Source organism: Sphaerodactylus townsendi, linkage group LG01 (genome assembly GCF_021028975.2).
Source record: "Sphaerodactylus townsendi isolate TG3544 linkage group LG01, MPM_Stown_v2.3, whole genome shotgun sequence".
NCBI lineage: Eukaryota > Metazoa > Chordata > Lepidosauria > Squamata > Sphaerodactylidae > Sphaerodactylus > Sphaerodactylus townsendi.
In genome coordinates, this window is record NC_059425.1 from 74,213,574 (window position 1) to 74,357,752 (window position 144,179).

Consider the following 144,179-nt stretch of genomic DNA (forward strand, 5'->3'; position numbering starts at 1 on the left):
TAATGCAGCATTTCTTCCTCACATTGCATCCACCATTTCTGAACTGGTTCTTCTAAATTTCCATTGCACTGCAGAGATCTACACTGTTGGCACAAATCCAGCGTCAAGAGTTTCTTCATTGCCTTGACCCTCCAAATATTCCATAAAGGTCACCTATGAATGTCTGTTCTGTAGTCAGACCACCCTGTCTTGCCTACCCTTAGCGCCTCCTCAAAACTCAGCTTTCAGGAAATATTTTCTAGTGTCTTTCCCCTTCCTCCTCTGCTAACAAGTGAGAGAATCATAAATTCAGGGAACTTTGCATTTGTGCTTCTGGATTCCTTCTGGAAAAGCAGTTACATTATTACACTTACCAAGAAAATTAACTCTTGTGGCTCTTGATAAGGTATAATTTATTTATTTATTTATTCTCATATTTCTACCCTGCCCATTCCCCATAAAAATAATATGCTAAAAATATTTTTTTTAAAATTTAAAACCCACTAACTTTAATAAATACAATAAAATACAATCTACTAAAAGAACAACCCAATAAAATGGCACCAAATGTGAAAAATAAAAAGTACATGGGATAGCAGCCAATTTCAGCTGCTTTTTAAAATATTCCCTGAGAGTGGAAAGAATGTGGTCTGGGGGAGACTGCACTGCAGCATAGTTTCCCAAACATGGCTTTCTATTCTAGTGCCATTTATGCAGGTATGGCCTCCTTCATTTTGAGCCTGTCAGGTCTGATTCTCAGTTACACATATGTTTTCCTACTTTCAGCATTTGCCCTCCCATCAGGCCAGAGAATCCCTGCAGTTTTCAAAAGCTCTCTGAGTGCGACTTTTTTCTCCCATTGCAGGGAAAGCAAAGGAGTGCATCATGTGTTTAGCTGTCCTCGGGTTTTCTTGCTCTTCTCTGACTTTCTTCACTCAGACCACAGTAGTTCCTCCCACTCTTCAGGACAATCAGAAAGGCTTCTTTTTATTCGATTTTAGTGGCAAAGGTCTACAACTGGAGTGATGACCCCTGTGAAATTGACAAGACTAATCTTAAAAAGTAATGATAGACTAAAGATGGCAGCAGGCAACCTCCCCAAAGGGAGGTTGCATGGGAACAACAAAGAGGCAGTGGGAGGGGGCAAAATGATGGATCAGCCTGGAAAGAGACACATTGGGAAATGTAAATAAAAAGACACGGGGAAGCTTCACTTTGAAGCAAAGATTGCTTCTTAGCCATGTGATAAGTGATACTTGCATAAAGGGCCTAAATTTATACCCTATAAAGCTGCTATTGCCCCTAAAGGAAAAACATTCAAGTAGCCATAACATGTATGTCAAAGAAAATATATTAGTGCTCCAGTAAATTTATAAAGCATGCTTATTTTAAACATGTAAAAATAGACTTGAAACTAGGAACCTAAATTTAGTTTTAAATATATAACATAGAATATCCCAAACCGTTTGAAAAAAATATATAGTAAGGAAACTGTCTCAATTATCTCAAGGTGAAGACTTTCTTTGTGAGCTATCAGTAGTCATTCCTATGGTCTGAAAATAGCTGATTACATTTGTAAATGCCAGAATATCTTTAAACAAAGTTGGTTCTATTGCACCTCTACTACAAGATGTTTAGGCAGGTTCTCAAAAAAGTGTGCTTCTCATTTTAGTGGCAGTTGTGGTTCTGTCCCATGCAGAAACTACATTTCTCACTAAGGGAACAAAGTGACAGGAATGGTGGCTATTCTGAGAACTAAACCACAATCCAATGTGGACATCATTTTTGGCAAACATTTGCCCTGAATCTGTAAAAAAAGAAAGAAAAAAGAATGAATTATTTTTACCACATTGGCAGAATCTGAAATATCATGCAGATTCCAATACATTTTTCTAAACCCGATTCTTATCTGCATAGTTTCATACTTCACTTCTCCCTGAGTGATGCTGACAGAGGCCACCTCCAGCAAACTGGAATCCTGCCAACCATGACTAATGTAATTGTGCCATGGAAAGGTGAGAGACCCTTTGGCAAAGATTATTAATGGATCCATGGTTTAAGGGAGATTTCCTCAACAGCTGAAGGAAGTGTGTATCAGCCCAAGACAGCCAGGGACAGCACTTCAGAGGGCTTTCTGGTGGCATGGAAAAGCAGGGAAAATGAAAATAAACTCTCACCACCCGAAAACCCTCCATAGGGCTAAATGGAGCTATGCCACCTGAGCCCGAGGCTGCAGCGTACCTGTCTACAAAGCCTGGGTGGAAGCCAACTAGGACTGTAGAAACATAGCATCATGGGTCCATTCTGCACAGCCTAAATAAGGCGTCCTGGGGATGCTAAAAAAGCATCCTGGGAAGGCACCTTCTTCCCAAGACATTCTCCAGACACCTTATTTCAACTCAAGGTATTTTTTTAAAAAACCCTTTGGAAGTACCTTTTTCCTTAAGGCACCTGCAAGATGCCCCCTCCCTGGTTTCATGGGATGCAGAGATCAGGAGGCCTCTTATGTTTCCCACTCTGACCGTTAAGTTCTGTGGTAAATTTCCTCCTCAGCTTGCTCCTGACATTTTATGTGCTGGTGAAGGGATTCACCCTGACTCCATTTGCTGAAGGTTGCCCCAGGATGTTTGCTTTTCAGGTTTCCACACTAGCCTTGGCATGGAGACAGCTCTGACCACCCCCACAGATGACCGCCAGAGACACTTAGACCAGGGTGAGTCAACCTTTTTTGGCCTTGGCTCCAAACTGATTAAATGCTCTTTCTAATGAGACCTGGGCCTTATAGGATATAGTACAGTTTTTGAAGGGGTAATTGTCAGTTTTAAACTGTTATATGGAACTGGTTGAGGTAGGCTTTCCGGGTTGTGTTGCCGTGGTTTGGTGGATCTTGTTCCTTACGTTTTGTCTGCATCTGTGGCTGGCATCTTCAGAGGTGTATCACAGAGGGAAGTCTGTTACACACTGTGTCCAGTGAGAAGGGAATGTTTTAGTGGGGTATAAATTGACATGTCCCCGAGTGGGGAACCAATCAGTAAGTGTTTGGGTGGAACATGCTATGCAAAGGTGTGGTTGATAGTATAGTATTACAGGTGGGGTTTTTCAGTCCAGGGAGTGATTCATATTTGCGTTCCCTGCAGCAGCAGCAGTATTTAAATTTGCTTGGAAATGTTCGAAACCAACCAAGCCTGTAGAGGGAGGGAGGGAGGAAGAGCTTCCTGGGCTTGTCATACTCCAACAAAGTGGAGGAAAATAAGATTTGGCTCATTGCTTTGAGGAAGAGATGGTGGGGGGAAGCAACCTAGTGCCAGGAGACACATCAGTGAACACCATGGCACTGACAGGCACTACAATGAAGATTATTGGATTATACTATCATCAGAACACATGTAAGGAATCACATCCTTGAAAATGCCCCCCTCCCAACATAAAAGCCTCCCTTCATGTGAAAGCCAGTGCACCAGAGGAGAAATTAGCCTAGAAATCTTCCTCTGATTCCTTAATTTTACACTTGCAAGAAGACTCTTAAGTGGGTGTTTTCTGAAAGTCTTTCTCCATATAGATTCCCAAGGTGGTACAGTACACTGAGAACTACATATCCAGTCTGTACTGAATGTTCAGTCTGCCTCCAAAGCTATTCAGATGAAGTGCCCCCCCCCCCACCTCAGACAATCCTTTCTTTTTTTTTTCTTGAGGTTTGCTGGCCTTATTTTAGGCTAAGAAACAGCAGCTCAGAACAAAAATAGACAATGTGAATGAGGTGGAAAGAGGAAAAGCATCCAACATTACTTTGATTTGGCTATTTTAACTGGGACTGTGTTTTCAAGTAGGCAGTCAAGCACAAAAATAGAAGACAAGGAGTGCAATACTGCAATTGCTGAAGGAAAATAAAGGCCAACTGTTTCAAATGTGGGAAACCAGTGTTAGCCTCCACAACTGGTATGTAGACACCTACATACAGAGTCTAATTTTCAAAGTTATAACACCTGATTTTAACTCTTTTCTCTAAGTCCGGGGTGTCAGGGAAAGCCTAGTTATCTACAAAGCATGTGAAGCCATAAAGGAAAGAATGCCCCAGAGGGCAGTGGTTAATATAGTAGGCTAGTTACCTATATCTTTCAGCAGCATTGATTTGTTGTTCTAAGCAGTTACATTGAGTTAGGAATGCATCTCAATCACATAGATACTATCTCCTTGACAGTAAGTCATGTACTGCAGGACAAAACACTTAGTTCAATATATGGTGTCTTTAAAAGTTCTGGGTTTGGGAGAATTGTCATGTCTTTCCCCCCCCCCCCCCCAAAGATGGTAAAATGGAAAACAATTTCATGGGCCAGTTGAAAATACTTTTTTTAACCACAATTCCAGTTCTGATTCTTTGGGTTTTGGTAAGTAAATAACAACAACAACCCAGCAGTGGTATTTACTTAACAGTGTGGTGATTGTTACATTCCTGTGTTTAAGTCAGTTTGTGAAATAAGAAGATGAACTGGCAGAACAATGGACTCTTCTGTACTCATCTATATAACGTTTATTAGTGTGAGAAACAGTCTACACAATCTAGGCTATATTTAACATATGTGAACAAACAAAACTCTTACCTTTATCCAATTCCATCTGGGCCTAGTGAACTCCTGAATGCCACAGAAGATTTTAAAATGAATTTAAATTAAACTATCTGCTGACTCATGCTCTTGCAAAGCTGTCATGATGAAGTACTGGAAATGCTGTTAAGGCACAACAGAAGTGATTTTATTTCCAGATCTTTTCTTCAGAATTCCATTTCAGTAAAGAGATTGGGGGGAGAGGGGGAGGCTGCAAGGGGCAAGTTTCTCAGGGATGTTTGCAGTGTTCTAGCAGTGCAGGGATATTTACAGATTATATTCCCTGCAAACAGTGTAGGGATGTTTGCAGATTATATTCATAATTAAATTGCCAGGGGAAAAATCAGGCCTGTATTTTCAGGACATTTGTTATGGTTAGTTTTTATTTACACGAGGAACAGTCTATACAACAGTGTTATCATGATGGGCAAACAGTGGCATGTTTTTTACAAAAAATGTATGCCTGATATATTCATTTCATGCACAGACCCCATTGAATAGTTTATCATAATAGTCATTCTCTTGATGGAATCAATGAGCCAGCCAGAGATATAGGAATAATTATGTTTGGTTTGAAAGGAAATAGGAAGGAAATAGTGGCTCCTGCTATTCTGCTTAAATTGGTGCTGCTGAGTTACTGCAAAAAAATACCTTTTTTTGAATATGTCCTTTTTGCACAACCTACAAGCTACAAAATTTAGCGTGACTGCTTCCTTTCTCAAACACCTCATGAGATACACTTGGTATAATTATATTTAACCTCTGCCACAAATCCTGGCAAATTGGCTTGCCAGTCACAACTGGCTGCCTAATCTGTCACCAAATGAATATGGGCAAGAAGTGTAAATACAGCTGAAGTGGACTCAGGGTGGTGAGAGAGAAGCCAAAGCACTGTCCTGAGCAGCTGTAGGAAGAGCAGCAGTTAGAAGCTGAAAGAACGCTGCCTCCCAAGAGAGAGCCAAAAGGGAACCAGCTTGGAACAACTGCTGGCGCCACACAGAGTGCAAAATGGCTGTGAGTGTCAGGCTTTGTGGGCCCAGGATGCCTCTTAACACATTCCAGTGCCCACAAAACCAGAAAATTGAAGGCTGAGTCAGAAGTGTTTTTTGTTTTGTTTTTGGTGGAGCGATCATGCTCTTAGAATATTCTCAGTAAGACAGTCAATTATTTTTGTTTGTTTTAGTGAAGAGCATGATTCTTTCCGCCCAACTTCGTTTTTTAAAAAAAGATGAATTCAGTTTTCTTACACCTTCTAAAGAACACTGTAGCTCTGGATAATAGAGAGCTGATTTCACCTTGAGTGAGGAAGAGCTGTATAGACACCCATTTTCATCATTTCTTCATGTCTATTCAACTCCCTTCACCTTAAAGAAATACAAATATAAGTCAATCACCTTGTGTACCAGCAAGTAAAAGTTTTTAATTGAATTCAGCTGAATACTCTTAGCAATATAGCTTTATAAACTGAATGCTCAGGTTCCTACTTCTCCTAGGAATAGACACAGTTTGAGGTGAAGACAGTACTGGCTCTAACCTTGCTGTTGCTGCCCTCATAGCCATTTTTTTTTGTCCTGGGGTGAGTCCTAAAACATGGGGCCCAACTGGCTTGGTGACAGTTGGCTAGCACCTGTGTTAACACCACTACTCGTTCTTGGTGCAATTCTGAAACTGCTTTTAAAATCGGGTTTTCTAGTAAGAGGAAGGCAAATGTATGAATTAATGTAATATGAAAGACATGTTCCCACTGCCTGGGATGTTTGAGGGCTGGCTGACCTCTATGTCAGACACGTGTTTTCATTCCACATGGACTTGCTGATGCGAGCATCTGAAGTTGGGCTAACTCACAGTGTGACCCCTTCTAGAAAGCTCATCCGACTTCTGCCCAAAAGACATGATACATAGTCTTCTTCACTGCCAATTTTTGTCTTTTAAAAAAAGAAATACGTAACATTTGGGCTTTTCATGACTGGGGTTAGGAACTTAAATCCTATGGAAGATGTCTGTGGAGATAACAGTCCTTGAGCAAGCAGAAGTCCTAAAATCGCCTTCTCTGTCTGCTTGAACTGTGAAAGTGATATGCAGAACATGGCATAAGGATGTGCTACTGGGAACCAAGATTGGGATAATTCAAACATTACTATGTAAAGTTGGACAATGAAGAAAGCTGACAGGAAAAAAGTAGATGCCTTTGAAATGTGGTGTTGGAAAAAAGTTTTCCAGATATCAAGGACAAAAAAAAAACTTCCAAATTAGAGAGTTCTAGGTCAAATCAGGCCTGAACTCTCCCTAGAAGTTAAAATGACCATGTTTCAGAGGCCTCTTCCGCACGGGCGGAATATGAGCCGTGGTGCAAAGCCGTGGGAGCCGTGGCGCAAAGCCGCCGTTTTCCAACCTCGCTTGCCCAGCGAGGTTTTTGAAAAACAGCGGCTTAAAGCCGCTGCCGTGTGAACGGCAGCGGCTCCACAGCGCCTTCCCTCCCCCCATGTCAGGCCGACCTACCTGTCCTGCGGTTCTCCGGTGCGTCGCAGAGGCCTGGGGACACGCCCCCTCTGCCCTGCGACTCCAGAGGGCCGCAGGACAGGTAGGTCGGCCTGACGACGGCGCAGCTCTGCGCCGTCGTCCCGGGAGGTTCTGGGACCGTTCATGCGAACAGTCCCAGAGGAGTTTGGCTAACAACCAAAGTTTATTTTATTATTCTCCCATTTCCCACTCTGATTCTCCTGCTTCTCACTGGGCGGCTGGCAATTCTACCCTACCACTAGAATTCCAAACATAAAAACTTTCAAAGACAAAATCAACCTTTACTGTAAAGAGGTTGCTACAAGATCCTTTTAAAGAAAAGAGCTTTGTGTTGTCTTCAGAAGCCTGTGAACATTTTAGTGACTGAATTGTGTGATGCCAGGTACATTAGAGAAAACACTCCTCCGTACCCTGCCATGATTAAGTTAAGATGTATCCTGCTCCATCCAGATGAAAAGTAGTGAGCTGAGCTGAAAAAGCCAATTTTGGGTATCTTTCAGTTAGTACCTTAAACAGAACCTACATAGAAAATCATTAGCAAGTGAGCAAGGTCAAGTGAAGAGGAATACTCCCAGCCGTTTGCAAAGAACCCTGGTTTTTAGTTGAACACACCATTGCTCAGTTCATTTGGAAATTATATGGTGTGCCCAACTGTGATCTGTGCTTATACTGAAGTTCTCACTTGTCCTCAGTTATCATGAGGAAATTGCTGTCTTAAGCACTTATGCACTCATATAAATATGAAAAATAGGTGCTTGAGGGATGTCTCTGAATATGATTTAACTCAGGATCCACACTAGGCAAGCAATTATCTGTAGATCTGGATTTCTTTTCTGTTCCACAGTATATGTAAGAGGATTTGTCTGCTCTTCAGGAGTTTAAGGACAAAGGGAGAGAATTGTGCTAACAGCATACAATGAATACTCAGTAACAGAGGTACTCAAAATGTACATTAAATCCCATGACGACTGATGAGAGGAGGCACATCTAGCATTTGTGATGCATGACTATATTTGACAATCTAATCTTTTTGTGTTTCTAATCCTTTCCCTCTAGTTTCCCTCCCTTAATGGGAGCACAGGCCCCAGCATTGTCTCTAACCTGTTCACAGGTTGGTGAAAGCCACCTCTGATGTAATGGATTAACAACAAGCAGTACACAGTAGGGTATTTAGTACAACCTGCTATGCATATGTCTAAGTCTAAGCAAAGGTCACAGGTAGTTCTGCTGCCTCTTACTACAGCCAGGTGCATGAGTACCCCATGAGAGAAACAGTAGTGGGAAGCATAACAGTAGGGGGGAAAGGTGTGGGAGAGCACCCCATTTCTTATATCAGGATAGGAAAGGAGTAGTGGCTAGCCCCACAGCCAGCTAAAGAAAGATTCACTATAAGAAATACTGAGAATATCAGCCCAAAATTGTAACGTAATGTTAGAGAATTTTTTGAAAGAACCACACCACACCTTAACTATGACTTAACCTGAGGTACATGATCCTTCAGGGCAACGGCTGAATTTTATTTTCTTTGTGAAATGCTTCATAAAGTTGCATCAAATTGAGTGTGTGCATTAGTGAAAAGTGAAATTAAAATAGCTAAAAAATCTTGGGTTGTACATTGCCTGTTATTCAGGAGCTTCTAAGAAAGTTTCAGAGGCTGCATTGTAATGTTTATTTCAAAAGCACATTAACAATCATGTTGTGGCAAGCATGACGTAGCTTATTTTTTAAAAAATGCAAAATCAGGAAGATCAGTTTAAGTGATGTTGCTTTTTCATTGTGCACAGAAGGAAGAAGATATCCCCAGGGTAATGGAGAGCTCGCTACAGAATCTGAAAGATTAGGAGTCAAGTGCATGAAATCTGAACATGAATACTGTCATGGATGAGAGCAGGAGAAACCATTTCATTTTAGGAAGGGTTGACTTTTATGGAGATGAACCAGTCTTGTAGGAACAGTTGAACACCTGTTAGGATCCCTCATATCGCTTCCAACTTATAGGCATCCTATGAAGTAATGACCTCCAAAATGCCCAAAATGCCCTATAGCCTTGCTCAGGTCTTGAGGGCTGCTGCTTCCTTGTGGCTTCCTGTGACCGATTGCAGAGAAAATTTAAAAGTGCAGGTCTGTCAGAGCCATTATTGCTTTCACTCAGAGGCTCATTCTGCACATGCAGAATAATGCACTTTCAAACTGCTTTCAGTGCTCTTTGAAGCTGTGCGGAATATCAAAATCCACTTGCAAACAGTTGTGAAAGTGGTTTGAAAACGCATTATTTTGTGTGTGCGGAAGGGGCCAGAGTGAAAAGAAGAAAACTTGTACCAACCAGGCTACAATCATCACTTCAAAAATTTGTTCTCCCACTGGAGTAGCAATTTACTTATAAGTAACTAAAATAATTTTACAATAACAAGTTGTTTTGGAAACATTATTACATCTCTCCCACTGGAGTAATGAAAAAAACTTTTTTATACAGTTTAGAATGGCACAGCAGTATAATCTTAACACAAAAATAACAGCTAGCCAGATTCTAGATAATTAACTGGCCTCGTTATATTTCAAGGCTGTTCTGAAAGGAAACAAAATAAAGACTTGTTACAAAGAATTACAATTTACATGTGAAATTAAATTTCAAAACATGAAAATACAAAGGCATGTCAAGGTTTTTCAAAAGTACAATAGTGCTTATAATCTACAAAAACATAAGTAAATAGTTACAGTTATAGTGTTCAACCAGTAACAATGAAATTATTTCTTTAAAAAGGAAGGAAAATACCAAAATACCAAAGAAGACAGTGCTCTGCAGTTAGTTTATTCTTATGCTTCTTGAAACGTGCTTAACTACAAGTCAGGGGAAACAGGTGCAGTTAATTAAGAAATCACAGGAAAGGTCTGAAGTCAGTGTTTGAATTAAGCCCAGCAGGCTGCATAGTGTCCAATCTGAAAATAAAAAAGCTTTCAAGCCATCTTCAAGAACCTCTCATCTGAACCTAGGTAACATATAAGTCCCCACTACTCCCCTCCTAATCTTTCATCCAAACCTATTTTTCCTCCCTGATTATATCTCTCTGTAACTGTGTGTAAGCTTCTCCCCATCTCACTGTATGAATGTTTTCACCAAAAACCTATAAAAATATTTAAGTCATTCTGGTGTCCTGGCATTCTCTGTAGAACGTTTCAAGCCATTTTCTGGTATAGTTGTTTTAAAGATTCCCTCGCTAGCTTACCTCTCTCTGCCAAACCAAATTATTCCCCACTACTATTTTAGAACATTTTTACTGTTGAGCTTTCATAACACAATGCAATAGAATGGTCTGATAGTTGCTGTAGTCTTTAACATCTACTTTTTTTAGAATTGGAATGTAGATTTAATGTTTCCAGTCTGTAGACCATTGTTTTGTTTTCCATATTTGTTGGCATATTTGTTCCCAATTAGACTGGGAAAATTCTCATTTTTCCAAAATCTATACGATTTCACAACTTACAGAGAAGATAAGACATACCTGATATACAGACACCTGACTCTTGGCCACTGGATTCTGATGGGCTGCTGCAGTCAGAATCCAGGACCCAGATTAGCCAGGACCTTCTACACATGTGGGGAAGAGAGAACTAAAAAAGAGCTGTTCTGTCTTTGCATGTGTGTATGGGTGTCTCTACATATGAGCACCCACCAGAATGCATTCTTTTATGCATTCATCTATTTGCATCTTCCAGATTTGGGGTGTGGGGAGCAGATACCAGCTACAGTAATTTCCAAGTTAGGTAAGAAATATTTCTCTTTTCTCATCTGTTTTATTAGGATATGCATTATAACTTCTCCAGCCTGTATAGTATCACAATGTTAATAGTAGAATATTTAAGAAATTGAGCGACTGATTGGTCAGGCACTAGGAAAAAAGTTGACTGATGCCATGGAGCTCTTGAGTGCTGCACTGAGGAACCAAGATCTAGGAAGCACCCACATCCTTCTTACTTATGATCTGTATTATTATGTTCTGTGTTTCAATTTTTTGTATATCATGACAACGGCAAACTAGTTCTTCTTTTAAAAGGGAAATATTCCAGATTTTTGGACAAGGTTGATCAAATTCTAACTTGTACTTGAAATCTGTTCTCACATAATGTGATTTTAATTAATGTAAGTGCTATAAAATTGGCAGAACTCTGCCTTTAATGCATATTTTCCTAGCAATGAAATATATTAGATCAACGAGTAATATTTGTAGAGAGCTTTCTAGCAGAGGACATTTGCCTATCACTAAAAAGTGGGTCCTTTGTTTTGTACTGTTTGCTTGCCTACATGTCTGATTTCTTATACTGTATTAATTAAATATATTCTGCTATTGATCAAAGGGGAGGGAAGGTGATATGATATAGCCTAATCTTGGCAGATCTTGGAAGCTAAGTAGTATTGTGAAGGCTAGTGTTTGCAGCTGAATGGTAAATGGTAACATTGCCAGGCAGACACACTATTTAGCAAGCTGAAAGACAGGCAGCAGAAAATGCTGAAATAGTGTCTCAGGCACTGGGGAAGGCTGAGGTAGCCTTTGCTCACCTTACCTTACTACCTAGCCAGCCAACTACTGCCAGCATAGCATTGCATTAGTAGCAGCAGGCCAACTGTAAGTACAACTGTCAAGGAGTGGGGGGGGGGGGCAGGGTGTGTTTACAGAATGTCCTTGCAATTGATTTCAAGCTTGGAGCAAGGCTTTAACTGAACCATTTGCCAATTTTGATAAATACTTCAGTACAAAGAGGCATTATCTATATGCTATTCAGTAGAATCATTTTCTATATTCTAACTAACTCCAGTGCCTTATTTACTCATGTTACAAACTTGGTATGTTAACCACCCATTTCTCATTATGCATTTTTTTCCACATGGTGACAGAAGGCAGGAGGCAATTACGATCACAATTATTGCGTTAATGCCTGGGGATTCATAAAGGATTAGATGTATCTCATTCATAAAGAATGAAAACAAATTAATTATCAGGCCTGTTGTAAACTTTCTGTCACAAAAAGAAAGTTGAATTTGAAACATAGTTTTAAAGACACCGTTTGGCAAATTTATGCTCTAACACATTTTGTTACCATTACAGAAAAATTCTGGACTGCCTTCTGGACTGCATATTTATTAGAAAACATGCTTCATGGAACATAGAAAGCCTTGCAGAATGGGGTCATGGCTCAATGGCAGAACATCTGCTTGATATGCAAGAAGTCTCAGACTAAGACCCCAGCATCTCTAGTTAAAAGGAGACAGTGTGAAAGAACTCTGCCTGAGACCCTCAACAGCCACTTCCAATCAGAATAGGCAATATTGACCTTAATAAATTGATGACCTGATGCATTATAACGCAGCTTCATGGCTTCCGTGGATATAAATAAACATGCATAGGATCAACTTGAGTTGTAATTCTAAGCATTCTTAGTAGAAAATAACATTAATTTAACTTAGTAGGATTCATTTCTAAATAAATACTTTTAGGATTTGTTAGCTTGTGTGAAGCTATACATTGTGTTTTTCCAGGGATGTCACAAGTATTCTGGGATCTCTGTCCTTCCAAGGCATTGTGGAGACTCAGTTGTACTGTAACCATGGAAAATTGGGGAACAAGTTTAGATTTTCACTTCAGACACTGTCCTGACCTGAAACATTTTGGGGAGTCTTTATTTGCTCTTTATTTGCTCCACTGAGGGGAATTGAGAGGTAAATAGATCAAGGAACATGCAGCCTCAATGGAGGAAAGAACAGTTCCCTGGGATTATTTCAGTTCAGGAAAATGGAATGGTGGGGGGGGGGGTCTAGGTTCCCTCTCATGGTCCTGATCCAGATGAGGCACCAAAAATCTGGGAAGTGGAGAAATCCCAGAACATATCTGGGTAAAATGAATCATGTAGTTTGGCCCAAGTGTATAGATTTCCATGATTTTCATCATTTCCATCATTTTCATGGGAAGTCTAGCATTAACTAACTATACAGTCATTAAAATTAGGTCAGCAGCAGCACAAATTTTTCTCTGAAGAGGAAGGCAACATACTGACTCTCCAACATACTTTGGGAGCATTAACAAGAACAAACCACCATGGCTTCAAGCAGGTTCAACATTAGGGTCCTGGGGAACTATTCCTTTTGCTAGGCTCATGTCAAGGATCCTGGGGCAAGGTTGCAGCTGAGTATGCCAGGATTCCTAGGGACTGTCATTTCTACAGGCTCTGAAATCCTGAGTAAACCCTGAAAAACTACATTTCGTAGAAGGCCTGGCAAATACAGTGATGCTAAACTATTTGAATGAGGACACAGCATCAGTTCTTCTGACTGCACTGCTGGTGGTGGAGTGTCTGTGGAAAAGAGAAGAGGACAACTACAGCAATCAGAGCCAAACTAATTATGAGCTAATCCTGGAGTGGTCTGGGCTCCTTTCTGCCTGAAAAGCCAGAACTAGTGAAGGTGACTAAAGAACTATATGGAAAGCTGCTTTGCTTTTGTACACACAAACCTCTCATAGTGAGTAACACTGTATAGATCCCCCCCCAAATAAAGATAGGGTTGCACTTACAGTCCTCCATCCTTGTATTTGCACTGTCAATCTAGTCATATTTTGTCAACAGTTACATCGGAGATTATTTTATTTTTAAACTGAATAACCCATTGTTCAGTCTACGAGGTCTCTTAGAGTAGCTCACAGTACCTTAGTATTAGAAATATTAATATCAAACTCCCTTCTTCCCTTATGGATGCCTATAACAGACCATTCCATTTTATAGAACATCCGGGTGAAGGTTTGATCCTAATGGTTCCATTAGAATGATAAAGTGAGGCGTTAACTTGCCTTGACCATGTGAATGAAAATTCCAAATAGTAGAAATAGGATATTCTATACCCCTTATTTCATCTTTGTTCCTTGATATCTCTCTCTCATCTTCACCCATGTTCTCCTCAGTGCTTAATTTCCAAAATTTGAGTTTCCAGACTATCAAGAAGCAGAACCCTCTGCTCCAAATGGCTGGTGAATTAGAACCAGCCTATCTAGAACCGGCCCCTACTTTATGGACTGAAGAACTGTGGTGAGTGACCCACTCACATGAACAGTATAATGCAAGAGAAACACTATTTTGCAAACAAGTCCCCACCACAGTTATTTCAACTCTGGAAAATAGTGCAGGGGAGAGAGGAAGGCTGGACCTAACATGATTTTTAAAATGGCATTCCCTGCAGCTGCTGCAACCAGTCTGCATAGTTTAGTCCTGAGGCAAATCCTGGATCATCATGCAGTACCAAGATCTATAATCCATCTCCTATCTATTTTAACCACAAAGAGACAAGAGCATTCAGAAAAAGCAGGCCAAGAAATGCTGTTTACAGGCAATGATTCTGGAGTGGTATGGAGAGATAATATAAACCTATTTAGAAAGTGAATTGAACTGTCCCGTTTACAAGGTGGCTTTGAAGAACTAGTCCAGTAAGTGGAACAGTGTGTTAGTTTTGGACTGGCGAAACCAGGGTTCAAATCCAGTTGTAGCCATAAATCATCTTGGGTGGCCATGTCTGAATCATTACCTTGCAAGGCTGTTAGGTTAAAATGGGATAACCCCCCTTCCCCAATAAGTATGTCACCCCAAGATACAAACGTGGTATTTTAACAGTTTCTTCTTACCCCTTTCGAACAAACAACTCCCTGGTGACCTGTGTGGTCAGCCTAGGATAACAGCATTTCAACATAAATATTGTCCAGCCATTCTTCAAGAAACTGAGATGTGATTTAAGCAAACATAAAGGAAAACCACTGTCACACAAAGCTTTCTCAGCCCAGTTTCTCCTCAACTGTATGTTGGTTGCATTTAGTGGTTTGGCAGAACCTTGTGTATTTTTGGATCAAAAACTCAGACCAGTGAGGACAAAAGGCTCTGGAATGAAACACAGGGAAGATTTCAGCAAAGAGGGCTATTTATTTACTGTTTTTAAAATAGTTCAGCCAATCTCTAATTGTATTGATCTTGGCAAATGAGTATTATTATTTTCATTTTATTTTTGCAATGCTCCATTTTAAGCAGTAGATTAAAATAGCAGACAAAAATGAGTTTATTTATACATTGGTGATCTTTTATGTCTTATTGTACAAGTCCAAGATGACAAAAGTTTAGAGCTTGGGGATGGGACATTATCTTTCTTCTAATGCTTTTGAATTTCCATTCTTGCTCAGTTCTATTTCCCACCTTTCCTTTGTCTTGATCTCTTTGCTGTCATCTGTATTTTGACTCCTTTAACAACCACCTTCTCTTCATTCACATTTCTCACATAACTATACTTTTTCCGGAGCACTCATCCTTCAAAATACAGAACCTGATTTTTAATTTCTATTTTTAAAATCCTCTTCAGTATGTATTTGTCTGATGCCTGCAACTGTCTGATGCCTGCAACTGTCCCTCAAATAAATGTGGGGGTATAAAGTGCCATCAAGTTGAAGCAGACTGATGGTTGCCCATAGGATGTTCAAAAAGTGTTTTGCCATTGCCTGCTTCTGTGTAGCAACCATAGGCCATGTATGCACTTGTGGTCTCCTTCATATTGAGTGCACGTTCTCTTTTGGTTGGATTCTCAGTTACACCCACATTTCCCCCTCTTCACAAATCACTGCGCTTTCAGATCAGAGAATCTCCACTGTTTCCAAAAGCTCTCAAAATGCAAGTTTTCCTCTCCTTTCACAGGGCAAGTGAGGGGGAATTGGCATGAGATATGCTTTCTTTAGGACTTCTTGCTCCTCCCCACCTTTTCCTGCTACACAACAGCAGTTTCTACTGCTCTTCCAGTTACCACTTCAGAAGGATTGAAAAGACTGTTTGGGGTGGTGTGTGTGTGTGTGTTTCCATGCTGAGGATCCATCACTGAAGTGATATAAAACTTAACCTAAACCAGGGGTAGGGAACCTGCGGCTCTCCAGATGTTCAGGAACTACAATTCCCATCAGCCTCTGTCAGCATGGCCAATTGGCCATGCTGGCAGGGGCTGATGGGAATTGTAGTTCCTGAACATCTGGAGAGCCGCAGGTTCCCTACCCCTGACCTAAACCAATAAGTAAATAAATAGGTGGCAGGCAACTTCTCCAAATGGAGATTGCACAAAAACAACAAGAACGCAGTGGGTGAGCAAAATGGCAAATCACACTTTGCAGTTGGCAGTGGCATAGTTACCCAGGGATGAGGGGTACCATCTGCCCCTAGGCGCCACTTACCTGGTCACATGGGAGTGCAAAATTGGGGCCCCCATGGGACCAGGAAGAAGACGGCAAGGCAGCAGGAAGTCCTCATTGCCTCGTTGATTTCAGGTGTCCTTGACCCTGCCCATGTCATAATTGACATGGTCAGGGTCAAGGGTGCCCCCCTGTGCCCCCCCTTGCTCCAGCTCCCAGGGAGCCGGGAGCAAAGGGGGGCTGGAGAGGATGGGGGCAGGGCTTGGGGAAGTGTGGCCATGCCCCCAGCAGCCCTTGACTCCTGCAGTTTCTGGACAGGGCAGCAAAGAGAAAATGATGTAACTGCCATCAGTCCAATGACATAATGTCATTTCCAAAGCAAAACCAGAAATGATGCCATCATATTGACTCATTGTTCTAGGATTCACCAGAAAGTTTATGGTAAACTACAGAGATTATGGTAAATCCTACAGCAATGTAATTATGATTCTTCTGGGTTCACCCTAAAAGTGATGCACCCCATGTCATCACTGTAGTGATAGGACTCCCATGCCCCTGGCCTTCATGATCCTGCTGGGTGCCAGGCACCGGCTGGCAACCTTACTAGGGGTGCACACCATTTGGGGGGTATTTTTCAGATTCAGTTTAATAGACCTGAAAATTTAAAAAAAAATCTGAATCCTGATATGGATTTTTTCCAGCTTTCTTCAAATATCCAAAATATTTCGAGTCTATTAAATCCTATGGGAAATCTTGATGAGGGTCTGGGGAGGGGTTGTTTTTTTGATGTAGAGCCACAAAATTTGCTGCATAGCTGCAGGTGACTCTCCTTACCAGAACTAAATTTGGTGAAGATTGGGTCAGGGAGTCCAATTTTATGGGCCCCCAAAAGAGTCCAAGTTTATGGGCCCCATACAATTTGGGAGCCCATAAAATTGGACCTCCAACCTAATATTCACCAAATGTGGGGGGTCTGGAAAAGAGAGGTGCCTGCAGCGCTGCTGAAAATTTGGTTAACTTTGTTATAGTCAAATATGTTAGTGGGGAAACTTTGTGTGGCTCTGTGGGGGGCTATTTTTAAAGCAGAGGCACAATATTTGCAACACAGCCACTGGCACTTCTCCTTACAAGAACTCCTGTGTTTGGCAAAGATTGGGTCAGGGATCCAATTCCATGGGCCCCAAATTTTTTCTCCATTGTGACCAGTAGAGGATGGATGGGGGCACCTTCTTTGACGGTTCATAAAATTGGACCCTCCAACTCAATCTTCACCAAAGCGGAGGGTCCTTGTAATGAGAGTTACCTGTAGCTATACTGAAAATTTGGTGGGTCTACCTCAAACAACTGCCTGCTACCCAGAACCCCACATATATAATAGACCTGAAATATCACTTCCCTTGGAGGAACTGTCAGCATCATTGGGTGGATTCTTTGGAATGAAATCCCACCCTCTCCTCCCCAAATTCAACCCTCCCAGTCACCATCTCCAAATCTTCAGGAATTTGTCAAGCTGGAGTTAGCAACCCTAAAGTTAAGGCCTTTCCCTGCACTTTAAATCCAGTCTAATCATTCTTGAACATGCTGTAGCACTGCAAGGGGAAAAAAGCACAAGTACTAAATGTTCCTCTCACAAGTCTAATTGCATCTTTAGGGAGCAATTTATTTTGGGATAACAGGCCTATTTCAGCACCACTTCCTCGCTCAAATTAAGATTTCCATTATAAATAACATAAAAAGAAGAAGTGCTTGTTTTACAATGAAAAGAACACATCTGGAGATCTGATCATGAATCTTCCACATAATGTCTGGTTGAGATCTACATTCAATGTACTGACCAAACATTTCATAGAAAAGTTATGTGCTTATAGTAAATTGACTCTTGAAATGTTGCAGGATTCCAAACTACATTGATAACAGTAAAGGGGCACTCATTTTAGGAGCTCAAACTAAAACCCTTTGGAACACCAAAGCTTTGATTTTTAAAAGGGTAGGATGCCAGGCCCCACCCAGTCCCAGGGTCCAGTTTGGCTGAAGTGCCGCCCCTTAGCCTCAGAGACAGATAAGGATTTAGCACCACCTTATTTTACCCTAGTCTGAATCAAACTGCAATATAAATGATATAAATGCAGATGTAAATGAACTGAAATTTATTTCCTTTGCATAAACTGATATTCTCAATCTCCATTTGACCCAAGGTTAAAATACCAGTTTGTGGTGAGGGCAGAACAACTCCAGTCCTCCCAGGTCTTTGAAAGTCATGGCAAACTGGAGTTTGATTCTACCCTTCCCAACCAAAAATCCCTCCGTTTGAATATGAGGGGATGGAGGGAATGCATAAACAAGACTACAATCTTTATACATGGGGGCTTGGAAATGGGAAATTCTCCCACAGCACACTATAATCTCTTGCAACAGCAGCCATGATAGCAATGCAGAAATGGTGCACTTCTTTCTTTGCCACCCTTTAAAGGGTTATATTCTCTTTTAGTGTGTTCCAGAATAAGTCTTTACAAACCATGCTACAGGAAGATCACATTTCCTTTAACCCTCCAGGTTGCTTTTGTTAATGATAATTAGGAGCCAGCACTCAGTCCCAGAGTCACATGTCTGCTGGTGAGAGACAAGCTCTGCCACTAATCCTGGTCCTCCTCTCCCATTATTGTTCCCTTGACTACTGTTGACTTTCTTGAGAGGCTGGAAACCAAGGATAAATGAGAAATTGGAATCACAACACTGGTGGGGCAGGTTTTCCTGGCCAATATTGCAACAGGCAAGAAAAATAAATAAACAGAAAATCACCATTTATCAATAGCTGGGAGCTGGGTCTATTCAGGGTCACTGTGCACATCTGTCTCAGATCTTGGAGGGTGTTCTAAACCCCAGGTTTTAGATTTCACTTACCTCCTTGGATTTCTATTCCATCTGCCCCAGTACATCTCTGGTTCCTCAGAATCTCACCATTCTTAACGGGCTTCAGCCTTTGATTAAACAGCGCTTCAAATCTTCCATCCAAGGAGTACCCATTAATTTATTCCTGAAGTTGCCACTCCCTTTACCTTTGGTCTACTCCATTAGTAAGTGAATGGGGAAGATTCCTGAAAGAGGAGATAAAACTTCACTTTTAACAGAGAAGAGCAATGAGCAGTATGCTGAGAGGAAATATGCCAGTTACTGAATCTGTTCCATTTGCAATCAAAAAATTTTGAAATAAAAAAGGCTGGAATAAAAAACCCATAGCCAATTAGAGAATAAAAGCTCAGGTCTGAGACTCAAGTATGTAGGTATATAGACCCACTTCACGCAATGTATGAGTGTACATGCACTACAGATAAAAATTGATTTAACACAATCGATTTTCTTTGGAGACACTAGGAACTAAGGCTGATGCCACATGGGCCAAAAACAGTGGTGTGAAAACAGTGTGAAAGGGTTTAAAACGGTGTAAAAGGGTTTACAGCATTTTCACACCGTTTTCATACTAATCAGCTGTTTTGGCCCATGCTTGGAACTGCAGTCTAACTTTGGAGAGGAAACTAGGAATCTTAAGTGCAGGGAAGTCTTTAGTGTTCCAAATCATTTACTTTTTCTGCACAGCACAAATAAAACATCCTGAGGATGTTAAAAGAAGCATCTTGGGAAGGAACTTCGCACAACTTTTTCCCAACGACACCTTCAGGATGTGTTATTTCAGGTCAAACCGTTGTTTTCTGAAAATGCTAAACTAGCTATCTCCCCCCGCTCGCCCCAAGATGGCATAAAGATGCTTCCCCCACACTATGCAGAGAAGCTCATTTTATTTTTCTTGCCTGAGTTTTCTTGCCTGAGTTTTCTCCACAGGCCACACACCCCATTTGCTGCCACTTCAGAAATTCTCTCTGCTGCCCACCATTTGGTGAATGTTTCCTATGGAGGTTTCTTCTGCTTGCATCATGCCACCTAACTTTTCCTGTGTGTAAAGTACATGAATAAAGTTAGTTTTTCCTGGCAATCTCAAGAATGTGTCATTTGTCCTTTTTTAAATACCTTTAATACCTTAGATACCTTAAAAGCTATTCAGATTCCATATGAGAATCACCAATATGTGCAGATTTTGAGTCTGCATAGCTTTAAAAGTATCTCATTGAAAAGAAAAATTAAACATGTTCCTGAGATTGCCAGAAAAAAAACCTAACTTTATTCATGTACTTTACATATAGGAAAAGTGAGAGAGTGATGCAAGCCTTCAGCAAATGGTGGGCGACCCAGAGAATTCAAAGAAAAACAGCATGTATGGGTGGGGCACTGTTTCCTTGAGCACTTTATTTGTCTGTGGTGTTTGGACAAAAAAAATCAGACCTTTTTTTACGACATCCCCAAGATTTCTTAAAAAGTTATACAGAAGGGACCTATGATTCCTATTATTCCTTCAGAAAAGCAGTACAGTACAGTAAACCTTTATTAAGTGTACAAATAATTCTTGCATACGAGTATGTTTTGTATGATGTTCTACCACAATACGAGCGAGGGAATCCGAAATACCTTAAGTTAGGAATCCAGTACACTAAGTTAGATTCATTCTCTAGACAAACTTTTTTCAATGATGCTAGATGAAACAATGGTGGATTCTGCATGGTAGAAATATAGCAAGTTGCCGAAGGAAAATATCCCAGTTTGGGGAAGTACTTTGCATGGGTCTCTTCCCCAATGCAGGATTGGCCCATTATATTTCCATCAACACAGGTTTTTCAAAAAACGCCAAAACCATGATGTTTCTGAAAAATCCTGGGTTGAATCTTCTACCAAGAGAATGGCATGGGCACCCATCTGCTTCATTTTTTCCACCCCACCACCTGTTCTCCCATCTTACATCATGACAATTTAGTTTCTGCTGAGCTGCTAGCCAGTGGGATAGCCCACCATTTCAGAAATGTCCCCTGAGCACATTTTCTCCCCTTGGGAGCAACCTGTGCTTATTTCACCCCAATATTATTGTAATAGCAGTTCGATTCAAACAGGGCCAAATGGAGAGCAATGGCCCTGTTTCCTTTAACACATTTTTTTGGGTGCCTAAGATACATAGTTAGGCAGCAGTGCACAATTTCCTAATGGCTTGGAAACATATTGCTTCTTTTCGGTTCTTTGGACAGATTGTATTATTTTGTATATCACACAGGGAGTTTGCATGTTTCATGTTTACAAGCCCTAAACTTTTTTCCATGCTGGAGAAATGGGAGGGAGAGGTCCTGCTTGGGCTCTTGGGGTTGCTTTAGATTCTCCATCAATCAAAAGCATTCCTTCAGTAGAGGGCGGGAAGGGGTGGAAGGGGGGGGGGAACTGTGGATATGGAACAACCAATCAGAACACAGAAAAAACAGGATGTTTGTGGCTCCATTTGCATTGTTAAAAAAAGTGGTTTCATGAGAAGGGACAGAAAGAAAATGGATTGTTTCCTTCACAGAAAATGGGCACTCATGCGAAGGAAAAAAATGGAATAAAATAGACCCAGATTAAAAAATAACGGATGTAACCCATTATTATTATGCGCTGTATGGGAATCAACATTTTTTTCTCCATGTGATCCCTATAACTAAAGTTGGTTGAGAGAGGCAACATTCAATATGTTTGCATCAATGAACCTCCCATGTTACATGGATCTGTGTGGATCCAAGCATGCATGACAGTCTGTTTCCATGACTACCTCTGTGCTTGTGGGAGTAGAGATGAAGGGTCAACATGCTTGTGGTAGTAGAGATGGAGACTCACCATGGCAGGGTAAACAGGTAGGAGTATCCAGAATGGTCAAAGCAAATTTACTTTTGTCCCTCTGCTTCTGCACATCATAAGAACATAAGAACATAAGAACTAGCCTGCTGGATCAGACCAGAGTCCATCTAGTCCAGCTCTCTGCTACTTGCGGGGCTCCACCAGGTGCCTTTGGGAGCTCACATGCAGGATGTGAAAGCAATGGCCTTCTGCTGCTGCTGCTCCTGAGCACCTGGTCTGCTAAGGCATTTGCAATCTGAGATCAAGGAGGATCAAGGTTGGTAGCCATAGATTGACTTCTCCTCCATAAATCTGTCCAAGCCCCTTTTAAAGCTATCCAGGTTAGTGGCCATCACCACCTCCTGTGGCAGCATATTCCAAACACCAATCACACGTTGCGTGAAGAAGTGTTTCCTTTTATTAGTCCTAATTCTTCCCACCAGCATTTTCTAAAGAATTGCCCTGGTTCTTAGTATTGGGTGGGAAACAGAGAAAAAAATTTATCTCTTGCCAACATTTTTTCTACCCCATGAGCAATTTCTCATAGACTTCTAATCATATCCCCCCTCAGATCGCCTCCTCTCCAAACTAAAGAGTCCCCAAAATGCTGCAGCCTCTCCTCATAAGGAAGGTGCTCTAATCCTTCAATCATCCTCAAGGTTGCCCTTCTCTGCACCTCTTTTTTCTATCTCTTCATATCCTTTTTTTGAGATCTACAGGCTGTGAACTGAACACACAGTAATTCCAAGTGCGGTCGCACCCGTTTTATATAAGGGCATGACAATCCTTTTGCAGTTTTATTATCAACTCCTTCCTAATGATCCTCAGCATAGAGTTTGCCTTTTTTTTCACAGCTACATATCATTGAGTTGACATTCCCATGGAACCATCAACTAAGATGCCCAATCCTTTCCTGGTCCGGTGGACTGATAGACTGGACCCCCCCGGTGAGCTGGTAGCGAAGCCTGGATTTTGCCCCTATGTGCATCACTTCATACTTTGTTACATTGAACTGCATTTGCCATTTCCTGGAGCCCATCACCTGGCACTTATCAAGGCGTCCTTGCTCGAATCCTTTTGTATTCCCACTTGCCATAATTTTATGGTATCATTCGCAAACTTGGCCACCACCGTACTCCGCACCCCTTCCAGGTCATCATTTATGAATAAGTTAAAGAGCAATTCTCGGGTCCCAAACGGATCCTTGGGGACACTCCACCTACATCTCCTCTCCATAGAGAACTTCCCATTTATACCCACCCTTTGTTTCCTGCCTCAACCAGTTTTTAATCCATAGGAGGATCTCCTCCATTCCTTCATTGCTGAGTTTTCTAAACAGTCTCTGATGAGGAACTTTGTCAAAAGCCTTTGAAGTCCAAGCAGACAGGTCCACTGGTTCCCTATCCACAGGCATCTGTTTACACCCCTCAAAGAACTCTAGTAAGTTTGTAAGACAGGACTTGCTTCCTACAAAAAAGCCTGCTGAATTCTCAGCAGGTTTTGCTTTTCTACATGTTTTATAATTCTTATCTTTAATGATAGATTCTACTAATTTACCAGGAAATGATAACAAACTGACTGGCCTGTAATTTCTGGGTCCCCCCTAGACCCTTTCTTAAAGATTGCGGACATTGGCCATCTTCCAGTCTTCAGGGATGGAGCCTGATTCTGTGGATAAGCTGTATATTAATGTGAGAACATCAGCAATTTCCATGCTTGGAGCTCTTTAAGAACTCTTGATGAAATGCAAATCAGCCAGGGATTTTGGTAGCATTTCTAGTTTATCAATGGCCAGAACTTCTCTTCTTCCTTGTCTACCACTATGTTCGGGCTAGTTCCCTGGATCTCACTTCCCAAGAAGCTTGGTTCAGGTGCTGGAATTCTTCCTCACCTCCTTGTGTGAAGACAGATGCAAAGAATTCATTCAGCTTCTCTGCACTCCCGTCATCTTTAGCACACCTTTTGCTCCTTCATCATCTAACGGGCCTACCGCTTCCTAGCTGGCTTCCTTGCTTTGATGTACTGAAGAACTGTTTGCTAGTCTTGATGTTCGCAGCCATGCCTCATAATCCTTTGCCTCCCCTTACAGCTAACTCTGCTTCTCTTTGCCACCATTTGTGTTCTCTGCATTCTTTCTACCAAGCTAAGCTTGGACTCCATTTCTAAAAGACATCTTTTTTTCTAATAATTTCCTCTTTCTAACCTCCTGTGAAAGCAATCATGGGTGGCTTTTTTGACTGGCACTGTTTTTCTCAACTCAAGGAACACATTCCAGCTGAACTTTTAAGACTGTGTTTTAAATAACCTCCAAGCACCTTTTGGATATTTCTAATTCTCTTAATTTTCCCTTTCTCAGCTTTTGGAGAAATTCTCCCTTTCTGAACGCCTAAATAATTCACATTAGTAGTTGTCACTTGTTCCATCACAGAGACAGAATCTGGACAGCATTTGTGGTCGCTGTTCCCTACTCCTGCTCATCAACACTGTGGGACTTCCTCAAGACCAGGTCCCAATATCCCATATAGAATTAGATCTAGGATCACATCTCCCTGGTTGGTTCCTGCATAAACCATCTGCTCTAAGCTACAGTCATTTAGCATATCCCAGGGAATGTTCTCTCCTTACTATGACCTGAACATGCATTTTCCAGTTTATGTGGGGATAGTTAAAATCGTACCATTACCAATGGTATTATTTTGCTTTTGTTGGCCTCTCTAATTTCTTTTTCCATCTCGAATCCTCTTTGTGCACTTTGGGTCAGGGGGATCATACATATCTCTACTGTTAAACTATACCTGCTTCACCCCTGGTATTGATATCCACAGCGTTTCTGGGTAGAGGAACCAGCTCCCCCTGCATTGTCTATTTTATGTGACACTCATGCTCTTCTTTTGATGTAGAGGGCCACCCCACCCCCAACACGCCTCTGTCCCAGGTCCTTCCTGTAGATCCTGTAACCTGGGATAAATAGCCATCCCACTGGTTCTCCTCATTCCACCATGTCTCTGTGATGTCTACTCATATCAATGTCCTCCTTCAAAACCTCTGTACTCCAGCTCCCCCATTTTGAAAGTCGAATGCTTCTACTATTAGCATAGAGACACTTGTATACTCTGTATCTGTCCCAACCTGGGATTTATGTGTTTTGCTCCTTCTAGCTCAGAACTCTGCGTTTCTCTCCAGGATTAGAACTACACCCCATCAGCTCAGCCAGCAGCGGCCACTGGCCAGCTGGTAAAGCCAGATGGGAATTGCAGTTCCCTGAACATCTGGAGAGCCGCAGGTTCCCTACCCCCGTTTCTAGCCTTTTGTAGACACTCATCACTTATCACATTGCTATGCCTCCACGCTTGTATGTGGGCCGATTTAGAAAAACCTCCCCTCTCTGTCTGCATCCCCATGGACTCTGTATTCCGGAACCGAAGTCACCTCAGCTCCTGTCGGCTTTCCCCCCAAGGATCAGCCAAAGCTGCCTGCCACCTTTTTAATGCTGAGCTCAGCAGCCTGGTTCCTCTTTGGTTAAGATGGAAGCCCGGCCCCTTGCATATTGCGGCCTGCCTTTATCCCAAAAAGGTTCCCCAGTTCCTGACAAAGCTGAAACCCTCGGCCTTTACACCACCTTCTCATCCAGCCACATTGAGACCTCTGTATCTCCTCATGTCTAGCTCGCCTCTTAAGTGGAACAGGTAGCATTTCGGACGAATGCCACCTTTGGGGGGTCCTGGATTTTAACCTTTTTCCCTAGCAGCCTAAAATTTAGCTTCCAGGAACCTCCCGGCTACATTTCCCAATGTCATTGGTACCAATGTGGACCATTAAATCGCTGGATCCACCCCAGCACTCGTCTAACAGCCTATCAGATCGTAGCTGGGCAACCTTCGCATCTCAGGCAGGCAAGTCAACATGCGGTCATCACGCCTCTCACAAACCCAACTTCTCTATATTCCTAATGATCGAATCACCCACTACAAGGAGCCCCCCACCTCCCCGAGGGGTATCCTCAGTGCGAGAGGATAGCCGATCACCAGCTAAGGAAGGGATCCCATCTAAGGGAGCATCTTCCCCCACCTCAGACTGGCACCCTCCATCCCCCAGACCTTCATTCTCCATGACATCTGAAGAGATGTCACCTTGGGAGTGGGACCTGGCTGTTAGGTCCCTGAAAGCCTTGTCTGTCACCCTCTCTGCCTCTTTCAGCTTCTCCAGGTCTGCCACCTTGGCTTCAAGAGAACGCACACATCCATCATAGAGTGCATACAAATCAGCAAATGTTGTTACAAGTAGCATAAGATTAAGTGGCACCTACTATAAATACATGGGTTACTTGACCATCTGCAAATGCTTGCTGCTTATGGCCCACTCCAGTTCTAGTGCACTGCTATTTGCTCAAAAAATGCCAGAATCAAGTGAAACAGTCATAGTGCCCGGAAGTCCAGCAGCACATTTACCAACCATCAAAGCATCTTGTGTGCTTCCTTAAGAGGTATGAATATACCCTTTCCTCCAAAGTTTCTTTGTGATTTTTGCTAGCAAATGTTGCCTGGATGTGAGAATGGTTAGCAAATATATGCTAAATCAGCATTCAACACTTTATGATTTGTCTGTCACATTCACCATTTGACAGTGAAAGGAACATTTCAAAGTGCCATATATGCACGTTATTTGGATGTGCATATGAGGGGAGTAGTAGTAGTAGTAGTAGTAGTAGTAGTAGTAGTAGTAGTAGTAGTTTGTTTTTACCACATTTCTGTGCTATAAGGAGTCTCAGCGTGACTTACCTCTCCCCTCCCCTGCAAGAGGCACTTTATGGCCAATTCCCCATGGTTAATTAATCACATGATACTCACGCAAAATATCAAGGATTCAGGAAGAACTCCCCACTCGCTGATCGACAAACAAGGATTCATCCCGGTTCTGGCGTTCATTCTCCCCCTTATCCCGCGTCTTTGCTGAACCTGCTTGAAAGTACTACTTTTTCTAAAAACACATCTTTGATCCAGTTTAGAGGGGAGGATCGGGGGTCTAATCCTGGTTCAAATTTCCCGCCATGAAGCGTGATGCAAATGCCTTACAACCAATCAGTGCGTGCGGTGCTGTTCTCACGAGAGCACCAGAGAACGATAACCAACCAGAAACTGGGGCAGGGGAGACATGATGATGTGATGACATCATAACATGAGCACGTTTTTGCAGGAGAAAAAAGATCCCACCCCAACATGGCACGACAGCCAAACAGGAGAGACCCGCCAAGCGTGATAGTGAGGATTGTTACATTTCTTGAATCCGAGATAGGCCTACATATCTTCACTGGAAACATGATGCGGTGGGAAGGTTGAAACCTTGATGAAAAGGTGTAGTTTATTTTCAATCTTGGTTTGATCTAGATTTAATTTCCCGGTGGGGATTCAACCTATGAGGCAGGTGGGGCTGAGAGAGTTCTGAGAAGACTAGCCCAAGGTCACCCAGGAGGTACCATGTGGAGGAGTGAGGAATCAAATCTGGTTCTCCAGAATAGAGTCTGCCACTCTTAACTACTCACCACGCTGGCTCTCAGTGAGATGTTCTACCACATATTCACTCGAAAGTCTATAGTGGATCTTTATGCATATAAATGTGTACAAGTAAAGCTCTCTTCTTGTTTTCAGAGACAGGGAATCCTGCTTTTCCTAAAGGGTGGAGATGCCCTGAATTGAATCCTATCATATTAGCTGAGCTCTGGAGAGCAAACTCTGACCAGGAGAAACGCTTTCATTCACTGGGATCAATACAGCAACAAAACTCAAGATTAAAATAGAATGGGTGGTGAAGCAGTTTAAAACTGTGCTGGGGAAAAGTCTCTTAGGAGAACTACATGACATTGAATACACCTAAGCCACATAAAATAATATCCAGAAGGACATTTCAAAGTTGTTGCATTTATTTTCAGTCTCCCTTTATGACAGGCTCAAATAAGGTCAAGCAGTGACCATTTTGGGAGAGACGCTCTAATGAAATACTGCTGTCAGCCCAAGTTTACAAAATTGAAAAACCACTTTCATGTAGAACCAGAGATGTGTGCCTTTCTTGTCTTCCTTAGAAGCCTAATAGCTGCTTGGGGGGAGGGGAGAAACAGTCTGATAGGTAATACCATGCAGGAGTGGAAGGTATAAACTCCCTCCATCCACCACCTCTCATCCTCCTCTCATCTGAATCTAGAGCCATACAGTTGAAACTTAGGGTTACTAACCCTGTCTTGGGAAATTCCTTGAGATCTGGAAATGACTCTTAGGGCTGCCCACTGGCCTTTTCACTTCAGAGGGAACAAAAATGGGGTTAACAAGAAGAAGTGATGTTACAATTTCCCAATCTTTGTTGTAAAATCCATGAAGATTTGGGGAATTCCTAGAGGTTCATGTTTTCACTTCAGGGTACAACCAGAAGCGACACTGCAATATCACATGACTTTGGTTCCCACTCCCCATTATTGCTCACACTGGAGTGAAAAGGAGCTGTGGGAATCAGGAACCAGGACTGATCACCATGGCAGGCGGTCTGATAAGCCTAGTGATGCTTGGGGAGGGCAGCGTTTGGGAGGGAGAGGAAACTCATCGGGAATGTGATGCGGCTGCCCTACAGTCTGTCTTCTGAAACTCCATGAGAACTCTGGGTCGCACCTTGTGGTTGGTAACCCTAGATTCTGAGAGCAGTCAGATATTTTTCAGCATTTTCTGAACTCACAAGCCATTAGTCTTCCTTCTTTCTGCAGCGGGGAGTTTTATACATTACTACCAGTTCATTTATAAGTTGCTGTTGTACTGAGAACAAGAGAGCCAGCATTTTATAACAAATTAAAAACACATTAGGTTGCTTAGTTTTCAACTGTTTCTGCTTCTGTGTCTGCAAGGGGAATGGCAACCTCACACATCCAACACAATGCCTGTATAACCTACCATTCATTCATTCATTCATTCATTCATTCATTCATTCATTCATTCATTCATTCATTCATTCATTCATTCGTTTATAGTCCACCTTCTCACTGGGGGTCAAGGCAGGGATGTCAGCTCTAGGCGTGGAGCCTGGGGAGGGCAGGGTTGGGAAGTGTAGGGGCCTGGCCAGGATATAATGCCAAACAATCCACCCTCCAGAGCAGCCATTTTCTCCAGGAGAACGAATCTTGGTTGTCCAGAGATTAGTTGTACTAGCGGGAGACCTCCAGATGCCTGCAGGTTGGCAACCCTAGCTCAAGGCAGATTAAATTGATCTAATCATTGGAACAGAACATTTTTTAAAAATTGAGTCATGGTGATCTAGAAAATCAACCAGAGTTGAAGCACAATTAGTACAAGATAATATTTGAAACTAATTCTAGAAAGAAAATATGTGGATCATTTTAAAAAATCTCCCCTTGGACCTCCTTTCATCTATGTGATTTGCCTGAATGTATAATGGACAGATGGGGTGACTGACTGCTATCTGGGTGACCAGTTTTATTACTTGCCCTTTTCCTGAGCCTGTAATCTTCCACAAATACATGAATTAAACAGGGGAAACAGTCCCCATTCATTTCCTCCCATACCAGGAAAAGGGTTTGTTGCTACAAAGCTGGCAACACCTTCAGAATCAAGTGCATTACATGGACAAAAAAGGGACAGGGGAAAATAGTTTAAAATGTTTGTTCTTCGTCCCTAACTAGATGACATGCTATGAGCTGTATGGCCAGATCTTCCCAGCCTTTTGAAAAATATGAAAAGAAACTGCATGAAGCTCGCCTTTAGAGCAGCGTCGTGCAGGTGGGATGGGGTTTGAACTCTTCCACCTCCAGGTGGGCTCACTAATTGAAACTGACCCTCTCCCTACATGAACATTTAATAGTTGCTTCCACATGGAGATTTTTTCGTTGGCAGGGAATATACCTCTGAATCAAAAGTGAATGTTCAAACACAGACATTTTAAACACGCCTCATGAAATTCCCAAGGTTTTGAACCAGAGAAAAACAAAACCTGTCATTCTCTGGTTAGTAAGGAAGACTGGGGGGAATTCCCTCTCCTCCCTTCCTTCTCTCTCCCTCTCCTCTCACTTTACTTACCTGCTAGTTGAGTCCAAACCAGAACTCTCCTGTCTCTGCCAGCTCCAGGGTCCACATGGGACTTGGAGACAGTGGATAGTGCAGCTCTGTGTAGGCAGCTAACTAGATCTGGTCTCCATGTGGTTAATGAGGAGGCAAAATTTGGATTTCAATCTAATTGACCCATATTTTTTCAGGAATCCAGATATTCCTGATATGGAGATTCTGGGATATCCAGGTTTACTTAGGTCCATTAGATCCAAATCCAAATGTTACTGATTTTTTTTGGCACACCCCTAGTCCACCTTCCAAAGCACCCATTTTCTTCAGAGGAAAGATTTCTGTAGTCTGAAGATGAGCTGTAATTCTGGGGGATCCCCAGGTCCCTCCTGGAGGTTGGCTTCCCTAGGGTCAGAGGTGACATTACAACATCACTTGCAGTTATGTATCTGGAAGTGATGATGTCACATGACTACAGTGATGCTATAGGAATTTTCAAAATCTCTATGAGAGTACATAACCAGAAGCGACATCACAATACTGCCATACTTTTTTTCCTTTGTAATTACCCCTGCAACAGCAGTGGCAACCCACAGCAGTGGGATCTTAGTGGTGGGAGGTCCATGAGGTCTGGCTGAGCCAATAGGTCAGTTCTGAATGACTTACAACATTGGGTGTGGCTGGGGAAAAATCATCTTTACTACTACCCAACATGGCCAAGACCTGAACTGGGACCCTGTACGGCTGTTATCTTCAGTTTTAAAATGCTGGAAAAATCAATCATGAATTCCCAGATTCTTGACTATTTAAAATGAGCAAGCCAGAGTCCAGGTGCAAGTTTGGGATCCATTAATATTTTTTTCAAGTTTTCTCTTGAGAATTAACTGAAGGTTTTATTTCTGTTTTCATCAATAATCAAATCTAATAAATCTAAAACTCTTCCGCAATAGAACTGATAGCCCCCCCTAAATAAACATAAGGATATACGTATGTAGTACAAGAGAATAGCAATTCATTTATTTTTTAGGTGATACTAAACTATGACACATAGATGGATCTGAAATCCTAACAGCCTGTGGTCAGCAGCATAACTTCTCCCTCTGGTACAAGATACAATGCATTAATCACCTTGTGTTGATTTACTAGCTGAAACCACCAGCATTGTTTGGCAATTCCACTTGTTCATATATCATGTATTTGCACTTTGGAGAGAGGAAACACAGGTTCAACCTTTAACCTTTCCTGCATAAATGTGTCATGTTACTATGGATACCCCCCACTAGGGATATGGTCTGTAGAACTCTGTTAATGTCTGTACTGATTGACAAGAAGGCTCTAAAGGTACTTGATAACATACCAGCTGCTTGTTGAGTAGATCCTGAAAAGTGAAAGACAGGAATGAAATCTGTCTCTTGGCAGTGCTTAATCATTTGGTTTTTAACAATTTGCATCTCACACATTTGTGTGAACACCTGTGTGTGAATCTGGTTTTAACAGTATTTATAGGCAATTCACATTACTGAATTTCTCCATGCAATGATGTCCCTGCAATAATGAACTCAGGTATAACAACAATGAAAATGATTACTACTGTTGCTACTACTACTACTACTACTACTACTACTACTACTACTATTTATTATTATGGTAGATTTCACAGCTGCCAGATCTTTAGCTGGTTGTTGGCCTTCATTACAATTCGAGCCTCACCCAGAGGCCTAGGAAGTTGAAATGTATTGGCGTAATACTTGTGCGGATTCCAGCAGAGCTGCCTTCTAAATCTGACAGATGTTAATTTTGTCAGTTCGAAGATGTTTCAAGTGCTGCCCTAATGTTTTCAGAATGGCGCCCAGCGTGCTGATTACCACTGAGATGACTTCAGCTGGTTTGTGCCATAGACATTGAAGCTCTATTTTCAGATCGTGGTATCTAGTGACCTTCTCGTGTTCTTTTTCAAGGACCCTACTGTCACCGGGTACTGCTATGTCGATGATGGTCACTTTCTTGTCCTCCGTCATGGTGATGTCTGGTGTACTGTGTTTCAACACTTTGTGTTATTATTATTATTATTATTATTATTATTATTATTATTATTATTATTATTATTATTATTATTATTTTATTGATACAAAAACAGTAATACACAGCAAACAAGATCAATATGCTGGATTTTGTATTAATTTCCATGTTGGACACTTCCCAAGCATCTAGGACTATGTGATGTATCAACAAATAATGTGTACAGAGCCAAGTAGGGTGGCCTTTTGCAGCGGACATATGGTGATTTTGTCAGTGCCAATTGTTTTTAAGTGTTGTCCAAGGTCTTTAGGCACTGCACCCAGTGTGCCAATCACCGCTGAGACCATCTTTACTGGCTTGTGCCAGAGTCTTTGTAGTTCAATCTTTAAATCCTCGTATCATGTACATTTTTCCAGTTGCTTCTCATCAATTCTACCGTCATCTGGTATTGCAACATCGGCTATCCACACTCCCCCCCACCCCCGGCCTACAATCGTGAGGTCAGGAGTACTGTGTTCCAAAACTTTGTCAGTCTGAATTTGGAAGTCCCAGAGTAGTTTTACTTGTTCATTTTCAGTGACCTTTTCAGGTTTGTGATTCTACCAGTTCTTTGTCACAGGCAGATGATAGTTGTGGCACAAGCTCCAATGAATCCTTCTGCACAATTTTTTTGCAGCAGCTAAGTATGTGATCCATTGTTTTGTCTGCTTCCTATTATTATTATTATTATTATTATTATTATTATTATTATTATTATTATTATTATTATTATTATTATTATTATTATTATTATGGTAGATTTCATAGCTGCCAGATCTTTAGCTGGTTGTTGACCTTCATTACAATTCGAGCCTCAACCAGAGGCCTAGGAAGTTGTAATGTATCGGTGTAGTATTTGTGCCGGATCCCAGCAGGGCTGCTTTCTGAACTTATCAGATGTTAATTTTGTCAATTCGAAGATGTTTCAAGTGCTGCCCTAGTGTTTTCGGAATGGTGCCCAGTGTGTTGCTGCTGCTGCTGCTGCTGCTGCTGCTGCTGCTGCTGCTGCTGCTTGTTGTTGTTGTTGTTGTTGTTGTTGTTGTTGTTGTTGTTACAGCTGCCAGTTCTTTAGCTGGTTGTTGACCTTCATTACAATTTAAGCCTCACCCAGAGGCCTGGTAAGTTGTAATGTGACAACGTAATATTCGTACGTATCCCAGATGTTAATTTTGTCAATTTGAAGATGTTTCAGCTGCTGCCCTAGTGTTTTTGGGATGACACCCAGTGTGCCGATTACCACTGGGATGACCTCAGCTGGTTTGTGCCGTAGACGCTGAAGCTTGGTCATCCAAGGAAGTCAATATTTTTATAAACGATCTGGTTGAAGGGGTGGAAGAGGGACTAATTAAATTTGCAGATAACACCAGATTGCAAAGAGCTGCAAACACACCAGAACATAGAGACAGAATTAAACAAAATTAGAACACATTGAAAACAAGGTGGATGTGAACAAGATGTAATTCAATAAGGACAAGTGCACAGTTCTACATCTGAGTAACAAAAATGAGAAACATGCATACTGGATGGGGGATACACTTCTGGGTAGCAATGTGTATGAATGAAATCTTGGAATATGGATGGATTGTAAGTTAAACATGAGTAGCCAGTGTAATGCAGTGGCAAATAAGGCTAATGTGATCTTGGGGTATATCAACAGAGGATAACATCCAAATCAAAATATGTCATAAGTTCACTTTGTACACTGCATTGGTCATGTACCTGAGAGAACTTGTCCTTATTCTGGTATACAATGTATTAATATTTGTCAACATCATTTTTCTTTTGTTTTCCATAGAATTGTTTGCCTCATGTTTGGATGGCTACTTGGTTTCTACTTTATCCCAACACGGTAGCAGCATTATGACATAAATATCTGGGAGGCATGGCTTTTTTCTTTCTCTGCCAGTTAGCCACTGTTTCAGAGTGATAGAACTGCTCACTTAATGTAACCCTCTATTTTGCAATGGGATTTCATTTTGTTTACTCTTTGTGAACTCCATTAATGTCAGGCAATTCTCTTCAGCTCCTGTGTCTATTTTTAAATTACACACATTGTGAACTTCTGACATTCTTAATTTTGCAAATAGAGACTTTGCCCAGGTCTTCACATGCCTCATTGACTAATCCTAGTTATAACATTGCGTCATTGTTTTCTCCTCAGCTGTTTCCTTCCAGTTTAGTGTGACTTTAGTATTTCTAATAATAATATGATTCACAAATGCAACAGAAATATCTGGGTGTTTTACAGGATAAATACAAATTGGTTTGCCATTTGCTGCACACTGTTAACCACACATTTTGCCCTCAGATTTGCAGTTCTCATGTGGCCAAGTCTGTTGCCCCTCCCTCCACTTACATGATATGAATTGTTCTCTGAATAAATGCAAAACTCCCTGAAGATACTGTCATTGCTATTGTGACTACCATGTGAAATACAATTGTGTTACAATCACAGACCCTAACTGCATCATGTCTGGAATGTGGTTAATCCATTACCCATGAGAGACATAACTGTTCTGGCACATTTTCTCTCAGAGAGGGCTGTCAATGATAGCTTAAAGTCTGGAAACTAACCTCACTGACCATTGTTCTGTGAGACAATCCTGGTAGAGGGACTTCTGAGATGCTGTATACAGTTTCTTAAACCTAGATGTTCAGGCTAGTGGTTTGTTCACATACAGGGTCCTAACAGGCTTGGTATGTATTTACAGTATTTTCACTCAGCCCTCATAGTTGGAAAACACTCAACAAAACCTAAAACAAACGACTGAGGTAAATCAAAGTAAAACCCCATCCCCAGACCAACAGGTATATAGGAATCTTTCCCTCTCTGAAATATTCCTCACTGGTTTATAAGGTCCTTCAGTTTGGCCCCTTAATAATAATAAACCTCTCCACGAGTCCTTCCAGTCTGTGTATGCTTGCTTTCACCACATCTTGAAGGCTGAGATCAGTAGCAGTCACACACTTTGACTCAACTACTCTCTTCACAGTTGTTATGCTTTAATTATTTATGCATTTATTTATTAATCAAATTTATAACCTGCCCTTTCCCCACAATTTTTAACACTGTTAAAACAGACAGCTCTTAACAGCAGGAACGCTCAAGACCAAAATCTTCTCAGAAAGTTTTATAGAGGTTCTGTTTACATCAGAGCCCTTCAGGGATGGGGAGGTATAAAAATCTAATAAAATAATAATAATAATAATAATAATAATAATAATCAATACACTTCACCCAATCAGAGGCAAGATTGCCTCAACCAATCAGATGGCTTCCCTGTTCCTAGGCCTCTATGCCTCACTCTGAATGTAAACAATAATGGCTCTTGACAGACCTGCACTTTTAAAATCATACTTTCTTCTGCAGTCCATCACAGATACCATTAATCATAGGGTGCCTTTCGCTGTATGGTGGCAATTCGTGTTTAATTGACTCTATTCCTTCCTGAAAAGTTAAGTACCAGATGTTGGTGCTTAGGGACTATTCAGGCCCATGAGCCTTTATAGGATACTTCATGGTTTGGTTTTGTCCCCACTGGTCTTTAACATCTGCATGAAGCCGCTGAGAGAGGTCATCCAGAGATCTGAAGTAAGCTGTTATCAATATGCTGACCACAAACAACTCTAATTGCTTCTACACTGGGGGACCATTGTGAATGCAAAGCATTTGCTGTAGCACAGAGCCTCTAAATGGAGTTATTCCCCGTTCCTTCCTCTTGCACTCTCTATTCTCCCCTTGCCCCGGCAGGCTTTTTACCATTTTTAAACAGTTTTCATATTGCTAGATGTTTGAACGCTACCAGTGTATTTACTACTGTAATTTCTTTTAGAAAACAAAATGTCCATCAACAGTATGTGTGGAGGAAGAATGGTGGGTAGGATGGAAAATGGTACCAGATGTGGTCCAGATGTGGATTGGTCAGTACAGAAATTCATGAGATCTCTTCTCCATTTTCTCCAAACTTGCTTTAATAAGTTTATAAGAGTTTTCCTTATGTTAAATCAGATCACTGGTTCATTCCAGTGACTTCCACCTTATCTCCAAAATCAGTCTTCCCCACCCTTGCTACCCAAAATTCTTCAATTAAAATTGCTAGAATGTAAATTTTTAGGCCCACTCTGCACGGGCAAAAAACAGCGCCCCTGGAATGGTTTTTTCAGGAGTGCTTCATATGTCTGCCGCCTCTGAAACGAGGCAGCACCGTGCTTCCCCCCACCCCAACCAGTGGGGAAACGCTCAAAAACAGTTTTTTGGACCTGGTGCTGAGTGAACAGCACCGGGTCGGAGGCGCCACTTTTAGGCATCTCCATTTTGTTTGTAAACTTACCTTCTGTTCCCTGCACAGCTCTGCAAGGACAAGGGGACACACCTCCTGCCCTCCAACCCCATAGTCATTGCCATGCCCATGGGGGGGGGGAGGTGTCCGTTCTTGCAGAGCTGTGCATGGAAGAGAAGGTAAGTTTACAAACAAAACAGAGGCGCCTCCATGTGAAGGTGCCTCTGCGGGCTGTGGCAGCTCTGGAGCCGCCCGCACAGGAGTGTGTGAATGGTCTCGGGGCTCCACCGGCATCATGTATGCAGGTGTGCCGCCGCTTCACAGGCCTGTGCGGAGTGGGCCTCTATATCTTATGCATGGCAAACAAGCATGTTATCTCTGATAAGTGATGCATGTTATTGAATTTGCATTCATGGGAAATTATTCCAGTGTACCATGAATACCAGACCATTTCAGCAGGAATACCCAGCCACAAGCAAGCGTATTCATTGCACATGAAAGAAAGTGTTCCACAATCCTCTGAAGATGCCTGCCACAGATGCAGGTGAAACATCAGGAGAAAATGCTGCTAGAACACGGCCATGCAGCCCGGAAACCACACAGCACTCCAGTGATTCCGCCCGCGAAAGCCTTCGACAATGCAGTGTTCCACAATGTTTCTCCAAAAGGAAATGTTCATGCAAGATAACATAATGAAACAAAACTGTACAGAAAACATTCCAGCAGCAACTTGGCTATGCAGAGTTTTGGATCTTTCTTTCCTAAACCCAGGAAGCTTTGGCTCCCTTGTAAACAAACCTCTTACAGGAACAAAGCTCCCACTTTTATATATATTTAAATATTAAAATGTCTAGTGACAGAGATGCTGTAATAGAGTCCTACAAAATTGAAATAGCCCTGGGAAATAGTTGCTTTTAAGACACTTCTCCTCAGCTGCTTAGTTCCTGCCAGTTTTTAGTCCTCTCAACTTCCCATTGTAGACTGCATCTAAACCGAAGTACATTGGGGCATGAGGACTAAGTAAAATAGAGTAAACTGGGTGCATTTGACAAAGGGAAAATATTTAAACTTGAATGATCTTTTGTTATTTGAAGCAGCCACAGCTGGCCCTGCTTTTTTTCTAAGGGTATGCGATAACTGCATTTGGGATGCCAATGTTGGCATAGCAGCCAGCCAGCATTGCAGACAAGAAGGGAAGACAGCCAATTTTTTTATTCCTTACATTCACACACAAACAAATTGAGTTGTACGATAATGAGCAAACAGTGTTTGGGGGCAAACCTCTAGCAAATTGCAACATTTGCTGTGGACCTACAGCCAAAGGACACTCTGTATGCCAAGTGACTGAGAAATTCAAGCAATACTGTAAGCCAACTCATATGCCACAAAAAAGCCTCTCATAATTTTCTTGGTTGAATTCTTTCCTGATTCAGATTTTAATCCCACAGCTGAGGACCCAGCTTGGCAACCAGTGTTTGGAGAAAGCATATTGATTATTAAGCATTATGTAGGCGTACGATCCCCAATCCCTGGCAGCGCTCCAGCAGATTCATGTTCCCATTGCATTCCTTGGATATCTCCCAGCCACTGGCCTGAGAAAGTTGCTAGTCCTAGCATACTTGATTGTTCTGACCTGGGTATCGGCCATTGCATGTGCTTTTTGCATGTGTCTTCCCCAAAAGACAGCTGGAAGAACTGAAGTGGAATGTACTTGTCCTCAGTGACCTGGAGCTGGCTAACAAATTGGGTTTGAGGCGAAGGGGTTTCTACTAGTATGGTATATCATTAATCACTTCATCAAGCCAGATATTTTATAGGGAGGCAAGTGGGTTGCTACAACTGACTGCTTGGCCAGTGTGTGGCAAGGAGGGAGGCAATCCAAAAACATGAAAAGAAGAACATGCCAGCTCCAGGAAAGTAGAACCACGAATCATTCCCCAAAAGACCATTTAAGCAAGCCCAGACGCTGGTGAACCTACCACCCACCACCCAGATCCATCTTATTACAGAACATTTTGCATTTGCATTGGAACAAAAGCCCATTTTAGCATTATCTTTAAGCTGGTCTGAATGGGAAAACCTCAAAATAATCTCAAAAACCTCTTGTCAGACTAAAAAACATAAAAAGAATGTGGCCCCTCCTCAAAAAGACTTCAAAGAATTGCTCCCTTTTTAAATTATTTTGCTTCCACTGACATTCATGTAAGCAATACGAATGATACTTATGCCTACAAATAACGTTATTTTCCCTCAGAAAGATAATACCATGGTGGAAAGGTGTATGAAGCCATGGCCCTAGGATGAATGAATCACTACATAAAGAGCAGGGGGATGGGGTCATCTCCCCATCCGTTACATTACTTGGATTACTATATTCTTTTTTTTCCAGTCATCAGTGCTGTATCAGTGTAGCACATTTCCTGTTTATGGTGGGCAGGAGTTTCACCTTTTAAAAAATCTTCAATGCTTTTGAAAGCAGTTTGGTTTCACATTATAACTTACTGATACATACTGATACAGCAGTAAAAAGTCTGCATGTGTGTGACACAGGGCTAACGATTCCACCACAACTATTAGAGTTGCCAGACTTCATGTATTTAGCAGTCCAATCAAGCACCTGTATGGCTAATGCTGCTGTCTTATCGGTATCTCTAATATTCAGGGAACACTTGCACAATTAGAAATAAGCTTTGATGCTATGTTAAACCTAATAACATAAACAATATGTACACAAGCTTGTTATTAATTTACACAAAGATTCCTAAACCAAATAGTTCCTCTACAAAGGACTCACAGCAAAATCTTAATTATGTTCTGAATGTAAGCTGTTGGGTCCAGTGGCACGGTGGGGGGGAATAGTGCCCAGGGCAAAATGGTGCCCAGGTCCTGTCCTCCACAGAGCCCCACCCCTCTGCTGGCTCCCCCACCCCACCCCCACCCCCACTTACCTGGCTGGGCTGATGGCTAAACTAAAGTAAGTGGGGTAGGGTGGAGAGGTGTGGGAGGTGCAGGAGGACAGGGCCCTGCTCCCTTACCCCACCCCCACTTGCCTTAGTTCAGCTGGCTAATAAAGCAGCCTGGCTGGTCTGCAACCCAGCCCAGCCCAGCCCCGTGGCCCAACCCTGCCAGGCTGCTTCGGACTGCAGGGCCTGGCTGGTGGGCCAGGGCTGGGGTGGGCAGGGCTGGGAGGTCCAGCAGCGGCTTCTGCCAGGCCTGGTGAAGAGGGTCAGGGGGAAGGGGGAGGGGTGTGGGGAGCAACTGTGCTATATTGAAACACTTCAGGTCCTCCCTCACACTAACCTCTTTTTGTCTTTGAATCACCAGCCACCCACATTCATATGAACAAGGGTTCAAGATGAAGTGTTAGCAGCCTGTAAACTGCATTTCCCCACAGGTCTTTTCTAGGGTTAGTAGATGCCAAAAAAATTTGGGCCCGGTTCAGATTCGGACCAGGCTCGGATGAATGGGCTCAGATACATTCGAGCCTGCAGGAACATCCAAGAAATTTGGATGCGTTTTTATTTTTTAGTTGGTTTTTCATGTTTTGGCCTGCAGGGGACGCATTTTTAGACATATCAGCACCAAAATTTCAGCGTATCATCAGGAGACTGTCCTGATTATACCCTCCAAGTTTGGTGCAGTTTTTTTTTAGGGGGCCAAAGTTATGGATCCCCAAAGGGGGTGCCCCATCCCAATTGTTTCCAAAGGGAGCTAAGGAGATGGGGGCTACCCCTTTGAGAGTCCATAACTTTGGCCCCCCGAACCAAACTGCACCAAACTTGGGGGGTGTCATCAGGACAGTCTCCTGATGATGCCCTGAAATTTTGGTGGCAATATGTCTAAAACACGCCCCTGACAGGCACCCCCAAAAACATGCTCAAGATTCTTTGTTTTGCAGTGACTTTGTTCCATTGCTGCCAATGGGGAGTGCTGATGGAGGGCTGTGAGGTGCACATTTCTAAAGATACAGTCACAAAACTTTCAGGATATCTTCAGGAGAGTCTCTTGATGACACCATCCAGGTTTGGGGAACTTTGCTTCAGGGGGTTCAATGCTATGGGCCTCCAAAAAGGTAGGGCTCATTTCCCACTTCATCCATTCAGATGTTGGTGTCAGAAGCAGCAGCAGCGAGCGCCTATGGGTAAGTGGGGTGGATTTTTGGGGTGGAGGGGGGTTATTTTGGGGTGGGGGTGGAGTGGGGTATCACAGGTGAGTGTGTGTGTGTTTCTTCCCCCCCCCCAGCTGAGCCAACCGTCTCCTTGCTGGCTGGGAGGGAGCGGCTGGGGGGCAGTTCTACTTTCCCCCTGCTGTTTTTCCTGTCTTTGGGGGTGGGGGTGGGACTGGGGCGCCACCAGCAGGTGGGTGGGTGTTCCCCCCCTTTCCGGCTGGGAGGTTTTTAAAAACTTTTTTCCTTTCCGGATTGGACGAGCCGTGGCTGAGGGGGGTGGGAGTAGGACGCCGACGCCGAGTGGGTGGGTGGTTCCCCCCCTTTCTGCCTAGGCGGGTTTTTGATTTTTTTTTCTTTCTGGCTCGGATGAGCCTTGGCTTGGGCGAGTCACTGATCTGAACCCCATGAGCTTGGATCGAGCAGGGGTCGGATGGCTCAGGCTCATGATCCAAAGAAATATCAGTGGGAGACCTTAAAAAAACAGTTCAAAAACACAAGGGTAACAAAACCATCCTTTCCCTGAAATTCAGTTATAAAATTAACACTAAAGTGTTTTAAGAGATAGGATATGATTGTCAGTCATTTCACAAAATGTCTACTATCATAGGCTGCTTATCCCTGCTTTAGTTCACTGTGACTATGCAATTGAGCCTTGCAACCAATTTCTGGAAGAGAATCCTGTTTATCCTGAATTTTCTAGCTGTGAATTTAGAAAACAAAGAAAATAAATGTGGTCAGGTCAGATAATTTGCAGGGTTTTTTTTAACACAGGACTTAAGAGAATATGTGCAGCCTCACACGCTTACATACTTTTCATCAGAAACATTGTAGAGAATTAGTGGCTTTTGTGCCTGCATGACCTGTTCTTGTGAGTGAAACATGGCAGGCCCAAGTAAATATGTTATAAGAACATTGTGGATATGCTAATCAACATAATAAAACCAAACAATAACATTTATTCGTATCATTCCAAAGCCTTTTTGCAATGGGTCAAGAAACCCATTTAGGAGACAACAGTAAAAACTATTGTATAACATTCATCTTGTGAAAACCTTGCCAGATTTTACAGGAACATTTTGCAGTGTGTGTCCCTCCCTTGGCAAAATAAAAGGTGGAAAACAAACACTTTGCAGGGAGGCTTTGGGGATATTGATCACAATTGGCTGAGACAGATGAACCTTCCTAAATGACTTAGTCACTTCACTGCTCCACTAACAATAACAGATCAATATGCCATGCTGCCTGGCACAAACTAGGGAGCTAGAAAGTCTTCTCACCCTTGTAGATGGATACAGAGATGAAAATGGTTTCAGAAGAAAATATAAACTTGAGATAGAGTGATAACTCCCATTAACTTCCATAACCAAGATACAAGCTAAACACAAAAGCTGTTTCTGCACACACGTGGAAACGCAGCTCCCCTGGCATGAATTGTGCCGGTGGAGGCTCGGGGACCACTCAAATGCTATGATGCGAGCGACCCCAACTTTCCCCCCAGCCAGAGAGGTGGCTTCGCATGGAGCCCCCGCCACTCACCTCTTCTTCCAGCCAGAGGTCAGAGGGCAGGGGTTGGAGGGCAGCGTGGGCGGGTCTCTGCAGCCCTCCAGAGCGATGCTGGAAGAAGAGGTCAGTGGAGATGACAGAAAAGTGGTGTCTTCCCAGCGGTGTGGTTCGCACTGTGACGATGGGAAGACGCCGCTTTGCAAAAACCCTAAAGCGGTGGCTTCATGCTGCTCCGGGGTGGCCAGGACGGCACTACTGCGATGCAGCAGCGCCTCCTGTGCGAACAGCACCCCAGGGACAGAGTTTTTGCCATCCCTGGGGTGCTGTATTCTGCCCGTGCAGAAAGGGCCAAAGTGTTGGGTGCCATTATTTCAGGTTGCTTATTTATTCTTTCACAGGTTTCTAGATTGTGGTTGTGGGTCAACCTTTCATGCTAAAAGCTGTAGAAACTTTACAGCACACCTGCTCTATGTGGCCTGTGCCTGGTGTACTAACTTCTTTTAACATAATATTTTATGTATATCTATGAACTCAGAAATGCATTTAATAGTTTGACATTTAAATCCCAGTAATTATGATGAATTACAAGGAACACAGCTTGTAGTAAAATTCACCTGCAAGAATAGATGACTACCCTTCCACCATCTTGTCACCAGAAAAGTAAAGAGTGAAAGCTGACAGAACATCACTGAGCATCTTCAATTGCAGTGTATGGTCTCTCCTACTCTCTTCCTGGGACTACATATTTTTTCTATTAACCATAACCAAGTTTATACTTATGGTTCAAAGTAGGTACAGTCAGCATTCATTAATCCACGGCTATTCTACTAGTAGATTTTTTTATTTTATTTGTTTGTTTTTTTGTTTGTTTGTTGTTAATTTTATGTACTACCCCTCTCCGAAGGACTCTGGGCGGTGTACAACATAACATACAATAATAAAACATACAATAATAAACATAAATAAATTAAAAAATATACATAAATAATATAGGCCCCGAGGTCATAATGCTAAAAGCTCTTTAAAATGCAGATTGATAAAGCATTCAACCTAAAATATACACTTCATGATTCCTGAAACTAGATTTAAATGCTGGTTGTAGGAATGTGGGCTTAGAGTGCTGGACAGACCAGCAGAAGACAGTTTATCTGAATCCAGCTATGCCCAGAGCAAACAGCCAGGTTTTTATGCACCGTCATAAACAAACAATCTTAATTTAGTTTTGTATGTTATCTTTTAATTTTTTTGTATCTTGTTTTGGGTTGTTGTACTATGCCATTAAAGGTTATCACTAAGTGTCATAGCAACGCGTCATGCTTAATTTGGTACCAGCTTGCAGGGTTTTTATTGCATGACCCTGTTCCACCTTGGCCTGCCCTGGTCGGCATATGGTTTACACTCCTTTCGTAGTGGGGCCACCTCCACTGCGACTGCACTGGGATACCCCTGCGAAAGGATCCAGAAACTGGGCCGGCGGTGCTCTGCAGCCTATAGGTGGTACTTCAGGACATTCCCAGAGAGTTAAATTAGCTTGTCTCTCAGTTCCTTCAGGTTCCACGGGCCTGGTGGTGTGGATCATGGGGCACAGTATTGTCCACTGGGTGTCACAGTACATGGAAGCTTCCAGTTGTGGAAAGACACTGGGCCTGATGCCACATGCATGCATCTCCTGGTCAGGTAACAGATGCATGCATTGGGGCTCACTGTTGCTGCTGCGGAGGGACAAGCTTTGCCTTCACAGGGCGCTACACGCCCTCATAATCCAGCTGGGGGAGAACGATCTGCTGACAGTTAAATGTATCCAGCTGCTACATGCCATGTTTTTGGCTTTGGAGGCGGTCTATGCCCAGTACTATGCCCAGTACTATGCCCAGTACTATGATATTTGGTTGCAGCTCCTCAAGAGGTGTTCATGGCAAGGGGCATTCTTGTACTCCTTTGCCACGGGTGGTGGACTTTGCCAGGAAGAAAACATGCAGGAAAGTTTCCCGCTTCGTCCACGATCAGGGTGGCAGATGCATCCAGCATCATGACATCTCCTTCAAGATCAAGGCGCTGTTCTGGGATGATGGGATTCACTTGTCTGATTGAGATATGAATCGGTGGCTGCACAGCCTTCATGCAGAATTGTATGATTGGCTTAGGATATGAGAAGCGGGTTGCACATGGGAACTGATCTGATGGTGGGGGGAGCTAGTGAGCCACCCCTCTTTGGCAGAATCTCCTTATGAGGTTTGGTGTGGAGCAAGCCACAAGTTAGAATGCCCAGGTGGGGGCTACTGAGGCTTGTGCCCCTTAGTGGTAAAACGGTTCTTCAGCAGGAGGCCTTCTGCCCAACTGAGTTCATCTATTGCTGTGGAGCGCAAAGTGGATCTCCGGCAAGAGACCTTCTACCCAGTGGAGCTCCACTATGGCTGTGCAAGGTTGTTGGATTCCTGCAACAGGGTGGTTAGAGGAAAGGTTTCATGGGGTGGGGGCAGCACTTGGGCTGCTCAGCATTCAGATCAGGTCCCATGCTGCACCTCAAGCTTCTTTCATCACTGTAAATAAACTAGTTTGGCTAGCGCCAAAATATTATACCCACAGATAAGAGTGTGGTGTGGTTATTGTGCTACAGGAGATGATGAGCAGTACTGGTCCCATCCTCAAGTGGCAAAGCATCACCCCATGTGCTTACATCACTTTCAGAATGTACCAAAAGTGATGTCACCATGTTGCCAGCACAGTCAGCCCTCCTCTAAAGTGAGTCTTCCTCTGGTTGTCAGACTCTGGAAGACGACTCTGCAACACCATTGTTCAATTGCTTTAGTATGAAGACAGACTCCCAGCTTTCAGTACAGAAAAATTTCTGGAAAAGAGCTGATTTGTGTAATGAAAGGCCAGATTATAAAGTTGTTCCTGCACTGTACCACTTATATGTCCAGGAAGAGTGTGGCCTATATAATTTATTCGTGTGTGTGGGGGAAACTCTTCCTGAACTCAGAAAAAAAAATCATGTCTGGCAAAAAGCTGGATCAAATCTAAGGTTGCCAAATTTGGGGTAAGAGTGGAGCCTGGGGAAGGTGGGGTTTCAGGAAGGGAGAGATGTCAGTGGGCTACAATGCCACATAGTTCACCCTCCAAAGCAGCCCTTTTTCCCCCTGAGGAATTGATATCTGTCATATGGAGATCAGTTCCATTATTGAGAAATCTCCAGGCCTCACCTGGACAATGGCAATCCTAGACAAATGCTTTTTCTGAAGAAGTTGATTTTCTGCATACAGGCAGTTTCCAAACACACATTAACTAATTCATTAAGATGTATTCATACATGAGCAGCCTAATCCACAGCCCCGAGCAGCAGGATGCAGTACCACTGAGGTGCTGCCCTGCTGCCAAAAAGCCCTCCATTGGGCTCTATGGACTTAGGCTACCCCCTTTAGGCATAAGGGTGGCATAAGCCTAAAGGGTGGCATAAATCCAAGCCCCGGGTGCCAACTTTCTGGCAGGCAAAGGCTGGATGGAAGCAAATGTTGGCTCCACCCTCGGCCATGCATCCAAAACTCCCCCACTATGCCAGCAGAGATGGAGGGGGTACAAGAGTGCCACGTTCAGGTGTCATGAAAAGTCACAGTGGGTGCTCACCCATGGATTTGCCCCTCTGCCAGGGTAAATGCCCTGGGGAGGGTATATCCATCAGCATGACCCTGTGTTGCCTCCATAGGCAGATCCCCCCCCGACCCCGGCGCCTTTTGATTGGGCTGTTAATCCCTCACATAAAATCTAAAGTGGTACAGCTCTTAGTCAAATTCAACAGCCTGATTTTGCTGTTTGTATAAACTGGGCTGTCTTGGTTAGCACTGATCTAAGTGATCTGCTGCTTTTAAAAAAATCAGCCATTGCATAACTGTTGAGTTTTTTACATGTGCATTTGCAGCTCCGACCCCCTGAGTACATTCATCAGCCTTTGGCTCATATGACTTAATAGTGGTTTATTTGCATATTAATATTTATGCATTATTTCCCCCTCCCACATATAGAAAACATTGGAAATTAAAATCAATATTAAAATATAAACAAGACTCCAAGATTGCTGAGCAAACAAAGAGGTTATCTTATCAGGCTCTTGGGTGGATAGGCAGGTCAGGTAGCACTGAGTAAAATTCAGATATATGTAGGGGACTTTTCTGTGTGTAATGGAGTGTAGTTTCGGGAGTTGTTTTGTGTTTTGCAGAGAATGTGAATAGAGTATAATATACAACTAATGATACTAATAGGGCACTCAGAGTTAATTAATCCAGTTCAAGTACAGTACAGGCTTTCTTTTTTAAGGACACTTTGGGAAGCATGAAATCTCTGTTTATAATAGATGAAGTAATGAAACAGACTTAGTATATGGAAGGCTTGCTTTGGGAGATCTGAATAAAGGGGGTTAAACAGTATTCTTTTTCTTTGATGAATACTCACATTCAAATTTGCACCTCTTTGAAAGCATGGGAAAATTCTGGCATAGATTAATTTGTTTCATTTGCATTTTTATAAAAGTTAAACTTCAGCTTCAATGTATTTAATTACTTTGACTAATTGGCTTAAAATTGAATTTCTCAAAGCTGAACTTCTGCTTAGATCCCAAAGAACCATGAACTTAAACCTATTTATTTGACAGTATGTTCCATTGTTGGCACTTCCATTGTTTTCTCTGAGTCTTACTTGCAAGTAAAAAGGTTTGAGTGCCGCTTGATAAAGTCAAAGAATCTCTCCCATTGACTTCACACACTCAAGGCCAGTTCACAGAGTTGTCAGCCATGCATTAGCTATTCGGAAATTGATTTGTGTACTGGCACAAACTGGTTTATGCAAGCCCCACTTCTTCTAATATTAAAGAGTCTTGCTCACATTGGCAATCACTCAGGGGAAGACTCAGCCAATGAACAACCAGAGCAGCTGCCTCCCATGGCCCCAACTCCAACAGGGATGGGGAGAAGGAGAGTAGGTCCAGGCTGCTCACTTTTGACAAGCCTATGACAGATGCCACTTACACCTGCCCTGTTAAAGCATTGGATGGCTTCTAGTGCTAGTTCCTGCCCATCTCACACAGGACTGGGATGCCCCTTGCTTTGCCCTGACAGGGAGGTGGTCTTGGTGAGGGAGGTGGCGGAAAGACGGGATGGTTTCAATGCAGCAGTTGAAGCAGCCCTCAGAATATCAGCTGTGAGCTGTGTTACACCCCAGTTATCACTTGATTTCTAATATAGTGTTGGCTGATAGTAAACAAAGGTTAAATAATATTCAGTCAAAACCTGTGGAATTTCAGAAGAAGTTGGGATGAAATTAAGGAAAATAGCATATTAAAACTCAATTCTGTATAATGCTATTTCAAAGCTAGGACCATGCAGCAGGAAAAGACCTGGCTGTGAAGAGTTAATTCCTCACAAACTTGAGGGTGTGAGTGACATGGTTGGAGTGGGTGGAGTTTATAACTGAATCGAAGTTGCTGACAGGAATATAGGTTGGAATTCTTGGAACCAGAGGGTTTAGATGTATTTAGTGTCTGTGCGTAGACCTGTGGTATCAGCAGGGAAAGAGAATTGAGAGAGGGGGAACCTACTATAGCCAAAGAGGGGAATAAACTTCTAGGGAAAGAAGAATTCCTTGCCCAGGTTCTAAAACAAGACCTAGTTCTCCTACTGAACTGTATGTGAGAGAGAACTGAACTAAGAGAGAGAGGGGGGCGGGTATCAGAGCGGGACCAATTTCTAGCCAGGGGAATTTAAACTTCTTATGGGAGAAGAATTCCCATCTCTAGTTCTGATGTGGATTAACTTCAAAAGCACTGAAGTGATTCTACAGTTTGAGGAAGTCAGAAAGGAAAGGGGAGTTGGGTGAATACTCCCTTATTTCTAGATTACAAGCACTAGAATTTACACATGAATCTATGGCCATTTATGCATTTGCAGACTCCTTCACATTGAGCATTCATTCCCTTTGGGTTGGATTCTCAGACACACACCCACTCCCCAACTCACCGTGGTTTATATCAGAGAATCCCCACAATTTCTGAAACCTCTGTCCAGCATGTCAGCTCCTGAGCAAGGTGAAGGACAAAGCATGGGGGCCTTTGCAACCTATTCCACTAATAGCTGAACCATTTTCCAGAATTAGCGTGGACATAGTAGATCCAGCCTCAACAGCAATCAGAAGAGAAAACAAACACATCCTAACTATAGTGTACTATAACACGAAGTTTTCTGATCTGCGCCTATATAGGCATAGAGTTCAAGACTGCAGTGATGTCCTTGCTGACCATTTTCACAAGGCTAGAATTTCCACAGGAGATGATCACAGGCTTAGACAAGAGCTTCATGTCACAAGTGATGAAAGAATTGCCATAGAGTAAAACACCTTATTACTACTGCAGACCACGCACAAGTGAATGGACTAAATGAGCATTTCAACAGTATTCTGAATCAGATACTCCCCTCTCCCCACCCGAGTGCCATATGGGAACAGAATTTTAGAAGACTAACAAAATTCTTCAGAAAAGTTTTGGACATCTCTATGTCAAACCACCCTCAAAAAATAAAATGTTCATTCAAACTGTACATCAAACTATATGTTAATTCAAATGTTGTAATAAACCATGGTTTAATTAACCATAATTAATTGATCCAAACTCAAACCAATACACTAATTGTGGTTAGTTAGGGTGCCTCGAACCAAAAGCTGAATCTGGTGTATTAATTATAGTTAAGCTTTACCTCAGTTTTATGTTACATGTAAACACAGTATCTTGGTTTGTTTCCTGCCAACACCACTTACTCACTGCACTTGCAAAGGTACATGGCAAGAGCAACTTTAAAATGAAAATATTCTTGCCTTCAGTCAGCTGTCACTAATGGGCTGCATCTACCCACCTTCAGCTCTGAGTGAGCCAGCTAATAGACTCCTCCCGCCACCCTATCTATGCTGTCTTAAAGACACACTCACTATTTTCAGCTTTTCAAAATCGAATATGCAGTGGCATACCAGGCCTAAATGGTGCCCGGGGGCAAGACCAGCTCCCCAAGCTCTCCCCACGCCCAACTTACAGGAGCCAGAAGGGAGACCAGGGAGGGTGGGTCTCGGGGGTGGCTCAAATGGGTGCTGTGGTGGCAGGCTGGTTCCTGGGCCAGCCTGCCACCGCAGTGCCCACCTGGTCTGCCTGCCACCAAGCACCCCCCCCAGCCTGCCGGACCGCCAGTGGTGGGCGGCCCAGGCAGGCGCCATGACAGTAAGCCAGCTCCTGTCCTCCCTGGCCTCCTGGGGGGGCAGGAGCTGGCCTGCAGCCACGGCAAACAATTCATCAAGAGAGCAGTGCCCTGGCACAGGGGGAGCTGCCAGCCACCAGCCAGATCCCTGCGCCATTGGAGAGGCTGAGCACAGGGACCCAGCTAGTGCCCGGCACCCCCTTCACATAATGAAACAAAAGAAAAAGTGTTGTCAAAGGCTTTCACTGCCGGAATCACTGGGGTGTTGTGTGGTTGCTGGGCTGTATGGCCGTGTTCTACCATCAGATCTTCGGAAGATGCCAGCTACAGATTCAGGCAAAATGTCAGGAGAAAATGCTACTAGAACACGGTCATACAGTCTGGAAACCACACAACACCCCAGTGATTCTGGCTGTGAAAGCCTTCAACAATACTTTGAGCATCTCTATGGGGAGAAATTGTTCCAAGACAAACAGAGACTGGAAAAACTTCAGATCAGGAAAGCACATTTACTCTGTTCTTTAACCTTTCTTCTATGCTGCAGAGACACAAGAATTATTCCATCATTTCTCACAGCCAAGAGAACCTTCAAATCACCACAAGTTCACCGGATCTATAATACGCAATCTTACGTGAGAGAATCCACACTACCTGCAAAGAACTTGCAAACATAGACAAGGAGCTGCTATTCCTCCATATCAACAGTAACCAAAAGATGAGCGCACAAGACTGGGATAAAATTGACAACTTCACCTTCAGGAAAATGAAGAAGAACATGGCTTACCACACCACAAGACAGAAACAAAAATTCAACAAATGCCAAAAGCATCAGTTGAAGCCTCAACTGGACACATCACGGACCATCATCAATCTGACTGAGAGGCAACTCTCTGATGATGAAATATCCATCTTATCAAAAGGAGGCAACTTTGCTTTTACCACCACCAGAATCCCATTAGAAAACATCATTGGTAATGTTGAATCAGCAATTTTTCATTTCCCTGAGGAAGAAGTGAAGGAAGTTAGAGGGGAAACAGCAAGGATTCTGAGAAAGGCAAAACTTCCCTCCAGTAACATAACGAGGAAGGAAGGAAGGAAGGAAGGAAGGAAGGAAGGAAGGAAGGAAGGAAGGAAGGAAGGAAGGAAGGAAGGAAGGAAGGAAGGAAGGAAGGAAGGAAGGAAGGAAGGAAGGAAGGAAGGAAGGAAGGAAGGAAGGAAGGAAGGAAGGAAGGAAAAAAAGAAGGAAGGAAGGAAAGAAAAAAGAAGGAAGGAAGGAAAGAAGGAAAGAAAGAAAGAAAGAAAGAAAGAAAGAAAGAAAGAAAGAAAGAAAGAAAGAAAGAAAGAAAGAAAGAAAGAAAGAAAGAAAGAAAGAAAGAAAGAAAGAAAAGGCATCAAAGATCTCAATTCCGATTCAGAAATTATTTTCCCAGCAGACAAAGGTAATGCCATGGTAATCATAAAAACAGAACACAAAGAAAAAAATGAGACAACTTTTGGATCATACAACATACAAAAAACTGAAATACGACTCTACCAACAAAATCACCAGAAAAACCAACACTTTGATTGAGAAAAACCAACACTTTGATTAAGAACATACGCCAACACCTATGCAAATCTGAAGCTATGCAGAAGGGCTAAAAGTAGCTCTAAAAATCACCAGAAACTCAATGGCAAAACCACAAGTTCATAGTGTAAGACTTCTGACAATTACTAGACCTACGGTACCCTTTTCACTTCTGGATAGTTCTACGAAGCTTTAGGAACTCTAGGTAAGGACTTCCTGTAGGTACATAAGGACTTTAAATTGTTTTTTTTTCTTGCACTGCCACTATAACCTGGGGGCTGGCCAGCCGTAATTGAATATTGAATTGCTGATTTTAAAAGAACTCTAGTAGCAACAGAAAATGGCTGCCTCCAGGGATGGGGGCAGAGGAAATGACACCAATGTGTGTGAGGGCCAGGAAATTTCAGATTTTTCCACCTTGGCTTTGTCACTCTGGCTTTGCCAGTATCTTTCCCAAAATATCACTCAAGAAGGAGCTTTAGTAAACACTGAAGGAAACAGAAGGAAAACCTGGGAAGTGAATGGAAACACCATATGACTATGAGGAAGCAGGGGGAAAAAAATCTGCTTTCCCAAAAACATCCTACCCAGGGCAAACAACCTGTGTATAAGTTACTGAGGTTTTTAGAGACTATTTTCTAAATCATTTTATAAGCAAAACCTAGCAGTTCTGGGGCTTCTAAATGTTACAGGCTATGCAGGGATAAATCACTGTAGAAGCTGGTTGTTAGTAGCAACTTGAAAATTTGTGTGTTGATCCCCAACCCTTTAACCAGGCCACAGTATTCTAATGTTTTGTCTTTTAAGACTGCTCAATATGATGTTTTTATTTGTCCACTTCAGAAACATTTGAATCTGATGTGAGGAAGTGGGGAAATTATACTTAGGAATGACATCAATTACCATTGCTATTTATTGCCTTCATCCAGGCTTCAGGTAGGTTAGGCAAAGAACAAGGAATAGGTCACTCATTGTTTACCCCTGTCTTTTGAAGTCCAGACACTTATGTTTTCCTACTATTTCTTTAATGGTTCTGTATACAAAAAACTCAAAACTTCTCTTCAGATAATTGTGGGTTAGTTTGAAGCCAGGAATGGTGAATGTTGACTCACAGGAAAGTAAACAGATATTGTCAGGATGCAACATTATATCTTAACCTACAGCACAGATCTTAATATCCTAGTTTGTGACAATCTATTGAAATTTAGGAAATATTTTTAAAATGTTTGATGTAATTATAACAGAGGTTAAGCATTCCCACTTGTCTATGTTTGCTCCCCCAAAAATCCTCAACCAACCAAAGATGCAGAATTTTTAGAACCCATAGATTGAGGGCAGACTTAGGTTTACCATCAATTGAATCACGTGCCCATTTTGCAATCTTGAAGGCCTGGAAAAAAAACAGCTCAGATAATAAGGAAACCTTTGGTCATCAGTCTTTTACTCTCCTGATGTCAAAAAATAAAAACCGCTCTACCTTTTTCGAAAAAATTCGATCTCGGTACACTATTCCAGATGATCTATTAAGAGTTTCAACATCCAATGCTGAACTCCGAGACTGGGTGTACAGAGAAGATGCCAGAATAAACAGACAATTAATAGTCCAGACAAAAGAAACTGCTCCATGGTATAAACTATTTAAAAGAGATCATACTAGAGCTACATATCTGACCACTACACTAACAAGAAATCTAAGAATAGCTTATACTTCTATTAGATTTCAATCAATGCCTTCAGCAGTGCTCAGTGGCAGATACACACGAGTACCATTTTTCTCCAGCTTTTGTATCTGTGGAAAACAAGAGCCTGAGGATCTCTTCCACTACATACTCTCCTGTCCTTTATATTCTGAAAAAAGGAAAAGGTTTTTGGAGCCAATACTACCTGGGACAGCTTTTTTTTTTGTTGTCTGATGATGAGAGAAACTGGAGCATTTTCTTATTATCTGATATAGATTCCTATGTTTCTTATAAGATGGCTCTCTTTGCCCTGGCGGCTAGGAAACTACGAGCAAAGTATTTAAAGCGCTGTTTGAACTGATGTTCTAAAGTACTGGAGATTAACTTAGACGAGCTGAAGAAGCTGCAAAAACATCTGACGTATTTGATGGGGCATTTTAATTTAGAGATTGCGAACACTAATAATTTATATTTTAATGTAAAACAAAATTATTGTTTTAATTTAAATTATTGTTTTAACTATGTTACCATTTTAACTGCATGTACTTCTGTATTGTTATAGCCAATGGCTCAAACAATAAATACTTGACTAAGACACAAAGGGCCACTCCCCACTCACCATAAGCCGCGGGGTCACCTCTTTAAAAGACACGAGGAGGATGGACGTTCCCCACGTCACCAGCGCCCACTGCGCAGCTGCCCTTAATTTGCTGCTCTCCCACCTCCTTGTCGCGCGGCAAATTAGGTCCTCTGAAAAGAGCAACATTTTCAAAAACCTCACAGGTGCCGCAGGAGGGTGGGGAACCTCGGCTGTTTAGGCGCAGCTGATTCGCTCTGACGCGCAGCTTCCGACCAATCAGGAAACAGGAACCGCCATTTTGTTTAGGGAGGGTATTCCCATCAGAAAGTGCTCAGAAATTGAGACGTGTGCACAACAAGACGTGCCAACATTGCTCTTTTTTGCTCTTTTTTGCTCGAGCTCCACTGTTTTGCAGCTTGGCAAAGTGCTGCTGAGCACAGGGTTGTCGGCGGTGTAAACCGAAACCAATATTTACTTTCATTTTTTTTGCCCAAGCAATTTGCAACAGGTAGTGACGTCAGCATGTGCGAGACGATCTTTAAAACATACAGCAGTTCAGCTTATCCAAACGAACTTTTCGGGTCAGCCAATCACAAATGGAGCCCCCGCCGGGCTGGCTGCAACTCCCGCGATGTAAATGATGCACCGCACGCGTTGCCAGCCAATCAGAACGCATTTCGATTGCTCTCTTTGACTCTTTGGATGGTATTGGAACCCCGCGCTATTTCCTGAATGGAAAATGAGTGGGGAACAAATGTCTCCGTTGTCAAAAACCACAGAGGCTTTTCTACGAGGGGTCGCTGCGGGGTTGCACTCAGACGAGGTAAGTGGGGAGTGGCCCAAAGAGTAACAGAATCTAACTGGAGAAGCCAGTAAGTTCTGTTCCCCGCTCTACTTTGGAATCTACCCCAAGGTAGCTTGTATGGCAAAGTATTTAATACAACTAACAGAGCCTTTAGTCATGCAAGATGTAACGTACTTCCATCAGCTTTGTTGCAAGTCAGAGAGTTGAAAATTCCCCATCATGAGAGAGTTTGCATATGCACCATGAACTGTGTAGAATTGCTCAAACATGTGCTTTTGTACTGCACTCCTTCAGAGACAACCAGATTAAATCTTTTGCAATAGATACTGGCAAAGAAAAAAAGTTTGTCAGACGAACAAAATTTTTTATACCTGTTGGATAACGATGTTGCTAATATAACCAAGACAACAGCCAAATTTCTACATCTCGCCATCATGATGTGTCTACAAACATAGAGTAGGAGTTTTATAGCACTGCAGATAATTCTCAAAGTCTGTTATATTATGTATGATTTTCCCCTTGCTTGTCTTTATGATGATATGCCAATAAAGGTTGACTTTATTTAGCAGTACACACAGTCTGTACTTCATTCACCAAGATTCAACCCAAACCCATACATAATCTTTACAAACCTTCTAATCTGACAGTTATTCTGGTGCTTTGATGTTTAGTTTCAGTTTATTGGTGGGGAAAAGAAGGGGGAGAATAGATAAGCAAATGTATGCAGGATGATAGAATGAATATTCTCCTCTGCAAACAAAATTGTGACCACTAGCATTTGGGTGCACAATTTTCATCTTTCCTTCTGACACCCAGGTCAGGAAAACTATAGTTGAGGAGGCTGAGGCAAACGGTTCTCCAACAGAGCTGTTTATTGTTTAAAACAATTTTGGCTCCAGTGTAGTAATGTTTTAAAAAGGATACTTTGCATTCCAGCTTCTTGAATTGCTGAACAAAAAACTAGTGTTTTCTTCCACAGAGTGTCAGCCCCTCATTGATTACTTTATGCATCTTCTCTCACATAAAAGAAACGATGCTTGCTAATATAGTACAATAAAAAGGCAATATGGTACTCTGATTCACCTGAAAGGCAGGACACAGCCTTGCTTAAAAGCAAAACTCACCTGGGTAGGAGCAGGAGGGTGCATCCAGGATAGTCTGAGCAACAGGGCAGCTCAGGGCAGAACAGCTTTAAACTGATCCTTGGGGGAAAGCCGACAGGAGCTGAGGTGACTTCGGTTCGGAATACAGAGTCCATGGGGATGCAGACACAGAGAGAGGTTTTTCTAAATCAACCACATACAAGCGAGGAGCATAGCAATGTGATAAGTGATAGTGTCTACAAAAGGCTAGAGGGCAAAACACATAAATCCCAGGTTAAGGACAGAGACAGAGTATACAAGTGTCTCTATGCTAATAGTAGAAGCATTCGACCTAAAATGGGGGAGCTGGAGTACAGAGTTTTGAAGGAGGACATTGATATAGTGGGCATCACAGAGACATGGTGGAATGAGGAGAACCAGTGGGATGCTGTTATCCCAGGTTACAGGCTCTACAGGAAGGATAGGACAGGGCGTATTGGGGGTGGGGTGGCCCTCTATATCAAAGAGAGCATAGTGTCACATAAAATAGACAATGCAGGGGGAGCTGATCTCCTCTACAGAAGCATCTGTGGATATCAATACCCAGGGGTGAAGCAAAGTTTAACATTAGGGAATATATTATCGTCCCCCCCCCCCCTGACCAAAGTGCACAAGAGGGGATTCTTGAGATGGAAAAAGAAATTAGAGAGGCCAACAAAAGCAAAAATGTCGTGGTAATGGGCGCATTTTAACTATCCCCACATAAAACTGGAAAAAATGCATGTTCAGGTCATAGTAAGGAGAGAACATTCCTGGATATGCTAAATGACTGTAGGGCTTAGAGCAGATGGTTGTAGAACCAACCAGGGGAGAGGTGATCCTAGATCTAATTTCATGTGGGACCCAGGACCTGGAAAGGGAAGTCAGTGTTGTTGAGCCAATAGGGAACAGCCACCACAATGTTGTCATCAGATCTAGTATCTCTGCATGCTTAACAAGTGACAACTACCAATGTAGTTTTCACATTCTGTCTTCAGAAAGGGAAATTTCTCAAAGATGAGGGGGGATAGCATGCGCAGGAAGTTGGAAAGGGAAAATCAAGAGAGTCAAATGTCCAAGGTGCTTGGAGGTTATTTAAAAACACAGTCTTAAAAGTCTGGGGCTGGAATGTGTTCCGTAGGGTTAGGGAAAGGCATTTCAGTCCAAAAGAAAAGCCACCCATGGCTAACAAGGGAGGTTGAGGTAACTATTAGTAAAAAAAAAGATGTCTTTGTGGGAAATGGAAGTCCAACTCTAACTGATGAAGAATACCAGAGAGAACACAAATGGTGGTAAAAAGAGAAGCAAGTTAGCTGTAAGGGGAAGCAAAAAAGGATTATGAGGAACGCATGGCTGCTAACATCAAGATTAGCAAACAAACAGTTCTTCAAGTACATCAAAAGCAGGAAGCCAGCTAGGGGAAGCGGTAGGTCCGCTAGGATGATGAAGGAACAACAAAAGTGTGCTAAAAGGTGACAGGGAGATTGCAGGTGAGAAGCTGAATAAATTCTTCGCATCTGTCTTCACCCAAGAGGAGGTGAGGAAAATTCCTGCACCTGAACCAAGCTTCTTAGGAGGTGAATCCTGAACTAGCAAAGTTAGTGGTAGACAAGTGAAGAAGTCTCCAGCAGCCATTGATAAACTAAATGCTACCAAATCCTCTGGGTCTAGATTTGCATCTATCCAAGAGTTCTTAAAGAGCTCAAGCATGAAATTGCTGATGTTCCTATATTAATATGCAACTTATCCCTGGAAATCAGGGCTCCATCCCTGAAGACTGGAAGATGGCCAATGTCACACCAATCTTTAAGAAAGGGTCTAGGGGGGACCCTGGAAATTACAGGCCAGCTCAGTTTGACATCTGTTCCTGGTAAATTAGTAGAATCCTATCATTAAAGATAAAATTATTAAACATGTAGAAAAGCAAGACCTGCTGAGGAAGAGTCAGCATTGGCTTTTGTAGAGGCAAGTCCCGTCTTACAAACCTCTACTAGAGTTCCTTTGAGGGTGTAAACATTACATGTGGATAAGGGGGAACCAGTGGACATTGTCTACTTGGATTTCCAAAAGGCTTTTGACAAAGTTCCTCACCAGAGACTGTTGAGAAAACTCAGCAATGAAGGAATAAGAGGGGAAGTCCTCCTATGGATTAAAAACTGGTTGGAGGAACAGGAAACAAAGGGGTGGGTATAAATGGGAAGTTCTCACAATGGAGAGATGTAGGGAGTGGTGTCCCCCAAGGATCCGCTTTTGGTAACCAGTGCTCTTTAACTTATTCATAAATGACCTGGAAGTAGGGGTGGGTAGTGTGGGTGGCCAAGTTTGCAGATGATACCAAACTATGTAGGGTGGTAAGCAGAACCACAAAGTGGGATTATAAGAGCTCCAAGCTGGACCTTGATAAATTAGGTGAGTGGGCTCAGAAATGGCAAATGCAGTTCAATGTAGCGAAACAAAGTGATGCACGTAGGGGCAAAAAAATCCAAACTTCACATACATCGGCTACAGGGGTCAGTGCTATCAGTCACAGACCAGGAAAGGGATTTGGGCGCCTTAGCTTGATAGTTCCATGGGAATGTCAATCCCAATGCATGGCAGCTGCGGAAAAAAGGCAAACCTCTATGCTGGGGATAATTAGGAAAGGAATTGAGAATAAAACTGCAACGATTGTCATGCCCCCTTATATAAATGCAGCATCAAGAGACCTCACTTGGAGTAATTGTGTCTAGTTCTGGTCGCCACATCTCAAAAAAGGATATCGAAGAGATAGAAAAAGTGCAGAGAAGGGCAACGAGGATGATTGAAGGATTGGAGCACCCTTCCTTATGAGGAGAGGGGCTGCAGCCGCTTGGGGACTCTTTAGTTTGGAGAGGAGACGCCTGAGGGGAGCAAGGATTGAAGTCTATAAAATTCATGCATGGGTGGTAGAAAGTGCTGACAGAGAGAAATTTTTCTCTCTTTCTCACAATACTAGAACCAGGGGGCATTCATTGAAAATGCTGGGGGGAAGAATTAGGACTAATAAAAGGGAAAACACCCTTCAATGCTAACGGTGTGATTATGTTTGGAATATGCTGCCACAGGAGGTGGTGATGGCCACTAACCTGGATAGCTTTAAAAAGGGCTTGGACAGATTTATGGAGGAGAAGTCAATCTATGGCTACCAATCTTGATCCTCCTTGATCTCAGATTGCTAATGCCTTAGCAGACCAGGTGCTCAGGAGCAGCAGCAGCAGAAGGCCATTGCTTTCATATCCTGCATGTGAGCTCCCATAGGCACCTGGTGGGCCACTGCGAGTAGCAGAATGCTGGACTAGATGGACTCTGGTCTGATCCAGCAGGCTAGTTCTTATGTTCTTATGTTCTTATGTTCTCTGGCAGTCTGCCACAGGTAGGTCCAAAAGGCAGGGAGACAGTGGGCAAGCTAGGACAAGGGAGCAATGGCTCTCTGGGCCCAGGTTCACAGGGACACATGGGGGGGTTACATGTCCCTGGGCGCATGCCAGCTAGTTATGTAGGGGGCGGAGAATCGCCCCCCACTCCTCCTTTTGACTCACCCTGGGGGAGCCTCTGCCAGCTGAAGGAGGAGCTGGCTAAGGAGAAGAGGACAAGGAAGAAAAGGGCAGAGCCTATCATAGAGACCAGTGGGAGGTGCTAAAAAGGGGGAGGGAGGGGAAATGGGATGAGGCTTGTTGGAGGGAAAAGGTACAGAATAGGATTTCAGCTCCAGATTGAGAAATATCTGGAGACTGGGGGTGGGTGGGCTGAGGAGGGCAGGGTTTGGGGGGGAGTATAATGGGGGTAAATTGCCATAGAGTTCACCTTGCAAAGTGGCCATTTTTTTGCAGGTGAACTGATCTCTGTCACCTGGAGAGCAGCTGTAGTGGCAGAAGGCTGGCAACCCAAGCACAGGAGCAGAGTTAGAAGGGGGAAACCAGGCCAGGCAAGACGGGGAAAGAAGCAGCAGCCAAAGAGATGGAGGGGCAATTCCTAGTGGCAGTTTACAGCATTGTGACTCTTTTCCCTTGTAATGCATTGCAACCCTGTGGGTGGTGGTGCTAACCACACCTTCAGGTGTTTGGATTAGTCATCTTCCAGTAAACAATCTATGCCAGAAAGCAGTGATTGGCCTGGTTCTTGCAAGACCCCATGGACCTCGGGTGTGATGTTCCTCTGCCCACAAAGGGCACCATGGCCACCTGTGCTGACTGAGTAACATGGAAGGTTATTTAATATTAGTTAATGGATTTGCAAACCAAACTGTTCAGCTGGCAATCCTAATTCTACAGTAACCAAAGTCTTTGATCCAGTTCAAATTAACAATCTGCATGTTTAATCAACATGTTATGAGTTTTAAAAAACCTCAAAACCAGTTTCAACTGTGGTGCATCTGCACCATCTATAGAAGCAAAAGGAGAAATGGATGACTGAGCAGAATAAAAAAAATTGGAGAGGGAAATGTCCTCATATAATTCCATATAAATCACTTGTGAGAATTTGGCCAGTGGCTCACGCTATAAGCCCCCTCCCTTCAATAGGCTTTATTGTCATTCTGATGCTTTCTTCTCTTCTGACCTCATTCCTCAATGCTAATCTTTTTCCACATTCCAGACCTAACACAATATCTTGCTTTGTATTCAAGCATGCAAAAGATTATTTATTGCTTCCTTGCTCCATTGTCGAAAAAAAAAGAATATCCAATGTTAGGGGTACAAAGTCTTGATTTAAAAGTACAGATATCCTTTCTATTTTTTAAACGAATTACTTTTGCCAATGTATAGTTATTTTCTCCTCTTTTCATGCTCTTCAACACTCCTTTGGTAAGTATATTGCTGCCTGTACCACCACCTCCTTCTGTTAATGATTCATGGTGTTTATTAGTTTTTACCTGGAGCTATTACTATTGTCTCATATAAATAGGGGCATTCACCTAGGCTGGAAGTAGACATGTATTCGTCAAACAATGATCTTGGCACCAGCAATTTCCACCCTTTTCAGATATTTCCTTTGCCAACAATCACTGTTTCTATCCTTGCTGGATTTGATTTGCAGCCAATTTTCTTTCATTTGGATCCTTATTTCAATCATATTCTTCTTTTGGCCGCAATTATAAAAGAATGAAATTATTGGTTTATGCAGGCTTGATCTTGCCCTGGTGCAGGAAAGGAGAGGACGCAAACTCATCTTTTCCTGTTCTCCTTCTCTCCACTCCCCCTTGATGGTGTGGAGCTCTAAAGTAATAAATCACATGCTTTTTAATGAGAAACAATTCAAATTGTTCAATAGTGTTACGGTGGAAGAGAATGTGTACACAGCTGCTTCAGCTACAGTGGATAAAGGAAAGTAAGCATAAAACACCTTTCCAGAGGAAAGGTCCTGCTGTGGAAGTAAACCCTGAAACAGTAATTCTCAAATTGTCCATTTTGATCTCAGTTGACTTGCAGCATAATTGCCAGAGAGGAGACGCCTGAGTTAGAACTGATCATTTGAAGTCAACAGGAAAGGCAGATGGACACTCTAACATGCTGGACATTCTTGTTAGGGCCGATCATTCAGTAAATCTAAACAACCAAAAAACTCCCCAAAAAGCCATTTCAGCTTTTGGGAGGGTTTTTTGCCTGTACCAAAAAAAATCCAAAAAAGCTGGGTAGGTTTTGCATTTTTCTGCTTTTTTTAGCTGCCTGCAGGGTCAGGAAATTCCCAATCCTGCAGGCAGCCCTCTCTCCCCACTTTCAAAGCTGGTTCCAACTTCTCAAGTGTAGAGGGGGGCTGGAGGGCTGCCTGTGAAGACAATCTCTGCAGGCAACCCTTCCTTCCTGCTGGTGAAGCTGGTTCTGACTTCACAAGAAGGGAGGGGTCCCAGCTGATCCCTGCTTCCAGCTGTGCAGGGATTATATTTTTGGGGTTTGGCTTTAAAACCCTGAAAATTTTCAGATCCTTTAAAGCCAAACTGACAATTACCAACCCCCTCAAAAAAAATTACACCCCCCCCCCCAAAAAGGGTTTTTTTAGCAGGTCTCCTTTCCAGGCACCAACAAGACCCAGTCCTGCTTACCTTCAGCACTGTTGCAGGATTATGTGCCTTCTAATTATATCCTGGATTTGCATAGTGGTAAAAAATGCCTGAGATGCATAAGATGTGGGGTACACAAATGTATGTTTTTCAGTGTTTGCCTTTTCAAAGGCACTTGGGTAGGACTGATCCTTTTTCAAATGGTGACTTCTGTATTTTTAAAGTGTGAGAAAATGAATGTATTTCAATGTTCCTAAACACAAGGAAAGAGGGAAAGAGGATAGATCCTCAGTAAATAAATCTGGAAATCACTTTCCAAAACTCTACTTGGTCTAATATTCTATGTTCAGTCTGTAACTGATACATGGGAGACATTGATACTTATAAATATCAGTTTTTGCTATACAGAACTATGTTACAAATTCCATTTATTCAGTACTTCTCTCCAATTCTTGGACAGACGTAGAAAGTTTCCTATAAATTATCCAACCCCTAGTCCCAGTGAAAATGGGCAAATTCCTTAAGCAATAAATACCACTACTTGATTTCTTTTACCATTCAGATGGTTTGTTTTTCAGACACCATCCCATCCCTTCAGAGCCCCCCAAAGTTGAACTGCTACAATTTTCTCTATGTCTGTTTAAAGAAAAAGAAGAAAAGACCACTTGGCAAAGTTAATTCTATAATTGACAGAAGAAATCAAGTTTTTCCCTGTTTATTTCTTGACTGGAAAGCCTGTGCCAAGAGCCTCCCAGGTGCCAGCTTAAGTTATATTTCATCGTGTTCATATATAATGCGATTAAAGAGATGAGGTGAGTGGATTAGATGCTATGAAAGCACTCACTGATGCTCAAAGTGACTGCACAAGCTTTGAACTGAAATATAGTTTGTTCAAGTCAAGCATGGGGTTAGAGCTGGATAACAGAAGATTTTGTTACATTTGGGCCCTGACTTTCCACTACTAAGCCAACATTCTACTCAAACAATCGATCTTGATTAAAATACACTCTGCAATTTATTGGTAAGGATATCAAAAAGTTACTTGGATAAAACAGTGTTCATCGAGTCGTCTCCTATATAGGCATACATGGAGAAGGACTTTCCAAAACTTCCTAGAAGATTCATTGAACAAGGAGTGCTCCCCCGCCCCTCCATCTTGTGCTGGAATTTCCTGCCCAAAGGTGCACATGATTTGGGGGGGGGGGGGAAGAGTGCTGATCCCTCAGTTCTCCCTTGGTTGCCATGGAGAGGCCAAGAGGCATGAAGCAAGACTGCCCACAGTGGGGAAAGGAGGGAAGGATGTGTGCCTGCACAGAAGACCATTGGATGAAGAACAGTTGCAGGCAAGTGAAGCACTGTTTTCATTGTCATAGTCTTTGTGCAGTCCCACATGGGAGATTAGCAAGTTCACTTACCAAACAGGTAGGCGTAGGCTGATTAGTGAAAGGGTGATTGAAGTAATGCTTTTCCCACAGCCACCTCACTCCTGGAATCTACGTCAATGGAGTAGCGCTTGATGAAGCTTAAGGGGGCAGCCAAGGTCATGGCTCTGCAGATGTCCCTGGGAGATACCTTCAGAAGGAATGCCACGGAAGAATCCTGGGCTCTGGCAGAGCAAACTTTTAGAGGAGCAGGCATTCCTCCTGCACTTCAATGTATGCCAGTCTTATAGCTGAGACCACCCATGTGGATGACATTTAAGGAAATGCTGCCTTTCTCTTATTGGGACCACAGAAGCAAATAAACCCTACATAAGCATGTGTAGAATCTATCTGAATATTCAGGAAACAGAAAGGGGGAGACAGAAAGGACATTGAAGTAACTTGCATTTCCTCCCTATCATGCATCTAGCTCTCATTTGGAGGGAGGCAATGAACATAGCCCCGCACTGGGAGATGCTCATCCTGTTCAAAGATAAGGCGAATGTGCATCTCTGAGAAATGAATATCCATAACTTGTCTACTTAGTATAAAACCCAGAAGGACAAGGAGAGCAACACTGTGTGTGTGTGTGTGTGTGTGTGTGTGTGTGTGTGTGTGTGTGTGTGTGTGTGTGTGTGTGTATGTGTGTGTGTGTGTGTGTGTGTGTGTGTGTGTGTGTGTGTGTGTGCATGAGTGTGCATTCACACATTGTCAAGTGACATCTGACTTATGGTGACCTTGTAGAGTTTTCATGACAAGAGACATTCAGAGGTGGTTTGCCATTGCCTGCCTTTGTTCCATGAACCTGATTTCCTTGGAGGTTGACCATCCAAATACTCACCAGAGCTGACCTTGCTTAACTTCTGAGATCTGATGAGATCAGCCTAGTCTGGGGCTCTCCAGATCAGGGACTTTTATCATAGATGTCTATTTTTTCTCTGCCCCTGTGCTTGGCCTTTCACAAATGGTGACAATTTCTTGTGGAAGTCCTAGTATTGCTGCAGCTGTTGATGCAATGCAACAGGGTATCTAGATGCAGTTATTCCACATTTTTCCTGCCCCAGTTCCCATGGCAACCATCCTTTCACACACTACAGGGGGCTATATTAGAGGTTTTATTTTAGCCAATAATTAAATATACTGATATGATATTATATTGATATTCTAATTGCACATTGGTATACTTATGTTTTTAAAACTCTAGGGAACCCCCTGGCAACATGGGGGAGAGGTGTGTCTGCTGCGGGGACAAGGGCAGGGGAAATGGCTGCTGTGTTGATGGGAACAGGGAAATCCAGATTTTCCCACCCACATGGCAGCTAGTCTGATTTTGCTGGGATCTTTCCCATGACCCTGGAGCACAAATAGTTACTGCACTGGCACAAGGAGGCTTCAGCATGGTATTTGAATCAAAAACTGAACAACAACATTGAGCGAATCTGATGAGGGGGCTTGACTCATGGGTAAATGACGTATTCTGTTGGCAATCATATTCATGTCAAAGTTCTCAGTGTCCCTTATTTTATTAGATACATTGATCTATCTTTACCCTGTTCCCCATAGCTGACCCTGCACACCAAGTTATTGCCAATGTTTTCATTATTTTTTGTTGAGGAACTTTTACTGAAAAACTCTGTCATTTATTTTGCTGTTTGAATTGTTTATTATTAGAAAAGCTGGTTATTTCGCAAAACTTTATGGAAGAAAAAATGTGACCTTGGTCAAAGCTGCATGTGCTTTGCAAAACTAGGGGAAATGTTACACAGTACCCACTACAAACTGAAAACCCATCACCCTGTTTAGCTTGGCAGCCTTTCCAGAAAAGAAGCTAAGAATTTTAATACATCCCTGTAAGAGACCTGATCCGCATACCTTTGGAAGCCCTTCATGATAGATGAAATGTCTTTAAGCTGCCATTCTTCAAATCTCTACCTAATACTCTGAACTGAAGGGGTAATCCGAAATAGGACTGTGTGCATGTCTGTGCGGCTGAGAAAACGAGAGATTACACTGATTATTATGCTAAATCTGGAACATTTGCCACCTTCATTCCCAATGACAAACAAGGGTCCATTCTGTGCAGCTGAATAAGATGTCCTGAGGATGATTTTTTTTAAAAGGTGTCCTGGTAAGGCACTCCACACAGCCTTTTCCCCAAGGCATACTTAGGATGTCTTATTTCTGCTCAAAATGTCTTTTTTTAAAAAAAAATGTTTCAAAGTGTACCTTTCCCCCTTAAATCTCCTGCGAGATGTCTCCTGCCTGGCTGAGCAAAATGCAGAGCTCCAGAGGTGTCTTATGTTTCCTGCCCAACCATTTTTCTCACTGGTCAGTTTCACCCACTGGTCAGTTTCACCCTCTGCTTGGACCAGACATTTTGTGCACAGTGGAAAGGATTTTCCCTACTGCTATTTGCTGAAGGTTGCCCCAGGATGTTTGTTCTGCAGGCCCTGATCCTGGGTGCCTTTTCAGTCCAATACATAATTGTTCTCAATTGGTCTTGCCAATTCCAGCAATATATAGTGTCCTTAATTTTTTTAATTTTCAAGGAGCTATCTTCGTAGCTACACAGACACATATAAGAGAATCTCACCAGCTCCAAAGATGGCTCTGCCACCCACTGAATATTATTGGTTGACAACGCAGTGCTTTTCAATGGGCAGCAGACCAGTCTTCCAAACAGCTAAGATTCTCTTATGTGTATCTGTGAAGCTACAAAGATAACTCCATGAATATTAAAACAAAACAAAACAGGGAAACTATATATTGCCAGAATTCACAGAACCAGCTGAGTACAACAATTTACATTTCAGGCTAAAAAAGTGCCCAGAATCAGAGCCTGCAGAGCGAACGTTCTGGGGCAACCTTCAGCAAATGGTGGCAGGGAAAATCCCTTCAGCTGCACACAAAATGTTGAGCGCAAGCTAAGGGTGAAACTGACCACAGAGCAAAACAGCTGGGTGGGAAACAGCCTCTTTTCCCCACTGATGCCTTTGCTGTCTGGAAAGCGCCCCCAAGCCACCTCTTTTTAAGCTGCCCCCGGACGTCTTATTGTGGATGTGTGGAGGGAAAAGAGGCAGTCTTTTTTGTGCTGTGTGGAATGGAACAAGAGCTCTTGCTGTGGGCCACAAAGGCTATCTATGAACTGTGTGCTCTCCCCAAAGTTCTGTATGAACTGTGTGCTCTCCCCAAAGTAAAATGGCCAGCTTTAATCATAATCAAAATTTGATGATCTGGGAGCCACATGGAAATATGTGAAAGCCACAGAATCACTTGGCCACAATATCTGTTGCTTGCACACCGGGATGACTTATGAGATGACAAAATAGCTCTCCCTTAAGTTCTCATTTCTCTTTTTAAAATGACAACTAAGTAACAAGCTATTTATGAATATTGATATTTCCATGCTACTGTAACCTTGAGGCCAGATTACTTCATTGCTGCCTTTAAAGATAATCTGGCAACTACAATTAAGTGCAAAATGCAGGTGCTTGTCTTAGCAAATGCTCCCTCTGAGTTGTCTTTCTTCAACACTGAAAAGTCCCAGATGCTTTAGTGTTTCCTTTTTTAGGGACGGTGCTCCAGAACCTCCATTTATTTGGGTTGATCTGGAACCCTCTGATAAGTATATGCAAAGCATATATAGTAAGATCTTCAGGGCAGGGGGCTGTTCTACAAAGTGTCCTTGATATTGCTATATTATCAGTAACCATCAACTGCTTAAAAACTCCTTATTCTTTCTTCTCATTTTTGTCTCAGCCATCTGTCTACTCTCCAGTTTAGGTAAGACTGTGTTATTTCAGCGTTCTGTATAACATCTAACTGAGAAAGGGCTGTGGCTCAGTCTCAATGGTAGATCATCTGGTTTGGATGCAGAGTGTCCCAGCTTCAAACTTTGCATCTCCAGTTACAAGGATAAGCGAGTAAGTGATGTGAAGGACCTCTAACCAGAAAGCATGGTGATCAGATACCAGTCAGAATAAACAGTGGTCTGACCCAGTAGTAAAGCATCTGATTTGCAAACAGATATCATATCCAATCCCTGGCACCTCTATGTAACAAAACTATGTGAAAGACTCGCTAGTGCAGCAAGGGAAACAGAGGGGGGCTAGAGCCCCAGGCACCACTTCCTGGAGGTGCACTGGAGCTGCACCTCTCCTCACAACTGTGCCCTGGCCCCAAACTCCCTGTGGGGTTGTGAAACACCAGCCAAGGGGACTAGCTGCCCCTAAACTTCACGTGGAGTCCAAGTGGGGGACCTGCTGGCTCACCTCATGCCTAGTCTCCACATGGAGTTTGGGAGCAGCGCGGCCCATTTGCTGCTGGCCTCAGCTGGCCCCAGAGGCCAGCAGAACTGCCTTGGAACTTTGGGAGGGGGGGGTGAGTCAACAGCATGGCCCTTTCTGTACGGGGCCAGGCATGGAAAAACACCGGTCCCTGGGGAGCTGTTCGCACAGGCGTCCTGTGCGGCCCCGAGCTGTTCGCACAGGCGTCCTGTGCGGCCCCGAGCGACGTGAAGGCGGCCCCGAGCGATGTGAAGGTGCCGCTTTCCACCTCCCTTCCTGAGGGAGGTTTTTGGAAAGCGCCGCCTTCCCATAGGCGCGGTGCGAACCGCACCACGCCAAAGGTGCCGCTTTCCCATCCCCCCACCACTCACCTCGTCCTCCAGCATCAGTCTGGAGGGCTGCTGAGACCCGCCCACGCTGCCCTCTGACCCCTGGAGGTCCAGACCAGTGCCTATAGGTGCATTGGTGCAGCACTTTTTAACTTGCAAGTAGAGGATAGAACCCTAGCCAGGTCTTTCCTATGAACAATTTGTTTACTGCCAGGATGCTGTTCTAAGTGGCCGTCACAAGCCAGCATGTAATTGTAATTATAACCTAAGAAGGACACGAACTTCTAAGCAGCGGAAACAACTTGGGGTAAAGAAAACAACGGCTGTTCTCAACCTACTGTTGGAAACAGATGAGACTGGATTGGTGAATGACAGTGGTGGTAAAGGGGAAGAGAGCTTTGGGTCACAGGGACAAAGGTAGTGGACAAAGGGAGTGGATCCATTTAAAACTCCGAAAAACAAACGATGAAAGGGAGGGGGCTGAATCCTGTGTTACACTTCCAGGTCAGTAGGAAGACTCAATAGTGACATTACTAACAAAGCAGGAAGTGCAAAAAATAGAGAACAGAAGAGAGAGCGACTAACCAGGCAAAATACCAGAGATAAATGAAACGACAGAAAGACAGAATTAAAGGGCAATGCAGTACAGATAGGTATGTCCAATGAATAAACTAACTACTGTATTGTGAATGACTGTGTGGTAAATAAGAAAGTAAGGAAAGTAAGGAAGACTTCAAACGCCCCAATAACTCTTTGCATGCACATTTCTGCAGGCTTTACGTGCAAAGGCAAAATGTGCCTCTTAAAAAAAACCCATTTCAAACAGGAGAGAAGATTTGGACAACAGGCATTAAACTTCAAATATAACAGCCTAACTATTATTGAAGAAACTTTCATCAAATAATGGCCAAATGGTGAAACCATTTGTTACTAGAAAAAAACCTGGAACAGTCCCACAAATTAGAACAAATGTTAGAGAAGATCATGGCCGACCAGGAAGAAAACAAAGAAAGACTAGGGAAAGATAGAAGAAGAATTCCAAGTGGTAAAAGAAGAGGTCTCCTGGGTAAAGAAACTAGAAAAGAAGATTTTAAAATTCAGTGTGGACCTTAAAGACACAAAAGTACAACTAGAGGAGCTCAAAGAAGAATCCTTGTACAACACAAATGAATGCCCTGGAAGTAAAAATGGTCCTTTTTGAATTCAAGCAGAAGGAACGGATTCTGCGAGTAAGGAGCCTAAAGGAAATGGACATGGAAGATCTAAAAACTAGACTCATCCCAGTCTTGGCTGACTTTATCAAACTTGAAAAGGATGCATTAGCAGCAGAAATAGATGACCTATTTAGAATCAACACCAGATTTGCTGCAGAGAAAAGAGGTCCCAGAAACATCCTAATTGTATTTACTAAAAAATCATCTAGAGATGAAGTTTCACACAAGCAAGCAGTGCAGAGGCTCCAATTAGAGGGAGCTAATTTGACTCTTTTAAAAGAGATCCCCTTTTCAATCTTGAAGAGGAGAAAAGAATATACCTCCTTGGTTGATACTTTGAAAAGGAAGGGTGTTAGATTTAATTGGAACATAATTGAAGGGGTCTTTTTTGCATTTAAAGGAAAAGGAACTATAATAGAATCATTACCAAAAATGGATGAATTCATGAGAAAATACAAAAGAGAACTGGGACTGGTCTAAGAACAGATACTAAACCTGGTCAAAAATGGTCTTGTATTTATGATCTTGTATTTATGAGGCTTTTCTTGTATTTATGAGGCTTTTCTTTTTTATTCCTAGTCTATGATGGGGTTTTTTAATAGTGAGTATTGTTAGAGATATTAAGTCAGCTATGAACAGTGTTTGGGGAAATTTGGTTCTTTAAGACAAAAAAAGCTCTCTGTGATGGTTTTCCTTTCTTTTTTCTTTTCTTTTCTTTTCTTTTTTCTTTTTTCTTTTTCTTTTCTTTTCTCTCTTTTTATCTTTATCTTTATTATCTTTTACAGTTAATGCCATATACTTAAAAATATATATTACCTTCACTCCCGTGGATTGTAATGCTATTGTATCTTCCTGATCTCACAGTAAACCTTTCAACTATAGTAAGCAGAAGTGACAAATTGAAAGAATTGATACTATGTCTCTAAAAATATTCTCCAACAATATAAATGGACTAAACAACCCCAAAAAACAAAAAATAACATTTGAATATTTACGAAAACTAAACAACAATGTGGTGTGTTTTCAAGAAACACATATTTTAAAAGGCCAGGAAAAATATTTGTTAAGGGGTGTGTTTCCATAATCGTCATATTTTAAAAAACGAGGCATAGCCATATATATCAAAAAATATTTGTCTCCCAAAGAAATATTTGCAGACTCAGAAGCTAGAGTCTTGGGTATTGAAATCCAATTAGAAGGTTTAGTAATACTAATAGGGGACTTAATGCCCCTAATAATAAAAAATCTGAATTTTACAAAAAAACCCTAAAGTATTAGATGTTAAATTACTCCTGTGATAACATCTTAATTTTGGGAGATTTTAACAGTGTGACCAATGATGCAATGGCCAGACTTCTAAAATCTTATAAGACAAAAGCTAAAAATCTTAAAAGAAGAAAATCAGGTATATTACCAAGATTACCAAGGGTTACAATTAAAATACATTTGGAGGGGAAAAATGGGAACTCAAGGGAATTCACCTATTTCTCCAATAGCCATAATTCTTTTTCCAGAAGTGACAAGGCCTGGGCTAATGGCAAATTGATGGAAAAAACAAAAAAATCGAAATTGGCCACAAAATAATCTCAGACATGGATCTATCCAGTGGGAATTAGAATCCCAAAAATATGAATATTCATGGTGGTTAAAAGAGTGGCTGCTGGAAAAAGAAGAGATTAAAAATATGGTAGCTAAAGAAATAAAATACTTCTTTGAAATTAACAATAATTCTATTGAGCATATCAACATAATTTGGGATGCTACTAAAGCATTCTCAAGAGGGCTCCTTTCACACACAAAAAAATCCATGATCCAAAAGAAACAGGAAAGGGAAAGAGAGGAAAAAATTAAAGAGATACAGTTATTAGAAAAGTAATTACAGAAAAATCCCAAAAATAAACAAATTTGAGAAAAAAATAGACTTTTTAAAAAAAGATACCCCAAAAAATGGTTGAAAGAAATAGCTAACAATTTAATAGTTTATTAAGCAAAGACATTTTTTCCTGGCTAATAAACCAGGAAAATGGTTGCCCAAATTATATATGAAAAAGAGCATATAATAATTAATACATTAAAAATAGGTGAGGAAGAAACAACAGACCCATGTAGAATACAAAATGAACTTAGGGAATTTTTCAAAAAGTTATACAACCAGGATTGGGTCAACACTGAGAAAATGAAATATTACTTAGAGAATGAACAAGTGATGGGTTTAACTGACAAACAAAAATATTAAACAATCTAATTTCAATAGTAGACGTAATAGATGTGATTAAAAATGCCAAAAAGGGCACAACACCAGGCCCAGATGGTCTTTCAATAGATTATTATAAAACCTTCACCAATACCTTAGCCCCCCCAATTAGCAATGATATATTAAATAACCTTTTAAAAGAAGGTAAAATCCCGGAAACATGGAAGGAGGCATATATCTCTTTGGTGTCCAAAGATTAAAAAAATAGATCCGCAGCCCAAGGACTTCCAACCTATTTCATTACTAAATAATGATTATAAAATATTTACTGCCATTTTGGCAAAACAATTCCAAGTAGTAATGTCAGAGTACCCAAATCCAGACCAAGTAGATTTTGTTCCAGGATGTAATAGTTACAAAAATGTGCGCACGGTTCTAAACATTTTAGAAAGTAAAGGGAGAAAGCCAGGAAGACAATCAGCAATTGTTTTTCTTGATGTCGAGAAGGCGTTTGACAACATCAGTTGGGATTTTATCAAGCTACCACTGGAAAGAATGGGTATTTGGTAAAGCCATAGAAGCCATCTATCAAAATCAACAAGCCAAATTAAAAATAAATTGGAAATTATCAAAAGGCTTTAAAATTTGTAAAGGTATGAGGCAGGGCTGCCCCCTATCTCCTTTTCTATTCAATACAGTCTTAGTACTGCTCAATATGCTAAGTGCCTACCAAGGAATTAAAACACCTAAGAATAATGTCAAACTTAAAGCATTTGCAGATGATGTAGTTCTAGTTATTGATAAGCCATTAGTGACCATCATCCCCACACTACTGAGTCAGTTGCCAGGTTTTAAATTAAGGCACTTGGATCTAGAGAGAAACCTTTTTGTAAGCTTTAGTTATTTGGTTTTAATATATTTTGTATATTACTACCTCTTTTATGCCATTAAAGGTTTTTGTATTTGTATTTGATAAGCCTTTAGAATCATTAGAACATGTCTTGCAAATAATTCAGGAATTTGGAGAGCATGCTGGTTACAAACTTAAAAAGAATAAAACCAAGATGTTTGTTTTTACCCTATCAAAGGAAAAAGAAAGATTATTGGAACAACAATCTGGGATTCAATCTGTATCAAAGATAAAATATTTAGGAATAAATTTAGAAAAAACTAATAGAAATTTATTCAGGAACAATTATGAAAAATTATGGAATGGGATTAAAGGAGATTTAAGAAAATGGGAAAATCTGTCACTTTCCATTCTAGGACGTACAGCCCTGATCAACATGATGGTGCTACCCAAATTATTATATTTGTTTCAGAACATGCCTATAATAACATTCCCAAAGATTTTCACTTCCTGGAGACATACAATCACTAACTTCATATGGGCCCTTTCCCCACTTTCCTTAAGCCCCGCGCTACTCTCCTCAAGTAGCACGGGGTCCAGCTCCCTTCCCCACTTCAGGGGCGGCGAGAACGCAGCCGCCCCGACGCTGCCTCTCTCCCGCCCCCTCGACGCATGGAATTCCTGGCGCCTTTTGAAATGGCGCCTTTTGACAACCCCGCACAGAGCGCGGGGTCGTGGGGAAGCCAGGGCGCGCGCCAGGAATTGCGCGCACCGGGAATTGCCCGCAGCAAACCTCGGGCAAAGGTGAGTGGGGAAAGGGCCATGGAAAGATAAAAAACCCAGAATTAAATATACAACTCTTATTGAAGCAAAAGAAAGGGGTGGATTAGCACTCCCCGGTATAAGACTATACCATAATGCCTGCACATTTCTTTGGATTAGGAAGTAGGTCCGCCTGGAAAATGACCAGATCCTCAGTCTAGAGGGCAGTGGCAACTGTTAGGGATAGTACGCATATCTGTGGCCAAAAATAATACATTGGCGGGAAGATTCAAAGATAATATAATCAGAAAGGCCTTAATTGCAATATGGGAAAAATATAAACCTAGATTCTATCATAAAATACTACCCTGGGTCTCAAGATTGGAATCCCTTCAGAATATACAGACTAGAGACATCAGAGGTTCACAGGTCTGGTTAAAATACAAAGACATCATTACCCAGAATAATGGGGAACCTATGTTAAAATCACATGATCAAATTAAAATAAGTGATTCAGAATGTTACTGGTTCACCCACTTTCAGTTAAGGGAAGCCTTCACACACAATGCTCAAACAATTGGACTAGAAAAATCATTTAACAACCTTGACCAAATTATGATAGAGCCAGGAAAAAAGGCGATTAGTAAATGATATAAACTCTTCCTCCAGTTAGAATTAGAAAAGGAAGTGATCAAAGAAAGCATGATAACTTGGGCACAAGATCTGGGTAAAAATATTTATTATAAACATTGGGAAGACTCTTGGAGAAAGAACCAGAAATTCACCTTGAGTTCGAATTTGAAAGAGAATTATTTCAAAGTACTCTATAGATGGTACATAACACAATCAAAGATAGCACACAGGAACAAAAATAGTTTGCCATACTGTTGGAAATGTAAAAAAAAAAGATAGACACTTATTTTCATCTCTGGTGGAGCTGTCCAAAAACTAAGAAGTATTGGAAGAAAATCCATTAAAAAGTACAAAAAATACTGGGGGGAAATTTTATTATGTTACCAGAAAATTACGTATTAGGTATCTTCCAAGATAACCCTCTGGTTAAAAACATCAATCTGTTCTTATATCTTTCTACGACAGCAAGAATTCAGCTTGCTAAGAAATGGAAAAATGGAAATGAATATTATATATTATGAATATTATGAATTTAGTTAACTAGAAGAAATATCAGAAGTATCATTTGCCCCATGATTTTGCTACTTGTTGTTTGGTTGAAGTTGATGTTATTTTGCCTCTAGAGATTTATGTCATCCAGTGCTTTTTAAATTGAAGGAAGGAAGGTCCTATGTCATTGACCTATACTCCTCCCTTATAAAACTTGTGAACTTTGGTCAGTTGGTTATTACGTAGGCCAGGACATAGTTGTGCACAGAAATTTTAATTTTTTTATTTGCCTTTTTAAACTTTGGGGGAACAGTTTTTTTTCTAAGTAGAAAACAAACACACACACCCCTTCCATCTGAGCAGGCAGCCAAATATTTTATCTGTGAGGTAATGAATCCTAGCTGCAGATAACTGTCTTACAATGTAGTGTCTGAACTAAGAAGCTACAGGAGAAATGTAGAATGTGGTATGGCAAACAGAATTCTGAAATTTGTATACTTTTATTTATGTATTAACATATGCATATTCAGAATTCCTTTTGTCAAATAATGGCTTGGGTCAACTTTTAGCTTTTGTTCAACAGGGGGGAAAAGCAAAGGAGCCCTATGGGGCAGAGTGATAAGCTGCAGTACTGCAGTTGAAGCTCTGGCTGATTCCGCATGGGCCAAAAACAGTGGTGTGAAAACGGTGTGAAAACGGTATAAACCCTTTTACACCGCTTTAAACCCTTTTACACCATTTTCACACAGTTTTCACACCACTATTTTTGACCCATGCGGAATGAGCCTCTGTTACAACCTGAGTTTGATCCTGACCCAAGTCTGTTTCAGGTAGTTGGCTCAAGGTTGACTCAGTTTCCATTCTTCTGAGGTCAGTAAAAGGAGTACCCAGCTTGCTGGAGGTAAAGTGTAGAAGAGTGGCAAAGACAATGGCAAACCACTCCACAAGCAAAGTCCGCCTAGTAAACATGGTGATGTGACATCACTCCATGGATCAGTGATGACCTGCTGCTTGCACAGAGGACTACTTTACCTTTTTTTTTAAAAAGCAAGTCTCTAGTCCTTATGGCCTCTAAGACAATGCACTAAAGTACGTAGGCCTTTGAAACCACAGCATACCCCATTTAAAGTGCTTTTCTTATTAGTGGTGCAAACGTGTAAAAAATGGGAATGCAGTTAAAGAGAATAAAACAGTTCACCAGACAGGGGCCGTGTCTTTATAGCACAGTGGTGGAGCATCTGTTCTGCATGTAGAAGATCTCAGACTCAATCCTTTCCATCGCCAGTTAAAGAACAGTTTATGGCATGTGTTGGGAAGGATTTGTTCTCTAGTGTGGCTGTAACTTGGTGCTACAGCCTACATTTTGCATTCCCTGGCATCTCCAACTAAAAGCTCCCCATAACAGCTGTGGAGGGAGAAAAAAACTTTTCAATCAGAGAGACACTGAGACAGTACTGAATCAGATGGGACTGATGGGCTGACTTGGTAAAAGACAGCTTTATATGTTTGGGTTGGGTTCTATTCTTTATTAATCCAATGACTGTTGATCAATGTGAAATTTCCATCTTCTTGTACTTTTCAGTGTGCCTGTGTTATCAGGGTCTCAGAAGCCAGAAAGGTCACTAAATAATCCAAAAGAATGTATGAGTTCATGCCCACTTGCCCAATGGCACTGTGATCAGCAAAAACAGCATCAATTATTCAAAATATTTAAAATTGATGAATAAATAATACAAACTTGATGATTCATGGGGAAACTGCTTGAATTGTGTAACAAGTCACAAAGCCCTTGGTACAGGATTTAGATTGCCTGGATTGTAGATATGAATGTTCAAATGCCCATTGGTTTGGTTTACAACTTGTTTGCCAGAAATGAACAAGAAGTCAATCGTTTGACAGACTGTTCATTATCAACCTTCCACAGCTGTTTGGCAGTTGCTTCAACCAGTCCCTCCTCCTAGTACATGTCTGTGCATTAATGCTCTCAAATAGCCTGATGGAGTTCTACTCCCTCCCTTGCTACACAACTGTTCCACTTAGCAGGCAGCTGTTTAAATAGACAATAAAATCAGTCACAAATCATATCCGTTCCAATAAATCCTTTTTTTAAAAAATGCTGTGTTGTTTGATGTTTCATATAACTAGTCCTTTGAGACATGGCTGCTGATCTTTTGGGGTTAGCTGCTCAGTTTAGATCAGCAAAATTTGTGAATATGTGCAGTTTGGGGGAAAAAAACCCTGATGCAGATATGTTCAGAAGACATAAAAATGGTTCGATGTCAAGCCAAGCAGACCCCAAATAGTGGTAGTTTCTCCTTTCAAACAGGTTTGCTGCAAATTTGGCATCCTTAATTACAGAGCATTTTTCATGTAGCATACATTCAGTACTGGCAATCCATTGTTTTGGATCTGTTATTTCATGACTGGTTGGTTTTGTGCTGTGATTCTTCTCAACTCCACAATGATCCCAACAAATGTCTGTGATGATGTTAATAGTGAGTTATGTGATCAGGTTTTTTCACTCACTTGAACAGAAAGTGAGAAAATGTGCAACCAGACCACAGCATGCTGGCAAGAACACCAGTCTCAAGCACAGAGTGACTCCCTGACAATTTGAACAGTTGCATTTAGTCATCCAACTAAAGGGCTGTCAAACTGAGAACCCAGTATTCATAACAATGAGATGGGGATGGGTGTTATATACTATGATTCCATAAGCACTGAAGCCTATAAAGTCTCTCTATATCCTCTCTATGATTTTTCATTGTAGGTGGTTTCCACAGCGAGACAGATTTGTGTAGTTTCCCCATTGCTGCTTCAGCTGCCAATACAGCACAGAGGCAATAAGGAAATCACTTGGCAGGTTTCCCCACAGTTCCCCAGCTCTATTACCCTAGCAGCAGCCTTCCTCCCTCACTGATTTTTTCAGGGTTTTTTTAATTTGAGAAGGAACTGTGACTCAGCCAGCACCTGCTCAACCTACAGAACACCATAGGTTCAGTCCTTAGTATTTCCAGTTTAAAAATATCAGGTGGAAGAAAATGCAAGAGACCTCAGCTTGAGACCCTGAAGAGCCATTGTCAGTCTGAATAGACAACACTGATCTTGATGGATCAAGATTCAGATTTAGTACAAGACAGCTTCGTGTGGGTTCAGTACTGCTATACTGACATAACAATAATGAAATGTGTGTATCAGGTTATCTGAATTCCCAGTGTTCATCTTTTAAACCCCCTTCATTTTGGAGATATATGGTCAAAGGCATGTCTATTCAATAGAGGGGAGTTTGGAGAAGTTGATGTATGGAGTCTGGAGTTTGTAATGTTATATTTATATAAAAATATCCTATTGCTGTTTTTAATAGCCCCCTAATAGTGGGATGAAGAACCAGCCAGCATGGGGGACAGGATAAGGGGAAATGGATGCTATGTGGGCAGGAAAATCTAAAATTTCTCACCCACAAGGCAGACATCCAACTTTTACTATACTCTTTCCCAATACTTCGGAGCAAAGTGTATAAGGAAGTAGAGAGGGACACCACCCAACAACATCAAAGCAGTGAAAAATAACCTCCGTGGAAATGGCCCTTAAAGGGGAATTTGAAGAGCTTAATGTTTTCCCTAAAACAGGTTGTGATGCTGTGTTCCCTTTCTGCTTTCTGGCAACATTTCCCCTATTCAAGCTAACAAAATGGTGCTACTGGCCCTCCTTCCCTATCCTCTTCCTTGCAGCTGCCTGTATTTATGCACAATGAACTCTGACTTCTTTTTGATGATTTCTGTACAGGAGCAGCCATGACTATCATCTCTGAGGATATATACAAGGGGGGGGGGGATCAAATTTTTCTGCATTATTGCCCCATTATGTGGTTTTGCCTGTCTGCACAGTGGCCTTGGTATTAAATACAGCAATGTCATTACATAGAGAGACAGAAATTGGCACTGGAAAAATTGGAATCTTTTTAAGTTAAGATGTGCCATATGAATTATTTTAGGTTTGGCATTGGAGCTGGAAAATTGTTTTGGACATTCAAATCCAGGCAATTTACTGAGCCCATATGGATGACCTTGTTCCCTTAGTTTGTGCCCTCTTACTGTTCAGTTCTCAAATTATGGGATGGATCAATCCATACAAGCGTTACAAAACATAATTCCTTAGAACAGAATGAAAACAGTTCATTTAAAACTACCTTGATTGAAGCCCAGATAGACTACATCCTTCAGGTTAGGAAGGGTACCACCACATCTAATAGGGTGCCTGTGTGGTAAACTAGCCAGTACAAAGCATCCATAAAAGGCAAAAACCCTTCCTTCAAAATGTGGAAGGTTTCTCCAAATGAGGTGAATCGAAAGAAGCACAAGTTCTGGCAAAATAAATGTATGTTATCAGTAAGGTGAGCAAAAAGAGAATTTGAGCATCAGATTGCTAAGAACATTTAGACAAATAGTAAGCATTTCTTCTCATAAATTTAAAGTAGGAAACTAGCCAGGGAGCTGTTGAATGAAAAAGTGGTAAAAGGATTGCTTAAAAAAGATGGGAAGATCAGAAGTGAAACTGATCATTATAGTGATATTACCAAACTTCAGTAATAAAAAGACAAAAAAGAACAATGATTTGCTTGCAATGTGAAAAAAAGCTCTTAATTCCCCCCACCCAAGAACTGATGGTTACAAAATTGTTTACAGATGTCATTCTAGCTGAAGAGAGTAGCCAGTAACTAATTAGACTGTAAAACAAATGAACAGAGGGAAAATTGCAAAAAGTGTAACCTTTGCTTAACAGGATATACTTTTAAGTAACCACTTAGAAGGATCTTGACTATGGCACATGCATCACTGGGTTTTTAAGGGGGATATAGTGCCCTTAAGTTCTGCTTCCAGTGCATTGTGGAAAAGGAATCCCTCAGTTGCACAAAACAACCCTAGATAGTCTCTTTTGGTGCCTCAATTGGGCATTCAGTTCAGATGTAAAGAACAGTGCCTATGGGGCAATGAGGAATCTCAACAGATAGAAAAGGACAACGGGACATGCAGCACTATAGATACAGGAGAAAAGGCAGCAGGAGGAGGAAGAAGGCAAATTCATAGACAGAGGTAGCTGTCAGAAGACAACACGACTTTAAGTGCATAGTGTGGTGCTCTGGTAGAAGACAGATGCCTCAGAGACAATAAGAAGCCTTTTTGCAGAGCAGATTGCATTCCAAAGACAATATTTATTTTAAACGAAAACAAAAGAAGCATAGATAGCATTAACTGTAAGATGGGAATGTAACCTCTGACAGCTTGAAGACAGATGTTTCTGAGGTACTTTTAGGTTCCAGCCAGAGAATGAAGAAAAATGCATGGCAAGTAACACAGTAGGAGAAAGAAATTCATTTCCAAAGAGGTCACTGTCAGTATCAACAAATAACATGAAATGCACATTCTATATCCCACGTGGTACTTGGAACAAACATACTGGGTAAGAAGCAATTCACACATAAGACATTGTGGGGGAAAGTTATGCTTACACGGCTAAGGGAATGGAGGACACTGGGCAGCCAGGTATAGTGAAAGCCTGTGCACGTTTTATGCATAAAGTTTGCTGAGTAATATATGACTACCTGCTTTTAAAACAGTTTCTGAATTGTAAACTATTATGTGTAGGAGGATCAGTGTCCTTTTATGATCATATGAAACTGCCTTATGTGGAGTCAGATGATTTCTCCATTGAGTACTATACTACCTTCTCTGACTGGCAGTGTGCCATTCCAGAATCCCAGGAGAGGTCTTTCTCACCTGTTGCCCTTTTATCTAGAGATGCCAGTAACTGAACATGAGCCTTTTTGCATTCAAAGCATGTGTTCTACCAGTGACCTGTGCTGCTCTCTGCCTGTATAATTACTTGGCTATTTAAGGAAAACAGCAGTCAAGTGACACCTTGCAGATTAACTTTTATTCCAGTATATGCTCTTGAGTGTCAGAGCTCACTTCACCATATCAAGCATGACTGAACACGGTTAAGTGTATGTCAAATTGCATGGAGAATTGCATAGAATTCACACAGCAATCACAGAGTCCTTGCAGAGTGAAAGTCCTGGCATCTCTGTCACATTCGGCGCTTCTTCACACATTGCAGCACAAACCTCCTTGATAGAAATAATACAACAAATTCACATGCTGTGATTTTGGGTAGTGTCTGAGGTGAAAACATAGAGACTAGTTTACACTGAGCCATTGTTTCCTGTACAACAAGGATGGTGGCATCAGTTTCTCCACTATATTGCTTTGGGTTGTATTACATTCCATAAATGTTATGCTTTATTGTTCTCATTCATTTTTTCTGGCTTTTTGTAATGGATAGCTATAGTTATTTTATAAGGGCCTTCACCCTGGGCTGGGCTCATTGTCTTTGACAATCCAAGCACCATGTCATCCAGTAAATACAGACAATGTTCAACAATAACACCATAGACTGGGATCAAAGGTGCCAGAAATAATTTACATGTCTGTGCCGTGTGTGTCTTACCTGATTTAACAGGACATCTACAATGCATTTTTAAGATACCAAGGAACCTTTGAATGGGGTTGGTTTGAATGGGATCATTATTGCATGCTCGCCAACATTTCACTAAGGCAAGCAGATAAAATTATTCTTTGCTCGGTTAACAAAGAATTCACATATACGAGCTGTATTTTGCCAAGTATTTGGGCTATCGTTAATATTCTGTTGTCCTTTTTTACACCTACAGTTATACACATACAGATTCGCAAAAATGTGTGAGATCAAAGAAACACTGTTTTTTTTCTATCATTGAACAAAAGTGTTCCAACAAAACAGAGAGCAATCCAAATGACTAACTCCATGTAGTCCCGATGCAAGTGCAGTCCCAGGAAGGGCTGAGTTTGACAAAAAGTTATCCAGGCCAAGCCCAAGTGAAAAGAGCAGGAACACTTCCAGTTCTCTTCAGCTGTGTTGCACGAGAGAACACAGGACTATGCCCTAGGTTTGAAATCGTAACAGTTTTCCATAATACAAATGTGTGACTGGGTCCTGTTTTCTTATGTGCTGTGTAGAATCATATTTTATTGATTGTTTGACCTTCTGATTCCTGTCACAACACCACCCTCACCCTTCATTTGTGTGTATCTCTCTGTTACTGAAGAGACTTCACACCTCTGATGAAAATGCTGGGAGGTGTGTAAAGCTGACCCCTTTTGTCCTGGTTAAGAGCAGCCATGAGGAGTGTCCAATGTCAGTGGAATGACAGGACAAGATGCTAGATAAACAACAGCCTTAACACGGTGTAACAATGGTTATGACTGTATTGTAAAGGTATCCATATGTTGTTATTTCAGGTACAGCAGAGGAGGAATTGCATAAAAACAGGGGTACCCACAAGCAGCAGAATGCAACGGTCCGTTGCATATATTATGGGATGATGTGCCTTCAGCTCTCCACTAAGGCATATCTGCATGGAAAAACCCCTGTCACATTGCAAAAGACAAACATGATACATCAAGACGTTATCCTAATACTTTTTCCTTCCTGCATATTGTCTTTCTATACCTTTTACTGACCTTGTGTTCAAATTTTCCAAGGGTGGCTTTTAAAAAAGAAATAATCTAATAAAAAAGGTTTCTGTAACTCTCAAACTTTCAGTGTTCTCTGCTACTTTGCCTCTTCCTGTCACAAATGATAAACTGGAGATAAACTTTAGCTCTATCTTACAGTATTTTCATAACTGGGGTTAAAAGCTCAATTAAATGACAAACTACATATTACAAAGTCAGAAGATGACTTTCACACATCCTACGGGATGCCCTTTGTGACCTGACAAACCATTTTAGGGACCTGTACAATCATTCCTTAATTCTCTTACTGAAATGTCTCATGTGTTGCTAGGAAACAAGATGCTTTTACAACATTTGCTAAACAATTTTATTCTACCTTTGCCAAACAAATGTATCTCTAATTGCCTTAAAACTCCCATCAAGATCTCTTCTATACTGTGCAGTTTAAATCAGAAGAACTATCAGTTCATCTGTAATGACATGTTTGCAACAAATGAATTCACTTTCTTGAATCGAACACTTTCAGGTGATTTTCCAAGAAGCAATCATTGGGCTGTTACCTAGTTATGAAAACAATATCCTCAGCAAGTTGCCAGTTTGAAAATCCCACAACATTTCTTTATGTGTTTAAAACTCCTTTTTTTTTAAAGTTTAAAGGTGTGAGCAGGTCAACTCAAAAAATAAACACCATGGCCGTTTTCGCACGAAGGCGGAAGCGGTTAAGTCGGCGCTGCACGACCGACGACGCGGCAACCGGGCCCCTCATGCACGGGCCGGTTCCGGAAACAGCCGGGCAGCCAGTGCCACCGGAGCGGCGCCCCGTCGGCCGAGCTTCCCGGGCCTCCGGCCGATACGTCGTCGCCGAAAGGCCTGGGGACACGCCTCTGCAGCCTGGGCGCTACTGCTCCAGTGGCGCAGGGTGGTGTCCCCAGGCCTCGGCGACACGCCGGAGGCCCGGGGACAAGGTAAGTGCCGGGTGGGGGAGGCATCGTGAAGCCGCTGCCGTTCGCTAGGCAGTGGCTTCACGGCGGCGTTTCCCCAACAAGAGCGCTTCCAAGTGCTCTGGGGAAATGCCGGTTTCGCGGCGGCTGGGCGGCACGAGGGCAGCGCAGCTGCAATGCAGCTGCGCCCCCTGTGCGAATGGCGGCCTGGAGACGGCGTTTTTACCGTCTCCAGGCCGCCATTCATTGCCCGTGCGGAAATGGCCCATGTTATTCAACTGGGCTTACTCTCCTTAGAATTACAGCTTTAATCAACTAGTTTTGTTGAACTACAGATTATTCCACCATTTTGATAGAACCTCATAAAAGTTGCTGATGGGGCTAACAACCTGTAAACAGGCCCTGATATCTATGCTTGATCTGTTACGCACTATAGAAAACTTCATCTTGTGAAAAACATCACCTACTGATTCCTACAGTTAAAGCTGCTTTGAAGGGCAAAACTACAGTGCTTGTGAAAAGTTTGTGATCTCCTTTGAAACAGGAAGCTATTAAAAGAATCGCAAGAATTCTGAAATTCATGTAGAAATCTTTTATTCTAATTGTCGAGTGTGGCTCAGTCTGCAGATATATTAATCTGTGAATGAGAGCAAAACTAACTGCAAACAGATAATTTTGCAAACTTGGGGGAAGCCCTGTATGGGTCTGCAGAAAAAACTTAAAAAATACACTGGGGGTTTAAATCCTCCCAAACAAAGATGTTGTAGATGCAGGTGCAAACCGTGGACTTATCTATCATATCCTGGAGCAAGCATGGTGTAGTGGTTAAGAGCAGAGTGGACTCTAGTCTGGAGAACCATGCTTGATTCCCCACAACTCCACATGAGTGGCAGAGTCTGAACTGGTGAATCAGATTTGTTTTGCCATTCCTACATTCCTGCTAGGTGGCCTTGGGCTAGTTACAATTCTTTGGAACTCTCTCACCCCACCTACCTCACAAAGTGTCTGTTGCGGGGAAAGGAAGAGAAGGGAGTTTGTAAGCTGCCTTGGGTCTCCTTTTAGGAGAGAAAGGCAGGGTATAAATCCAAACTCTTATTCTCTGCTTCTTCTTCAACAGAGTCCTGGAACTGCTTCAGGCCTGGCCACAGTGATAAGAGTTCTGGAGCCCCTCTTGGCAGTGGCAGTGTCCAAGGGCCACTCCAGGCATGGATGTAGTGATGTTTATATCTGAGAGCCACTTCAGACCTAGCCATGGTGGCAGTGTCCCAGGGGCACTCTGGGCCCAGCTGTGGCAGTGGTGCCTGAGAGCTGTTATCAGTCCAGGCATTGTTGTGCTGGCATACAAGAGCTGCTCCAGGCCTGGAGTAGCACTCAGATACTCTTCCATGGCAGGATCTGGCAGATGGAGGCCTAAAATCTTGCCAGGCTCAGACTAATGGGGGATTGGAAGGGAGCCATGCCTAGGCTCACTGGGGAAGGAGAATTGGATTCCCCAATCCCCATGAGTCTGAGTCTTCCTCCCCCCACTTGTAATCCTCAGTTTACTAAAGATTAGAAAGATGTCACACTTTGCCCAAGCAGCAGTTTGTTATGACTCTTTCTAGCCTTTAGAAGTAGACTTTACATCCAGGAGCTGAATAAAGTTATCTAATCCTGATCTTGTTCATTCTCCTCCCTTTAAAGAACTCTACGCCATCCATTGAATGTGGTGAACTGTCACTGGAATTTCCAGTGGTGGGAATTCCATATTATGCCGTGCCCAATGCCCAACTGTTTAGAACTTCATTAACTATTATACCGGTGCAGAGTATGGCCTCAGCCAACCTGGATATGCTCAGATTTAAGACAATGGTGTGATAGTAAACCTTTTCTGACTCCATGGGGTTGCAAAAGAAACATCTATTAAGTTAGACATTTTATTATTACAACATATTAGTGTTTATGGTAACTTTTGTACATGAGATACTCCAATCTGGAGATGAATTTTTTTCTCAAACCTTTCCTGTGTTAGTCACTGGTGTTCTCTTGCCAAACCTACATTCCCCTTTAACCACCAGACCTTTGTCATATATTGCTTATGATATCATCTGAGCCTTCACCAAATAGTGGCACAATGTTGCAGTAATACTTCATGGGCTGCCTATTATGCTAAATTTATGGCAGTCTTATCAGGCCTATTGATTTCAGTTTTAAACCAGACTCATATCCATCTTCTAGGAAAAGCCTTCTAAAACTAAAACAGACTAACAGACATTTGTATTCCAGTGGTTGCTTCAGGAATCCCAGATATTACACTAGTAGGTGGGGGATCCAAGATGCCACTGCAACATTGTCGAAAGTCTCACCAACTAAATACTAACAGGCAAAATAAGCTAAAGAGGGGAAAAAACACCAGCCCCAATTTTATTTTAAGAAGTGCAATCACTTTATATCCGTCATATCTCTCTGCAGAACTGCAGGTTTTTATGCTAGATATAAAATATAAGATCGAATTGACCATTAGAATGAGTAAAACACACACAGAAATAGGGAAAAAACACCCAAAGAAACAGGAGCACACAAGCAAAAGAAATGAGAATGCAAAAAAGGCAGGCAAAAATTATTTTAATAGTTGCAGTCTGTTCCCTTTAAAGTCTGTCAAGTCATAAGAGAAAGCCATACAAGAGAAAGGTAAAAACTTGGTAATACTATTTTAACATACTGCTCCATGCAACGTTAAATCACATTCCAGACTACAGAGAATGTGGAGCGGCACAAATATACTTACATGTGTAGATATACAAACAGTACTAAAGTATTGTGGCCCCCAGTTCTTCAAATATTAACAGTCCTGTCCAAGGGAGGGGGATTACACCACAGGCATATTTCACACTCATTCCAGTAGATTTGCCCTTCCTGGGGCATAGTGGCAGTGGAGCTGATAATAGTTGGCTTCCATCCCAGGTTTGGCCAGTTATGCCGAGGCTCCGGTTCTTGGACTTACACTTCCCTTTTGGGTGGCCGTAAGTCCAGAGTCCAGTTGAAGGTTTTCCAATGATGGGGGGGGGGGTCCTCTGGGTTTTGCCTCCCCGTGTCACTGGAAAGCCCTTTTCGAGGTGGTGGGGTGGTGCCCAATTGCTTCCCCATCCTTTCAACACTCATTAAAGATTGAATTGATACGAAGGTATGCAGACATCTACAACCATCAAGCAGTGGTGGGATCCAAAATTTTTAGTAACATGTTCCCATGGTGGCTGGGTGGGGCACGATGGGGGCGTGGCCAGGCATTCTGGGGGCAGGGCATTCCTGGGCAGGGCTGTGGCAAGGATGCAGCCGCTGTGCCGGTCCTTGGGTGGGAAATGAATGCACGCAAGTGCAGGCTGCCATGCACGCCGGTGCACCTCCTGCTAGACTGCTTCAAGTTCTGCGCACTACTGCTGAGAGGAGGGGTGTAACGAAGGCAAAAATCACGTGGCAAAATCACCAATTAGTAACCCGCTCTCGGCACGCACGAATAATTAGTAACCTACTCTCTGGAACCTGTGAGAACCTGCAGAATCCCATCAAGCATGAAATGGTAGTAGGCTGGTGTCAGACTCTGCCACAGAGTTCCTGATATGCACTCTGTACTCAGTTGACAAGATAATCGAGCAGCCAGACTGGAAAACTAGAAGACCCACAGCCCTGTCCATGTTAGTCATTGGAGTTTGGCCATTATGTGGTAAAAATATAATCTTTTAAAACAATCTTACAGTGTGATGTGGCCTGAATGTTAATCACCTGTTTCTTGCCACTGTCTTTTGGGTGGCATCTTGATAAGAATGCATCCCAACCATGCATTCTTTTCAGTCCTACAGAACCAGTAGGACACTACAGTCATCAGACCATGTAACTTTGGAGGCATTTCTCAGAATTGGGTCTAACTGTGGAGTAAGAGGCAGAAGAAACACAGGATATGCATCTGAACATAGGATATGCTTCTCCTTTGCAAAATGAAACAATTATCCCACATCTCCTTGACTCTTGAGACAGGCAGCCAAATCTCGATGGCTCATTCAGATTTTAATTTTGGTCAACAGCAGGATTATGAGTGTTGTGGGCAGGAAAGAAGGATGTGGGCTTTAAAAGTATTTCTTTCTCAGTGCAGAAGTTACTATGAACTAAAGGTCATAGTGAGCAAACAGGAATTAAACAAAAGTGACTCAACAGCACTAATTTACAACTGGTATTAAAATAGAATAAATGTCTAAGTGCGACAAATGTCCCCATGATTTCTAAGGTCTGAAAAACCTGCTATTACTGGCTTCCCATTTTAAATAGGACCAAACTCCATTTTCACATTGAATAATTTAACTAATCTTTAAGTTTTATGGATACTATTTACTGTCACCTAGAAAATAACTAGAGCAAACTTGTCAGTTCCTGAAAATTCGTCAGATGAGAAGTCTGCCTTCACTGGAATTGACAAGTGAAATTCTAATAAATTTGTTACTAGTTTGGACAAAGGTACATGTAATTTGTGCCAAAATTAATAAGCCTTGCCTTTCTTCAAAAGTCTTGTAAGAGACTGATTACTTTGTGTCAATGCTCTATGATGCTTTTCCAGTCCTGATTGGTTGGGGTTTTTACAAATGGGTGGGCCTGATAAGCCTATCTCTTTATTACACTTGTACTTAATTAACATTTCAATCCAAATTAGCTTGCTACAAAGCAGAAGGACAGTCTCAGCTCACCCATATTTGAACTGCTACTGCAAGTTGGATGTGATGTTTCAAACATGCAGTCTAGACCATTTTGGATGTTCCATTGTAGCCTGAAAAGGACTTGTAGAGGCCTAGTGCGACCGCATATATTTTGTCCTGGAACAAATTAAGCTTACATACATTTTGAAATGCTTCCTTTTTCTTTCATATTTTAATTCCAAATTATTCTGTTTTCCTAATTAATGAACCTATTTTGTCTATTACACCCCTGCAATTCAAGCAGCTTTGAAGGGTACAACTACAATGCTGGACAAAATGTTAGTGATCTCAATTGAAACAGGAGGGCATTAAAAGAATCTCTAGAATTCTGAAATCCATGGAGTGGAGTAAAAATCAATTAATCAATGAAAATCTGTGCATTGACACCCCTAGAACTATAATTTCAATTAATAATATAAATCAGAATGAAGGAAATAAAATGAATGAGAAAACAGAAGAAAAAAGATACTATTAATGAAGAAAAGAAACATAGGCCATTTCTGCACGGCCGCGGTACGGGTTGGGTCGGCATACATGATGCCGACCCAACCCCTCTGGGACCGTTCGCATGAACGGTCCCAGAACCTACCGGGACGACCGCGCTGCGCTGCGCCGTCGTCCGGTCGACCTACCTGCTCTGTGGCCCTCCGGCACGTCGCCGAGGCCAGGGGACACGTCCCCCTGCCCTGCGCAACTGCTCCGGCGTTGCAGGGCAGAGGGGGCATGTCCCCAGGCCTCTGCGACGCGCCAGAGGGCCGCAGAGCAGGTAGGTTGACTGGACATGGGGGGAGGGAAGGCGCCTCTGAGCCGCTGCCGTTCGCACAGCAGCAGCTTGAAGCCGCCGTTTTCCATAAACATCGCTCGGGGAGCGAGGTAGGAAAACGGTGGCTTCGAAGCAGCTGCGCCCCCTGTCCGAACGGCTCCCTGGGGAGGGCGTTTTTGCCATCCCCAGGCCGCCGTATTAGGCCCGTGCGGAAAGGGCCATAATGAGAAAATAAAACACAATACATGGAGGCCTGCAGTTTTTAGATTTCTCACTTGTAATCACCCCATAATTTTCATTGTCTCAAAATGTTGACAGAACAGATATCTCAGAATGCTTAAATTTAGATTGTTATAAAAATGTTGCACAATTTTTTCATAATGCAAACTTTGGTTTCGTTCAAATAAACACTTTCAAATTATGTTTCATCCACTAAAAGTGCTAAACAAAATTAGGTAATAAATCCTTTACTGTACATTGTTGTTGGAAAAGACAAATATATATTAATAAATATCTTTAAGCAACTCAGAAGAAAAGTGAAGGACAAAACAATGCAATAGTTCTTAGAATGTTATTTATGACAGTATCCACTGAGTGATCTATGCTTGCTTGGAGCTGAAATATGGTGTTACTTCTATTCTTGACATTAAGATTAAGCAGTGTTGTCAACACATATCCTTGTCTTTAAAACATTCTTTTAAATATGGAATGTGATATCAGCCTAATAAGCTGGATTCTAGCCAATAGGACTTGGTGAAGCTCATTTCAAATTAGTTTTTAGCATATTCCAAAAACAGGTGCAAATAATAGATGGGTAATGGCATGGAACTCAAATCTGCAAGATTCCCACGGGCACTATGTGCAATCCAGTGAATAAAATATTATTGTTTGCTGGAGTGAAGACATTTGCTCCATTCTTCACAACACAAATAAAACATTTTGACATCTGAAAATAAAACGTTTCCTGCAGTATGTCCGCAAATTTTTTTGCTCAAAATGTTTGGAAAACATTTCATTTTGCTGCAAAACATTTTATTTTGAAAATACTGAACTAGGAACTTTTTTCTCTGGAATGTTTCCTACTTGCTGTGTGGAAAGTAGGAAACATTTTATTTTTCCAAGCTCTCACCTAAGTTTTGTTGCACCTGCCATTTTGTGTCATTTGTGATTCTCCATGCCACCTGCCATTTGCATTTTTTGCCAGAGATGTTTCCTCTGTTGGCATCACTGCTGGGCAACATTTCACGGATTTAAATACATGAATCAGCTCAGCTTTGCCTGCCGATTTTGGCAGTGTGATGCTTTCCCTTTTTTTTTCAGTGAGGTAGCTTCAAAACTACGGAGACTCTAAATTAGCGCATATGTGCTAATTCTCGTATCATGTATTTGCAGCTTCAGACTGCCTCACTGAAAAAAAGAAAGCAACACGTTGCCAAAATCGGCAGGCAAAGCTGAGTTGATTCATGTACTTAAATCAGTGAAATTTTGCCCAGCAGTGATGCCAGAAGAGGAAACATCTCTGGGAAAAACTCTGCAAATGGCAGGCAGCATGGAGAATTACAAGTGGCACAAAATGGCAGATACAACAAAATGAAACTGACAAGCTTTACAGTTGGTCAGAAAGCAGGAAAAAAAGAGTCATTTTCACTTGAAATACCTTTTTCCCACACTGTGCAGGAGAAAAAAGCCAAAACCATTTTTTGTAAAACGTTTACAAGACGTTTTAACTGTTCTGTGTAGAAAAGGCCATAGATGAATATGAATCTGTAAAGTTTATACTTAAGGTTCTTCTCTAATATTGTAACTTGTAACAAATCAGTATATGGTTTTGCCCTGGATTGTGTTACCAACATAATGAGCAAAAGGGGGTGGCATACAACCACAAGGGAGTAAACAAAAAATTGTACCACAAGGCTTCAGTTTAACGCTGACAAAATAAAACCTCCAACTGGAGTGAAATATCAACAGACTTTTCACTTATACATTTCATTATAAACTTAAATGGAAATGTACACAAGTTTACAACTATGTAACAAACCAGCCATCTATACAAGAACAAGCTAGCCAGAAATCCAGACTTAATGCTGACCTCATAATGAAATTTCAAGGCTCATTCTGTAAAAATGATAACAAAAATGCAAATAAATAGAAAGGTCCAGAAGGAAACCCCCAGCCCAAAATGCAACATTTTTATATTTACAAACTGAATGGTACTAAGGAACACAACTTGTTACAATGAAATGGGATAATCTACAAAAAACAAACAGTATATACAAATACAATCAGTTTATAACCAAAACCCATAATGTAAACAAAAAATAATAAATTAAAAAATATATAAAGGATACCAAAAGGGACTGTGCTCTGCTAGGTTGTCTCCCGCTTCTTTACTACCTGGATTGTGTTACTGCAATATGTTTTGATTAATAACTGTACCCTTTTCTGCCCTTGGGAAAGATGCCTGACTCTGCACTGGAGAGGTTCCCACCTCCTTGCATGGATGTCACTTCTGAGGGAGAGAAGGAAGGGGACTTCTCTTGGCATGAAGAGAGAAAAGGCAGCAGGAGCTTTCAAGGCTGCGCATGCTAGAAATCTCCTAAAGGCTGCCCCCATTTTATATTCATTCATTCATTCATTCATTCATTCATTCATTCATTCATTCATTCATTTATTAAATTTCTATACTGCCCTTCCCCGAAGGGCTCAGGGTGGTGTCCATCATACATATAAACAATTAAAATCCAATTCACCCCCAATCCCAGTTAAAACCATATACAGCCTGTTTGTGTCAAAAGCAGCAGATCCTTCAAACGGAGGTAAGGTGGAGGGCAGGGGGGGGGGGGGCAGAACAGGATAGGTACTAGGGAGCCTTCTTCAACAAAGAAGGTCCAGGTAGTGACAGCAGACGAATATACAATTCTACTTTGACCTTTTGGTGGAAAAGAGTATAGTGCAATATGTGGTTTCTTGTACTTCTTATATATTCAAACAGCACTTTGATTTCTGTGTGCTCAGTACAACACTTAAAAGGTGAGAAGTGTATCTATGCTTATCCACAGTCCCTTTGTATGGCCTGTGTACTGTGAACTTGTAAAGAATTGCAGAGCAAAATCAAATATTTGATATTCTTGTTCCCTATTGTGGTGTATCACAATTATGCATCTGGAACCTGCCTGCTAAAAGTCCAGAATTACCCTCTTTGTGACAGACTCAAAATGCTGCAATATGGAATGCACATATTCACTAAATTCATAAAATGTAAACATATGAAATGAGAAAATAATACTGTTGATAACTATGGGATATTGATTCTATCATTGTATTTTAGCTACTTACCATTTCTCATCCTTGGAAGGAAAACATGACTTGACGTGTGGAAATGGGCAGTGGAAACATTTGATGGCATCGAGGTAAAGAACATCACCAGGTGGGTCAGTCAACTTGTAAGAAAGAAAGGGGGGGATGGATATGCCAGGTGGGACCTGGAGATTTCTCAGAATAATAACAGATTTCCAGGTGTCAGAGATTATGGTTGCTTTGGAGGGGGACTGTATGGCATTATCCTCTGCTGAGGTCCCTGTACTCCCCACATCCAGCTCACCATAGGCTCCATGATTTTTCCAACTAGAGTTGACAAATCTACCTGATAAATAATATTCCATTAAGTCTCCATTCAAAGGACAGGTGTTGTTGTTTTTTGTATAGGCAGTTGGCAACACTATCTTCTTTAAGTCCAAATTGTTACCAAATACAGGTTGAGGAATTGAAAAAGGAATCCCAGCTCTCTAAGGGCCCGCTAGATTTTCATGTCCCTCAAAATATTTTGTGTGAGATCTGTGGCTGCATGCAAGCATGAGATTTGGCAATGTGATGAAGGGTATGTAGGTGGACTGGTAATGGGCTGTGTGTAACAGTATGAAGGGGGAAGTTTGCAAGCATCCACTTGTAGTTATTTTGAATTAACTTATTTAAATATCATTTTTCTGGCTCTGTATTGAAAGTCAGCAAGACAAATTGCAATCTCATAATAGTGAATCTAAAATTTTAAGAAAAACAATTATTTAATTTTCTTGTGCAGAGTAACTAATAGGCATTACACGATCCACTGGGGAGGATTCCCATATATATATGCCCTCAGCAAACAAATTGCCACCATACATTTGCTCTGAGAATGTTGGCAGAGATTTCCATTTCAGGGACCACACCTTTCCCAAACACATGATGGTAAGCCATGACTGCCAAATGCAATCTACACCAGCTCAAAAAGTCAACCCATCCCACGTTGGCTTCCTTATCAGTTCAGACTGCCTAATTTGATGGCTCAATAAATATTTCTCAGATATCCAGAAGCAGTATTTCCTTAACATGTCAAATGCAGGAGCAATAATGAAATGTTCACTTTCAGAAATGCTACAGGGCACCTTTAAAATCAGAAACAAATCCCTTGTCATTCCCCAACAAGACGAGAACTGTTTTGCAGAACAATGCTTTAGATTTTTTTTAGCATTTATGTGAATATAACTACACTAGCAAAAGAGAATGCCTTCTGGGGAAATTAATATTGAAAAAGGTCAAGGCAAGGCCATACCCATTTATGTTCCACTCAAGGAGATAGCTTTTCTATATTGAAATTTATTTATTTAATTGGATTATTACCAGGGCACCCTTTGAGCCTGAATACTCATTTTGTTAGGTGCCAGCTTATGTCCCAGTCCAGAGGAGGGCCAGGTGGGTATTTTCTCAGACAAAACTCCCCTTTTGGAGAACTGCCACTTTCCAGTCACTTCCCCACGGTTGGGGCAACATAGGCCAGTGATAGTCCTTGACCCCGTTACATCCTCTCAGTTAGGATCGCCAACCTCCAGGTGGTAAATTGAAATCTCCTGAAATTACAGAGATTAGATCACCTGGAAAAAATGGCAACTTTGGACGATGGATTCTGTGACTTTCCATCCCTTAAAAAATCCCTCCCTTCCCCAACTGTACTCTCCTCAAGCTCCACCTCCAAAATCGTCAGGAATTTCCCAACCTGGAGCTGGCATCCCTACTCCCAGTCCTGGGTGGCCGCTGAGAGAGATCTAAACTACATCCTCTATGGGGCTTCTTCATCCCAGGCTGCTTCCACATAGTGATGATCCTCAGTTAAGGAAAATCTAAGCAATTGGCACCCTTCCCTGTCCACTTGGCATCCAAATAAATTTTGTCTGTGATCTTTCCCAGAGGTTTGCTGCAAAGTGCACAGAAACAGGCTCAATAGAGGACAGCACCATATGAATGCATCCCAAAACAATGCTACAAAATATTAAATCCTTGGTGATTGTCCAGGCCAGCAATTCCCAACCAGGGTTCCGTGGTACCCTGGGGTGCCGTGAGCATGTTCCAGGGGTACCACGGCAATGCTACTGGCCCCCCTCGCTTTTGCGGTGTCTCCCACCGGCATCAGCAAGGATATGGAGCTGGCCCAGGGGGCAGGGCCTGCCGCAAGGTCAGCAGCCACTTCCCACCCACCCCCATGCTTCACCATGGGAGGAGAAGGGTGGGGTGTGGCAAGCAGGGGAACTGGAAGGGGAAGGTGGGGAAGGATGGCAGGGGTACCGTGAGATATGAAGAGTGAGGTCAAGGGTACCATGACATCTAAAAGGTTGGAAAACACTGGTCCGGGCTATTTATATAGTACTGTGACATCACTTCTGCCCATCAGAACCTGAGGTCTGCATACTTAAGGGACAATTTTTGCTGCAACTCAGCCCAACAATGCCTCTTGAGCATCTCTGCATATAAGAAAGAATAAATGGCCTTGGTGGTATTTTTGTAGCCAAGCTTCAATTATGAAATAGCCTATCTGAAGCAGTATGTCAAATCCTTTCCCATCTGAACTTCAGAAAAGTTTGTGAAACCTGGATATTCCAGAGGGCCTTCTACTGACAGCTGTTAGTTAATTGACAATGAGACCTTATTTGTGAGAGGGTAGAGACACCAACCTCCAGGTGAAGCCTAGAAATCTCCTTCTATTACAATTCATCTCCATACAACAGAGATCAGTTCCCCTGGAGAAAATGGCTGTTTTGGTGGGTGGAGTCTATGCATTATACCCCACTGAGGCCCTCCCCTTCCCAGACCCTCCCCTCCCCAGGTTGTGCCCCCAAAATCTCCAAGTGTTTTCCTAACCCTGTGTAACCTGTTTTATTATAGATGAGCTTAATATTTTTATCTGAATTGTGATTATTGCATAACTTTTATCTGCATTGGGGGTGAGGCAGATGCAAGTTTTATTGCATAACTTTTATCTGCACTGTGATTATTGTTATTTAACTCATGTTATTAACTGTATTAATTTTTTTAAAAAACAGGGATGTAAGTGCTTTGAAGGAATATAAAAGTAAATATTAGACAAAATATTTTTACATATCTATATAAGGCAGGTAAGGGGGGGGACTAAATCAGCCACAACAAAACCCTAAATTACCTAAGTGCCTCTGTATTAACTAGGCCTCTGAGACTAATTTGATCAGGACAAAGGAAATGCGTAATATATACTCTTAATAGTTGATGATTACACCAGGTACTCATATTGTTTACTGCTTAAATACAAGTCAAAGGCGTGTGAAAAATTTAAAAACTGGGTTGCCATAACTGAAAGAAAATTTCCCTATAAGGAGGCAAGTCTACTAACTGATCATGGAGGGGAATTCATGAGCAATAAATTCTAGTCTTGGTTAGAAACCAAGGGAATTGTTCATAGACGAACCATTACACACACACCTCAGGAGAATGGAATCTCTGAGAGAAGGTTAGGGAATCTACAGGTGATGAGGCAGTGGCGTACCTAGGCAAACTGGAGCCCTGGGCAAAACTTGAGTTTGATGCCTCCCCATGGGCAGCCACCCTCCCCCACTGTGACCAAACAAAAATTTTTTCCACCAGGTCATTTCAAAGTCACCATCACATTATAGAACATGCCCCAACTCACAAATCTGAACTCAGCAGAAATATTTTTTGAAAATATTTTCAAAATGCTTTCAAAATGTTTTATTACTGCTATGAAAACATTTTATGATGTTGTATCCAGTCCCCCCAATTGGGGAAAACAGCATCACTTTCAATGTTTTTTAAACTGGGGACCCCAGATTCTCCCTTTAAGGTGGATTTAAAAGGAGAATCTGGGCTCCCTAGTTTAAATGAGTGATGCTGGAATCCACCCCCAAACAGCATTATTTTCAATGGTGTTTAAACTAGGGAGCCCAGATTCTCCTTTTAAATCCACCTGAAAGGGAGAATCTGGGGTCCCCAGTTTAAACAACATTGGAAGTGATGCTGTTTTGGAGTGGGTTATCTCCCACCCTAAAACAGCATCACTTTCAATGTTTAAACTGGGGACCTCAGATTCTCCCTTTAAATCCATGCTGAAGGGGGTGGATTTAATAATAGTAATAATAACCTTTATTAGGCATTGAGAGAATAAAAGAAATAAAGAAAACAAGCATTGGCAGGGTGGATTTAAAAGGAAAATCTGGGGAAATGCCTGATGTCAGGGGGTGCCTGCTGTCAGGGGTGAAATTATTAAGATAGCAGCACCAAAATTTCCGAGTCTCTTCATGAGTCCCTACTCATGATACCACCCAGGTTTGGTGAAGTTTGGTTCAGGGGGTCCAAAGTTATGGACCCTCAAAGGTGTAGCCCCCATCTCCTATTAGATCCCATTGGAAACAATGGGGGATGAGGCACTCCCTTTGGGAGTCCATAACTTTGGACTCCCTGAACCAAACCTCACCAAACCTGGGTGATATCATCAGGAGAGTCTCCTGAAAAATCCCTGAAATTTTGGTGCTGCTAGCCTAAACACTGCACTCTCTGCAGGCCACAAACGAAAAACACTGAAAATATTAAAAATCCCACAGACGAACCTGCAGTTTTTGCGCCCCTCACAAGGCGGCGCCCAGGGCAACTGCCCACTTTGCCCAATGGGAGGAATGCCTCTGTGATGAGGGATTGTATGCTTCAGGATGCTAAACTTCCTTTTCGTTACTGGGGGGAAGCTGCCTGTGCTGCAACACACGTACTCAATCGCTTATGGAGCTCAAGCATAAATGAGACTCTACACTTCATGCTGTTTGGGAAGAAACCATCCCTAAAGCATCTAAGAAGGTTTGCAAATGTGTTATTTCCCAGTGCACAAAGGCTGAAGGGAAAACAGAAATGGCAAAAATTGAAATTTGTTGGCTATACTGAAAACTGTAAATGTCACAGATTTACTTAGGGTTATGGAAAAGTGGTGATCTCAAGAAGTGCCAATTTTAGCAGCATTCATGGTGGGAACACATCCATGCCAACTCAAAAATATTTCTACCTTCTTTAACTAAGCACCCAGCAGGTGCTGAAGTTAGTGATCAGAACCCACCAACTTCCCCAGATCAATGTCACTCTAACATTCCAAAAGAGATGAAGGCGAGTGAGGGGGAGAGCAGTTCAGATACTGAAAAAGAGGGAGAGAAACAATATAGTGTGGATTTTCCCAGAAGGTCAAACAGGGAAAATAAAGGTAAACCACCACAAAGGTATGAGTCTACACAAGTGGTCAGAGTATGTCAGACCTGGGTAGAACCACAAAGTTTTCAGGAGATGCTACAGAGAAATCCTATTGAACAAGAACATTGGAATGCTGCCATGGATTCAGAGGCCCCTTCCGCACACACAAAATAATGCGTTTTCAAACCACTTTCACAACTGTTTGCAAGTGGATTTTGCTATTCCGCACAGCTTCAAAGAGCACTGAAAGCAGTTTGAAAGTGCATTATTCTGCATGTGCGGAATGAGCCAGAGTTTGAATCTCTGATGCAGCAAAATGTGTTTGAGGTGGTAGATCAGCCAGACAATCAAAAAGTGATTGGGTCTTGGTGGGTATATAGAAAAAAAACGCTACCTGATGGAAAGTTCAAATACAAAGCCAGATTGGTAGCACAAGGCTTTGGACAACAATATCTAGAAAATTTCAATGAAACATATTCACCTACAGCTAAGGCTGAGTCCATGAGACTAATCATGACACTAATTGTACAAAAAGGGGTGGAAATGAAACATTTTGATTTTCAATGTGCCTATCTACATGCTCCTTTAACTGAAAATGTTTATATGAAACCAACACCAGGTTATGCTGTAAAAACAGGCAAGGCTTATAAGGCCATATCTTTGTATGGTCATAGACAAGCAGCTCGCAACTGGAATAATTGTTTACATGATGGCCTGTGTAAATTAGGATTTAAAAGAAGTATTGCAGATTCTTGTGTCTACATAAAAGGAACAGGTAAAGAGCAAGTGATTGTCATAATCTATGTAGATGATATGTGTGTGACACATGATAAACAAATCACTGAAGTTTTTGAGAAACTAAGTAAAACATTTCAGGTGAAAGATCTGGGTTACATAAAAACATATCTAGGAATAGAAATATCTAGAACAGCAGAAGGAAACCTTCTGTTACAGAAAGAGAAAATAAAAGAACTAATTCACAGAACTGGTCTAGAGAATGCCAAAATTACTAAAACTCCTATGGCTACAAAGTTTACCAAAAATGACAACAATTCTGATGAGAAACTATTTGAAAAGCCAGACCTATATCACTCTATCATTGGAAGTTTATTACATATAGCCAATTGGACAAGAGCAGATATCATGTATGCTGTAAGCTGTCTAAGTAGAAAAGTGTCTAAACCAACACAACATGCTCGGCAAGGTGTAAAGAGAATAAGATATCTCAAAGGTACACAACAACACTGTCTAGTGATTGCACCTGACAAAACAAATGTGCTGACAGCAACAGCAGACAGTTCTTTTGCAAACGATGCTGATAGAAAATCCTGTACTGGGTATATTGTGAAGTATGCTTATACACTGGTTGTATGGAGAGCAAGAAAGCAGACATATATTGCCTTATCAACTTCAGAGGCAGAATATAGTGCTCTAAGTGAAACTTGTACAGAATTACAATGGGTAAAGCAACTGTTAAAAGATCTGAATGTGAAATGTATTGAACCTACAGTTGTTCAGAATGATTCACAAACATGTATTAGTCTTGAAGAGACAGAAAACTTGGAAACCAGAACCAAATACATTGGTGTGAGATACCAGAATGTGAAACAAATGGTACAGAACAAAACTATTACTTTGGTCTATGTGGAAAGTGAGAACAATCAAGCTGATATGTTCACTAAAGCTGTACCTGAACTGAAATTTGAACGAATGTTACCATTGTTGGGAATTGTAAATATAACTGAATGAATTGTATATATTATCTGCTACCTAGAATATGAGAAGGGGTATTATGATATATAAAATAAAGGTTCACAAAGTCATTTTCTAGGCATCAAAAGGTTTGTGCAGCAACAGGGGCCAGGAGCTGGGAAGTCTGGGGACAACCAGCTACAGTTGACCTTTGAGGTGATTGGTGCATTCAACTGAGACTCTGATCCAATGAGAGACTGTTGCCAGGGTAGAAGTACATAGCTTGAATGTATATAGAAGCTATGCATTCATTCTATTCTAGTCTTCAAGTCTGTTCTAGTTCTATATTCTTGCTGAAGTGTTCTGTATAGCATTATAGTCTTATCTAATATAGTCTTGTGTAACCTTGCAACTACTAAGTAAAACCTTCTTATTGGAAAGAACATCTTAGGTTGACAGTTTCCTTTTCCTAAAGTGATAGGAGACTGCAGTGTGTGAGTAACCCCCATGCTCAGAATGGGTTGACCCAGAAAGGGGTGGAGACTCAAAGCAGCAGGAGGCTGCAGAGCTCATGTAGTTTGGAGGAGACAAGGCTACTAGACTCGGACCTTGATTTGTATAAGCCCTTAACACCTTGTTAAGGTAACTGCAATGTTGTTGGGAACTAGTGGGAAGATAGTTGTTTATTTTTGCTATGTTGTAAATGTTGGAGTTTATTGTTTCAGGGGTTTTTTGTGTGTTTGTAATGGGTGAGAGTTCACCTGGAAACCTTCATCATGTTGAATCCTGTTCACCAAGCCCTTGGAGTCTTCAGGAGCCAACCTACTTGCAGGAAGAATTGGACTTGGCAATATCAGAAGACTGTACCTAGAAGGACTTGAAATGAAACCTGAACAGGACCTTGAAGTGTGATGTTAAATGTTGATGTTTGATGTTATATGTTAAGAAAGTAAACAATTTTGTTTTGTTTTTAATTTGTTGTTGCAAACTCATTCCAAGTTCTGCCCCACAGAACCCACAGATGGAGGTTACATGTGCAGGAAGACTACTAGACCTTCTTCTCTACCCTAAGTAGCTCTGCTTTAAGTCTGCTGATAATACTTTGGATTGCATCCAGATCTGGATGGTCAGCCAATACAGATCATACTGGGAATATGTGATCCCAATAACTTGCATGAGTCACCAGTACAGTTGCAGCCCCAGTTAAACCAACTGAAGCATCTACATTGTTTTCAATGTAAAGTGTGTTGTAGTATGTAACCAGAACATTGCTAACTTTCTGAGGAATTTATGCACCCTGAGGAAAAGTCACAACCCACGTACCAGGCAAAGCGAATGAAAAGATCTGTGTACTAGAGAGGAGCCACAAGTGTCCATATTTAAACATGTGATAACTCCAAGATGTGAACCTGATCCTTCAATCTCATTGTGTCCCTCCTCTGTGAAAAGATCGTTTCATTGTGTTTATGGTTCATAGCTATGAGTACAGTACATTCCTAAATTCCTGGTCCTATTAGCAAAATCTAGGAGTGAAATAGAGCCATGAGTCCTGTAAACAGCCCCATGGTTTGTATACTTCCTCTGCAGAATGCAACATCAGTCACTTTATGATTTAAATCTTAACAAGTAGTATGCAGCCAACAAGCTCATAAAGTGACTGCTGAAGTTTACTGCATTGTTGGCTCAAAAACAAAACATGAGTGTGAAGTTCCTTAGGAGGAGGGGCCAGTGTCCATGCCCTGATTATGGGTATCACTGACTTGGCTCCTACCAACAAGAAAAAGAAGTTTTGAGGTTCAGGTAGGTTTGTGTATGGAGTATGGAAGCAAACACAGAAATACTATAGATTTTCTGTTTGATTTGGAAAGATTCATCAATCCCTGCCTTATCTGAGTGGGCTACCTCTGCTCCCAGTAGCCGCAGTTTGTGCACCAGCCAAAGCTGCCAGTGGTGGTGATATAATATGGGGGTGAGGCCAGTTGTAATAGGTGCTGCATACTTAGGGTTGCCAAACTCCAGGTTGTGGTTGGAAATATCCTGCTATTACAGAGATCAGATCACCTGGAGAAAATGAACACCATGGTATGGCATTATACTTCATTGAAGTCACTCTCCTCCCCAAACCCTGCCCTCCTCAAACTCTATTTCCAAAACCTCCATGTAATTCCTAACCTGAAGCTGGCAACCCTACACACATTGTAATCATGGTAGCACAATGGCATTATTCTGCTATATTAACACTGTGTCTATGCCTGCCACTATGGGAGATATCTGTGTAACCTAGTTATCCTTGGCTACATCAATTTCCTGTTGGAGACCTAGGAAAATTAAAAAGTTAATATAATGACAGGACCCTGTGGTTTGTCAAACAAATATGAAACTGCTTGAACAAATTAACAAACCTTTAATTTAAGCACAACTTTCTATAATTTAGGGATAAAGAATAGTGAACATCTATATGTGTATGTATCAACTCAATTATAAAAAATCTTCAGTGCCTTCTGTGTGTGTGTATAGCACAGCTAAATTATAAAAAATCTTCAGTGCCTTTTAAGAAAACCACTCAAAACAGTTATAAATATTAAAGGTACCCAGTAAATAAAGAATAGCAAGAAAGTCCAAACAATTAATAATGCAGGGATTTTTTATCCCTTCTGTTATGTTTTTACATAGGGGGTAGCTACTGAAGGTCTTTCTTCAACTTGGGCCTGTAAAAAAAAATCAATTTTCTCAATTGAGCTGTGGGCCTTCCTTTTCCTGTTGCAGGCTGGATCAACTCAGGAGCATAACATAATTAACAAACTAATACACCCTTCCATTACATTGGGGAAATCCTAATATACCTTTCTCTCTTATTAGGCCTAACACATTCCTGTAAAAAAAGAAAAAAAACAATTCCCTCAAATGAGCGGCAGGTCTTCCTTCTCCTGTTGCAGGCCAGATCAACTGAGGAGGGTTGGGATCTTGCAGTTAGTAATAATATGTAAGCAAGCTTACCAACTGCACATGCTCATTGAGCTCTTGTCCCCTGGCCCCTCAGATCTAACCAAAACACAAATACTAAAATGGCATGGATTACACTTTGCTGCATTCCTACCTGATTTGAATTTCAGTTGTTACAGATTATGTGGCTGTTCATTCAGACATGGAACAATTCAGTGAAAGGAGTTTACCCTTGAGCATTTTCACTGTCTTGTCATCACAAATGCACACAATTATACTGGGTGGTAACACTCAATACAGCTGTAATCACAGTGTTGCTACGTTGTGAACATAGAATATGGCCATTGCACAAATATTTAACAATTAATAAAAAGGTCAGAAGTTGAGTCTTGAGGGAGAGGCGTGGCAGTTAGCCCTGGAAAAGGAGGTACATTTCATAAGCTGGTTAAAAGGGATATTGAAGATTGGTTGGGGTTTTCTGTACAAATGCCATGGTTGAGCCAGCTGCCTATCCAGATTATACTGTTAATTTCCAATTTATTAAAATAAAGAAATATCATTGCAATGTCAATTTAATGTCAAACCTTTTAACAGTTTGTGATATTACTTTTGCTTTGGTCACTTGTGGCAATGTGACTGGGAATGTAGGATGGTGAGAACCACAAAGGATTGCGAAGAGCTCCAAGCGGACCTTGATAAATTAGGTGAGTGGGCTCAGAAATGGCAAATGCAGTTCAATGTAGCAAAATGTAAAGTGATGCACATAGGGGCAAAAAATCCAAACTTCACATACACGCTACAGGGGTCAGTGCTATCAGTCACAGACCAGGAAAGGGATTTAGGCGTCTTAGTTGATAGTTCCATGGGAATGTCAACTCAATGCATGGCAGCTGTGAAAAAGGCAAACTCTATGCTGGGGATCATTAGAAAAGGAATTGATAATAAAACTGCAAAGATTGTCATGCCCTTATATAAAGCAGTGGTGCAACCGCACTTGGAGTACTGTGTTCAGTTCTGGTCGCCGCATCTCAAAAAGGATATTGAGGAGATAGAAAAAGTGCAGAGAAGGGCAACAAGGATGATTGAGGGACTGGAGCACCTTCCCTATGAGGAGAGGCTGCAGCATTTGGGACTCTTTAGTTTGGAGAGGAGGCGGGAAAATGTTGACAGAGAGAAATTTTTCTCTCTTTCTCACAATACTAGAACCAGGGGGCATTCATTGAAAATGCTGGGGGGAAGAATTAGGACTAATAAAAGGAAACACTTCTTCACGCAACCTGTGATTGGTGTTTGGAATATGCTGCCACAGGAGGTGGTGATGGCCACTAACCTGGATAGCTTTAAAAGGGCTTGGACAGATTTATGGAGGAGAAGTCGATTTATGGCTACCAATCTTGATCCTCCTTGATCTGAGATTGCAAATACCTTAACAGACCAGGTGATCGGGAGCAACAACCGCAGAAGGCCATTGCGTTCACATCCTACATGTGAGCTCCCAAAGGCACCTGGTGGGCCACTGCGAGTAGCAGAGAGCTGGACTAGATGGACTCTGGTCTGATCCAGCTGGCTTGTCCTTATGTTCTTATGACTACTGCCTTTGGATTTTACACAACATTTAGGCAGTTTTATTACCTTGTATGACTTTCGCTTGGAAAGGTGGAGTATAAATTTTGAAATAAATATGTGCGTATGTGTACATATGGCACGGGTACAATAATTGACATGCTCATTCCAGCTTGGCTGATGTAAGAAAGCTTCAGAATGTACCAGTCACTTTGGGATTTATGTCTATGCTCTGAGGCACAACCGACACCGCAACATGTGTTGCAAGGCATGCCTGCTTGTTGCGTCAGGTCTTTTTTTGTTCTTTTTAATTCATGGATGTTTGAATAGCTTAGAATGCCATTGGTGACTCAAGGAATTTCCTGCACGTTCTTGTGTGCTGGCCGTTTGTCAGAACAGTTAGGCATTAATTTATGTGGTTTTCTAATTGCTACCCATACACTGAAAGATTAGAAAGAACATCAATTTATAGAATAACTATGGAATGTAAAACGCTCTCCTGGCTAATACCAGCTGAGAACCTATTTGAATCCCACACCTGAGTCAACACAAAGTTCTGGGTGAAATTCTGGCATCAACCTGTTGGAAGATTTTCAATCACTTGTCTGTCACTGGGCAGCCACACCAGGGCCAAAATCTTTCCAATTCTTTACAGTACCGAGGCCACAATTTGTTTCCCAGCAGCCTCTGGTTCTTCATTGTGTGACCTGGGAAAAAGACATGTACTTCTTGTATGGGTGGAAGGGAAACATGAGATTGGGGGAAAGGACGGGGAGCTAAGGAGATGCTGAAAGGAGACTATGAAGTACGATAATGAATTTGTGAGGTAAAAAATGGGTGGGGGGAAGAGAGGGAGTGGAAAAGCACAGCAAACAGATCAAAATCAGAGAAAGCTCTGAGTTTCTTACACAAACCAATTGTCCTGTGAAGATCTGAAAAGAAAGAGTTTAATATACTACTGATCCTAACAGTGAACTGGGGTTGCCATCTGGCCTGGGGGGAAATGTCCTGGCATTTTGACAGATGTTTAGTGAGACATTATTTAGCAGGTGATGTTACTTATTCCATGCCATGAAAGGTTTCTACACATTAAACTTATTTCCAGAACAGTTGACAAACTGTATGCTGAACTAGCAACCATATAAGCCTGGTCAAGAATTATTACATTTTGAATGCAACTGTTATGCACCATCCCTAAGTGACTTCATGATTTTTCCTATCCTGTTAAAACACCTGTTGTTAATAGGTATGTTTCAGTGTGATTGCTGCAATCTTGCAGGGTTGCAGAGCAAACTGTCGTGCCTCTGGACTGTTCAATAACGAGACTCTGTATGCAAACAATTTCTTATTTATTATATTATTATTTCTTTATTGTTCTTTATTATTTCTTTATTAAGAAACAGCATCAGGAATAAGCATTTAGATTTCTATTGCCAGAACTAAAGTCTAGCAGCAAAGTGCCCTCCATTATACCCCACGTCATACCCCACATCACACAACACCACCCCCTAACTACCAGTTCCCAAAGGGGGGATGGCCCCTCACCAGTCCCGCAGTCCAAAGACAAGGCAGCCCTCCCTAGGTTCAAACCAAGCTACATTGCACACCACTGACAGAACTATAACAGCAGGTGACTAATGAGCAGGTGACTGATAAGACATTGCTCCAGAAGCAAGAGTAGAAACAGTGAGAAAGTACAACCAACCACAGTAATTAAGAGGGAGGGGGGAATTAGGAGAGAAAGGATCCCGCATCCCGGGCAGGATACATGATAGGATCAAACCAGGCATGGGCTGATCATGACAAGTATACAGGTTACTATTACAGGAGTGCCCTAAAAACAAGCCTCGACTCTTGGGAAGAATCTCAACAACATTATCAGGCAATGGTTGCAAGCCACTGTTTCCCCTGTAACAACATTTTAAAAGTAAAACACAATTGTGACACCAGGTTGACAGTCAAAGTGATACTGAGGTTTCTCGGGTCTCCTGTTCATTTAACTTTTCTTCCTTTCATTCTTCCACCTTAACCTGTTATATGTTGATTCTGCCTTTCCTTCAAGGAGTTCAGAGTTCCATATAAATTATACTCCCTTCCTCCATTTATCATCACAAGAACCCTGTGGGATTGTTAAACTGACTGGCCCAGACACACATTTCCACATATGGTATTGTCTCAAAATTAGACAGTTTTGGATTCAAGTACATAAAAAAGCCCAAAAGATTCTGAGAGAAAAGTTTAAAAGGTGTCCAGAAAATTATTTATTTGGTATTTTTCAGAACAACCCTACAGTGAAAAACATTAACATTTCTATATCTTTCTGTGGCAGCTAGAGTTCAAATTGCAAAAAGATGGAAAAGTTAAAAAATCCCAAATTGTAACAACTGGTTAGAAACATTAATAGGTTATAAAGACACAGATATACGCTCTACTTACCTGAAGGATCTACCATCATCATGCTATGAAGCAACGTGGGGGACTTTCAATCAATATCTGGAAAGAAGATGGGAAAAGAAAAGTAAAGAAAAGGGAAAAGGGAGACAATGAAGGTCAATTGGCTTGCTGCATGGTAATTGTGTTTGGAACAGATATATCTTAGAAATGTTCCTCTCTTTTTCTTTTTGATTTAATTATTTAAAATATTTAAATGACATATGTGCTGTATAGAAATAATAATTGGTTTTCCTTATAGTGTTTCTCTTTTTATTTTTTTTATTTTTAAAGTCTTTTAAAATGTTTTAAACATTAGATTATGTTTTTATATATATATGTATACTTAATCTTAGGTGAAATACCAATTAAACTAATCTTACTGTTAAACTAGATAAGGAGTGCACTCAAGGCTACATCTCACAGATAAGATTATGTGAGACACTTAGGTAGAGACATAGTTGTAAATATGAGATTCAGATTAATGAATTGAAAAAGATTTCTGAACACTAAGAATCAATAGCTACTGAGTTATAGCAAGGAAGTTAATTCAACTAAAGTTAAAACCAATGTAATATGGTAATGCGACGACTGTAAATGGTTTCATCCATGATATGGTGTATATGGTTGTGTTATACTTATATGTGAACAACAGAGTTGTTCCACCGGGCCTTTGGAGAGTCCAGCTGCTGATGCCCCCCCCTTTCTAACATCTGTGGACCCTGCTGTCTCTCTTCTCCTCTTTTCTTCCCCCTCTTCCGTTAGGGGATGTTTAATAGGACACCATCGATTTACTGATGCTAGAACGCTGCATTTTAATGGGGTTGGTTTTAAGTATATAGAGCCGTTATTTAATGATTATTGATTTTATTGTGCTCTATCTATTTGTTTGTTCACCGCCCTGAGCCCTTCGGGGGAGGGCGGTTTAGAAATATAATAAATAATAATAATAATAATAATAATAATAATAATAATAATAATAATAATAATAATAATAAAACATTTATTTGAGAAGCTGACTCGCCCAGAAACACTCACTTAATTTCAAGATTTCATGGTTGAGGGAAAGACAGGCCAAAAATCTATTAGACAGGCAAACATGGCCAGGGCTTGTTCAAAGCAATTTGCTACCTTATTTTGCTCCTTCCTTATCACCCACCCACCCCCACCCCCCCGGCCCAACTTCAGGACAAAGGTCCTCTGCAGCCTGCCCAAGATACAGGTGACAGTTACACTACAGAAGATACATAGCACCTCTTGTAACACTCCTGCTGAGTGTAGGGCAAGCAACCAGAAGCAGCACCTCTGCTTCCCTCCATGCATCCAGGCAGCACAGGGGTGTGCAAGGCAGCAACTATACCTATCACCTCCTATGTTGTTGAGTTGTCCTAATTTGGCACCCCAAGCAGCAACTGGGGACTCTTGGGCAGTGAACCAGACTTTGTTCATGTTCCAAGGCTAGCACGGGGTTAATGAAACAACTGTTAATTATCAATCTTGGAGAAGGAAGATTAAGTAATGCTTTTTTTTTTACTTTGCAGGCAGAGCTATTTTCATTTATTTATTTTTTTTATGATTGTAAACATGCTATTACAAAATTACAGTAACAAAACAATAATGAGCTTTGCCTGCAAAGGGAAAAGCACTATCCTAGCTGTGTAGAGAACTGGAAGTAATTCAATTATGTAACAAAAGGAAAATTGTGGGAAAGTGCACAATCTTTCCTGAACAGAATTTATGTCTGTATAAACAAATATTAGGATCTCATCCATGGGACAGGCATTGCTGGATTTTTATGGATAATATAGTGCCATATTAAATACCAGATTCAGTTCCACTTCCAGTTGGCTGTTGATGAATATTCCTTCAGCACCCACACATATTAAATGATCACGAGTATTACTACAGTACTACTGGAGGACCCTTGACTGTCTTCAGGTCCTATATTGAACAATTTCAGTTGCCTCTCATGGACTGATGTGGACAGGATTCTTGCTGCTGTAAAGCCTGCCACTTGCCTCCTAGATCTGTGGAGTGGAGAAATAGCTTTTGCCCTCCTCCTTGATGTTTGATTAATGGAATGCTTAAGGGTTAAGTATTTTTTTTCCCTCTGGGCAGGAAGTGTCCAGTCTCACCCAGCCTTCTTTTCAGAAATATTAATACAGGTAGTGAGAGACAATGGAATGGGAGAGTCAGCATGGTGTAGTGGTTAAGAGCCAGTGGATTCTAATCTAGATAACCAGGTTTAATTCCCCACTCCTCCACATGAATGGCAGAGGCTTATCTGGTGAACCAGATGTGTTTCCACACTCCTACATTCCTGCTGGGTGACCTTTGGCAAGCAAAGTAAGCAGCGTGCAAATGGGATTAGGTGAGTGGTATGCAGGCCTGGCAAGCAGTGTGTGAGCATGCCAGGCAAGTAGCATGCAAGCCAGGGAGGTTTTTTTGGGGGGAGGGGCAAGTGGGGAGGTTTGTGCCAGAGCTGGCAGGGAGGGCAGCTAGCTGCCCATGTCCCGCAAGGTCCGGCTTGGTCTTTGGGGGTTAGGAGAGGGTGGATGGGGAAATGGGTATGGTGATGGCAGGGCCAGAGGGGCAGTGGACAGCAAGCTTGGTCTTTGGGGGCTGGGAGACTATGTAGTGGGGTAGGAGGTGGACAGTGGATAGTAGGAAAGATTGGTTCTTACTGATAAAAACTGTGTGCACCACTAGGTGTGCGTCACTGCCTCTCAGAGAGTGCTTAAAAGAGCTGGCTGGCAGTTAAATAGAGCGGGTGACTCACCAGAAGCCCCATCTCTCAGAAGCCTGAGATGAGCACACACCCCAAAAACGAAGAACCCCACCCCCTCCACACACAAATGAAAGCCTCCCAGGCCCTCAAAAAGCAAACACATAGGCCCTCAAAACACACACAGTTAAAGATATGGTTTTAAGGCTCCCCACCTCCCCTCCAAAAAACAGAGCTCACTTTTTACTCTCTGCCTCTCAGAGATTGCAGCACAGAAGAACCTTCAGAGTGAGATATCTTGAGTTGTGATCCTCAGTATAGGCTGATCCTTTGTCCACTGATAGCTGGTGGTCCCCCTATGGGGGGAACAGAAGCATCTGGCAAATTCCCACTCTTGTCCTCAGTTTGGCAGTGTCATGAAAGATATGTCATGTACTCTAAAATTCCACCCTCCCTGAACATGGGTCCTAGGATTTACCCATGCAAGTTGGTATGATAGATGGGATTTTATATGTTTGCAAATAACAGCCTTGGAAATTTTCACTGCATATTTTTGATTATGAATTGGGCATCCCTGCTCTGAAACTCTGACTTCATTAGTACTGGTATAGATTGAAAGCTTTTTCAAATCAAATGAAATGTGATAATTGAATAATGAGGAAGGATTGGAGGGCTTTCCCTACAGCCACACAGCAGCTGTAGGAATGGTCCTTTTAAAATTGTGCAGGGGCCTAACTCAGCTTGGAACAGTGAGAGAAGAGTACTTTTCTTTCCTTCCACTCCCTTTTATTGAGCTAAAATGCCCAGGGGGATGGGGGAGTTATCTGCAAAATTGGATGAATAACTCCCCCAGGGCATTTCAGGTCAGGAAAACAACAAAGAGAGAAAAACAGAGCCTCTATACCCCCTGAGCCACCATCCTGGACCAAACTGTCCCATGAAGAGTTTTAAGAGAATGTTCCTTGCAGCAGATGTGTGACTGCAGATAGAGCAAGTCAGATCCAGCAAACCATTGTCCAAGATGTAGCCAAGGGGCTGGACTGGGGCACAGAGGTGGGGATGTGCAGCTGATCATCCTGAAGAAAATGCCTGCGCATGTTTGCTACCACTGTTTTGTGCTATGTGAACAATATAAACAACAAGCAGTAAGGCGGAAGCAAAGTGCTGGTTTATTGGTGTGTTACATATTCATTAAATACTGCCATTTAATTTAATTATCCCAAAGTATATAGTCATGTTTCAACTACTCCCACTGGCCTAGCTAGCGTTAGTCAGCAAAATTCCTGATGGGGAATCTGAAAAACAAAAAGAGCTCTCTGCTTCTGAGGGCAAGCAAACACCAGCTGCGTTTAAGCTGGCTTCTTGGACTTCAGCTCAGTCTCCCGTTCACAGTTCATCTGAGAGTTTCTTGGTTATGCTACTTGATTTTCACAGCCTCCTGTTTGTCTCACCTTTGATCTCAGCCTCTGTTTACAGTTCAACTGTTCCAGCTAGAGTTGCACATATATAGCTTGTAAGGATTTGTCGAGGGGGTAAAGGTGAACTGTTGGAGACCAATGCAGATTAAAATGAGCCATGCACTTAGCTGGTGATAGGGGCTGGCTTGCCATTTCTTTCATTAGTGCTGCTTTTATTGTGACCTGTGAATGAATTGTGCTCACAAACCTTCAGTGAAACATCCCAGCAGAATAGGGACTCTCACTATGGTGAAGTTATCACACAGTTTCCATTTAGAGGAGCAGGCTACACAGCTGGCAACCTTTTTTTTCCTGTTCCAACTCAAGTAATTTGTCTGCACCTTCTTTCCGTGACATCCCTCCAGTATGACAAGGGAAATGACTTGTACTTTCTGTACTGCGGCTAGAGTGGAATTGGTCCAAGTTTCAATAGAAGTGTTTACATGAATGCAGGCAGGGAAGAGGCATATGGAAGATAGAGTCATAGAGTTTGAAGAGGCCACAAGGGCCATCCAGTCCTGTCATGCAGAAAGACATAATGAAAACATTCCTGATAGATGGCCACCCAGCCTCTGTTTTAAAACCTTCAAAGAAGGAGACTCCACCACCATACGAGGCAGGGAATTCCACTGTTACACAGCCCTTACCACTAGGAAGTTCTTCCTAATCTTTAGGTGGAATCTCTTTTCTAGTAGGTTGAATCATTACTCCATGTCCTAGACTGTGGAGCGGCCGGGGGGGGGGGGGGGGGGGGACAAACTTGCTCCCTCTTCAACATGGCATCCCTTGAAATATTTGAACATGGCTATCGTGTCATCCCTTAACCTTCTCTAACCAAGACTAAACGTACCTAGCTCCCTAAGCCACTCCTCATAGGGCATGGAATCCAGACCTTTTACCATTTTGGTCACCCTCCTCTAGACCCATTCGAGCATCTCAGTATCCTTCTTGAATTGTGGGGCCCAGAACTGGACACAGTATTCCAGGTAAGGTCTGACAATTAGAATAGAGGGGTACTATCCCTGAAATCAGGCTCCATCCCTGAAGACTGGAAGATGGCCAATGTCACACCAATCTTTAAGAAAGGATCTAGGGGGGACCCAGGAAATTACAGGCCAGTCAGTTTGACATCTGTTCCTGGTAAATTAGTAGAATCAATCATTAAAGATAAAATTATAAAACATGTAGAAAAGCAAGACCTGCTGAGAAAGAGTCAGCATGGCTTTTGCAGAGGCAAATCCTGTCTTACAAACTTACTAGAGTTCTTTGAGGGTGTAAACAGGCATGTGGATAAGGGGGAACCAGTGGACATTGTCTACTTGGATTTCCAAAAGGCTTTTGACAAAGTTCCTCACCAGAGACTATTGAGAAAACTCAGCAATCAAGGAATAAGAGGGGAAGTCCTCCTATGGATTAAAAACTGGTTGAGAAGCAGGAAGCAAAGAGTGGGTATAAATGGGAAATTCTCACAATGGAGAGATGTAAGGAGTGGTGTCCCCCAAGGATCCATAAATGACCTAGAAGTAGGGGTGGGTAGCGTGGTGGCCAAGTTTGCGGATGATACCAAATTATGTAGGGTGGTGAGAACCGCAAAGGATTGTGAAGAGCTCCAAGCGGACCTTGATAAATTAGGTGAGTGGGCTCAGAAATGGCAAATGCAGTTCAATGTAGCAAAATGTAAAATGATGCACATAGGGGCAAAAAATCCAAACTTCACATACAAGCTACAGGGGTCAGTGCTATCAGTCACAGACCAGGAGAGGGATTTGGGCATCTTAATTGATAGTTCCATGGGAATGTCAACTCAATGCATGGCAGCTGTGAAAAAGGCAAACTCTATGCTGGGGATAATTAGGAAAGGAATTGAGAATAAAACTGCCAAGATTGTCATGCCCTTATATAAAGCAGTGGTGCAACCGCACTTGGAGTACTGTGTTCAGTTCTGGTCGCCACATCTCAAAAAGGATATTGAAGAGATAGAAAAAGTGCAGAGAAGGGCAACGGGGATGATTGAGGGACTGGAGCACCTTCCCTATGAGGAGAGGCTGCAGCATTTGGGACTCTTTAGTTTGGAGAGGAGACGTCTGAGGGGGAATATGATTGAAGTCTATAAAATTATGCATGGGGTAGAAAATGTTGACAGAGAGAAATTTTTCTCTCTTTCTCACAATACTAGAACCAGGGGGCATCCATTGAAAATGCTGGTGGGAAGAATTAGGACTAATAAAAGGAAACACTTCTTCACGCAACGTGTGATTGGTGTTTGGAATATGCTGCCACAGGAGGTGGTGATGGCCACTAACCTGGATAGCTTTAAAAGGGCTTGGACAGATTTATGGAGGAGAAGTCGATTTATGGCTACCAATCTTGATCCTCTTTGATCTCAGATTGCAAATGCCTTAACAGTCCAGGTGCTCGGGAGCAATAGCCGCAGAAGGCCATTGCTTTCACCTCCTGCATGTGAGCTCCCAAAGGCACCTGGTGGGCCACTGCAAGTAGCAGAGAGCTGGACTAGATGGACTCTGGTCTGATCCAGCTGGCTTGTTCTTATGTTCTTATGTTCTTACTATTACTTCCCTTGATCTAGGGACTATACTCCTATCAATGCAACCCAGAATCGCATTGGCTTTTTTTAGTTGACACATTACACTGTTGACTCATGTTCAGCTTGTGGCCTACTAAGACTCCCAGATCGCTTTCACATGTACTGTTGTCAAGCCATATATATCTCTGCATTTCATTTTTTTTCTGCCTAAGTGTAGTATCTTACATTTATCTCCGAGGAAATTCATTTTGTTAATTTTGACCCAGCTCTCTTAAAAAATCTAGGTCATTTTGAATTCTGATCATGTCCTCTGGAGTATTAGCTACCCCTCCTAATTTGGTGTTATCTGCAAATTTGATTAGCATGCCTCTGTTATGATGTTATATATGTTTGTTGTTGTTGAGCACCCTGAGCCCAAGAGGGGAGGGGTGGAAATTTAATAAAATAATAATAATTCCATCATCCAGGTCATTTATAAAAATATTGAATAGCCCTGGGCCCAGGGCAGAACCCTGTGGCACCCCACTAATCACTTCTCTCCAGGAGCACCCTTTGGTCAGTCAACCAATTCCAAATTCACCTAACAGTAGCACTGTCTAGCACAAATTTCAATAGATTTTTGGTAACAATATTATGGGGACCACGTCAGAAGCCTTACTGACATCATGGCTTGCTACATCCATAGCATTCCCTTTATCTACCAAGCTTTTTCTCCTATCCAAAAATGAAATAAGATTAGCTGGGGACCTTATGCATGTCAAGAATGTATTCCCTACCATGGAGCTGTGCCCCTCACCTTATAGTTAGCAGCTACCCTTTGTTGTCATGGCTCTGAGGATTCTGAAACTTTGCTTGCTGGTCCATCTAGACTGGCATCCTGTTTCACACACATAATGCTTTTCATTGCAATAAAAGTATATAGGCAGGAGGTCAATTTCTGTCCCACCAGGAAAGGTCACACAAGCCTTAAAAGGTATGCTCAGAAGTGCCTCATTTTCTTTTATTGCCTCATATAATGACATGTACAGGAGTAATGAGTGAACTGTGATCTCACAGCAGCTTCACAAGATAATGTAAAGGCATTATGTGAACAAATTATGGTACAGAATTATATATCATATCAATGTTTTAAGACTTAAAATGTAAAATGATAATTGTTTTAAGTCCATTACTCTCTTTTTTGCCTCCTCAAAGTTACTGCTGAGTCCTGGGGTAACCCCTGCAGTCTGAAACTGTAACATTCAGGAAGTACTCGTACATCTGCTTTTCCTGTATGCATGAATGAACATTAAGACTGTTGTTAGCTGGCAACAGAATTCTGGTAAGAAGCAATGCAATCATATTTGAATTGTCAACTTCCTTCCTCTCAGAACCTTTCTTGTCCTGCAATATGTGTGAGTTCCTCAAATTCAAAACTGTCACTTATTGTATCAGCAAAAATGGGTAGATGACAATCTTTTTATGTGTTTGCTAGATCCAAATTAGTAAAAAAAACTACAACAAATACTAAAGGCACTAAAGAGGATTACAGTTCTGAATACAATGCTGATGTTTCACATATGACTTCTGATACCCTTAACTACCTGCTACACTTAACTGTCTTCCATGAAAACATAAAAAGTAAGGTTTTTTGATGTTATTTGAATTAACTCCAGTTGAGCACAAGAGTTTGTGTAAGTCTAAGAATTGGTCTACTCGACTTTGGGAGAGGGGGTTGTTCTACAAGGAGACCTTTCCACGACTAACCTGATCAATAATTATTGTCAAGTCCATTACCTCTGATCTCACTTATTGGAGGTCACAGAATCTCAGGCCCCTTCCACACATGCAAAATAATGCACTTTCAATCCACTTTTAATGCACTTTGCAGATGGATTTCACTGTGCGGAATAGCCAAATCCACTTGCAAACAATTGTGAAAGTGCATTGAAAGTGCATTATTCTGCATGTGCAGAAGAGGCCTCTGTCCCAACCAGGAAAGGAATCCCACATGTTTTCAAAACAGAGAGCCATAAGCAGTTCTCTGAAATCTAAACTCCTAATACATCCTAAAGAATGTATTATATCTGATGACTTTAGAAATTTACAAACACTTACGCAACTTTTGTAATTCTCAAAACTGCTGACCCATTCTAGACTTACTTTACTAATGTGGGTTGACTTTCCACTGATGGTCCCCCATCTTTTTTCAATAAATTGCCTTCCAGTTAGGTTTTAATTTTTCATCATGACTAAGTATATGGAATTGTTTATTTATTTATTTATTTATTTATTTATTTATTTATTTATTTAAAACATTTTAAAACTGCCTTTCTTTCTTGCAGGCTTGTAACTGGCCTCAACAACTCCTCCCCGCCCCCCAAAGCTGAAATACTTACTTTACTTGAGGCCTCAAAATGGTCATGAGGTCGAAGGAGGAGGAAGCAATCCCCTCAGTTCTCTTTATACTGCCACATTGAGACAATGTGCTTTTCAGTATTCCTGTGTCTGGCCTAGTCAGCTTTTCTTTTTTCCAACTTCGATGATGGAAAAGAACGGTTCTGCTTTATTTAAAAAATACTCCAAATCTAGGGTGAAGATGGCAAAGAATGATGGCTTTCTCAACTGCCTGTTATGCCTCAGCAAAGGGCATATCCCAACTTTGTGCAAGGCCTGTACCCACCATGTTAGGGCATTGAGAGTTAGGGCAATTTTAAATGAGCGATCCTTGGCTTTGGATCCTGCATTTGCCTCAGGGGGCAAGTCATCAAAGGCTGCTCCGTTGTGATGGCACCAACTGTGAAGCCTTCCACTTCAGTCCTTGGAGTCAAGTCTTCTTCCTTGCCCCTAGCTTCGAAGGCCAAGAAGACAGCCAAGCCAGTAAAAAGAGATTGTGGCTCCTCTGCCCATAAGAAATTGGGGCAACATCATCATTCCAAATCTTCCTCACCTCCAAGGAAATTACCATCCTCCTTCAGGGTTGCATCCCTGGGCAGGCCAGATCTGATTGAAATTGGTCAACCACTCTGGTTAGACCAGGCAACGATAGCTGTCAAAGATTGCCCATCTGAGGTCACCACTCTTCTTTGCATTTAGAGGCCATTGCATTTAGAGTCCATTGACCAGTGTGTCCTCATTTCTGAGGTGTCTGAAATCTTTGTCTGATAAGTCTGTTCAGAGTTCAAGTTCCCCCCAGCTCTGGGAGTTGTCTGCTCGAGGGTCTCACTGAAGTAATTCTTCAACCCAACTCCATGATTCACCAACTGACATGTTGGTATGAAAAATATTTGATGCTGGGATTCAATGAATGCACAATCAATTCCTGACATCGGTGTTGAGGGCATTTGGCACTGATATCAGCACTCCTTTGTAGGTTTGGTGATCTCATGTTGCCCAGGAGATCACAGTCATTTCTGACTCAGCCATCATTCCTCCTTTTCTCAGAGTTGTTCAAAAAATCAATGCCTCAGTCATGAGGACACCATGGAGAGATCTCATAGGTCCCCTTTGGTGACAGACATGAGGGAGATAGTGCCACACCTTTGGCGCCTATGAGAAATCAGTCCACTCCACGCGATCAATGGTTTAGGGAATTCTCTCACTGTAGATTGGAGTCGAGAGATTATTGATGCCACGTGGATTGTCAGGACAACTGGTCAAAGTCACAGTGCCTCTATGATCCTTAACCTTCTAGCTCTTATTGTCCATCTCATTACTATTGAAGTTGAAGTAGGAGCCAGACCCCTAATTCTGCCTTGGTGTCAGACTCCAGGGTCCCCACTCATCGCAGGACAAGTCCTGAGTATCTCAGACCTCAGCACCAGGATTAGGTTAGCCTTTGATTATGTAGATCACCTCAACTCTGTACCATCCCCACCCAATACCACAAGTCTCATTGAAGCCATGACCCTCCTTGATGCCAGGATTCATCTTGGCACCAGGACCTTCAAGATTTGCCAGGCACCAGCCGTGTGTCAGTGGACTGTATCTCCAATGACCCTAGAGGGTCATATGAAGAGGGTTCTGACAGGGCTTTGGATCCATCCCTAGAGGATGAATTTAGGCAGGCCAGGGAGGTTTCCTCATTGGATGACCTCACTGAGTATTCGGAAAAGATCATTCATATGGTGAATGCTTTGAACTTGACTTTAGTGCCTTCCTTGGATGGTTCCTCTGACCCTATTGTCAGAGTTCTTTACTGTTCAAGAAAGAACCTGTTTGAGCTGCCTATGTCCAAGACATTGATGGATATTGCCAATACTAATTTGTCAAAACCCTCATTTACATGGGGCTCCATGAAAAAAGTAGAAAACATGTATAGAATTCAGGAGCAGAGGTGTGAATTTCTGTTTCAACATCCCCCTCCAAATTTCACTACAGACCTTTTATTTTGCTATAAGTCAGGGTCACATATCTCATCCTCCTTGGGAGGAAGTTCTATGCCCATGGGGCCTTAGGCATGAGATCTGCACATTTCCAGAGTGTCATGGGACAGATTCACCTCTGGGAGGAAACAGCCAGGTTTTTCAATCACCTTTGCATAGAATATAAAGTGATAGCTCAGGCTACTTATGGTGACAGAATCTCCCTAGGCTGTTAACAACTGAACTGGGTATGTTATTGACATTGCCTCCAAGTACATGGTTTGCAGTTTGCTTTTGCCAGATTACTTACCTTCATTTCTCAGATTTAGCACAGGATACCATGAAGAAAGAGGCCCTGGCCAGATCTCTTGGGATTACCATCCAGCCTCCATCCCACTATTGATCCCGGTGCAGTTCCAGCTTACCTCAGTTTCAGAGGCAGTCTAAGCTCACCCCATCAGTTGGCTTCAGGGTGCAGCAGTGGCCTTCATTTGACCAATAGAGTTCCAAAAGGTTCCAGGGCCCCCAAAGGAGGAGGAAGGGAGGTTGCTCTTTCCCTGCCTCCAGTGACAAACAGATGAAGCCTTGACTAGGAGGTAAGTTGTTCTCTGATAGGCTTTCACATCCCCCTCCAAATTTCACAACAAATTTCTGTTGTGTTGAGAGTCTATTACACTAACAAGTGGGTGCTTCCCATAATAAATTCTAGTTATTTTTTGGAATTAGAGTCTGTCCCTTCCTACTTGGAATCTATATTTGTAACTGGTGATCCACCACTGGAGTTGGTGCAAGAGATAGGCAGTTTTTTGAAGTAAGGGGCCGTAATGGAAGTCCCTGTTGATCAGTCCACCTTGGGCCTGTGTTCCAGGTATTTCTTAATAGACAAGAAATCAGGAGGGAAGAGACCAATTCTGGATCTCTAGCCTCTTGATAAACATTTGAAGGTCCATGTTGCAACTGGCCGATATCCTACCTTTGGTAACACCTGTGTGAAGCATATTTTCATGTCTCTATCCATCTGCAATGTAGGCAAAACCTCAGATTTCACTGTGATGCCAAATTCTTTGAATAAACGGTGCTACCCTTTGGCCTCACTATGGCACCAAGAATTTTCACCAAATGTACGTCTGTGCTGCTGGGTCATCTGGTGACTAGGGGATGTGACATTTTTCCCTTCCTTTTTTAAAAAAATAGTTTATTTAAGTTTCATTAATGCATAGTGTGATAGTATCATAGAATAAGAGCTATTTTTAAAACAAGGTAATAAAGATAAAGTTATATAAATTATATCTACTATCAGAAAAGGAAAGAATCCAACAGCCCCCCCCCCATTACCTAATAGAGACAAAGATTATAGTAAAAAGAGATAAGAAAAAGAGAGAACCCTTCACCACTTTAACCCTTACTGTGTTGACTTCCCCTTGATCTCTTACAATATAATTACATTGTCAGGGGGAAAAACAGCAACATTAAATGAGTAAGCTTATATTATATAGCTTATCCTAAAATAATTCTATAATATTTTAAATTTTGTCAAAAGATATTCGGCTATAAGTAAGAATAGTTAAGATGAAAACATAGCAGGACTTAGATTGGAAATATATATAGTGAGTAAAATTATGTTTAAACATAGAACCTTCACAAATATTATATCTTTGGTTGATATAAGATAGTCATAAGTCCCATTTCAACTTGTCTTTCGTAGGTAACTTTGCTTTTCCTGTTGACATATTAATTTGCTGTGAGATTCTATCTGCAATGTGATATTCCTGAACTTTATGTGTCCATTTTTCTACTGAAGGTATAGCCCCCTGTCCTTCAATGATGCAGCTGGCCTCTACCTGGGCCAGGGCCTTTACAGCCCTGGCACCTGCCTGGTAGAATGCTCTTCCACCAGCTGTTCAGGCTCTGCGGGACCTTGGTGAGTTCCACAGGGCCTGTAAAAATGAGCTGCTCCATCAGGCTTTTGGAGAGGCTGGCGCGGATTGGCTGCCCCCTGGTGAGGCCCCTGCCGTGGGTTGTCCTCTTCGGCAATGTCTTATACTGGCTCCATCTCTTGGCATTGCCGCCCCTCCCTGCCTTGGGACTGGGCACCACCCATATGGGATTTAAGCTGTCTCTGTTTTAGAATTTCTGTATGCTGCTATTGATTTTAAGGGTTGTAATTGTGTTTTAACTGTTGTTGGATATCATGTGTTGTGTTGTAAACTGCCTAGAGCCCTCCGGGGATGAGGCAGTCTACAAAATCCAAATAAGTAAGTAAGTAAGTAAGTAAGTAAGTAAGTTAATAAGTAAGTAAGTAAGTAAGTAAGTAAGTAAGTAAGTAAGTAAGTAATAATAATAATAATAATAATAATAATAATAATAATAATAATAATAATAATAATAATAATAATAATAATAATAATATACAATACTGGGTAAATTAGAATTCTCAGCCTTTTCATAACACTACAGTTCCCAGATTTCTTGGCTGGGGGGCAAGGCAGGCAGGTACTGGCAATTAAACTATTTCATAGTGGTTTCACCTGTCAAGGGGGGAAACTGTTGGTGGCTAAAAAGACAAGTGCACTTAAGTACTTCTGAATAGCTACCAGTGAGAGATAGAGAGAGCACACTTCCAGGAAGGTCTTGCTGAACTAATAGCTCACTGACAACTGAGAACTAGAACTTGTACCTCATGATTCTCAAGCTGGCAAACTCATTGAACTCTCCTCTTGCTTCACTTCAGAAACCCTCTGCCCACCCATTTATTTTGGATTTAGCTCCTATTTTAAACGTGCATAAGGTGACATGTAAAAATGTTCTTAGAGAACAGTCATAAAAAAAGAGAACGCAAAGAAGGACCCAAAGGAGAGCAGAAAATTATAGTGTCTGGGACAGTATTTACAATAATTATAATTATTATAAAGTACAATAGGGGATAGAAACCCGTAATTCTCATGGTGCTCTCTGACTTTTAGACCTATCTTTAGAAAGGGCACACTGGAACAAGAGGCACAAAAAGAATGCCATGAAATCATGTGACTCTGTGCCGTAAGTACTGGAGGGAACACCAGAGAGACGGGATATTTATGTCCGATGTGACAACCTGAGATCCAGCAGTCCTGAGGATCTTCTTTAAAAATTCACTGTTGATTTAACCTTGGGCATTTTTGCTCAAGCAGCCTTCAGGAATCAGCTGTGCCCTTTCACTTCCAGTGATCTCTGTGAGCAATGGACCTACATTGGTTCCCTACCTGTGTGAGTAACAGATGTGAGATATTGTCATACAAGTGGGCCTACAGCCCTGGTCTCTGTGCCCTGCCTTCAGAGGCGAAGCAGGTGATAAACTAGCAGGATATTTTTAATGGTGACACCTTGACCTTCAAATTTCCTCACTCTTGAGGCTTGGTTGCCATCTACCAAGGAGTCTTGTAGGGAACAAGCTAAAACATCTCTTTTTACTTATTCTTATTTTTCGAATTGCTTTATAGCCTGCTTCCAGTTTGTCTTGTGGATATTTTTATGGTATCAATGGGTGAGGGTTTTTTTTCTGTTTTAATGCTCCTGACTTGATTTTACTTGCTTGTTTTATGCTAATAATTGACTACATTTTAAAGATTTGATGGTTTTGTAATTACGTGTAAGCCATTTTGAGCAGGATTCTGGAGAGGCAACATATAAATTCCCTACATAAATAATAAGTAGTCATGCATGTTAAGAACACAAGAAGAGCCTTGCTGGATCAGACCAGCATCCAGTGCCCAAGCAGTTGCCCTGGAGGACCAACAAACAGGGCATAGATGCAAAGGCTCCCCGTAATGTTGCGTCCTAGCATTGGTATTGAAAGGTTTACTGCCAGTGAATGTGGAGTACTGCTTTACTCAACATGGCTTGCACCTTTGTTAGACCTATCCTCCTTGAACCTGTCTAACCTCTTTTTAAAGAAATTTATGCTTATGGCCATCACTAAAGCCACTGGCAATTAATTTCTTTATTTAATGACTCGTTGAGTAATGAAGGATTTCCTTTTGTATATTCAGTACTTATTACCCATCAACTTAATTGGGTGTTCCTGAATTCTAGTATTATGGAAGGGGCAGAAAAAGCTAACATTTTGATCCAAAGAAAATTTCTTGGCTACCTAAAATTTCTACATTTTATATCAAGAAAATTCAAATTAGGCAATCCAAAGTTGTTCCACAAGCTGTTCAGTTCAATGTCTCATGTGCATCTTTGGATTCACTCTCTGCCTTCCCCTTTGCCGGAGATTTTTGCAGTTACTTTGTGCAGCTCTAGTGCGATTGCGTTGGCCAAGATAAATATATGAGAACAGAAGAAGAACTATGCTAGATCAGATCAAAGGTCCACCTAGTCCAGCATCCTGTTTCCACAGTGACCAGCCAGATGCTGCTAGGAAGTACACATGCAGGGCATGAAAGCTATGGCTCACTCCATCAATATTCAGCGGTACATGCAATTCAAAGATGCTGTGCTGTCACAGCTAATGAATTATCCACCTTCTTGTAGCAGTGGTTTAGCGGTTAAGAGCAGGTGTACTCTAATCTGGAGGAACCAGGTTTGATTCCCCGCTCTGCCACCTGAGCTGTGGAGGCTTATCTGGGGAATTCAGATTAGCCTGTACACTCCAACACATGCCAGCTGGGTGACCTTGAGCTAGTCACAGTTCTTCTGAGCTCTCTCAGCCCCACCTACCTCACAGGATGTTTGTTGTGAGGGGAGAAGGGAAAGAAGTTTGTAAGCCCCTTTGAGTCTCCTATAGGAGAGAAATGAGGAATAGAAATCCAACTCTTCTTCTTCTTCTTCTTCTTCTTCTTCTTCTTCTTCTTCTTCTTCTTCTTCTTCTTCTTCTTCTTCTTCTTCTTCTTCTTCTTCTTCTTCTTCTTCTTCTTCTTCTTCTTCTTCTTCTTCATATCTAAGTGATCTGTCTACAATGTATTGTCGAAGACTTTCATGGCCGGAATTACAGGGGTGTTGTGTTGTTTCTGGGCTGTATGGCTGTGTTCTAGTAATCTGTCTACACTTTGTGTAATTAAACAGTTTGGAATTGGTTTGCAATTAAGGAGTGTGGTATGACTCCCTTTCCAAAATGTGGTTTGTTTTCAGTGCAACTCTTAAGTTATACCCTTCTAAACCTATTGAAGACACTGGATTTAGAAAGGACTTTACTGCTTACTACAATCTTAATCTGTTTAGGATTGTACTGTATTTTTATCCTATTCAAAATGTGACTTTTTTCTCTAGAGAAAAGAACCACAAACCAGTGTATCTCCTAATTCATTATTCCCATCCTTCTGGTGAAAGAAAGGTACAATTTGCTAAAGAGAGTTAAATTATGACTCTGGAATAATTCATGGCTTTCTTCTGTCTCAAAGGTCAGACTTTTTCTAATGCTCCTACCTCTTTCTCTCTCTTCCAAGGCCTTGGGCTCTTTGTTTATAGTACTTGAATTCTCAACAACATCTAAACTGTTTTGCTCATGTGTATGAGAGGGATAAGGACACTTAGTGTATCCAAATAATGGGGCAAAGGAGAGAACAAATAATAATGGAGTACTGTTAGGCATAGGTTCCATTTCCCTGAGGTCTGCCCCTACCTTGTCATTGTTTGCTGTTGCCTTCCTCTACAGAGTCTTTCTATGTGGTCTTCCTACCATCCCTACTTAACTGTACCTTCCTTCCCTTGGTTAATTTAAGTGGATTAACAATTTCAAATTTGGTGAGGTTTGGGTCAGGGGATCCAAAGTTATGGACTCTCAAAAGGGGCACCCCCATCCCCCATTGTTTCCAAGATGGGGGCTACAGCTTTGAGTATCCATAACTTTGGACCCCCTGAACCAAAATTCACCAAACCTGGGTGGTATCATCAAGAGAGTCTCCTAAACATACCCTGAAAGTTTGGTGCTGCTAGCTTAACAATTGCACCCCTGACAGCAGGCACCCCCCAAATTTTCTCAGATTCTCCTTTTAAATCCGCCCCCTTCGGCATGGATTTAAAGGGAGAATCTGAGGTCCCCAGTTTAAACATTGAAAGTGATGCTGTTTCAGGGTGGGGGATAATCCACCTCAAAACAGCATCACTTTCTGTCCGGGTGCGGGGGTAGCCCCCACCCCCTCCCCGGACTCGCACCCCGACCCGCGGCTGGCGGGCGGGGCCCCGGCAACGTGGAGCGCCGGGGACGAGGCCTGTCGGGCGGTTGACGACGAGCTCATCGAACGCTCCGCTCTTTCCCCGGGAGCGGTGACGGGCGGCGGCTCCGGCGGCAGAGCGAGGCGCGTCGTTCCTTTGACGGAGGAACGAAGCCCCGGGGAGCTCCGTCGACGCGTCTGCAGGAGGCGGGGCGATCCGGAGGAGACTGGACAGCTGAGCCCGGTTGGGCCAAAGGAGAGAGCCAGAAGTGGGCATGGGGGAAGAGGGGCAGGGTTTTCAACTCCTCAGGTGGCCCAGGAAGGGATAAAAGGGGAAAAGCCCGGGAAGCTGGGGAAGAGGAACGAGGAGGAGGGAAGGAGGGAGAGCGTGTGGGAGAGTGGAAGAGTGAAGCTGGAAAAGGAGAAAGACCAGGAGGGACGAGGAGCGGACCAATGGAGGGAGGGTTCAAGGCAAGGAGGACAGAAGGGGTGACGGCCCTGGCAAGGGAGAAGAGTGGGGCTGAGGCAGAGGAGACACGGGCTGGGAGCAAGGGAGAAACCATTAGCTCAGGGGCTGAGAGGGAGGCTTCCCTACTCACCCTTCCTAAAGTGTTGTGGGCCCTAGGGCAGTTGTGGGCAGCCGGGCCATCCTGTGGCTAAAGCGGCTGTCCCACTTAGTCCACTTCCCGGAGAACGGGAGTGAGGCCGGCAGTACCAGCAGCCGGGCAGGGGAAGGTGGGTTGGCAACCGGGGTCCTGGTGGGGACCCTGCCCCGGGCGCATGACACTTTCAATGTTGTTTTAACTGGGGGTTCCAGATTTTCCCTTTAAGGTAGACTTAAAAGGAGAATCTGGACTCCCTAATTTAAACATGATTGAAAGTGATGCTGTTTTGGGGTGGATTCCAGCATCACAGCGGCTGCCCACGGGGGGGCGCAAAACTCAGATTTTGCACTGGGCTCCATTTTCCCTAGCTACGCCTCTGCCTGGAAGGGAGGGCAGAAGGGACTGCCAGCTGCCGGCTGGGAGTCCAGCCAGTGAGGTGGGGGTGGGGCAGGGGGTAGGGGAATCTGCTGTCCCTGGCCTCAGAGAGCTGCTTTTATAAGCACTGAGGCCAGGGGCGGGGCTTGGGGAGGCATGGCCATGCCCCGGGGTGTGTGGGGTGTGGCTCCAACCCCCGAACCACCCCATAAAAAATCTATACCTACGTCACTGTATATATCCACACATGTGAAAAGTCAGGACATCCCTGTTAATTTTTGGGAGATTAAGCTTTTCTAACCAATATATGAAACTTGTCACTAAAATCGGCCTATATACTGAAAGACAGGAAAGTAGTCAGTGATGGATTCTGCACAGGGCAAATATAATAGGTGCAGGACACAATACAAACTGTTTGGGGGAGGAACTCGTTTCATTTCCCTCAGCCCAGGATTTTTGAAAATCGTTAACCAGCAATCCTTTTGCAAAATCTGGGGTTGGAGCCACTCTCGTGCAAAAAAAAAACAAGCAAGGCAGGAAGTGCTTTATTTCCCTTTCTTCCACCGCACCATCCACAGACATGGAGAATCTGCCTGGCATTGCCCTGCCATTGCAGGGAGGCCCCCTTTTTTATTCTGCGTGTTGCACATGTGCAGCTACGCAGGTACAGCCAATCATGGGATGATCAGCAGGGCTGCAGGGATTCATTTCTGTATGCCTGCACAGCTATGCATGTATTGCAGGAAATTATTTTTTTAAAAAGAGAGAAGCATCTCTGTGTATCATTAGTAATTTCCTAAACCAACATTGTATATTATAACACAAGTTCAACAGTGTACAAATAACTTATAACAATCTAATATCTATAGAAAGAATCTTGAATATAGAACCTTATATAAGTCAATAGAACAAAGTTATTCATAACCATAATTGTCTCTTTCCATATTTTCTAGGTGGTATACTGTATGTAATCCAGATCACGATGATCTATATCAAAGATTCTAGTGTAACTCCAAAAACTTCAAGGGCCCAGCCAAATGAGTACACTTCAGCGTAACTGCCAAGCCTATGTGGCTAATTAGAAGCTTCCGGACTATCGTAACCAGAAACATAATTGGCTGCACTTGTATCTAAGTTCCTCTATGAGAATCATGAAAGCCGTAGTTAGTGAGCTGTGACGAACAATGTTCAGCTGTGACAGACAATTTCCAAAACGCAACACACATTTGTTTGCGCTTATAACTCAGTGAAGAAATCCTCAATCAATAAGTATATTTAGCCAAGTTGGGACTCAAATAATTTTTATATATGAATATTACAAAATAGCTATTAATTTACATACATAAATATAATAAATATTTATAAATATATACTATTCATTAAATTCCATTGTACAAATTTATATCACAGTATATGTATATTGTAGACATGTATACAAAATATGCTTTTTAGAAAAATAATTTAAAAATATGTCAATTAAAAATGTATCAAATCTACAATGTTTTAATCCAAAAATATTTATTTCTCAATAAAATTTATCAGTAAAATCTGTGTATATGTTTTAATCTATTATCAAATATATAATTATTATAAACATTATTTAAAATATACTTATTATATGTAGACTTTCCTTAAGTTAGCAAAATACATGTCCAATTCTTATCATACTCACACATTCCAATTGAATGGTACCAAGTTACCCTAATGGCTATTTCAGTTGTATGATGTTAAGGGAGTATACAATACTGTACTTATATACAATCAGTAACATTGCACCTGTAGGATCCATATTAACAAGTTATACAAAGAGATTTAAAGGTATACATTAACAACATTATCAACTGGTCTTCAAATTATAAGCAGCATGCCAGATCCAAATACTTGTTTAATCCCTTAGTATGACTATTAAATCTATAGATCCATCTGACTTCTTGCTGTAACTAATGTTTTTAATATCAATATTTTTCTCAGATAAGTGATTACAATGGTAAAGCACCACAAATTTGAAATCTTTTTCTGTATGTTGGGTACTGACAAAATGCTGTACCAAGGGGGCTTCTTTTTTTATTCTTATATTGCTAACGTGCTCCAGTAATTTAATCCTCAAAGGTCTCAAGGTCATCCTAACATATAAAAGATTGAATTGGCATATAATCATATAAATACATTTCATTGTATTACAATTGGAAAAATGCTGATTAGACCATATGCTTTTGGAGTTAGGATCCCTAATTTCTTTAGTATTAAAGGATAGATCACACATAGAGCAGTGTCCACATTTGTAAATGGCCCATAATTATTGGTTCTGGTCTCATAATAAATCTGATATATGAGTTGTTGTCAGAAATTCCTAGTGTGTCGATATCCAATTTGTGGCAGGCTGGAGCAACCCGGAATATCCATTATTACACGCCAGTGTTTATGCATCTCTTTAATGTTTTGAGCCTTCATTGTGTAATCTAAAGCCCAAGTTATTCTATTGAGGGGTGTTCTCTTTTTGTATTGCAGTAATTCCATCTGTGGCACCCTAGAGATTCTGTCATATGCCTGATGTAAAATGGGTTTGGAATATCCCCTTGTGTAATAATTCTGTAAGACTTCCTCAGCCTCCATTTGAAAAGTGTGATTCTCAGTCGAATTTCTCTTTGCCCTGACCAATTGACTATATGGCAAATTATAACGTAAATGTCTAGGGTGGAATGAGGAATAATGTAAAACTTTATTTTTGTCAGTAGCCTTGTGAAAGAGTGCAAAAGCTATTCTATCATCCTTATCAATATATACTTAGATACAATATATATATAGAAATAAACAAGACCCTTTGAGAAGTCACCCTGCTTAGCTGATCTATTCAAACCATAGTTATGGAACCAGCCTGTTACTTCAGTACACTGAGGGCCACAAATGATCTTCTGAGCAAATAATAATCAAATATCACTTGGAGATTTAATTTTGTTTATTCAACTTAAAGAAAAATTGTAGGTGGGCTTCAGTCCTCAGTATCCCTATAAAATGGAAATGAGTCTCTAAGACAGGAAACATTCCCAAGTTTGCATACATGAGAAGCTTTCATAATCAGAAGTGGCATAAATCAACTTTATTGAACCTTATTTAATCAAAAGATAGTTTTAAATGCTCTCTAGCAGTCCTTTCCAACCTCAGGAAAGCTTATTCCTGGGGGTGCAGGACCTGGGTGGAGTTCATGTGGATCATGAAGCTGCAGTGGGGAGGAGCAGTTGCATATCTGCCTGGGGACGGGGGTACCCCTTGTCCCCGGGTGCCACTAATCTGGTCACGTGGTGGTGCAAAATTGGCACCCCACATGACTAGGTCTGGCGCGAAGATGACGAGACAGCAGGAAGTTCTGCTGCTTTGTCATCTTCAGGCTCCCTCAGCCCCACCCACATTGTCATCAATGTGGGCAGGGTCAAGGATGCTCGAGGACGCCACCCCTGCCCTTGGTCTCCCGGGAGCCTGGGAGCCGGCAGCCCAACTTCTGCCCTCCCCTCTGGGTAGAGCAGAAGAGATTGCTGTCTTCCATCCTCTGAGAGGTGCTTTTATAAACACTCAGAGGGCCCCACCCCCACCCCTGGGGCATGGCCCTGCCCCCAAGCCCCGCTCTTGGCCTCTGTGTTTATAAAAGCACCTCTTGGAGGACGGAAGACAGCTGTCTCTTCTGCTCTCCCCAGAGGGGAGGGCAGAGGCCGGGCTGCCGGCTGCTGGGCTCCCCAGAGCTTGGGGGAGGGGTGTGTGGCCCATGGGCAGGGTGGAGCCCTGCCCCCAGGTGCAGTTTGGGGGGAGCGTCTGGAGACAATTTGTCTCCGGGCACCATTTTCCCCCGATACACCTCTGGGGAGGAGGAAAGGCCCAAAATTGCCCTTGCTGCCTCTTTTGTCTGCACAATTCTGCAGATGGAAGAGGGAGGAAAGAACAGGGTTACTCCTTCCAACCATAACCACCCAAGACATGGGGCTATTAGGGCATGCTGGTCATCGAACCACTGGAATGAACTTTCCCAGGGTTAGAAAGGGGGTCCATTTGTCCATCTAACACTTACCCTTCCCCTGCATGGAGTTGCACATCAACTATCTCTCCTCCATCCAAGAGCATAGTGCCACTATCCTGCAAGGCAGTAGGCACTATGAGTGCTTGGCCAGTGTTCCACTAGCCACAACTGCTAGTCATATTCTACATACTGTGTTTTCCCAAAAATAGGACCTACTCCAAAAATAAGCCCTAGCATGATTTTTCAGTATTGTTGGAGGATGCTTAAAATATAAGTCCCACTCCAAAAATAAGACCTAGTTACAGATTCCCCAGCACAGCCCCCACCCTGCCAGGCTGGGCATGAGTGCCTCAGACCCACTGGGTTTGTGCATTAGAAAAAGGCATTTTTTAGCAGGCATGGTCCTACCTTTGGGCTATCTGTTAAGTTATGGGGAGCATTTTTAACATTATGATTTTTAACTGTAATGTAGATTTAACATGTTGTTGCTGCCCTGAGCCTTTCTGGGATGGGCAGGATATAAAAATAAAAATGAATTTAAAATTTTTTAACAGCATACCTATGAGCCTTTGCTAAATATGCAAAGTCAGGACTATGCCTGCAAAAAGATTACCTTTTTTAACGCACAGAGCCAGTGGGCCTGTGTGTAGCCTGGGAGTCTGAGGCACTCACGGTAGGGGGCATGGCCTTGTGGGGGGAGCGGCAGACAGGCTCGAGTGCTATTTTACCCTGGGCTCTTTTTCCCCTCCCTATGCCCCTGGGGCGCAAAAAATAAGACATCCCCTGAAAATAAGCCCTAACACATCTTTTGGGGCAAAAATTAATATAAGATCCTGTCTTATTTTCAGGGAAACACAGTAGCTAATTTTGTCAAAATTCTTTGTAGTAACAATAGCAAATGTTAAGATATTATAGTGTAATCCTAAACACAGTTACACTGTGGATGCAACTCTGGTTAGGATTGCTCTGTTAATATACTAAGCCAAACCTCACATCTCTCAGATCATGCCTGACTGTTTTTCCTATGGTTGAGGGAGTCTAGACTAATGTAGACAAAGAACTGTATCTCAAGGTATATTCTGATGAGAACACCCCTCCCAGACTCTCTTTTTGTCTATAATACATGATTAAAGGGGAAGGCACCTACAATCTAGAGAGGATCCTATTCATCAAAATAAATAAGCGCAACCACACCTCCACATTCTACGGAGAATCCTTCACATCAAACCAAAACTGACAAAGCAAGACATACAGATAAATGACTTCTCTAGGACATCTGATTCATATAATAGTTATAAAGGTTAGTCTGCTGGTGCCTTTAAATGGTACAGCAGCTACAGAAGTCAAATCATTAGACTGTGTATATGGTCATAAGAGAGAATACTGTCCAGTGTAAGTCATTTGAATCAATACTTGATTCAAGTATTCAAGTCAGTCATTTGAATCAATACTTGTTCTCATTCAAGGAAGTCCTCTGGTTTCATCTACTGGACTGGCCTAACAATGTTTAGTTTCCTCCCATTCTCTGGGACATTGTTGTTACTGTTGTATTTGTACTACATTCAGCACCATTACTCATCATGGGTGAGCTTTTTAAAAAATCACATAATTAAAATGCAGAGATATGCACTCCTCAAGCTGTGGTAGCCCTCTGAGAGATGTTTAGTCCACAAGCCTTCTTTCCTTTACTTTTGATTTCTGAGATTTACAGCTTCCATAGACATTTACACAAAAATTAGCCAACTGGGAACTAAGGGACACCACAGGACCTCACCAGGTTTGTGGTCTGAGGCAAAGCCATTGCTTTGTCATCACCACCAAGAATTTTTAAAAGCAAGCTCACTAGGCAGAGTGAGTGGGTAGAAGGTTCCATGGTAGTATTAGCTCCCACAGTTCTTTCCCACTGGTAGTATTAGCTCCCACAGCTCCCATGGTAGTATTAGCTCCCACAGTTCTTTACCTCATGAAACTCCCAGTATCAGGAGCTTGAAGTTGCACATCTTATGATTGGAGTTTGGGTGGAGAGATGAGACCAAGATGTTGTTACACCAAAACACAAGCAGCAAGGCACCTGTGTTTCCTATTACTGCTCACATCTCCTTTCCATCCAAAGCCACTTTTAAGGCTGAATGGCCCTATAGTTTATCCTTTTGTCCCTCAGCATGAGGTTGGATGGGGGGTTTTAAGGGGATGCAGCCATTTTGGCTTTGATTTTAAATGAAAATAAACGCAGCTGGAAAGTCTTTGATAGGAAAATGGAGAAAGAATTGGGTTCTATTTTTCTGATCCCCCTACCCAATCTGCCCTTTGAAATAATAGCCTCATTAAGCTACTCGATTTTTAAAACTGCAGTTCTGCTTCATAAAGAAAAAAATTAAGGGAAAAAATCATGAAACTACAGAAAACATATTATTCCATTCCCAGTCTAATCTTGATACACAGACAGTCTAAGTAAACGTGAAACTATTCAAGGGCCTTTGATCACACACAGCACTCCCTCCAATTATCCATATGTTTATAATCACTGATAATAATGGCAGTGGTGCTTGGACACGTAAACAGTATCAAATGGTTACATCATAAGCCTTTTCACAATGTGACCACGTGTAGGAGGTCAGTAAAGTCATCTGAGTGACAGGTGGCAAAAGGCAGAGCGGGTGAGGTGTTTCTACTGACTCATGTGAGCTGATCAGGTTTAACAGTTTCAGTCTGGTAGACAGAGAGAGTTTTAAGCCTTTTAGTCCCTTTGAAACTAAGGGGATATTCCGGGTTTCAAGCACAACTGAACTGTTATAGCTGTATATATTTAAAAAATCACAAGTAAGGAATGCATATGATGCAATAACCTAATACATAGAAGCACAGCAACTCTGTTACAAGATAGCATGTACACAGAAGAAATTCTGGCACAAGTGTAAATTACACCCACTTCAAAAATGGCATCAGAATTTAGCCTTCACTCTGCACACCAGGGCAATGTGTCCCAATATCATAAATACCAAGGCTGACAGACAGTGTTTTATTAATAGTGTGAGAGGTGTGTATTGCTCAGTAACAGTCGGTACTTCAGAGGTTATGGATAGGACATGGCAAGGTCTGAGATCGTTGTTGTTATGGACTTGTCATACTCATGTCAATGCTTTGTTCTGCCCTGGTTTTTGGAGGAAAGAGAGAAGATGGGAGGCCAGAAGCTTACAAGTTTTTACCCTTTCTTAAAGGTTCCTGGTAAGGCAGGTTGCTAAGCAATTTGAGGTAAGCAAGAAGGATCTCCAAGTATCAATCTATATGACATGTTTTAAGCTGTATAGTTTTTTATAAAAAAAAAAGCAAGAGACAACAAGGGTTTAAATAAGGCAGCAACTATTTATTATTCTCAAATGTATATGTCACCTCTCCAAAAACTGCTCCAGGATTTAAATATCCTTAAATTAATTGTACAGTACAATACTTTATTTCCCTAGAGGAGTATTAACTAGGGCACCCTGAGTCAATTCCAGTTCCCACTCCCACCAGAATTCCTACCTGATCAACCAGTTAACAACTTAGGTGGCAGGGCTAACCAGCCTGCCACTTATAGGCATGAGGGATGAAGTCTGGGTCCTTTGATGCTTCTCCATGGTTAAAACACCCTCTTCCACAAAAGTTAGGTGTCCACCTGAGCTCCATAGTTAGGACTATGTTCAGTATGCTACCTTTCAGTGAACCTGGAGTAGACTGTTACTATGTGGTTAAGAGTAGGAATGATCATCTGTTATGTCCTAGTTCAAAAAGTGAAAGTATGAGACCCCTGTCTGATCTTAGGCTGTCCAAATCTCACAGTCATCATAACCCACCTTCACTGATTTTCACAGGTCCTAATCTGACACCTTAACCACTACACAACACTGGTTCTTACTCACCTGTAATAGGATGACGGTGATAGCCTTCCTTCAGAGCTCCTATAAAATGATTATACCCCAGTAGATGAGTCTGCAGAGGGTTCAAGCCCCAACAGAGCTAATGCAGGATATCAGGTTGCTTGGTTAGAAAAGGACCATGCCTGAGATCCTGGGATGTTGCTAGCACACAGAACTGTCCTAATTTACTGCCTCATTATCAGGCAACTTTACACATTCAGTATATATGAAGTATGTAGAAAAAGAGCACTATGAATACTGTACAACTATCACCTGCACTTCAAGTGATCTCGGTTCCAGCACATTTTCATTTTCTTTTGTGAACTCATCACTTGGCGTTATGCTGGGCTAACTGGGTTATCTAAGGTGGCTAGGAGCAAGGTTACTCTGGCAGATTTTTCAAAAATTTGACAGTATTGGGAAAAACATAGAATCATACAAGTCCACAGATTTTTGAAGTACCATAACTGTAAGAAATTTATTCCTCACAATTGTAAAATTTACTAGGAGCAAACAAATCCTTCCTTTGAATTGCTTGAAAAACTGAATCATCTCTGCTCTTTTTCTAGAAATGAGAAATTATGCAGAATGCAACCAAGGAAAGCAAATTAGGGGGAAGGGATGCAAGAAGAGAGACATCCAATGATATTGATAGCCATAAAGGTAAAGGTAGTCCCCTGCGGAAGCACCGGGTCATTACTGACCCAGAGGATGACGTTAAAGTACAATTTTACTATAGATATTAATATGGGATTTTTATCTGCACAGTTCTACAGGCAGAAATTTTGTCATAATGCAGCCTAAGGGTACAAAGGGAGAACAATGTAAATAAATGGCAAAACAGCAAAAACATAAAAAAAATTACTTCCAACATGATTAATATTTATTATCAAAAATTAAGTGTTAATAAAATTAAAACATATCCCAGATGCTTACCAGTCATTCTATGCACTCACTGGACAGACTATTGTAAGCAGGGAACAGGATTATGTCTCAGTAAACTGCTGAAACACAGCCTACACTCTTCCCCTCAAATCTCTGTAATTAACAGAGTAAACTCTCAATAATTACACCCTTCTTTGCCAACTGACTTTAATGGTATTAGAAGAATGAAACTCCTCTTAGGATGACACTATAAAAGAACTGGATATAGATTCTTTCTAAGGTGAACATAAAAGGAAACAGAAGGTTACCTGAGATGGAATCAGGTCCCTACAGTCACCACCCCTCTATCCATATGCATTTTATATCAAGTCAAGTCAAGTACCTTTAGTGGCATATATTCAAATAAAAGCAAACACACATGGTACATTAACCAAACATGAACTTACAATCACCAGGCAACATTTTGATTAAGAGCGCTTTCTTATAACTATCCTAAGAAACCTAGCTGTTTGCTTTAAAGCAGCACCACAAATGTTGTTCAAAAGAAACGTTGTCTTTTGTTGATCAGTCCAACCTTCACAACCGGCCAAGAGAGGTAGCAAAATGTTTAATCTAGCTGTCTCATATACAGGGCAGTGGAATAAAACATGATGTATAGATTCGTCACTATTTAACTTGCATACACAAAGTCTTTCATGGTGCGGGATATTTGTACCTCTTCCTTGTCTCACAGCAGAAGGCAAGACATTGCACCTAGATAAAGTTAGTGAACAACGCAGCTTAGGGTCAGGAAGTGAGAACAAATATTTGGCCATGCCCCAGGAATCGTATGAAATACCTAAGGAAATTGTCAAGCAGTACTTGCTAGCCTGGACCATCAAGCCATGATAGTCAAATTCATAAAGTTTGCTTATGATTATCTTCAGCACTTCATTTGGCAGTAATATATGGCTAAGGTGTCCACAGTTAGACCCAGGGCAGTCAGCCTGACTTCAATAAGAGTCCACCAATCTGAAAGCAAGAGAGGTAAGGCTCTTATCATCATGTCTAAAGCAAAGTTTTACCCAGTATTTGAAAGTTATACTCCAGGCCCTGGTCTCAAGGAGGTACTGACCTGCCTCCAAATAGAAAGCAGGACAGAGTACTGAATGGGGCAGGCCAAAGGTTTCATAAAGGAAGGTAGATTGGATCTGTTCAATATCCCTATTCCAGGAATAGATCCAAAGAGGGACACCATATAAGAGTTGAGCGCATGCCTTAGCACTGAAAACTTTAAGTGCAGGAAGGAATCCATTGCCCTTATTGAAGAAAAAGTGCAGTATGGCCTTAACAGTGATTTTGTTGATAGCAATGACCCTAATCCTAAGAGAGGACCAACCTGCCCTATGGTGAAAGTGCAGGCCCTGTCTAGCCTACTCAATTGATTCACCATTAAGAGACCACCTAGTACAGGGGTAGGGAACCTGCGGCTCTCCAGATGTTCAGGAACTACAATTCCCATCAGCCTCTGTCTGATGGGAATTGTAGTTCCTGAACATCTGGAGAGCCACAGGTTCCCTACCCCTGACCTAGTAGGTTGCCAAGAACCAGAAAATACCAGAATTTTAGACTTTGTTTAGTTGATGTTAAGGCGATTGTTACTGAAATATTCAGCAGCATTGCTGAAGCCGCCTAAGGCCTACCTTCATGCGGGATAACAAGATAGTGTCTTCCCTCTCTGTTACATTCAAAAATCTAGCTCATATTTAACACAAGAATTTATGCTAAGAGGGAAGAACTGCTTCAGGCCACCAGTAGCAAGCATCTCTTGTTGTGTTTATGGATGTTGTCAGGGCTGGGTGAAAATCTAAGCATTCTTACTCATTTCTGCAAGAATCACAAATTTCCTAGAAATAAAAATCTTCAAGTGTACAGGACAGTTTGTTTTAGTAACAGCACAACTGACAACTCAACCCTACTTTGTGGAAGTGAAAGGTTCCACTTCATCCTTGGACTTGAGCTTTCAACACATAATGTTTTTCCCTCTTGCTTCAGAGGAAGCAGAAACAAGACATATTTCATTTTCACACCACAGAGTCTGGTGGTGAGCCTAGAAGTTACCATGAAATCTAATAACTGCCAAATGTTTCTTTGACTTAAGAGGGACACTTCCTTTCCAGGAAACACTTTGCAAAGTAACGAACAGCTTTGTACTAATTTTAAATCCCTCTCTTCTCTTACACACTTCTTTTACACTGCCACATATATGTACTGTTTGTGGACTGTTCATTGGACCATTGGATGCTGCAGCAAGCAAGAACACACTAGGTCATCTCCTGATGGGGGTGGACATTTATTGGCATGCCAACATTCAGTTGTTGAATTCTGAGGAATATTCAGTGGCTCAATTTATTTTCTGTGTCATCTAACTGTATTCATGAGTTGTAACAACAACACATGCCAGTGCAAAGGCTCAATCTGGAATGTGGGTTAAAGTGTATATGGCGCCAACTCTAGAAGCCCTATTTTTAAGTATATCACCTTGGAAACACAGAAGAAATACATGTTTATTTAAAAAAATTAAGCCACCATACTGAAAAGAGAGCTAACTTGAACACTTAGTGGCTGTTCTACTTTTTAAATTTGCTCCCCTAAAAGTAGTTTGGCAGATGAGACTATGTCAAAACTGAGAAAATTTCCAGTCATAAATTTTAAGAATTGACTGTAAGTTTGTGATGCAATTGTGATGCAGTACCAAAAGGATATCAGCCATTTCAGATGAATCAGTGATGTCTTTGTAATGACATTTCCTCTTCATGGACTCTCTACAGGCACACCAATAGGCTACTGTACCTGCACAGAACCACATCTGGAAATTTCTACAGATAAGCATAAAAAGTTTTGGCAGCTGACACCACCCACTCTAGGAATGAGAACAGCACCATGCATGTCCAGAGTAGTGGTGTCACACAGTGCTGCTCAATTCCTCCTTGATAGCCTCCAGAGCAGCATCTTCTTTCCAGATTTCACCCATTTCTGGAAAGACCCGTGCTTCCTCCTCTTACCTTTTTCCCCACAGAAACCAGAGCTGGTTGTGGTTGCCTAGCAATGACCACAGAGAGTATTCATTTCTTAAATCTACATGTGCTGCTTCCATTATTTTGCATAGTTTTAACTCCACAATGTATTTAATTTTAAACTTCAGATTTTTCTGCTAAACAGGATTATTTTCCAGATATATAGAAAGATCTGTTCTGTCTGTTCATGGGCCAACAACAGCGCCTCAGTGACAATAAAAACACTATCCCTGCAGCACTGTTCGCAAAACTGTTCACACAGCTGCTGCTGCGGCGCCGTGTTTCCCCCCACCACAAAACGGCGGGAAAATGCTGCTTTCTTGCTTTTTTTTAACAGCACTGTCTTCCCGCTGGTACTGTGTGCACTTGTGTGAGAACACTGCTTTTAGGCGCTGCAGGTTTGTTTTGTTTACCTACCTTTTCTCCCTGCAAAGTTCTGGAGGGCAGAGGGACACACCTACGCTGCCCTCCAACCCCTGGGGTTCGGAGGGCAGCATGGGCGTGTCCCTTCCTCCGTCCTGAGCTTCACAGGGAGAAAAGGTAGGTAAACAAAACAAACCAGAGGTGACTGACAGAGCTACCCCTGCGGCCCATGGCAGCTTTGGGACTGCCTACATGGGACCATGCGAGCAGTCCCGAGGCTCCACCGGCATAAATTATCCTGGTGGCCAACCACTTCTTCCACCTGTGCGGAAACGGATTCATTGAGTCAAGAAAGCAGCGTTTTCTCGCCATTTTGGGGGGGAAAGCACAGTGCTTGGCAGCCATGTGAACAGTGCTGCAGGGACGGTGTTTTTACCATCCCTGAGGCACTGTTGTTGGTCCATGCAGATATGGCCTTAGATAAGATTAAATTACTGCATTGCTGTGTAGATGTGCAGATTAAAAATAAAAAGGCATTATTAGGATTTGAACCCTACCGGAGGGCTCCCACCCTCTTCCCTTCAGCAAAGGGCTACCAAGGTACTTTTACAATTTATCTTCACCATATCTCCGACGTACCCTAATGCTAGCCCGACTGAATGCCCTACCTTCAGCAGTCCTGAGCGGCAGATTTCTCCAGATCCCATACCAACAAAGAACATGTCCCTGCTCACAAAAAGCCATCGAAACAATCGAGCACATCCTCCTAGATTGCGAACTATATACTTCATCTAGAAGACAATATATAGACCCATACACTGAGAACTATGCCAACTCACCAGACAAGGTTAAATCCTTTCTTTTCTGCTTTGTGATCCAGTCTCCCCTCAAAGAAGATCCCTAGACGTTGCCAAATTCCTGGCGCTGGCACAGCAGATTCGTCACAGATTTTAGTTTATTTATTTATTTATTGTTTTAACTGCTGGAAATGTCCGAACCTACTTATTTTAACTTGATTCTCCTCAACCTCCCTGTTGTATTTTAAACTTATGCCAATAAAAAGGTTGATGATGATGATGATGATTTGAACCTTATCATAAAGCAATGTTATTGACTTTGGTAATAAGAACATAAGAACATAAGAACAAGCCAGCTGGATCAGACCAGAGTCCATCTAGTCCAGCTCTCTGCTACTCGCAGTGGCCCACCAGGTGCCTTTGGGAGTTCACATGTAGGATGTGAAAGCAATGGCCTTCTGTGGCAATGGCCTTCTGTGGCAATGGCCTTCTGTGGTAATCTTTACCAAGGACAAATGTCAGAGGTCAGACTGTAGAAGTCTAGCTTTTTTAATGTATGGGTGCCACTTTAGATACATGAAAAGGATGTTCTAGGTAGAGTTTTGTTGTTTTCTTCTTAGATCCCAAGTCCCTGCCAAATAGAACAGAAGTCCACACCAGCAGGTAAAATATATAAATCTGCTATATTTGAAATGTAAAACATGAAACCTTAGCTATGCATCTATTTTAGAATCAGGCCTGAACTAAACCCTGCATCCTCAGGAACACATCTAGTCTGATTGCTTGAAAAAAGGATTTGCCACTCGGCTTCTTGATGGCAATCAACAAAAATGTGTATTAAAAAATGGGACAAGTTTCTTTTTTATCCCTTTACTTTAGGCCAAACTAGATGTGATGGCTTCCATGGATCAAACCTATGAATATCACCTCCATGTAAAATTGATTTCAAAATGCAGCTAGCAAGCTAGGGTACTTTTCCCACCCATTGACCTACCCACCCCTCTCCACTACCTAACATGGCTTCTCAGATGCCAAAACTGCCACACACATACATCTCGGCTGTTTCAGCACTTGAAAAGTGGGGAGAGGGGGAACAAGAGCTTTCTTGCAGCTTTTTAAAATCATTTTAAAATGGTGGCAGTTACTGGTCAAACCTGTAAATGCTGTCTCATCTAGTTTGGCCCTTAACTTTTCATGTAGCTCATCAAATATAACAAGCATGTAAGAAAATGACATGTAAAGACATCTAATTTCCTGTTTTTATGCTTGGTGAGGTGGTTCTTTCATTCTGATGTCCTCTTGATGCTGCAGTGAAGCACTCAAAGTGAGATTAGTATGAAAGTAAATAAAACTGTAACCTACTCGGCACATTTTTCTGGTCAAAAAGCTCTCACAATAACATTAAGGAGAATAAATAGCCTCTGGGTAAAGGGGCAGTAACTTGTAGCTCATTTTTAAAAAAACACTAGATGTAATAACAGAGAAGCAAATAGAGAGGCATTTCTGAGTATTCAGGATCATAATCAATATATTGACAAGCCCAATGATATGAAAATGTCTTATACATCAAATGAGACCTGTGAATATAATGCAATCACTTTTTACTAATTTGTAATTTGATTATTTGAAAGAATCTTATCTTTTATTTGTGACACATTCTATAAAACCATAATTCATATCTTATAATTCTCATGATTATCACAGCAAATGCTACATTCACCTGGTGAGATAGACCAAAATACTTTAAAAACTATACATGAACTACTCAATCAGTTCATAGCCAGGCTTATTAATGTGTGGCTTACATCAAATAAGTTTTTCAGGTTGCTTTGTCCTCTCTCTGAGGTGCCCTGTTTCATGCTCTTTTGAGGTATATACCAATAGGTTCATTCCGCACACGCAAAATAATGCACTTTCAAGCTGCTTTCACAATTGTTTTTGCCATTCCGCACAGCTTCAAAGAGCCCTGAAAGCAGCTTGAAAGTGCATTATTCTGCGTGTGCGGAATGAGCCATAGTTATGCATTTTGCTGTGGGTCCTTACTCAGTTTTGGTGACTTAGCAATACCGTGGACTCACTAGCTGAGATGCTGCAGATCCTCAACATGTCTTCTTTTCCCTTTCCCGAAACTAAAAACTACTCAGAAAGACCAGTTTCAACCCAAGTGAGGGGAAGGGAAACCTCACCTGACCCAGCATCATGTTCCTGTTCGAAATATACTGCCTCTCCCCACTACTTTTAAAGAACTCACCCAAGATCTTTCATCTCTCATGTAGCTTTTTGTAAGGAACTCGAAGGACTTGAAACAAAGCGACTTAGGACAGCTCGTTTATTTCAAAATTTTGAGATAAATTGGGGGCCCCTATCCGAAATTACTCTCTCCGGAGCTGAGTGCAAACGATACACATGTTGAATAAACAACTTGGCTAGCTTAGGCGCTGATGGGATGGTGGGGCAAGGAACGAAGTGAGCTTGCTTGGAAAAAAGGTCTACCACTACCCAGAGCGCCGTGTTTCCATGACTCTCAGGCAGATCTGTTATAAAGTCCATGGATATGACCTGCCAAGGTCTGGCAGCTGGAGGGATGGGATGCAACAGTCCATGGGGCTTTCCAGGGATTCCCTTGGCTTCCGCACACGTAGGACACCCCTTAATGTAAGACTCAATATCCTTGCGCATAGAGCGCCACCAAAATTGTCGCCTAAGTAGGTGTAGAGTTTTCAAAAATCCAAAGTGCCCTGCTTGGCGAGCTTCATGCCCCGCCTGCAGAACCCGCTTGCGTAGGGACAGCGGCACGTACCAGCAGTCACCCCGCCTCCAAACTCCGCCTCGTAATTGCAAAAGAGGATCCGACTCCTCTTTCGGGATGTCCTGTTGTCCCGCCTCCTCTAACTGACGGAGGAAAGGCGAAACCACATCTGGAATACTTGATGGGAGTGAAGGCGGGGGGGGCAGTCGTTTGAGATCGAGTGACTGCCAGTCCCAATTGGGAGGGGGAAAGGATAGTCTGAGGGGTGTTACGCAAGGAGGTGTCCACCCCCTTTGGCTGGCGGGACAAAGCATCGGCCAACTTGTTGCTGTTGCCTGGGAAGAAATGGACTGTAAATGCAAACCTGGAGAAGAAATCGGCCCATCGCAGCTGTTTAGCCGACATTTTGAGGGGGGTGGACAAGGTAACTAGGTTCTTATGGTCGGACCACACCTGGAACAGGTGGGCAGCCCCCTCCAGCCAGTGCCGCCAAGTGGAAAGAGCTTCCTTGATGGCGGCTGTCTCCTTGTCCCCCACCGTCCAGTTCAATTTAGGGCCAGAAAGCTTTTTTGACAAGTAAGCACACGGGACAAGTTTATTATCTTTATTTCTCTGCAGGAGGGCAGCCCCCAAAGCTTTATCCGAAGCATCGACATGTACTATGAAAGGCAAGCTGGGATCCGGGTGTTTTAGAATAGGCTCAGTGGTGAACGCAACTTTAAGGGACTGAAATGCAGTTTGACAATCCTCAGACCAGGGAAGAGGAGCTCCTGGTTTAGACGCCTGAGGACCTTTTCCTTTGGTGCGTAGCAGATCCGTCAATGGCAGGGCTAGCTGAGCAAACTGGGGAATAAAGTCTCGCTAGAAGTTGGCAAAACCCAGAAAAGATTGGAGTTCCTTACGAGTGGTGGGAATGGGCCAGTCAACGACCGCTGCTACCTTAGCAGGGTCCATTTCTAGTCCCTCGGGCGAGATCCGATAGCCCAAATAGTCCAGGGATGTTTGGTGAAATGCACATTTCGATAGTTTGACAAATAGAGAATTGTCAAGAAGACGTTGCAACACCGCCCTGACCAACTTTTCATGCTCCTCCACTGTTTGCGAGTATATCAGAACATCATCTAAATATACCACTACTCCCTTGAATAAAAAGTCTTGTAAAACATCATTAATTAAAGACATGAAAGCAATCTGTATCTCTATGGGGGGGAAGCTGATCGCATTCCCGCTCTTCAAACACTTTAGCCAGATCCCAGTACTGCTCTGGGATCCCTGTCAGTTCAGGGCTCGGGGCAACTTTAAGGGTCAGCGAATTTTGTGATAGTGGGGTTTCTAGGGGTTCGTCAGGTGGTTCTCCCTCATGCATATGGCCTCCACAAGGTGGATCCGTGTGAATCTAACGATGCGTTGTCCCCAGAGAATGGTGGGTTCATGGGACAGGAGCCAAGGCATGCCCAAAACGATGGGGTGTTTGGCGACTGGAGCCAAAATGAAGCTCGCGCCTACTCCCAATGCCTTTCGGCGCAACGGTAGAAGCACTGGATTTGGAGTTTTTTGAACCGAGCCGGGCCCTCTGATCCCCAAGGGGCTGCCATCCCATCTGGAGTAAAGGGAATGGGCTTGGCTAGCTATCCGGCTTCAAGACCCTAGCTGTTCTGTTACCTGAGGTCTCATTAAACAAATGAGAGCAGCCTGGAGTCCACTAAAGCCCGAGGGCTAAAGACAATATGGAGTGCGCTTTACGGCTGAATCTTTAGTTAAAAGTGGCCATAATGTGGTTATGGGGGGCCCCCTCCTTCACTCAACCGCGATCGAGCGCCCGTCTGTTAGTCTGCTGGGCCTGGGATGATAGGCTTACTCCACCAAAAGTCGGTCTCTTAGCTGTCATCACAATTACCGTCCCTCCTCCAGGCTGCAGGCAGCTCCCTGAGAGCTCTTCTTCGGACCCGGTTCACGGGGGGGTCCTGGCCGTGGATCTTCGATGGCCTTGGGGACGGGGAGTCTTAGAGCTTTTTCGGGCAGTTGGCTCGCGAAGTGGCCTTAGGCCCCCACAATGACAAGCATAAAGCTGGCATCAGGCAGCCGGCGGCGATCCAGATGTGGCTTCGGTGGCGGGGGGTCCCTTTATGGTCTTCTTTTGGCTGAACGGGCGGCTGATGCGGAGTTTTTTTCCGTTGTAGCTTGGTTGGGGGGGCTTTTTTTCCCATCTTAAGCCCGGTTGAAGTCGGGATGCAATGTAATTGCACTTCAGTTGTAATCCCATTCAGCTGCATGGTTTGGGGCTGGCGTATCATAGCGTCTGCCCAGGTGCGGATCTCCGGGTCCGATGGCATCGTGGAAAATACTGCGTGATTTCATACCGCTTCCAGGCCAGTCTGGAAGCTTTCCATTTGCTACGCTGTAATCGGAATTCTCGGGCAAAGAAAAGGAAATGTCGGCCAAAAGGTCTGTTCCCCTTGTTTGATGGTTTTAATGGTTCTGCTGGCCTTGTTTAACTTCTTCGGAGGATCTTGAAAGCGCCGCAGTCTAAAGGCTTTGGAAGTAAGGCGGCTACAGCTCTTGCAGTTCAGGAGCTCCACTCCATTTCATGAATTTCCCTGGACAAACCATTTCCAGCTTGGCGTCCACCATCCAATAACCGACCCGATGTCCCGCACCTTTTCCGCCTCGGAGCGGTAAAGATCATCATCAATTCCTGAAAGCATGTGCCAGCGTCAATTACCTGCAGTATAAAGTGATAGGGCAATCGGGAAGCGGTGCCATCAAAACATGCGGGAATGGGGGGGCCTAGGATGGCCTCTACCAGCAACTGGGGCAGCTTAGGCAGGAGCGCTGGAAGAACCCAGGTGCGTTGAGGCCGGTTGAACTTCGCTAAAACGGGTGAGGTGGTGGGGTTGTGGCGGGGAAGGGTCCTTCGCTGTGGCATGGGGAGCTCCCCTTTGGGGAGCCCAACCGAGGGCGCAGGAAGGGGTGAGCATGGGCGAGCAGCTCCCGTCGGTCCCGGGGCAGTGGCGGGTGCCGCATGCGGTGGGGCTCTAGCTTCCCGCGTCGAAAGTGGCAGTCTTCCCTGTCTGCCAGATCTCTCTCTCGGCGCGCAAGTGCTTCCCCGTTCTTGAAGCGGAGCCTCTGGCGTTCCTGCCGTTGCAAACTGAGCGGCGTCGACTTCTCCCCTGGGTCTTAAGAGCCTTCACACATCTCGGTGTTGGCGGCTCAAGATCTTGGTTTGGTGTGGTCCAAGGAAAAAGTCCAAACCATGCGTGGCGTTCGGAAGTCTTTCAGGAATTGTTCTCGGAGCATTTCTTTCTCCTGGGCGGCTATTTCCGCTGTCGCGTTAGATGGCCCTGCGGGAGAAACTGTTCTCGTTCTAATTCCAGAGCCTCATCGCCTTCCCTCTTCGAGAGCCTGGCGTTCCAGCTCCCAGTCCTGTTTGGCTCTGGCTAAAGCTGTAAGCTGTCTCTTCCCAATCGTCCAGATCTAACTCCGACCCCCGGGCTCGCGAATCCTCGGTGGCCCTGCAGTTGCCCCTAGAAGTCCAACGGAGGTCGGGGGGGGGATCCGTGGGCACGACCATCATCCGCCAAAAGTTAGTCTATGCGTTTGGGACTCCTCCGGTATAGATCCAAGACACTTTCTATGGACTGTCGGGGACCCTGGTACGTGTGAGTTTTCGGTGGCAAGCACCCGTGCTTTGCCAGTGGTCGCGTGGGTGGGGGGTCCTCGAGAGTATTGGTCCATATATTTCGCCATACTGATTCTTGGGTATCTCCGTGGATGGCTGATACCCCGATTTCCTCCTCGAACAGTGCAGCATCATCGGTTTGTAATCCCACGCATGGTGGAGGGGTGGTGATGTGTTTTCTCTATGTGAAGCCGCGATCCATCGTATACTCCTCCACCAGGGTCGGAAGAATTCCTGGCAGCACTCTCGAGGCGATCCGGCGAAGACCGCATGCGTCGAGCTATCGAGTGGGGAGCTTCCTCCATGCTCAGCTCTTGTAGTTGGAGGAAGGGCCACCGCTTCGGCTGAGCCGAGGCCTGAGAGAGGGTCCACCAAGGAAGCTGGTTCCGTTGGCTCCCTCGACAGGGACCGGGTCCGAATGGAGTGGTAGAGAGGGAGCCCTCTATGGGGAGCTACCCGTCCATTCTCCTGCATCATCGTTCAACGGACCTCTTGAAAGACAATCTCTGCATGTTGAAGGAACACCCAAAGATTCAACCAGAAGTGGTTGAGTGTAGAGGCTCAAACTCATACCAAACTTGGAGGGGTTGATTTGTGAGTTCTCGCGATAATGTAAGGAACTTTCGAAGGACTTGGAAACAAAGCTGACTTTAGGGGACAGCTTTACGTTTTATTCCATAAACTTCATAATGAACACGCATGATACCATGCATCATAGAACTGGACCCCCCTCGGCTAGAATCGGAAATTACGTTTTCATACAGGGCGCAGAGCACTGCCCCTCCCTCCCCCCTGGTAAAGTTCCCAAGCATAGTTTCACACAGAAAAAGCGAAAGTAAGTTTCACACAGATATGATAAGCACAAGCATAGCAAGGTCAGTACTCCGGGCAGCAAGCCCAGCACAAGGAATGTGCCAAGGACGAGTCGGGCAGGGGATCACACTAACCCCCACCCTTACACTTTTCTCTGTATTTTTATGACTCTTAAGATGAAGTGGGTCCAATCATTATGCTGGATGACTGGATGCCAGTACCAACATAAAAGAACAAATATGCAACAATTTTTAAAACTCTTGATATGTATGGTTACCAGATTTTTCTAGCAGAGAACCTATGTCTTTAAAACGTACGTGACAAAAAGATGTTCAACAGATGCACCTTTTCTGGAACATTTGTGTACTGAAGCATCATGCAGCTATCAAAGACACAAGCCATCATGGTGGCAGGATGGGGCAACGTGACTGTTACTTGAAAGGTAATCCTTGCTAAATGCTTAGTTTTCCATTGTATGTAGTTTTATATTCTAGATTGCTTTAATTAGGAGGCAAGTTATGGCCAACAGAGATGGCAATGATGCTGTTGTCAAATGCGGGGCAGGAAAGATGAATGAAGTTTTCCATTTCATTCCCACAATAGACTAAAAAAGCATGCCTCATTTAAACATAGCCACATGGAATCATAGAGTTGGAAGGGGCAATACAGGCCATCTAGTCCAAAAGTAGGATCAGCCTAGAGCATCCCTGACAACTGTTTTTCAAGCTGCTGCTTCAAGACTGCCAATGAGAAAGAGCTAACTACCTCCTTAGGCAGCCAATTCCACTGATGAACCACTCTTACTGCCAAAAAAACCCTTTATATCCAGCTAGTACCTTTCCACCCACAATTTAAATGTATCATTGCAAGTCCCATCTTCTACTACCAGTAGGAACAGCTCCCTGCCCTCCTTTTAGTGACAGCCTTTCAAATAATTTACAGAGAAAATCATGCCCCCCTCAACCTCCTCTTCTCCAGACTGAATATACCCAAATCCCTCAGTCTCTCCTCACAGGGCTTGGTCTCCAGGTCTCTGATAATCTTCATTGTTCCACATCCTTTTCGAAGTGAGGCCTCCACAACTGCACACAACTCCAGGTGCAGCTTGATAATTCAGTGTACAGGGGGACTATGACATCTTGAGATTTAAATGTTATGCTTCTACACACCAAGGTTGCATTCACCTTTTTTGCTGCTGCATCACACTGACTACTGATGAGTAGTTTATAGTCACCTGTACTCCCAAGATCTTGTTCACACACGCTGCTCCCCAGAAGTGTACCCCCCTTCCAACATGTGTGCTTCCCATTGTTGTTACCCAGGTGTCAAACTCTATGATCCCCTTGCACTCATGTGATCA